Source organism: Larus michahellis, chromosome 6 (assembly GCF_964199755.1).
Source record: "Larus michahellis chromosome 6, bLarMic1.1, whole genome shotgun sequence".
NCBI classification, from domain to species: domain Eukaryota; kingdom Metazoa; phylum Chordata; class Aves; order Charadriiformes; family Laridae; genus Larus; species Larus michahellis.
This window is the reverse complement of record NC_133901.1, coordinates 58290242-58419392: the sequence shown is the minus strand read 5'-3', so window position 1 is coordinate 58419392 and position 129151 is coordinate 58290242. Positions and strand designations below refer to the sequence as shown.

At 50.1% G+C, this 129151-nt stretch overlaps 4 protein-coding genes across 6 annotated transcripts; 2 read left to right on the top strand and 2 right to left on the bottom strand.

The window, feature by feature from the left end:
* Positions 1–10800: 10800 nt before the first annotated feature.
* Positions 10801–18809, top strand: LOC141744744 (solute carrier family 2, facilitated glucose transporter member 5-like). Its single transcript, XM_074591351.1, has 12 exons — positions 10801–10970; positions 12011–12109; positions 12583–12743; positions 12824–12948; positions 13216–13361; positions 13439–13571; positions 13920–14107; positions 14237–14347; positions 15555–15656; positions 16256–16331; positions 17864–17991; positions 18224–18809. The coding sequence occupies exons 1-12, from the start codon at positions 10821–10823 to the stop codon at positions 18461–18463; spliced, it is 1659 nt and encodes a 552-aa protein (XP_074447452.1). The 5' UTR covers positions 10801–10820; the 3' UTR covers positions 18464–18809.
* A 17316-nt stretch (positions 18810–36125) lies between these two features.
* Positions 36126–49001, bottom strand: POLL (DNA polymerase lambda). 3 transcript variants are annotated; one of them, XM_074592056.1, is made up of 9 exons: positions 48961–49001; positions 47302–47442; positions 46735–47032; positions 45906–46071; positions 42481–42804; positions 41711–41884; positions 40624–40752; positions 38436–38604; positions 36126–38049 (listed from the first exon to the last, which is right to left on the bottom strand). In XM_074592056.1, exons 2-9 carry the CDS (start codon positions 47414–47416, stop codon positions 37685–37687), a joined length of 1740 nt encoding a protein of 579 aa, XP_074448157.1. In that variant the 5' UTR covers positions 47417–47442; positions 48961–49001; the 3' UTR covers positions 36126–37684. The 3 variants fall into 3 exon arrangements, with proteins under 3 accessions (XP_074448157.1, XP_074448159.1, XP_074448158.1); XM_074592058.1 differs by having other exon boundaries at positions 46735–47029; positions 48961–48994; XM_074592057.1 differs by having other exon boundaries at positions 48874–48970.
* A 20-nt stretch (positions 49002–49021) lies between these two features.
* DPCD (deleted in primary ciliary dyskinesia homolog (mouse)) lies at positions 49022–56507 on the top strand. Its single transcript, XM_074592059.1, has 6 exons — positions 49022–49111; positions 49364–49444; positions 50116–50240; positions 51034–51167; positions 55120–55222; positions 56305–56507. Exons 1-6 carry the CDS (start codon positions 49048–49050, stop codon positions 56407–56409), a joined length of 612 nt encoding a protein of 203 aa, XP_074448160.1. The 5' UTR covers positions 49022–49047; the 3' UTR covers positions 56410–56507.
* Positions 56508–59241: 2734 nt separating this feature from the next.
* Positions 59242–124989, bottom strand: FBXW4 (F-box and WD repeat domain containing 4). The gene is given in 10 exon segments (XM_074591957.1): positions 59242–59989; positions 60242–60383; positions 60544–60684; positions 77731–77796; positions 106965–107059; positions 109614–109746; positions 110904–111089; positions 113865–113960; positions 124598–124803; positions 124806–124989. Coding segments are annotated over 10 exon segments (1317 nt in total). The 5' UTR covers positions 124941–124989; the 3' UTR covers positions 59242–59872.
* Between the last annotated feature and the right edge of the window lie 4162 nt (positions 124990–129151).

Genomic DNA, 129151 nt, shown 5'->3' with positions numbered 1-129151 from the left:
AATTTTTTTAAGCTATTCTCATCAACTTCACTTTGCTGGGGAAGCAGTTGCATTGTTTCTAATTGCTTGGGATGCGCTTTTTCCACCAATGAAATTTTGCAAGGAGCTAGGCCAGGAGTCCCCAGAGAGCAGTCCAGAGGGCTTAAATCATTCTGGTGACGGCTAAGACAGACAAGAAGGTGATGGAGTTATGGAGGAAGGGAAGGCTGGTGCTTGGGGAGTACCTACTGCAGTTCCTGACGCATGTGGGCAGCAGTGTTGAGCACTCAGCTCCCTGTATTTTCAATGAGCCTAAAGACTACATGAGTTCTGAAGAGCATCTCAGAGCATGTGGTGACACTCCTGGGTTCTGTTTGAACTATTACTGTAAAAGAGTCAAACAGGTTAACAACTCGGCTCTGTTCAGGTGACACTGACAGTGTGACTTACCTCTGCAGAGTCATAAAAGTTCTGAGTCACAATGATTAAGTTCACCCACGACTAATTTTGGCACTACTTTTAAGTCTAGGAAGGCTGGTTTGGATTTCAGGCCGCTCTACATATCAGGCACACTGCAGTCCCAAAGCCACAGTGGCAAGGGAGCAGAGAGAATCAAAGTTTACATCCCAAACTTTGCTGAGTTGAAGTTCTGAGTCTTATTCTTAATGTTATTTTAACACTGTTCCTCTAAGTTTAGTTATTACAATGTCTGCAGCGTGGTTGCACATCAGCAGGGGTTTATATGACTTTGGCTGCAGATTTAATCCTTGTTTTCCTCAGTTTGGTCATCCTCTGGATTTTATATTTAGGTTATTCTAGAAAACAATGACTTGTTACTCCAGCCTCTGAAGGCTGCAGAACTTCCTAATATTTTAACTGCATCTTTGTGGGCAATACCTGCAAGGATGCATTTTATTTTGCTAGTTGAGAGAATTTGGGAGAACTGGAAGACTGGCTGACCAAACACGGGAGACAACACCATTGCAGATTGTCCTTGATTGTCATAGCCCTGCTGCTCCGTGCTGCTGTTCGGTAACTTCTAAGCACGGTTGGGTCTTCAAGTGGTACCGTAGTTTGAATTCTGCTGTATAGAGCTGTTTAGGGTACAGTTAGGAAGCAACAGCTGAAATCCATTTTTGGCACATGGCAAGAACGGTGTCTTACCCTCAAGAAGGGACTGTGTCTGGGTACTTCATACAGAACCGCGGAAGGGTGAGGATTCCTACCCCACTCCCCGAGTTGTACAAATTTTCTGATAGCTAAGAAGGAAACTGAAGTTAACTGATCTAACTTGAACTTGAAACTGCCACAGCCTGACATTTGGTGGTGTTTATTGTGCACCCAGGGAGGAGCCATCTGGTAAGTAGATCTCCCAATGTCAGAAGAAAGTGGCTTTTTCAAACTTCCCCCCCTTAGGATATGTGTGCGTGTGTGTGTGCGCGTGTGTGTGCGCGTGTGCAAGAGTGCATGTGAGAGAGAGGTTTCAGCATGAACTGGATGGATAATCCCTCAGCCGGGTTGGAGTAATTGCAGAGTTTATAATGAAAAGAACTAGAACGTGCCTGCTGAAAGGAGCTAAAAAAGGGCTGGAAGTGTCTGTGGGCTTTCAAGTGTTGCACATCGCTTTGAAATGAAATAAAATACCTCTGCTGCGTAGAGATCGGCACTTCTCCCACAAGTAGGAAGCTCACACTGGCCTTCCCCCTTGGACTATGGGATGGAAAGTACTGGAGGTGTGGGACATTCAGAGCAGGACAATCCGTTACAGCCACACCGTCTCCTGCTTGTGACTCCTTTGCAATAGGGCACAGTTTTGCTGCAAATATTTCTCATCCTCAGAGGAATACAGCTTGCTTTAAAATATGCAAATAGAAGCATGAAGGAATTTGCAGCGAGCAAACTTCTGCGGCTGTCTCCTCTGGAGCAGCTCCCTCTGCTCCCCGTTCACCTTCAGGGACAGACACATCCGCTGTTGGAACGGAAGGATTCAGGTGACAAGTTGAGAAGTCTATGGTCATCGGAAACATTGAAATGCTTTACACTTGTTTCTAAACTGGAAGCTGACTTGGACCACCATGCTCTACCCACCCGCCACCTGCTCCTGCTCCAAAGGATCCTTTTTTCTTTTCTTAATTTTTTTGGAACACTGAAAAAGCTGGAGAGTATCATGTGCTTTTCTCCACTCCCAGGTATGTGTTTCCTGCCCCTGCCACATGTTCCTCTCTCGGTCTGAGCAGAGCTCTAGGCTTGGTTCTGAGTTTTTTTGGCATCCCGGCTCTGATGCGAAGCACATCTCCAGGTTGGGATCTTTCCCTAACTTTGTTAGCTTCCTTTAACACTATTTTAGATCTGCCTTTTGTGGCTGATGATTCCTAAATTCGATTGGGGTGGAATATTTATGTTTGATAAATCGCAAATGCTAGCAGCTCTTCCTAGCTAGAGAAGCGGACGAGAAGGAGCAGCCAGCCTTCCCACTGCAGGCCTGCTCTTAATTGTGGGAGGAAAAGGAGGAGACAACCCAAGTGGTTGAAAGCCAGGAGGGGGTGCGGGGATGGAGATGGATCTCTAAAGAAGCGGGGACAATGCTGAAAATAGATCTCTTAGCTTGTGTAGTTGACTAAGAACAATAGAGGGTTTCTCTGAGAACATCAGAAGTCATCAGGAGGTTATCAAGTAAGGCCTCCAACTATTGAACTTGTCAGTTGATGCCCCTTTTAGGTTGCGCTGGGGGCATGAGGAGAAAGGGATGGTCTAAACTACACTTGCCAAGAGAAGAACGAACTTTGCCAGGGTCTCCAAGTGGCATGCATGATGCATCTGACCATGCTGAGCCTTGCCCTACTGTTGTTCCCCCAAAGCAATAAGCAGCAGCTTCCCAGAAGGAGGGGGGAACAGCAAGTGACCCAGTTGTCCCCAGAGGGGGTCTCCATATGAAATCCCTCTGTCCTCCTGCCAGCAAATCCCTACCGGATTGATTGGCATGAGGGTGCCACAGTCTTTCTATCCCCAGTTTTAATTCAGAGACTCACAGAAGCAGCAGGTCCCTTGGGTGCGTTCCTTCTCCTCGACCCTAGCAGAGGGTTGGAGAGGAACGGCTGCCTGCCGAGGCTGAGCATTTGGCTTCCCCCTCCTTTCCCCCTCACCCCATTTTTTTAAATGAGGTGTGACTAAACTACAGACAGATACCCAAAGCGTCTCTCCCAGGCTGAGCCTTGGCCAGAATAAATCATCCTTTGTCCTGTCAGAAAACTCTGCCCATGACTTTGGGCTTATTCCCAAAGACTGCTGGGCTTCCACATTTGTTGTCCAGCGGATATCCCATGGGAGCTGGCAACACTGGTTAATCCCTAGGGATGTTAAACTAATGTTCTCAAAATCAGAGGGATGCTGATGTACATGGAGCTACAACAAAGCCCTTTAGATATTGTAGCCAGCTCCTAAATAGGTCCCTTTTTTAATAGCCTGTCACCCTAAAAGATACCCTGATTTCTGCTCCAGCAGGAGCCAAGTGCAGCCGTGGCCAGAAATGTCTTCATCACAGAGCAGCTCTGCTCTTACCTTTATGAGGAATAACAATTTGTTGCCTTTACAGGCAAAGTGTTGTAATCTGCTGGCACTCGAGCACTGGTTTACGTCTGAGCAAAGCTCCACGTGCAGGAGGAAGGCAGGCCAGCCTGTCCCGGCCTATTTGCAATGGCTTTTCCAAAGGAGCTAGCTGTCAGAATTTTGGGGCAATTCAACATGAAAACCTGGAGCTGCTTTTGAGCGTAAAAATCTGCTTTCAACTACTTTGCCTTTATCATGCGAGGCGTCGCAGGGCTCGGCCTAGCCACAGTTTTAGCATGGCAGAAAAATAATGTGGACCTCAGCAAAGTGTAACAGATCCCGTTTCTCCCAGTCATCTCACATGAGTACGTTCAGGAGAGCTGCGTGCCTGCCAGGCCAGCCTCTGCAGCATCGCTCCAGCTGCTCAGGCCGAGGTGGGGGTGGAGGTGGGAGAGGTGAGAAGGAACATGGTTTCTCCAGAGTTTTCTCTTTGTTACTCTGCTATATTTGTTATCTGGATTCTTAAGTAATGAGTGCTTTGAATTTTGTGATTATGTTACGGTGATGTGTAGTTGATGTACTAATGTTCACTTGAGCTAGGATCATGGTAACAGTGTGGTTTGTTTTTTTTGTTCTTTTTTTTTTTTTAACTGTTCAGAAAATAACTTAAATACAAATACGAAGATTAAGCTGGGAATCTCTCTTGTTTTCCTTTTTGGGGTGAAGGACACTGTCAAAATATCAAGCCTGTATCTTCCTCGATGTATGTGAGCCACACTTCCCGCTACGCGTGCGCTGTACAGGAGATGTGCCGCCCAAACACCTGGAAGTGCTGTGGCCGGAGGGGGGACAGCTTCGCCCCGAGGCCTGGGTAGATGCAGCTTCGCAGGACACCGGGCGTCTGCCGTAGCCAGTCCCACCTTGGAGCTGCCGCTCGTTGATGAATGCGGCATTAAAAGACTGCTCTGGCAGTCGGAGAAAACACTTATTGCTAAAACCACAATATACTTTTTAATTAACAAATTCTCCATTCATAGCTGATGGCCTCTGGCTGGGGCAAATGAGTCCGCCCTGTAAGTCGGAGAATGGATGTGACTGACACAGAAGAGCTGGAACCATCCTGCCCGTTAAAAGAGTCGTGGGGGGAGAAGCTATAAAGACTTTGTGTTTTTCTGGGTACTGTTGCAAGATCCTGGTAGGAGAAGCACAAATTTGTTTTATAAGCTAATCAGAATCCTGCTGTTCAATAATGAGTGAGTAATTGACATATCGCAGCACCGCCACACAGCTCCGTGGCTGGGGATGCTGTCACGCTTATGGTTCGCCCGAATTTTAAGGCAAGCACCCTTGCCCTCACAATACCTCTCTCTTAAAAACGCTCCTCGGATAGCAGCCTTGGATCTTTCCGTTTTACTTAATAGCCCCTTTTAAAACAAAGGCCGCCACAGTTTTAAGATCCTGACTCCTGGGGTGGTCAGAAAACAAACAAACCCCACGCTCCCGCCATCTCTCTCCCTGCTGGCTCCATTCTTGGGAGCCAGCAGGGGACTGGAGATTGCAAAGGCTCCTGCTTTTCTGAAGCGCTGGGAGCAGGATTCCTGTCACTTCCAATCCCCGTCTCTCCTTGTGACAGGGTTCCCAGCAGCCGCGTGCTTTGTTTGGGGGTTTTATGTGTCTGTATATCTATATTTACACCGCTTTAACCTTTTCTGTTCCCTCCCTGCTCTTTCCTCCCATCGGGTAATAGATTTGGAAGAGGAATTGCAGCAACAGGCTTCATCCATCGTTTTGGATGGGTCTGTAACACAGGATGCAGCTTGATTTAAACAACCAGTGACTGCCAGCACACACAAGTGGGACCCCGTACCTTTCGTACGCACAGTCCCAGGTCTCTGTGTAGCCAAACAACACACGTATCACCCAGTCCTGTGTGAAACAGGTTCTCCTTGTGGGTTATTTCTAGCCATTCCTTAGCTAGTCCTTCCTCTTCTCCTCCTTGATGTTTAAAGATATGAGGATCAGAGTATTTATTCCAGATTTCTAGGGCTGGGACAGTGGTGTTCTGCCGGGCAAGGGCTGGAAAACTTCTTCCAGGAATTCTGCCATCACATCCAAAAATTCAAGTACTAAAGAGAGTCTTTGAGAAAGAAAAGCAATCTCAATTGTAAATTTCCACTGGAAAAGAATGAACACCAGACAGCTTATCTTAAATAGATTCAGTGGTTAATTACCCTTTCTGTTTAAAAATGTGTGCCTTATTTCCACTTCAAATGAAGGAGGAAAGTAATGTTTACCATAGCTTCAAATTAACAGCACTTGATCAACCCACAGCTTTAAAATGAAATCTTCTGCTGGGGCTTTTTTTTTATTATATTGCATACACGATTTCAAGAATGTGTAGTAAGATAGATTTTGGAAAGGGGAAGTTGGCCAGTTTAGACCCGCGAGGCTAGAATTAATGTAATTCTTACCAAAAAAAAATATTTAGGATGAATTCAGCAGTTGGGTGGTGCTGCGTCGGTTTGAAGAGGGTTGGGATGACAAGCTCTCAGCAGCGGAGGCAGCGTGGCCGGGGGAGCAGAAGCCCTGAGCAGATAGACGTGGTCCAGCACTGCCATTGATTTCTGCGGGAGAGCAAGGCCCCGTGCGGTGGAACACACACACCCCCCCTCCCCCGCAATGGCAGACCTGTCTCAGCCCAGGACCCTGTGGAGATGATTCAACGTTTGGTGGGAATAAGATGCCACTCCTGGGCTTGAGCGCCTGGTGCTCTGTCTGTATAGCTGTGCCTGCAGAAGGGTTCTCTTTTCCAAGTGCTCAGGTTGCTTCACAACCAATGCACACCCTGCCCAGGACACTGTCCCAGGGCGCTGCCGGAGGAGAAGACTAGTAGAGGAAAATTAGATCCTGCTTCTGCCAACTATGCCATGAAAATCTAACATAACGCATTACTGGGCTGCAGAGATCTGAGGTCTCGGCCTGTCCCCTTTGCTGGCTGATCCGTGGTGAGAAGAGCTGAGGACATCTGATGGACGGGGATGTGTGTGTGTGTGGGTACCAGGCACTTTGCTTTGCCCCAAGAGCTTGAACACAATTCATTATATCCCCAAGGGGTACTCTTTGTATCTCACCAGTGTTATCTTCCCATCCTGAGCTTTGTCCCCTAAGTGCTTTGCTGACATGCGCCTGGCTGGTAGGAGCAGCTGAAAATCTCCAAACCAGCAGAGGGGTTGCTGAGCTGTGGGGCTGATCTGCCAGGGAACACTGAAGTTGGATAAGGAATATGACCAGGAAAACCTGGCCTTGAAAAGGCCTTACCTGTACAGGTAAATAGCCTCCCCGCAGCTGGAGAAGGGAGTCGGGTGGGATTTCCAGTGCAATGAGGCAGAGACAGCAGCCTGAGCAGTGCTTTCACGAGGGACACTGCTGAGTTTCTTCTGGAGGCCACTGTGGTTTGCAGAAAACTCGGGCCACTGGTTAACATCACGCAGCTGATGTGTCCAAAACTCCCTGTCCCGTGCCCAAAGCACACTGCCGGCATTTACAAAGGCAGATCAGTGAAGGCTTCTCCTCCGAGGGGGCAGCGATTCAGGGGGGCTGCTGGACCGTCTCCATTTCTGCTGTGTCAACTCTGAAAGGGCAGCGCCGGCAAACTGCTCTGACCTTTCAAGCGGCCGCGACGTCTGCAAGTGGCTCTGCCTGCTGCGCCCGTGCTGCTGAGTTCCCTCTCTGGCACAGGGAAGGGGGCTGTTGGCTGCAGGCAATGCATCTTTTCATTTATTTGAGCTGCGTATTGCTTCCTTGTATTGCTCCTAGTTCAGAGTAGATGGTGCTGGGTGAACACCAAGAGGCAGCGCTGAAGACTGTGACCTCTCTCCAGGATTCCCAGCTCATCTTGGAAAAGGGGATGGACTCTCCCAGTGCATCTCTCACGCCGCTGCATTCCCTGGTCCTGCAGAAATCCTCATATCATTTTTTTTTTTGTGAGTTTTTTTACGTCTTTGGTGTGAGGTCCTGCATGGCTGGCTCGTGTCCGGCAGTGCCTGGCCCCAGGGAGGGAGGCAGGAGGCACCAGGGGCTCTGCCATTGCAGCGGGGCCGGCTCTGGCCTTCCCCCCCCACAAACTCCCCACACACACAAACTCCTCGGGGCAGGCTGGATCCTGCCTCTGCCCACACCGTGGTCAGCTCAGCTCTGCTGGGACCCCGTGCAGCACCACGCTGTCTGTCGTGGTTTAACCCCAGCCAGCAACTAGGACCATGCAACCGCTCACTCACACCCCCCCAGTTTGGGTGGGGGAGAGAATCAGAAGAGTAAGAGTGAGAAAAAACTTCTGGGTTAGGATACAGACAGTTCAGTAGGTAGAGCAAAAGTTTTGCATGCAAGCAAAGCAAACAAGGAATTCATTCGCTCCTTCCCATGGGCAGGCTGGTGTTCAGCCATCTCCAGGAAAGCAGGGCTCCATCACACGTAACGGTTACTTGGGAAGACAAACACCATAACTCCAAACATCCCTCCCTTCCTTCTTGTTCCCCCAGCTTTATATATTGAGCGTGACACCGTATGGTAAGCAACCCTTTGGTCAGTTGGGGTCAGCTGTCCCAGCTGTGTCCCCTCACAGCTTCTTGTGCACCCCCAGCCCTCACTGGTGGGGTGGTGTGAGGGGCAGAAAAGGCTTTGATCGCTTAGCAACAACCAAAACCACCAGTGTGCCATCAACACCATTTCTCATCCCAAATCCAAACCGTAGCACTACACCGGCTGCTAGCAGGAAAGTTAACTCCATCCCACCTGTCTCCCATGACACCATAACCTGTGGGGAAGCCTCAGGAGAGCATGGGGCTCCCAGCAGCATCTCTGTCCTCCTTGGCCTTGGCAAATGCTATTGCTGTGTGTAGGGTGCGTGTTGGAACCGGCTCTTCTTGCTGCTCTGCCTCTCCCGATCCTCCCGGGTTTCTCTGCATGCCCCAGGCGTGGTGTGTGCGATGCCTGGAGGAGAGGAGGCGTGGGAGCATCCCACGGTGTGGAGCGCTGAGAGAGGGACAGCCCCAGTGCTGCTTCTGGGGACCGGGGCAGCAGCAAGGCAGGAGTGGGACAGGAGTTCCTGGGAGTGACAGTGGGAGGCGATGAGGCTGGTTTGTGGGCTCACAGCCGCTTTCCCAGCCGAGGGGGGTGTTTTAGCCAGGGACTCCTTGCACAGAGGCAGGGAAGTAACGAGGACAGCTGTAAATTGTGGAGACGAGCTCCCTCACAGCACGGAACAGCGGGTGTTTCTCGCCGGCACTCGTCCCTGTCTTGCCGTGTGCCACCGTCACTGGGTCAGGTCACAGGAGTGTCTCCAATTAACCCAGCTCCCTGGTGGCCCTTAATTGGCACCCCAGGCTTTCCTCCTTCTCCTCCTCCCTCCTCAGCACGTGTTTCTCACCTGCACAGCTGCTGCTAAACCTCTGCTTCCAGTATCCCCGTCACTGCTGGGAACTGGTGGCAGTAACCCAGATTTATCCCCTAAATCAAGGCAGTGGCCACCACCTCGCTTGGAGCAGAGTCCTGAGGATGTCCCTGCTCGGTCCCCAGCACCAGGCTGTGTGGTGGGAGGGGGGCTGTGGCTGCGGGGCCGAGCACTGGGCTTGGGGAAGGGTAAAGGCAAAGGGGCCGGGAAGCTCCAGGAGGATTTTTAGGTGGGTATTTGCTGGAATGGCTCAGAATGGGGGAGAGGTGACTGCTGCAGTTTCCTCCTCTCCCTCTGGCAATGACCACTAGACTGGGCACATTTAACCCTCCAGGTACTGGTGCCAGAGACGAGTCACATACCTGGATGACCATAGTGGGAGCATGGCTGTGGGACACAGCGTGGCCTGGCTTATCGTCCTGTCCTGGATTCGTTGCTTTGCCCTGTCTTAGTGCAGGGCTTGGGGTGAGTCCTGGGGGTGTTTAGGGCTGTCCTGCAGCACTGCAAGTGCTTTGGGCATGGCTGGAACCCACAGGCTGCATGTCCTCCTCCTGTGGGTCATCTCACCTATGGGCATGTCCAATAAATGGATCTTCATCCTGCTGCTCTGGGAACAAAATGGAACCATCCCCTGAAGGACTTTGGCTCCCTGCAGGTCTCTCCGCACCATGGCCCTGTCACCGAGGTCTCTGCAGCCACCCAGCACACCTGCATGAAGGTAAAGGCCATGCCCCAGTTGAGACATGAAGAAACTGAGTCCGAGCAAGACATAGGAGCTCTTGAGCAGGTGCCTGCCCTGGGAAAAGCTGAACACCAGCAGGCTGGGAACAGCTTGTGGTTGGGGGAGAGGGCATGGCGCTTTCGGGGAGAGCTGGAGGCTCACGTGGAGGGAGGAGATGGGAGCCGGAGCATCCTGTGTGGGAGGATGAGGCGCCCGGGCTCTCCCTCACCCGAGACAGCCTGGCTGGGGTTGGGCACGGCAGGCCCAGAGCTGCCCGTGCCCGTGGGGCTCTCCCAGCCCTGCTCCTCTGCCCCCAGCCCCACGGGACCCCCCCGAGGTGGGGCCGGCCAGCCGGGGCCTGTCCCTTTTAAGCCCTTGGAGCTGTTGCCAGCCGTGGCTTCGTGGGGTCCCCCATCCTTTCAGCTGGCTGTTCGGCAAATTAAGAGCTTGCTATTAGGCTGCTAATTAAAGGCACTTCATTAGCAGCAGGGGAGGCAGCTCCTGGCCGCAGCAAAATTGGATTCCTCTGAGCTGCCATCAGCCGAGTCCCTCCTCTCTGGGGCTGTGCCCCTCTGTGCCCCTCCATGTGCCTCCATGTCCCTCCGTGTCCGGGAAAGGCATCTACCCTGAGCCATGGCCATGTGGGTGCCAGCCCTCCTACCCGTGTCGCAGAGGAGGGGGCGCATCTGCCCCACACGTCTGTCAGGGTGGGAGAGGAGCCGGGGGGTGATGGGGGTGTTGGGTGATGTGGGGCTGCCCCGTTGCCCCCAGCCTCAGGGGTGATGCAGGGATGCTGCCCCTGGTCCCGGGAGCCACCCCCGTTTGGAGGGGACATGCCGGGGGGGGGGGGGCTCAACGGCGGCAGGGCGTCATCACATTGCTGGTCCCGCTGTGCCCGGGCCTGAGCGTGGCCCCTCAGCGGGCTGGGCAGCCCGGAGACGCCCGCCTGCCAATGCCACCCCACAGTCCACCTCACCCCACCCCCGGCGAGGGGGGGAAGGCTCCCGGACTCCTCCTCCGGCCGCTCAGGCGCCTCCAATGAGCCCCGGGGCACCCGGGCTGCCTGCCCTGCCCTTCCCTTCCTTTCCCTTCCCTCCCCTCTCCCTCTCCTCCTTCCATCTAAAAATGGGAGAGACGAGCCAGGCAGCCGGACCGGGGCTGCCTTCCTCCCCCCGCCCTCCTCCTCCTCCTCCTCCTCCCTCCCCCGGCTCCAGCTGCAGCCTCGCCCCGACCGTCGGCAAAGGCACCCCGCGGCCCGGCGGGGACATCACCGGGGTGAGCTCCCTGCGGGCTGGGGGGGCTGCCCCTTCTCCGCTTCCCGTCTGCCCCAGGGTGTCCCGTGTTCTTCTCACCCACCCCACCCCCCCCCCCCCGCCCAGGCCTGACACTCCCCCCTCTTTCCCACTCTTTCCCAGCTCGGGATTCTTGATGGGATTAGCGGGGATTTGCTGTGCGTGAGCCGGGAGCTGCTGGGTGCTACGGATCCGGCTACCGTGCTTGGGGGGGCTGCGGGGGGGGGGATGCTGGGACGCGGGGCTGCTCCCGAGGGACACAGGCTCGCCCCGACACAGCCCTGTCCCTGCGGGGCCGTGGGATGCCCGTTGCTCCAGGGGAGACAGCCGGGTGCAGCACCCAGGGGTGCTCCTGCGGCTGGGGGGGGTGACCTGAGTGCTTCTTGGGTCCTGCTGGGCACCCTGATCCCGGGGTGGGCTGGTCTCAACCCCCCGGGATGGGTCAGGGCTGCAGGGTGTCCCTCCGCAGCCATCAGATCCCCGCAACGAGGTCCCCCCTTGCTGCCGGAGCAGGTGATGGAGGCACTGGTAGGGGCAAGGGCTTAGGGGGTGGGTGCGTGTGGCGTTTTGGGGGAGGCTGGGACTCGCCGTGGGGAACTGCACCTTTCCGCAGCTCTGGGCCTCCCGGGCAGGGAGGGCAGCTCGCAGCGGTGCCATTTGGGAGCCCCCGTCTGCAAGAGGGGACGGGCGTCTCTCCCTCCTCTGCCTGCCCCTTTCTGCCCGCTGCCCCCTGCCAGCCCCGGGACAGGGGTGTTGGGGACAGGCAGCCGGGACCACCAGCCTGAGCTGGGCCATTGCCAGGACAAAGCTTCATGCCATGGCCACGAGACCAGCCACGGGGCAGCCGGATCGGCCAGGCTGGGTGCTGGGCGGTGGCATGAAGCGGTGCTCAGCACAGGGATCCATCACGTTGGGGTCTTTTCTCTGGGACAGGGACATCCCTACTAGAAAAGGGGCAATGACCCAACGCAGCTCATGTCATGTGTGACCTTGGCTGTGCTGATCCCTCCTTCTCTCTCCCAGCACCTCACCTTCCCCCTGCTGTCAGTTACCTTCCTGGTGTCCTTCGGCTCCTCCATGCTCTATGGCTACAACCTGGCTGTGGTGAACTCGCCGGCGGCGGTAAGGGAGGCCCAGCCTCTCCGGGAGCAGGGGAAGGGCTCCACATCCCTCCCTGGGAGGGTGGAGGGATCACTACCTGGCAGCCCCACACCAAAATGCTGGCATTTCCCTCAGGTTGCTGCCCACAGAGCCAGTCCGAGGAGAAGGATGGCATGGGAGGGACGTGGGAGCCTGTGTTCTTGTACCCCCTAAAATTGTTCCTCCCTGGAAGGCAAGGCCTGGGAAACCTCACCACAACCTCTTTGCTCCAGCTCCAGCTCTGCCTGTGGCACCTCTAAGTTGTCCTTAAACCCCTCTGGCGCTGAGGCTGACTGAGCAACCAGACCAGCGCATCCCAGTCATCCCCAATGTCATGTCTTGCCCTGCATCTCCAGCAATGCTGTTAAACTCATGGCATTTTTCCCTTATGGGGTCTGTCTTCCCCTGTCTTCCCCTTTCTCCCAATGCATTTGGTGTCTCTCTCTGCCCCACAGCACATAAAGGCTTTCTACAATGCCACCTGGTCCCAGCGGTATGGGCACGGGCTGGCCTCCGGCTCCCTGACCCTCCTCTACTCCCTGACTGTCTCCATTTTTGCCGTGGGCGGGCTGGTGGGCTCCTTGCTGGTGGGGGTGCTGGTGGAGCGGTACGGCAGGTAAGAGGGTGACATGGGACAGGGTGGTCAAGGGATGGGATGGGGCCGGAGGGGCTGCCCTGCTGCTTGTACCCTGCTAGGAAAGGCACGCTGAGCCGCAGTGCTCTCCTCGTCCTCCTGGCCGGTGGCTTCATGAGCTTCAGCCGGGAGCTGGGGTCCCCCGAGATGGTGATCATTGGCCGGTCCATCACAGGGGTCCACTCAGGTAGGTGCTGCAGGGCTGTGCATGGCCCCTTCCTCATGGCTCTGTCCCCTACAGCCCATTCCCAGGGGGCTAGAGTCATGGTCATGGTCATCCCCCATGGTCACAGGCTCTGTGATGGGGGTCTCCATGGGGCAGAGAGGGCCACCTCCCTGGCCATGCATCCCCGCTGTGGATGGTGCTGGGCATGGGAGGAGATGCACTGAGGGTCTGGCTGGGCACCCTCCTCCTGGCTGCCTCTCCCATCCCAGTCCTCCTGTCCCCCCCCAGGTATCTGTCTCAGCGTGGTACCCCTCTACCTGGGAGAAATTGCCCCCAAGAGCCTGCGGGGTTTCCTGGGCCTCGTGCCCACCATCTTCATCTGCCTGGGGGTTTTCTTCGCACAGGTCCTGGGCCTCCCGGAGCTGCTGGGCGAGGTGAGCACAATACCCCACATGTGCGCTGGACCCTACTCTGTCCTTCCTGTGACACGTGCTGTTTTGACTTCTCTCAGGACAGGTTCTGGCCTCTTTTCCTGTCGGTGGTGGTCATTCCCACCTCCCTCCAGCTCCTGCTGCTGCACTGCTTCCCTGAGAGCCCACGGTACCTGCTGATAGAGAGAAACGACGTCTGCAGGGCCACTGAGGGTGAGGGGATGTCCTGGGGTGGGGACTAGCTCCGGGAGGTGCTGGGTGCTTGTCCAAGGTCTCCCAAGACCAAGGTGCATCCTCACAGCATCCTTCCACGCCCAGACCTGACAGCCCACCATAGTCCTTATGCTTCAGCCCTTCACTCCTACCCAGTTGCGCCATAGCATTTCCAGGGTGTCCACCACCATGGTGTCAGGCATCTCCTCGGTTCCTACGGATGCTCAGCCCCATGGGTCAGGGAGGTCCCCTGGGGAGGCAGAGCCAAGCCCCTGCCCTGTGCCCTACCTATGAGCATCCACGCTGTGATGGGGGGATGCATGCCTGTGACTCCCACTCTCCCCACAGCGCTGCACCGGTTCCTGGGGACACCCGACGTGCAGGATGTGATCGAGGAGATGAAGGAGGAGCAGCGGTCGCTCTCCTCTGTGGAGATGGTCTCCGTCTGGCAGTTGCTGCGAGACCGCTCCGTCCGCTGGCAAACCGTCTCGGTGGTGGTGGTGAATGCCGGCATGCAGCTCTCGGGGATCGATGCCGTAAGCCCTGTGGGGTCCTCACCCCAGGACCTGGCTCTGCAGAGGCTGAGCTGAGACCTGGCAACTCATTTCACCAAGCACCCCACGGCTTCATCCCCCCGGCTCACGCTAAGTCCCCCTCCTCGGCAGATCTGGTTTTACACCAACACCATCTTCGAGAACGCCGGGATCCCCGTCTCCGAGATCCCCTACACCACCGTGGGCACTGGCGCCATCGAAGTTGTCGCGGGGCTGATCGGGGTGAGTGACGGACAGACAGACGGATGCAGCCCCTCGGTGGCACAGCCTTGTCCCCAGCTCCCAGCACCATCAAACAGGGGCTGCTGGAGGGACCCCAAATGCTGTCCGTGCCACAGCACAGCCCCTTTTCTGAGGGGCAGAGGGTTTGGCAGGAAAATTTGGGGAGATGGGATGAGAGGGGGTCAATTTGCTGGGTCACATCTAGGAGGGGCTGGAGAATTTTGGGGTGAGGGGGTAGCAGGGAGGTTGGGGGGAGATGCCAGGCAGGAGCAGGGTGGGGGTGATGGAAGGGGCTAAGCGGTTCCTTCTGGCTCCCAATTTCATGGTCACTCTGTTAAAAGAGCCACATGTCTCCATCTGCCCCCCCAGCCTAGCACTGGCCTGGCCTGGGGCTAGCAGCCCTGCCCCCCCCCCAAGCCAGGCCTCATTTAGCTGGAGAGTTAGCACTGGGCCAGGCAGATTTATGGTCCTCGTCCCATCTGCGAGTGTCACCCGGGGCCAGCCCAAGCCACTCAGCACTAAATCCGCTCCCTGACAATTAGAGGGATGGATGGGGGGGTGGCTTCTCCCAGAAAACCGGGGCTGAGTGGGAAGCTGCTCCCCTCTCCCCGTAGCTCAACCCACGGCAGAGTGGGGCCCCTCGATCCCCCCCCTGCCCCTCCAAAGGCTGCCCCCTTCTCCCCTTCTCCCCTGCCCTGGCCATGGGGCCACCCCAGCCCCCGGCAGCCGCCCGGCGTGCAGCCGGATTGCTCGGGAGCAGCCCCACAAACGGCCCCCGACGGACGTGCCGAGATTGGTTATAAAATTACAGGCATTTGTTCTGCTGTCAATACCCTGCCTGCTCCAGCCGCCGCCGCCGCGCCGCCTGCCCGCGCCCGGCCTCCTCTGCCCGCTGCCCCGCAAACACCCCATGCCCAGCCCAGCACCTCCGCTCGGGCCCGACCCCATCCAGCCCCCACCCCGCGCCCTAACGGGGCTCTGCGGGACCCCACTGCCTCCCGGTGCCTGCTCACGCCGGGAGTCCTGGCTCTTCCCGTGCCCCCACCCCAACCCTGGAGCTCTAAGCTGGGGCTGCCCCCAACCCCCAGGTACCACTGGGAGCATCCTCCCACCTTCAGCTGGATCTGGGGTTCAGGGGGTGCCGCCGACCTGGTGGGGAGCTCCCCACCCACCCCACCCCCCATCAGTCTCTGCTCTCCCTCGGCAGTGCTTCACCATCGAGAAGCTGGGCCGGCGGCCACTCATCATCACCGGCTTCTGCACCATGGGTATCTGCTCTGCTGGCATCACTGTCTCCCTGCTGGTGCAGGTAGGGTCTGGCCACCACCACCCCCCTGGGCCACTGATAGGGCCAGGGCTGGAGCTCTATGTTCATTAATGAGAGCTGGGTGATGAAAGGATGGCTATCACCCCAGGGGAGGGGGCGTGCATGCAAATGGGAGGTGAGATGGCTCTTCCAAGCAAAGTTTTCCCTCCAAAGTTAAAGGGGGGGAAAATTCAGAGCAAACAACAAAAAAGAGAAGCCAAACCCATGAGAAAAATCCTGCCGCTTCTGATAGCTCTTCTGCAGAAATAGTTGTCCCCAGGGAGGTGGCTGTGAAATGCCATGGAGGTGGAGAGGTCTGCAGGGTCCTTCCTCTGCTGCCTGCTCCCGGAGGATGATCCCGCAGCTCTGGGGATGTCTCAGCATCACGAGTTGCTGAGCTTTGTCGAGGCTGACCCTCACCAGTTTTGCCCCAAGCCACCCATTGCTGGTCTGCGCCTCCCCCATGTGTCCTGCATGGCCACTGTCCTCAAGGGCCACCGCTGAGCCGAGGGGCAGGCGTGAAGCCCAGTCCTGGGGACGCTGGGCATGAAGCTCAGGGCCACCACCCCTGCAGCGTCCCCCAGTCCCGTGTCCCCCCGCAGACTGACCTGCCCTGGATGCGCTACGTCAGCGTCGTCTGCGTGGTCGGCATCATCGCCGGCTTCTGCATGGGACCAGGTGGGTCTGGGGCCGGAGGGAGCCGGGGGCGGTGGGGTGGGAATGGGGGTCTCAGGGGGAGCAGGGGGGTTTGCAGGCAGGTGGCAGGACCAGCACCTTGGCCCCTTCCCCACAGCCAGACCCTGGTTTACCATGCTGCTCCCCACGAACAAGACCCCACCACAAGCCCCTCCAGCACCTTACGTCCCCGGGGCACACACCAACACCTCCTCCTCATCCCTGCTCCTGGGCCAAGTGGGGAGAAAGCCCTGGCAGCCTTCCCCAGACCTCTCTGGAGGTGTCATCTGCTCCCATGACAGGGCGGCTGGTGAGCATCGTCCTGCCCCTAACCCAGCACTGGTGTGAGGGCGGGCTCGGACAGCAAGGAGTGAAACCTGGACTGGTTTACCCAGTTGATGTATTAGCAGAGCTGTTAACAGATCTATAATTCATCTTCAGCCCTGACTTTATTCACTGTAATTACATCTTTAATTAGGATTTTAATGGCTCATTGTTCACAAACAATGATGAATAGGAGTTTTAAAACAAAAAAATATATGTCTCTACTCTGGGCAAGCTGTGAGTAAGAGTCCATCAGGGCCTCTGCTCTTCCTTCACTTACTGACACTTTCTTTTGGTCTGTCTTTTCCGTTGGAGCACCTTTTATAAAGAGCTCCCAGGCAGTGGGACCCAACCCGTGTCACCACGTCAAATACAGTCCCCTGCCACATCCCTGTCTGCCCTGGGATGTGCGCTGGACCTTGGATCCTGCCCTCCAGCAAAGGGACTGTCCTGGGACCCAGGGTTGCCAGCTCAGTGACACACGGCAGGAGGAGCTGAGTCCTTTCAGGAGAAGTAGCTATAGCCTTTGTCCAGTTTTTAGTAGCCACACTGGCTTGGGTCTTCATCTTCAGTCATTCTGTCTTTTTTTTTCCACAGTACAACTTGGGAAAAGCCAGTTGGTAAATTTCTGTGTCCTGCAGGAAATTCTGGTGCTCGGAAATGTGGTCGCTTCTTTCCTGTCCAAATCAGCCACGGTGCCCAAGCTTTTAGGTGCTCGATAGAAGGAAATTTGCTAAACTGTTTTGATTGAGGGAGGCTAGAAGGGACGTTATGGGCAGCACCAAAACCATGTTTCTCTGTGCCTGTGATTTACATGAAATTTAAAATATCAGCATTTAGGCAAACTATTGCAAGATGAGGATCCAGATGAAATGCTCCACCTTGACTTTGACTCAGTCTGAAACTTTCCAATCCAGTACCTTGTGAAATTGGCCTTAGCGCTCAGCAAGGTGCACCTGTGGTATTGCCGGGGGGACGTCACCCACCCACTGATACGGGTCCCAAAGGGAGATCAAGGGCATGACGCTGGTCCACCCATCCCGGTGCTCCCTGTCTCCCCCAGCCCTCCCAACACCACCACTTTGACCTGTGGGTCCTGCTGGGCTCCAGCCCTGTGGCTGCGGGGCTGAGACAGGCAGGACCTGTCGACCCTGGGGGGTGCCTGAGGCAACCTGTCCCCCAGACCCTCGACCTGTCCCCTCCCTCCGCAGCTGGTGTCCCCTTCCTGATGACAGCCGAGCTCTTCACGCAGTCGCACCGCCCAGCCGCCTACGTCGTGGGGGGGTCCCTCAACTGGTTTTGCAACTTCACCATCGGCTTCATCTTCCCCTTCTTGCAGGTACCAGTCCAGAGGGGCAAGGGGAGGAGGAGGGGATGGACACGGCTCTGCTGCTCCCCCAGGACAGTGTGCCAAGCCAGGCTTAACCCCAGGGATGCCCCCACTCCTGGCTCAGCTCGTTGCTGGCCGGAGCCAGCCCAGGGAAGGGTGACAGGAGGGGACACTGCCTCGTACCATGCCCAGGTCAGGAGTGCCTGGCTCTGCCCCGTCCCTGCTCTCTTCTTGTCCCCAGATGTCAGCTGGTGCCTTTTGCTACCTGGTTTTCTGTGGCGTCTGCCTGCTGGTGGCCCTGTACGTCTACATCATCATCCCTGAGACCAAGAACAAAACCTTCATGGAGATCAGCCACATCTTCACCACCCGCCACTCCCTCCTCTCCCTCCCAACCCACCTCATCGGGATGATGAAGCTTGATGGCTATGGGGCCTTGGAGAGCAGCTCCCTGGAGGTCTCGGGCTCCAGCCTGCCCTGATATGCCCCCACCTCCCACTGTGAGACCACTGCCCTGGCGGGGCTGGGGGGGCTGGGGATGGCGGAGGAGGCTTGGGGCTGGGGAGGGAAGTGAGAGCCAGTTTGCTTGGACTCCACCAGCTCAGCATCCCCCAGGACATCTCACCGCACTGCAGCCTGTGGCCAGGATGAGATCCGATGGTGTGCCAGGGCTGCACCGACCACTGTGCATCACCCCCATGCTGGAAAAGATGCCTTCCCACAGACAGGGGGTCCTCCTGGGGGTAGGGGGTTCACATTGCTGCTGGGCACATGGACTCGCCAAGGGCTGCCCGCGCAAGGTATTTAATAAAGAACATCGTCTCCAGAGCTGGCGTCTGGCAGGCACAACCTGGGATGGCAGAGAGCTGGGAGGTGTGGGTGCTTCCCTAGTGCCATGAGCAGCAGGATGGGATGGGGGGCTTCTCCTCCTCCCCACTGTGCCTGGCTGGGAAGGTCAGAGTCTCCCCACATTTCCTAGGATGGGTGGCTGCGGTGGCTCCTGGGCTTTGGCATTTTGCTCCACATTGGTCATGCAAACACAGGCTGAGTTGGAAAAGGGCCACGGAGCAGCTCAGAGCTGGAGGTGACCATCCAGCCACCATGCCCCACCACCACCACCCCCAGCCTGCAGGCAGCCCCTCGCTGCCCAGCCCTGCATGCTGGCCCTGCAGAGAGCATTCCTGTGGGACCTCTGCACCCTCCCAAACTCTGCTGAGGACAAAGGGGTCCTGGGTGTACCCCCATCCCCTTGCTGCACCCCATGAGTTGCTGTCACCCTACGGTGCTCTCCAAGCATGACCTCTCCCATCTCTCTGCCCTGGATCCTGTGGTGAGGGCTACCCTGTTTCCTGAAGCTGCCATGGACACAGCTACTCATGTGGCCCAGGACCCTCAGGAGCTCCCATCAACACCATGGGGACAGGGAGTCCCAGGCCAGCAGACCTTCGGGGAGCTGCCGTTTGCAGGGAAACTACAATATTTTGCTCTGGTAGGTGGTAAAAGCTGGGTGGTGGAGAGGGCTGCATGGCCAAAGCCCTCTAGTGCCAACACAGACATGATTTATTTTGTTGCAGATACTTTAGCCCTCTTTTTTCCAGCTCCCCACTCCACGATGGGCCCATGGCTTGCACGTTTGGTGCTCATGGCCACTTGTTGGTGTGCTGGGCTCCAGCCCATGTGAGATGCTCACCCTTTCTGCATCACTTGGCAAAGCCTCGGGGTGTCTCCAGGGGTGGGTGGGTGCTGGGTCCCCCAGTGCCAGTCCCAGCCCCTCCATCCTCAGCAGCTGGTTGGGGTTCTCCTGCAGCTCAAGCTGTTTAAGGGACATCAGTCAAAGCAGGGGTCATGGCTCCACAGCGTCAGCCGCTTCCCACTCCGTCTCCCTCCCGACTCGGCTGCTCTCGGCAGCAGAACAGAGCGGTAAATATGTGCAGCATTACATATGTATAATGGAGTGTAAATAACCCCAAAAAGTGCATTGTAAATAGACTCCAAGTTTATCCTTTATTAATGAGGCACTGAGTGCCCTGCTGTTTTAGAGCAGCGAGACTTTCATAATATCAAAACCTAAATTACACTTGTGTCTCTCATTCCCAGCAAACGACAGCATCATTTCAGGCCTCTTTGCCACTTGTATTTATTTATTCCGGTATTTATTTCTCTCTCCCACCCAGCATGTGGGGCAGCTTGGAAGATGCCTCCTACCCCCCATGTGGGAGTCAATGGCCCCCCCTGGGAGCAGCCCCCCCTCCGCGTGTCCGAGGAGCCAGAGTGTTGCCTTATGGCCAAGGACTGCTCTACGCTGGCTGGTGAGATGGGGCAGACCTGGGAAACATGGGGTTGGGCCCCATTTCTGACAGGTCTTCAGACACCACCAGAGCCAGAATTCCCCTCTTTCCAAGGATTGGAGGTCACTGGCAAAGTTCTATGGTGCCTTTTGGGTGCGTTTGCTCTTGGGGAGCCTTGTGAGGGTACCGGCCAAGGGACATCCTCCTTCCATCAGGACCTGGAAGGGTGGGAGCAAGGAAACCCCATGCTTGTGGGACAGTAGCTTCTCATCAGCTTTTTCTTTAGGATGTTGGGGCAGGATCTCTGTTTGGGGCTGTCAGTCCAAGCTGTCCCTCTGCAATGGGTCTGGTACTCTTGCAAAAGCAGGATTTGGGATTCCCCTCTGCTTGCCCTGCCCAAGGAGGCATTCCCAACCGCTCCTCTGCAAGCTTCTTGGGAAGTGTATGGCTGGGTGGGCTCCAAGCTGCTTCCCCATGTCCAAAGCAGCTCTCTGGATTTAGGCCTCCAAAAGCACTGGTTCTGCTTGGTGAGGGTAGGGCTGTATCCTCTAGCAGTGTCCAAACTGACCTTGAAAGATTGGAGAAGGTGCAAAGAAAAGTCTGAGAAATTACTTTGATGCCTGGAAGTGCTCCTGATCCTCTTATGGTTTGCAGAAATGAAGAAGAAGGTGACCTACTCCAAATGCTTAAGTGTCTTCTTGTAATGTGCCCAACGCTAAAGGGAGGGTGAGTTTAAGCATTGAGGTATACACCTGGAGGGCTGGACCTCACCCCAGCCAAACTGGAATGGGAACAAAGGCCCCAGTTTGAACTCTCCAGATACTTTGAAATGCGTCCCTCAAGGAAATGGTGATGGCCCATCACTGGGTGTCTCCAGATCCTGCAGGGAAGCTCTCCTGCAAGGTACCTGGCTCAGGGTGAATGGTCACATCCTGACCGGGAAGCTGATGAAAGCTTGTTGGGACACACACTGGTGTCCCTGTGCCAGCACTGATGGTGAGGCAGTAAGTGTCCCCAGGCTGTGGCTAGACAAGCCAAGGAGCATTCTCACTCTGCCAGTGCTTGTGATCCCTATGGCTCCAGCAGGGATGGGCTGCTGGGGGATGGATCCTGATAACGACAGGGACCCACTAGGCTTCTGAGGCTGAAACTTTCCTGTACTGATTTCAGCAGGTGCCCTAACAGAGAACTGTCCCTGTCACCACAGCAGGGGTGCCTTTTCTTCCCCAAAATCTCACCTGACTGCAGAGGCTCCATCAGGGACCAGTTTTGAGTAGGATGCTGTTCCTGCATGCTCCGAGCTGGGTGAACACCCTGCTCCTGCCTCCTTCTACGTGGAGAAAAGGGAGCTGGAGCAGCACTCCTCTGGCCCACGGAGGTGGGCGCGGGATTGGTCCTGGCCTTGTCTTACCAATGGAGGAGAGGTTCCAGGGCCAAGCATCTCCGTAAGGTGGCTTGCTGCTCGATGGTACCCAAAACTGCCTCACGCCTTGGCCTTGAGGACCCCAAAGCAACTTGAGGTGCTGCAGTGGAGGGCAGAGCTCCCAGCACAACCCCTTCCCTGGCTTTAGTCCAGGTGGGTTCATGCACACTTTCCTTGGCCATGCTTCCAGTGCAAAGATTGCACCCCCAAAATCAGGAACACCCCCAAGATGAGTAGTTCTGGGATGCAGGGAGAGGCTCTCGGCACAGCTCCAGGGCATCTTCTGCCTGGGAAGGGTGATTTCAGCCAGGAATGGGTCCTTTTGCACCTTCTCATGTTTTTGCTTTGCACAGTGGTGGCAGAAGTCCCTCAGGGAAGGGGACAATGACACGGCGGTGGCAGCGCGCCCCTTCCAGGTGCCACAGCCCCATGCACACCCTCGTGCTACAGTAAATCTGGCTCGCTCCCGGCTGAAAGTCATCCCACAGCAGGGTCTCCCCAGGCTGAGCCCACAGCTCTCAGCGCCTTAAAGCGCAGAGCTGGCTCCAGTCGAGCCTGCATTCCACATGGGCTCTGGTCAAGTGCCTTTCCGCAGGGAAAAACCTAAAATGGGTGATTTTTTTTAACTGTGTTCTGGGTAAGGGGCACTGAGCTGAAACCCAGCACTTCGGAGGAGTGGAGGACAGTGATTTCTTTCTTTCAAAAACCTAAAATATTTCTTCGGCATCAACCAGACCCCCTCAGCCTCTTAAAAAAAAAGATGATGAACAATTTAAGGGCATATTTGGGGGTGTGTGTGTGGAAAAAAAGGTGTTGGTTACCCTATAGAAAAAAAAAATACTTATGTATTAATGCTGGCAGGTTCACGTCCGGCGCTCTGTGGGAGCAGATCTCGGCAGCGGATGCAGGGGGCTGGGGCTGGTCCAGGTGCGGGTGCCTGGCATTGGGGTGGCCGAGGCGAGGATGCCTGGTGTCGTGGTGGCCGAGGTGGCTAAGGCTAGAATGTCCGGCATGGGGGTGGCCAAGGCGAGGGTGCCCGGCGGAGGGTGCGCACCAGCAGATGGCACTCCCAGAATTTATTGCTACAGCAAGCTGCCTCTCGGAGAGCAGTCATGTAGGAGATGTCCTATTATATGGGCAGTTGACTTTAATAGTCATTGTGTGCTTAAAGCACAGCAAAACAACAGTGGGAAAAAAAAAAAAAAAATCCCCACTCCACTTGGATGGCCCTTTTCCCCCCAGCCCTGCTAGTCTATTTGTACAGTAAATTAAAAATATGAATCACTTCTCTCTACTGCCTCCCCAAACACTCATCCTGTCAGGCTCTGTGTTGTCTTCATTTGTATTACCTTAATTTAATGTTAATTATGTTCTTCATTTACAAAGAACAAGCATTTACACTCCCTGTCTGGGGATTTTCCACGCTCGCGGTCTCCACAGACTGGGAGGCGAAGGGGAGCGGCGAAGGCAGCGGTGCTGGGGAGGGGGCTGTTAGCACGGCTGCGGGAATGGGGCGGGGGGGAGCGGGGATGCCACCCCCTGAATGAACCGGTAATGATGAGCGCTATTGCCTTTCGATTTATGAAACCGTATCGCTGCCTGTGCTTAAATTCCCCCTAATAAATCCTTTTTAAAAGGTCCTCGGCCAATGGAGGGCAGTGATTTATGGCGGGGAGCTGGGGCGGAGGGGGGTTTGGTGGCAGGGTTTGCTGCCGGGGGGCCTGGGGACCCGTCCGGGGATGTCATGGGGCTGGGAGCCCGGCCACCACTGGGCGGCCCTGAGATAGCTTCACGGACACTTTTTCCATCTGCAGACTTGTCAGATGCTGTCAGTGATGGGGTGACCCATAATCACAGCACGGCTGAGGACCACAAGTCCCTGCTCCGTGCCTCGGTTTCCCCTTCAGCACCTGGAGATAATTGCCCGTTTCCCAGCTCTCCCCATCCCAGAAACACCCAACCTGGGTGACGGCCCCAGGTGCTGGCTGGGGAGCCCAACTTTTGGGTGTATTAACAGAAATTACTTGTGTTTGTGTGTGAGTGCGTGCCCATGTGCGCACACACACACACACACACACACACACACAGAGGGCCCAGGTCTCTAAAAAAAGCCACTCTGTCCACTCTCCCGTGCACAGAGCCTGTGTCTGGAACAAGGAAGGATGGAAAAGAAGAAGAAAAAGAAGAAGAGTGATGAAGTAAAGCGCCGGGAGCCTTCCCAGGACATAGAAGACACGGGCCCCTCCTCACAGCTTGCCCGTCCCCTGCGTTGGGGGACGTGGGGTTGAAGGTGCACGGCCACGTTTGCAAACCCCCGTGTTCCCTGCACTGAGCTGGGTTTGAGCACTGCCCACCGCGGCCTGCCACTGCCCGGCCCTCTGGCTCCATGTCCCAGGAGCAGGTCGGGAATACTAGGGATTTCTCCCAGGGGACCTGAAGGTTGGATTTGGGCAGAGGAAGAAGCATTTAGGACTCCATTTCTGGACCAGCCCCCCCCCTCCCTTCCCTGGGCTGTGTCAAAGCTTCTGGAGGCACATTCTGCCGTGCAAATCGGGGTTGTACCAGGACATGGCGGGAGGGCAGTGGGCAGAGCTGGCTAAGAGGCACCCACCCCAAAATCCTCCCAAACACCCCAAAAGCTAATTTAAAAAAAAAAAAACAAAACAACAAACAAACAAACAAAAAAACCAACAAGCCAAAAAACCACCCACCCAAACCTTCCAGCTATGTATGATCACAGGAATCCCAGAAAAGCACAGAAAACAGACTGCCCATCCCTGAAAACCCGGGGTGTCACAAACCCCACCACTGCCCACCCACACCCCTCCCCATCACCACCGCCTGTTTCCATGGCAACAACCAAATACTATGGGATGAGGACCTGAGCCCCCTTGCTGCTGCGCTGGCCCGGGGGCCTGGGGCAGGGTCCTCCCTGGCTGCTGATGGGGGGGTTGTCACGGGTTTGACCCTCCAGACTGCTCCGACCCCTCACAGTGGGTTTGCACCCTCCTGGGACAACCATGTGCCCAGCTTGCAGTGGGACACTTGCCCCCCCCCCCCCCCCCCACCGAGTCTTGACCCCCAGCCCACCCCACGCCCCACTCCTGCCCTTGCCCAGCCGCAGGACAACCCCACTGCGGGGGTCACCTTCCCCCCACCCCGTCCTGCTGCCGTGCAGCGCTGAGGCCGCTCACTTCGTGACATGAGTGGTTCAAATACACCCCACAGGACAAACACACACACACCACACACACACACACACACCCCGGCAGGTGCCGGGGGGTGACCGTCTCTGTCGTCCTCCACCGGCCGCCCGTGCCCTCCCCGCACGCTCCCCCTTATTAACAATGACCTTTCCACTGCGCTCGCCGCCGATTCCCCAGTCCCAAATATCTTTTAAATGGGTTTCAGGAGCTGATGCGCGCTACGTTAAAAGGCCACCGCATCGCACCCGCGCCACCCCGTGTCCCCCCGTGCCGCAGCCCGCCCCCCCAACCCTGTCCCCACGCAGCGCCACCCGCGCACACGCTCACACTAACATTTTAATTAATGACAACGGCTTTTTTATTTTTTTTTTTTTTTTCTCCCCTCATAAGCACTTTAATGTGTGTTCGCAGCCCGGCTGATCCCCACAGCCATGGAAATATTAGGTTGACGGATGTGGTCTGTCGCCAGTGCTCCCTCAACGGGTCTGCCTGTCAGCTCGCCGATGATGACATTAACACGGGAAGAAAGTGATGACAAATGCCCGTTATCAGGGAACGAGGCCTGTGACAAATCGCACGGCGCCTCGCGAGCAGCCCCATTACGCTGTAATAAAAAAAGATGGATGGCTCAGCGCACCGGGGCCCCGCGCTAATGCGATTTTGCCTGGTCTCTCCGGGTTCTAATTAAGGCAGAAAACGAAGAACGAACAGGAGTCCCCGGTGCCCGTCTCCCACCCCCCCCTTCTCAGATCCCCCCCTTCAAACACCCCGCAGTGACGGGCGCTCGCCCTTGGGGATGGTGGCCCTCTGGCCACCCCGCTGCCCCAGCCCCATGGGAGAGGGGACGTGGGGGGATGCAGGGAGATGAGAGGCGCAGATGTCAGGGGGTTTGCATGAGAGGTGGGGGGGGCTGGAGGGGACAACCCCCCTACCAACCTGTGCCTGCCCGTCTCACTTCTGCCAGGTGGGCTCACGGCTCCTCCATCCAAGGCGAAGGGAGGAGGCAGAGGACACGGCCACTGTCAAGCACGTCACTCGCAGACAAATGTCACCTCCACCATCTGCTGCAGCGTGTGAGGCGGGGGGGGAGCGCTGCATGGCGGAGAGGCGCCGGGACGGTGTCACCCCAGGAAGACGCTCAGCCACCGCAGAGCCGGGACGCTGACACCGGCCACCAGGTCCTGTGGGGACAGAAAGGGGGTGGCCATGGGGGGGGGGGGTTGAACAGTGCATGAGGGGGTCCCTGGGATGCTTGTGGGAAGCAGCGACTTGCTTTGGGATGGGGCTGGGGAAAGGCAGCTGTTGGGGAGGGGTGTGCCAGACCTTCCCCCCGCCAAGGCAGGGGGGACATGGCCATCCGTACTCACTGAGCACACCGATGGCTGTGCCCTTGATGGCAAGGAGATGGCCACAACTGCCAGCGAGGGTGGGAGAGGGCCACATCCAGCACCTGCTGGGGGAAAGGAGCTGTGAGCCCCCTGCCATGGGGTACACAGCGAGGATGAGCACCCCATGGCCCCGGGACGGGGTGCCCGGGCTGCGCATGCAGGCACTTCTCCCAATGGACCCACACCTCCCCAGTGCCCCCCATCCACTGTAGCTGGGTGTCCCCACATCCGCCCAGCTGCCTGCACACCCCTTGCCCCCCTCCCAGCGCCCCGGCAAGGAGGTAGGTCCTGTCTCCTTCCCCACCCCACACCCTCGTCCCCCTTGCACTGGGGTGCAGGAGAAGGAGCTGTGCAAGCGGCAACTCGTTGCCCATCCTCTCCACAGAGACCTGAAGTGCATCCACAGATGTGGTCAGACCTATGGGGAGTAGATACCCTCACCAGCGCCTTCAGTCCAGTCCCTGAGAGAGGAGCTTCAGCATGGCCATCAGGGTGTCTCCACGTGGCTGGATCCAGCCCTGCTGGTACCTTGCAGACACCGTGAGAGGCCACACTGGTGGGCTTTTCCCATCTTCTCCATGTGCGGGGAAGGTCCCTGCAGCCTCCAGCCCTCGCCAGACCTGACCTGGGTGACGCCAAGGGACTTCGCACCCCACAGGGTGGATCCAGCGCATTGTTATTTACCTTGTGCCAGGCAGTCTGAAGGCTCAGACTCTCCATTTCTTCTGCTTTGCCGCTTGCAGCCCCACAATTCCGGGCACGACATGGCAAGGCATGGGGAGTGGGTGGCACGGGGACCTGCGAGGGGACATCACTGTCCTTGGGTAGTGGAGAAGGAGGCTCAGATGAAGGCTGCTTCCTGCCCAGGCACCACGTGTCCTTCTTTTCCAAGTTCTTTTTGTTTTCAGCACAGAGTTGGCTTTCTTCTGGAGGGATTCGTGAGTGATCCTTGTCATGTTCTAGGGGATTTATTGGTCATTTCAGGGAGTTTTTTAAAGCTCCCACTTATTTACAGCTCCCCATGCCCCTTCCATCTGCCCAGGCCTTCAAAGGGGAGTTGACAAACTTGAAATATTGCTGGAGCAAAACTGATCCCAAATGGCAACCATTTTCAGCGGGAGCATGCCAGCTTTAGCAAAAGCTGCTAATCTGGAGCTGGACTCACCTATCCATACTCACCAACTTTTACATCCCAGATCTAATTTTAGGCCTGCTCAGCGTGAGAGCTGAGCAATGTCCTCCAACAGCTTCTTTTGAATGAAGCTCTCAGCCTCTGCTGCTGGCTACCATCGTAGATTTAACCTGCTCTCCTGAAGCCAGCGGCCAGAAGAAGTGCAGAGGCCATGAAAATGATTTCAAACAAATCACCTTCGCTGAGAGCCAGCTGGGAATGCACCGAGCTCCTGCTTCAGCAGCAGGTTCAGACCAGAGGACGTGCTTCCCCAGCCGGGCTGAGCTTTGGATGCTGCACCCGGACCCGTCAGTGGCCAACACTCAAGGGCGGTGCAAGCCACAAGCTGCTGTTGCCTGAATCCAGCTTAGCCCTAAGAAGGACCCTAAAAAAAAAATCCCAAAATCACTCCCACAATGTTGCAAAATCACCTGCAATGGGGTCACGTGAAGGACATGACAAATATCTCGGGGCGGGGCTGCTGGCAGGGATGCGAGCTTTCCCTGCAGCCCCGCACCGGTACTGCTCCTCGGACGAGAAGCGGGGAGCAGGAATGTGCGTTATCGGCTGGAGAGCACAAGCGTCAGTCTGGACACCAGCAGACTCCTCAGTTTGCAAACAGTATCAGGAAGCCTGGCGGGACCGTGACAGACCCATTGCCCCTGCGGGATGGCCCGGCAGAGCCAGGAGAGGCTCGTGGAGCCCTGCGTGTCCGGCCAAGGGGTGGCAGCCAGGACACCCCAGCCCTTGGCAACACAGCCCACCGAAAGCAAGCCCTTCCCAGCGCAGGCGAGCAGGCAGACATTGCTCTCTGGGGGAAAGCCCTAATGTCTTACACGGATACGGTTTGCCCCCTCCTCATCCTTCCCCAGCAGAGAGCAAAGGTGGGGTGCCAGCGAGGCTGTGTCACATACGCAGCACCAACCTGAAATCTGGGCAACATTGGTGGCGTTTAACTCCGTGCAAGAGCAATACAAACATTGGCCAAAACCTGGCCCTGGCTCTGTCTCAGAGGCGCTGACAGGGGAGAGGTTTGTGCAGACATCTCGCGGGGACGCAGGTTTCACCCCAGGGACTGTCTCTTAGCCTCAGGACCCTGCACTGCCCCTGGGGGTCACACGTGTCACCCTGTGGGTAAGTCCCCAGCCAAACCACCACGTGCTGCATGGAAAATACGTTGTAGAGAGAGCTCCTCCCAGCAAAATAAAGCCAAATCAGGAGAATCAGGAGACTGGTCAAGCAGGGACCTCCTGCATTACAGCCAAGGTTGGGAGCCCTCCAAGCAATGGGACCATGCTCAAGTTTGTTCCCGGTTTCCCCTCCTCTGCCCGGGCAAAGCTGGGCTCCTGCCGGGGCAAGGAAACCCCAGCCTGGGGAGCACCGATGACAACCAGCCATGGCAGTGCCACCCCTGGGGGGGGGGAAGCTCGGGTCCTGCCCAAGCAGAGGACAGCAAGGGAATCACTGTGTTGTGCAAACCCTCCCACAGAGCTTCAGGAGTCAAAAAACCTTGTTCTTCTTGTGCTCTTGGTATTTTTTAAAATGTTCTCCCTTATCATAGAATCATAGAATGTGTTGGGTTGGAAGGGACCTTTAAAGGTCATCTAGTCCAACCCCCCTGCAGTAAGCAGGGACATCTTCAACTAGATCAGGTTGCTCAGAGCCTCATCAAGCCTGGCCTTGAATGTCTCCAGGGATGGGGCCTCCACCACCTCTCTGGGCAACCTGTTCCAGTGTCTCACCACCCTCATTGTAAAGAACTTCATCCTAATGTCTAATCTAAATGTACCCTGCTCTGGTTTAAAACCATTGGCCCTCATCCTATCGCTACATATCCTTATCACCTTATCAGGAGGGGGGCAGGTGTTTTTTACAGCATCCCCCAGGGCTCCCCCACCCCACTCAGACCACCTGGGCTGGCAGGTCAGGCTGGCGTCATCCCAGGACGAGGAGCAGCTGCTCGGTGGGTACTCAAATATTAAGGTTTACAGCTGTGCTGAGCTCCCACCTCAGCAGTTGCTGCAGGCAGGGATTGGGGTGGCAGCTGAAATAGGTGTCCCCCCCAAAGCTCAGCTCTCAATTTGGCCATGTTGGTGGGCTGGATATCCAGCCCAGCCAGGAAAGCAAACAGGACTTACTGCCAAAATACCCGGAGAGCATGTCACGGTGGGGCTGAGTGACACAGGGCCCATGTGTGCTGGTGTAGGAGGTCTGGGACCCAGAGGGACACATGTCCTAAGGCAGGGAGCAGGAGGAATGTAACCCCCACAGGAGATTTCTACACTCAAGAGCTCATGGATGATGGAGGTGGGGGCAAAAGACAAAGGGGGATGATGCTTCTGGCCACCGACCGTGGCATCGCGCTCTGCTGTACCTGTGCCAGGTCCTCCTGGTCCCGGGGCTGGGCTCAGGTACCTGGTGCTCTGCTGGTAATGTTCATGAAGACATCAGTCTGTGGGTGCCTCAGTTTCCCCCCCAACACAGAGCCACCACTCCAGGCTCGATGCTGCTGACCCAGGACGCTGTTGCAGGTAAAAAAGGAGGAGAGCATGGTCAGGGAGAGCCCTCAGGAGAGAGGACGGGGACTGAGTGGAGGAGGACAGGCTGGGAGCTCTGTCTGCTCCAGCCCTGCTGCCCCTGGCTCTGGGTAGCTGTGCCGTTGCAACCAGAGCCTCGGCAGCCCCCCCTGCCCTGCGTCCTCCCTCCCCGGCCCCCTACCAGCCACTTCACTTTCGCTGTAGCTCTGCTGACCTGCCATTAGTTATAATGCCTGAGCCAAAGTAGGAGGTCAGCGCAGGCTGGCCCGGACATAAATCAGCTCCCTATGGGCAAGGAGACTGGGGGACAGCAGTGACAGGCACCCGCCACGTGCTGCAGGACCCCCCCCCACAGCCCTGGGATGCTGCCCAGGGATGGAGGCCTTACCCTGCCTCCCTCACATCCAGCCAGGCTCCCCGGGGACCATGCTGTCCCCACCAGCAGGTCTTCAGGGTGTTGGGAAGCACTGTGCCACCCACCCTGGCTGGCTACAGAGGTGACAAGGGACATGGCAGGGTGTGGCCGGAGAGGAGTTGCCCACAATGAAGCAGGAGGGCTGAGCCCCTAAAAGCCTTGAGGGGGGGACAGAGGACCAGCTCAGGAGGTGTCCACATCAGGAGGTGTCCACAGCAGCGCCGGGCGCCCTTAGGGGTGACATGACTGGAGCCAGGTCAGAGGGGTGGCACCATGGGGCTGAGGGGACAGTCTGCAGGCGGGGAGCACTTCCCGCTGCCCTGCTGGAGGGGGGTGGGGGGGGTGGAGAGGGGGGTCTCCCCCCAGCGTGGTGCTGGCCGAGCAGAGGCCCGGGCTGCCTGCAGCTGCCCGTTGCTGCCCATACCCGGTCCTCCAGCTCCCTCTGCTGCCTGCCAGGACGGCGCCTGCCCGAGCCCAGCGCACCGGGGCTGCACCAACGGGAGCAGCTCCTCAGCCGCCCAGGGTCCCCGGTGAGGTCCTCACCCACGGGCGACAGGGCGGCTGCACCAGCATCCCCCCCCCACCACCCCGGTCCGCTGACCCGGAGAAGGGATGCGGGCAGGGGACGCTCCCGGCACACTGCGGGGGACGTGGGGCACCCAGCCCTGAGCAGCCCCCCCACACCGTGTGGTTGGGGAGCCCGGTGGGTGGCTGCAGACCCCGGAGACCCCAAGGAGGGACAAACCGCGGTGAGAGCTCAGCCTCGGTACTAGACACCTGAGACTCCCCGCAGGGACTGCAGCTCTGAAGTCTGGGCGTTTGTAACCCGGCTCCTTTCAGCTTAGGTGATTTTTTTATTTTTTTTTTCCTCCGGGTAGACACGTGTGTCCACGCGCGCACACTGCAAGTGTCAGGAGCTGCAGAGCAGCCAGTCTATTTCTTTTTAAAACTTGACATAAGCAGGTAAATTATCCCCAAGTAACGCATTTACCACGAGAGGGGAAATGTCGGCGCTGCCGTTGGAGCAGGAGCGCCTGCCTCCCCTTCTCGGCAGTGACGGGGAGCCTGAGTTATGGCCCTGTTGGAGAGACAGCGGGTTTGTAAATGCCTCTGTTTGTGCTGTTTTCCAGCCCGACCAGAGCCCATTGATCACCGGGGCAGGAGTAAAGCCAGCGAAGAAACGCAGGAGCAGGAATGGTGGAGGCACGTGGCCGGAGCCATGCACGGGGCTGGTGTGTCCTCATGGGATGCACGGCCATGCTGTGCCAGGAGCTGGGCACATGGAGGATGCTCCGACCTGGCCTCCCACTGGGACATCCCTGGTCCGAGGACACAACCAGCATCTTTCATCCCTCAAACAAGCTGGTTTGTCTGGACACGGGCAGCAACAGCAAAAGGGTTTCTCAGCCAGGACTCCATGGCGCTACAGGGGGAGGTCCCTGTGCCAGGGTGGTAGGAGCAGGGAGCCTTATGGCACGTATATTTGGTGTAAAACAAGGCCGGTTTTGGAGGTGAGGACCGAGCCTTTGTTTGGCCACATCTCACAGCCACTAAACGCTACCATGGCTCCTCGGGAACTGGGCTGCCGTTTGCACACAGTGAAAACCAGACCCTGGCCAAAGAGCAAACAGCCTCAGGAAATTCAAGGAGGAGGGAAACTGAGGCACAGGATGGCGGCATGGTGACTGGAGACGTCCTGGGTTTGATCCAGAGCCTCAGTACTGGACCCTTTTACAACCTCAAGCACTCGCTGTAGCACTGCCAGTGTTGTGACACACACCTGAGCGACGTATAAACTGCTTGGAGTGAATTTTCCCCCCCGGGACAAGCAAAGGAACCAGCTGCTCCCACAGGCAGTGGGCACAGAGGCAGCATCTCAGCACCATGCGACACATGGGGGTCATGTCAGATCCCCAAAAAACATTCCCTACAGTTGGGGGCGGGGGAAGGCACACCTAGTCCAGGCATAGGAACTGCCCCGTAAGAGCTGGTGTGCTGTAGGCACGTGGTTGCTGCCCCCACCACGAAGCCACCCACCCTTTCTGCGAGCCCTGCACGGAGTTGGGATGCCTCACACAAAATTTAGGGATGGCCAAGGGGCTGTGTCGGATCAGGGCGCTCAGGTCATGATATCTTACCTGCAAGGCACAGGCAGGTTGTTTTCCATAGGCCAGGTAGCAAAATTCAGGCAGGGAGTGCTGCTGGGACACGGGGAGCGAGGGAAGGTGGCAGTGCCTCTGTCCCAGCTGTACCATCCCTGCTAAGCCATAGGGAAAGCCACTTGTCTACCAACGCGTGAGGCCCCTGTGCAGACCACCCCCATGGAATCAGGGTCAGCATCCCGCCCCAGGCCCGGCTGGGAGGACGATCCTGGGGTGCCCGAGAGGGCACCGGCTCCAGGCTTTGCTCTTCCAAGCACAGGCCGATGCTGCCCACCAGCCCCTGCTGTGGCCTCCACCATGGGACTTGGCACAGCGTCCTGCCACAAGTCCGTTCCCCGCTCCCATCAGGGCAGCCCTGCCATCTCCAGGTTGTACCTTCCTCCAGCCAGAGGCCAGCGGTGCTGGAAACGGAGGCTGCGACGCTGAGCATCAGTGCTGGGACCTGGCGCATCCCCTCCTGCATCCCTCACTCCCGCTCCCCACTGGCTGCCCGAGCAGGGCTCTCGCTCTGCATCCACCGGCCCTGGTGACGCCCCGCAGGGAGCTCTGCCCCCCTGCCAGACCCCCCCTGCCTGCACCCCAGCAGCCCTTCCCTCACGCTCCACGCCATGCCAACGTCGCCCCGGCCATCAATAGCGCTTGGTTAATTAATTTGATGGGAACAGCAGGGACCGCACTTTGCATTTAGTGAACTTCCGAGAACTTCCAACCTCATCTTCATAATTGGCCTCATAAATTTGAGGAAAGAGAGAAATCAGCAAAGCCAGAGGAGCGCGGGAGGCGGGAGAGGCCCTGCACGCGGGAGGGCGGGCGAGCGTGTGAGAAGTGACTCTAGTTGGTGTCCTTATTTAATTTTATTGCAAAGATCCATCTTCGCCCGCCCCCTCCCTGCCTAGCCCTCTCTCTCCCGCTCTCCCTGCTGGGTTCACCTAATCATGATAAATTCATATTCATTTCCCTGCCTGCTCCGGTGGGGGGAGCAGCTCCCTTACATTCGCCCAGCCGTGCTGCCATTAGCAAATATTTACTCACGGAGTGCCAGCCTTAGAAGCCAAACCACCCGCTCTGTACCCCTTTTCCTCAGCCCCAGCACCCTCCCCACCCTGCACAGGGACAAGGGTGACGGCTAAGGATGGGTGTCCTCCCCACAGGGTAGGGAGCAGGGTGGGAAGAGCTGTTTAATTAATGCTCAGCGCTGCAGCAACTTCACCCAGGCTTTTTCTTCCTTTTACCCGGGGGGGGGGCAGAGACATGCCTGATGGGCAGATGGGAATTGCCCAAGCCCCCAGCCTGGGCCCACCTTGGGGGCACAGGGAGGTGAGGGGCGGGAGTGAGGGGCTCTGCGGCCCCCATCCCAGCTCCCTGACTTTCCATTCAATCTCTAAGTGCTGCTGCGTTTGGGTTTATTTTTAATTTTCAGGATGATCAGACTCACAGCCAGGAAGAGTGGGAAGGGGGGTGCGCTGGGGAGGGGGAATAGCCAAAGCCCCTTCCTGGGAAGGAGGAACCGGGCAACACCTCATTAGAGATGCCTAAAACTGTCTTTGCTCACCCTGCCTGCACCTGCCCTGGGGGCTCAGCACCCACCTCCTCCCGGGCACCCCGAGAGCCCCATCCCTTGTGCCTCCTTCACAAGTATGGCACCCCGGGGTTCAGAAGAGGCAGAAGCCATGCTGGGGTGAGGGGGTGGCCAGGTCCTGCCCTGCTGCAAGGGCAAAAGAGGGGTCTCAGAGGAGCATGTGGCCTCAGGGGATGCCAGGCTGCAGTTAGCCCCTGGCTTGGCATCTTCAAGTGAGTGGAGGGATGGAGGACAGGATTAGGGGCACAAAGAGCAGACTGTGTGGGACAGCTCTGCCCCCTCCATCCAGGGCAGGAGGGACTGTCCAGCCCAGGGCTGGCAGTTGGCAGCATGGTCCAGCCCCTCATGATTCTCCTCTTGCACCAGGATGAGGGAGAAGCAGGAGCCTTCAGCATCCAGAAATGTCATCTCCAGCCGCTCTGGACAAGCTCTTTGTCGTTCTCCTTCGCCTCCTGCCCCTTTGCATGCACCACAGCTGCACCCAGGGGAGATGGCCCCCATCCGTCCTTGGCCCATCTGTCTGCAGCTGGCCACAGGAGGGCCCTCTGCCCCCTCCAAAACTCACGGGCAGGGATTTGTGGGGTGGGAGGGGACAGACAGACTTCAGGCCCCTTCCCTTACAGAGCAGGGGACTGGCAGGACACCTCCGCCAGCAGCTTCCACATGACATGTAGGCACTAGGGCCACCCTCACTGCCATTACCCAAGGGGCTGGGTGGACAATCCTGCTCCTGAGCAGTCGCTGCCACATACGTCCCCATGTCTGGCCTCCCCGCCCCGGTTAAAAGCAGCACAAACAGCAGGGCCAGGGCTTTGATGTGCTGCTGCAGCACCAGTTTGGCACCAGGGTGTGAATTGTGTCCCTGGAGCAGGGGGTGACAAAGGGGAAGGAGCGAGGGGCCAGCAGTGCCACATCTCCCCCACCTCCAGTGATGTCCCCAGCACATGGCCCTGGTGAGAGAGGCAGCCCCAGCCCTCCAGGAACAGCTCATCTCAGCACGCAGAGCTGGAGGCAAACCTGTGCTCATCAAGGGACCAGGGTGAGCAGCCTCATACCCCACTCCTGCCCCAGCCCAGGCAGAAAAAGGCCCAGGTCCAGGGGCTGCCAGCCATAAGCCTCTAGGAAAAATCCTCCAGGATCACCCCAGCACCACCGGAGGGACAAGGAGCCCTCACCCAACCTCCCTTTGGGGCAGAACCATTCCCAGCCCTGAACAAGGCCAGCTGTGGCCCTGCCCGGCCAAGCCTGGCTGACCCCAAGGATGAGGACGCCCTCCTCTCAGGGCTGGTCCCTGGGCTGCACAGCCCTCCTGGGGGAGAAAACACCCCCCCTCAGACCTCCCAGGCCCCGGTCTGGCTCTGACTCCGCTTTGGACACAGAGAACCCAGCCCAGCCCCCACTGCCTCTGCCCACCCATGCCAGGAGCCCGTCCCTCTCCAGCTTTTCCATCTCCCTTTTGAGCCAACGTTTCTTGCTGCTCATCTCCATGCTGCCTTGGCTTCCAGGCTGTTCAGATTCCCCTTGGACAACCAAAGCATTTCCATGCTCAGGAGACCGAGCTGTGTTCCAGGCACAGGAGACAGAGCAGCAGCCGACTCCCATATACCCCATTCTTTGATGAAACATGGAAAAGCTGACAGCAATCCCTTCCTGACTCCACACCTGATGTAAGAGCTCAGCCCAAGGATCAGAGCTCAGGAATCACTCCTTTCTCTGGGCACGGCCAGCCCCAGCTCAGCCACGTGGCCAGCTGGATGCTGGAACAGAGACAGGTCCCACTCTGCCATGGGAGGATGGCAGTCAGCAACTCCCTGCCCTGAGAGCCAGAAGCAGTGATCCAACAGCGTGAAGGCCTCCACTGCCTTCTCCCTGCCTGTACTGAAAGCAAGGAGACGGGCCAGCACAAGAGGGGATCCTGGTCAGCCAGAGGGAAGAGTCCCAACAGGCAGAGAGCAAAAAGACAGAGATGCGAAGGAAAAAGAGAGAAGGGATTTATTTATTACACTTCAAATTTCAAAGCACCGAGACATACCAGAAGACATTCATTTCCATCAGTGTTCAGTAGAAAGGCTGGGCCGACAAATGACACTGCTGGGGTCAAGGTCTGCCCAGCAAACACCCCAGCCCCACTGCTGGTGCCCAGCAGCCATGGCTGACAGTGGAGCAAGAAACTGTGCAAACCCACCAGGTTTAATACCCTTGTGCCTGCCCCGGCAGCAAACACGCAGCTTGTCACATGACAAAGACATGGCAGAGTGCAGAGCCGGGGTGGCAGGTCCCCTACAAGACGAGGGAGCGGGAGGCCAGGCCAGGCCATGCCAGGCCCAGAGACTGGCCAGAGAGCGCCCCGGGGTCCTGGCACAGAAACACCTGGCACAGAAAGCACCTCTGCCAGCAGGAAGCACTGCATACCCATAACGGAGACAGAGCACTGAGTCTCTGGGCCATTCATCTCTAGACTATCGAGATAGTTGACGTTTCCTGAGAAATAAAAATCACTCCCATGGAACTGATGGGTCCAGGACACATGTCCATGTATACTCAAATACACACGCACACTCTGATCAAAGACCAGATGACTCCATGGCTTCCACACCTACAAAGGGAAAGCTTTGCTTCGCCCAAATTAGAACTAAACTACCTCTTCATGTTTTTCTCTGCCTCTGTGCCTCCTATGCACATACACACAGCCCTGCTGGATTAAGTTCAGTGCCATTACATTCAAACCCTTCCTAAGCACAGCTCCCCGGAGCCACGAGGTCCGCTCCTCTCCTGCGCTGAGAGGAAAGAAGCCCTTGGGGCCAGACCAGGGGGAATCACAGCACACAACGGGCTCAGAGCAAGCAGGCACAGCACATCGGGTCCCTACGCCTCCTTCAAGGCTTACCTGGCACCAGGGGAAGCTGCTGGCAGTCGCAGCAGCCCTGCTCTGTGCAGGTGAGACCCACCAGAGAACACAAGTTGGTTCAGATGGAGCGAGGACACAGCAGCAGCAACGGGGGACCCTTCATGATTCCTGCAGTAGCAACTGCTAGCAGCAGCGAGAAGGGGGAAGGCCTGTTCTAGGGCCAAAACAGAAGCCAGCTCCCTTCATACACAGCTCGGACCAGAGATTTTGGAGTTTCTGTGCTCAGGCACAAAGGAAGACATATCCCACTTCCCCCGTTCCCAGGAAGTGGGAGGGGCTGGATCACAAGGCTCTGCAGCCTAGCCTTCTGAAGTTTTCCCAGAGAGAGCAGGGCCAGTGTAGCTGATGGGCAGCAAGCCCCTTTGGCAGCCAACGGCTGCCTGAGAGCTATGACACAAGAGGCCGTGTGTAGCATCAGGCAGCACCTCCAGCATGGTTCCAGCCCACGGCCTCTACTGCGTGAAGCCACACAGCCCTGCTACAGGACCCTGCGCTCGCAAGGAGCCCCAGTTTGCTGCGATATGTTCCCCAGCCTGCAGTCACAACAGAGCAGCACTAGGGAAACCAGCACCCTTCAAAATAGCAGCACAGCAGTGAGTCCAGGGTGTTGGGTCACAACCAGCTGTCACCAGTCACGTTCTGAGGGCTCCCGGTAAGGCAGCCCCAGCTGAATGAAGACATCTCTCTCTGTAGGGGTGGGCAGAGTATGGCCAGATGCCACCTTGACGCCTCCAGGGCCTCGCACCACAGCTGTGCTGAGGGCATGCTCCGAGAGGCTCATGCCCTTGGTCTTGGCCAGGGCCCGCATGGAGCGGTTGAAGTGAGCTGAGCCAGTGAAGTAGAGCAGGGCGCAGGCAAACTCACTGTAAGGCACCACGATGATGTCAAGCCGTCGGTGATGCTGGGCTGGTCCAGGGAGGCGGCACACCCCCAGGTACTTCTTCTGATCTCCGTTGTCCTCCTGACTCACCAGGTCATCTGTAAGGAAGCCTGGAGAGAGAACAGGCAAAGAGGACCTGAGTGGTAGAGACTGACAACCCCACCCCAAGCTCCCCACTGTCCAGACGGCAGCTGAGTTGTCTCATAACGTGCTGTGAGACCCCAAGGGCAACCCAGTCTCAGCCCTGAGAGCTTCAAGCAGATAAGAGAAGCCATGCTGAGCTGCAGCAATACTCCATCCTTAACATTGGCTGCAGAGCTACCACTGGAGTAGGGCCAGGACCAGGGGCAGTACTCTAAGGACTTACAAGTTGTCCTGTCCTTGGGAAAAATCGATCACCTGCCCTTCAATGAATGCCATTCACCTCATTGCCTCCTTGGCTTGGCCATGCTAAGAACAGCTTCAAGCACCATGTGTCAGTTTCCAGCCCTCTTACCGCTCCTGTGGAGGCTGTCAAGCAGCTTGCTGAACACTCCACGGTGAGACTGCCCATCTGGGTGAGTGACCAGCACATCCACATCTCCACAGGTGGGCTTCCCCCGACGGTAGGAGCCACATGCCACACACACGAGCCCGGGCTTCAGGGCCAGGGCAGCTTGTCTGACCTCCAAGAAGAGAGAGAGGGATGAGGAGTCAAAGACCAGTCTCTTAATGCCCTTTCCATCAAGACAGCAGAGAATCTTGTGCCTGCCTTGTGGCCTGTCATGCGTCTCCAGGGTCTCCATACAGAGCAGACGCTTGGCAGGCAGGGCAAACTGCCCCACCAAGGAGGCTGGCCTGCTATCAGGAGCCACATGAGCCAGGGTGGCCTCCACCCAGTCCTGCAAATGCCCAGCACGCTGCCACACAATACAATGACCTACCATGGCATTACCATCAGTCATCAGCTCCTGGGGGTACTGGGCTGGAGCTGGGTTGGGACAAGCAGGAAGATGCAGCAATGCTGAGGAGGCAAAGTATGGCCTGCCAGAGCTTTTGGGTTGAGACAGCAGGAGAGAAAAGGTTTTTCATCTCTCCTGTGGGCCAGGAGGGCCAAGCTCACCACCTCTGCCCACAAAGAGAATCAGTTCAACACAAGATGGTCCCAGGTCCTGTTTCAGAAGCAGAGATAGGCTCATGGAGAGTCTCCCCATCAGGACTCAAGACAGCAGAAAACCTGCAAGTGTCCCTTGGAGTCCACTCCTGCCAGGAGCTCTGCCTTTGCAGGAGGAGCTGGGCTTCCTGACCCAGAAAAAACACAAATGTCGCAGTATTTTAGACCGAACAGATGCCAACATGCTGCTGCCAGCAATCAGACACATACAATCAGAACTTCCTCTAATGCAGCCACCTCCAGGCTGGACCCCAAATCCTGTTTTGTGCAGACAGTGCTAATTCTGATGGCTTCATTCATTAAATGCTTAAGAAAGGCTCCCAGGTCCTTGGACAGGAGTAAAGTATTCTTGGTCTGATTGTGCCAATCACCCTGCTGGCAGCAAATAATTAGGGGCTCAGCAATTCCCAGTGACGAGGCCATCACAGAGGCTGGGGTTCACGAAGGCAGTGTCCATGCCCACAGCCCCTTGTCACTCTTGGGGATCATCCTTCATTAGCAAGAGATAAACCCATTAACCTTTGCCCCAGAGGTGCTCCAAGAAGCCACAAACCTTTCTCATGCGGAGCAAGTCCTCCTCTGGTGTCCTTGCCCCCCTTCTGGCTTTAAATGAAGATTTCTAGAAAACTCCCAGCCCCACCCGAGAGCCTAAAAGCTCCTCAGATCTCACTGTGACAGGCAGCACAGACAATGACTAATCCCTCATTCTCTCTCCTGGGCCTGGATCAGAGGTGTGTTCGTGTGTATGGAGGGGAGTGCAGTAATCCCATCAAGATAACAATAGACCCACCCCCAAGAGCCAGCTCCTCGACCCAGCCTGCCTGGGAAAGGGACCACTCACCACCAAAATGGCTAATCCGGCACACGGGACTGACACCCCAGCAGGAGCCTGGCAGGAGTGTATTCTTTTTGGCCAGGCCCTGTGGCCGAGTGACAGGGTCATGCTGGCTGCTGCTTCCATGGTGATCAGAGAGCACAGGGGTAGCAATGACAGCATGCCCCCCAAGCTCTCTGCTCACATTAGGGTACACTAGTTTAGCAATCCATAATCCTGGAGTGCCATGGTGTACTAGAGCAAGCAGCACCCATCTGCAACCTGGACCCCCTTCGCTACCAGCAGGGATATCCGTGCTCTGTCCTCCCACTGACAACCAGCTCACAGGGTGCTCACAGCTTCCTTTGGAGAAGCAGCACCAGGGAGACATGTCAGAGAAGATGAGAGCCAGGAAAGAGGAGCTGGGAACCCTCGCATCCCACCATGCCACATGCAGCCTTTTTCAAAGCAGTGTGTAGAATCAACACCTGTGAAGTATCCCCCTCCTTGACAGGAACTCAAACTGAACCTTCCTACAGGGCAAAGTAAGGTGTCTTGTGTGCCCATGCCCAAAAAGCATCCCCCAAGCACTGACCCTGCTCAGAAGAGAGGCTGAAGAGCTCATCTATAACACTGTGGGACATTTCCACAGCATGCACCCTCCTGTCATGTCCCAGCAGGTACTCTATCCCGAGGGCCCAGGGCCAAGCTACTCACGGTCTGTTCTATTTCTGCAGCTTCCTCCCGAGGCATGCGCTCCAGAAAATCCGTGTAGTGCTTCAGCCCCACAGCTTGCTGGCTGGTGAGAGTCGCCTTGGTGCGGATATCATCCAGTGTCCGGAAACCCTAGTGCAGACCATGTGATGGTATTCAAACATCTACTGAGACTTTGCTCTTCAAATACTTCCAACCAAGATTTGGGGAGATTGTATTTAACCTGTCTCAAGTCCAAGCCAGGCACAGCTTCCAAGTTCACACTTCGAGCCTGGTTCCTAAAAGAAGGGATTTAGGCAATCCCACTACCCACACATACCTCTAATGTCCACCCCACAATGACTGAATCTTAACTAAACCTGACAGAAGGCTACTATTCTTAAGGCACTGTATTCCTATAGCTTGAAGGAAAACAAAGTGACGCAGGTAAAGGAATAATACCCAGAATATCCCAACGAGGGAAAGCCTACAGTGTGAACACAACCATATTTTTAAGACAGCAAAGACTCCAGTCACAAACCAAACACTACAGGAAACCAGGCTTCATTAGGTGCTGTGCTCAGGAAACAAACTGTTTTTAAAGGAACCCACCTAGTGGCCTGGGTAGCTCATGTTGGCACAATTACTTTAACCTCATTCTTACAACTGCCAGACAAGGTGGACGGCTGCTCTGACAACTACAGGAGCCAGCCAGGCCAACAGGCCAGCAACTGGATCAGGAACTTCCATGGCCAAGATGTCCTGGCTCAGCCTGGCTCTTAGCAGTGTCATTGCAGTGAACAGTGTGAGGTGAGCTCCAAGCAGTGATGCTAACAGAAGAGCCAGCGTGTCCCCCACTCCTTCTATTGCATGTCTCTGTTGCCTGTTGCCTGTCCTCCACCCAAACTCAAGTCTCAGCCGGGTTGCACTCCATTCTCCCCAGTGGGACACCCACAATGGAACTCAGCCTCACAGCTCCTTCCATAACACCAGACTCAAATCCCATCTGTAGATACTGGTGATTGGAAACTGTTTGTGAAAGTAATTCTCCTGCACTCAGAAGTCCTCAGACCCTAGTCTAAGAACCTCTTGTGTAAGGCACTAAACTTACCTGCTGGTACCACATCTGAGCTGTCTTGACTCCCGCTCCCCAGATGTTGGAAAACAGCTCCAGCACAGGCACACTCTCACTGATGTGATCCAGCTTGCGCAGGTGCCCACTCTCCAAGATCTCCAGGATCTTCTCTGCCATTCGCTTCCCAATCCCAGGGATTTTACAGGCTTCCTAGCAAGAAACCAGAGCCACTACTGGAAAAGTCAAGGCTACAGACAAGCTGAGGAGATGCTACCCGCTCAGAGCCTGGTTAGCCATTTGATCAGTGATTGATAAGTGGCAGGACTAGTTCTGACTGCTGCTCTCTTCTCTAGGCCAGGCTTACATAGGCTACATCAATTCAATGCCAAATGGAAAAGGACAAGCATGCCGAACTGAAACACTAATGGACTGTCACAGCCAATCAGGCCTAGATCCAATTAGTTTTATCTGTTATCTCAAATGCTGGCAGCTGCTGATGCTTAAGAGGAAGGTGAAGACATCCCTGTGTTGAGCTTGAAGAAGGCATTTATCTCATGGATGCTCAGATCCGGCCCTAAACGACTCTCCTTTTCTGCTCATCTGAAAACACCACAGGTGATCAATAAACACAACTCGCGCTTGCCGCACATATTCCATCAAAATCCTGCCACAGGAGGGAACTGCCAAGGCCTGAAGAGAGGCTATTCCATGTACAAAAAGAAAAAGGAATCTGACTCATAACAGAGCTAGGATGCTGGGTCTATCTCCCTGCTCCACCACCCTGTGAAGGTGGGTGGTTTTTTTACCTGGTAGGACGTGACTGGTTTGTGGTAGCTCTTGAGTGCATTGATGGCTTTGGCATAGCCCAGAGCTCTCCACTTGTCCCCCTGGACAGAATAGGCCTTTGCCAGCACTTCCAGCTTCTCTGTAATGCACTGGTTGTGATTATCCTTCTTGCTGTTGGATGAATGGGCACAAACCCACTTGCTGGCAGGCTGGGCCACCGCAGAAGAGCTGTCACTGGTCTCCTCCGATGATTTCACAGGGTAGCGGCCAGAAATCAAAGCTTCCAGATCTCCCTGGGTGACACTAGCATCTTCTCCTTCACTGTCTTCATCATCAGAGATTTTCTTTAGGGAGAGGTAGAAAAGCAGCCATGTGAGAATAAGTGCGTGCCTCACATATGTCCCCTTGGCACAGGCTGCTCCTGAGAGCAGGAAGTCAGAGCACTAACCAACCTCCAGGGCATGCAGTGCTCAAATTGCCATCTCTGGAAGCTGTTGGTTATACACACACCAGAGTTCTTCATACCCCAAGCTACACATGTACCCCTTGAAGCTACATGCACATCTCACAAAGCACAGGAGACTAGACTCTGCTGTCCACCTGTGATCCAAGCACACACACACCTCCTATAGCCAAGCCCCTGAGACCTAACTAGGGTAAGACACTGGTAAGTGAGCAACTGCTGCCAGCAGTGTGGTATGACAACGCTGAAATCCCTGGTTTGGGGAGATCCTGACTCCCTGCTCCCACTGGGAAACCTTTCGCTGGTCTGGCAGCTGCACAGACACATCTCTCACATTCAGACTCTGCACCTTCCATCCCGTGATGCAGATGACAGGAGATAGGCACTGAAGTCTGTTTTCACGTTACAGACACAAAATCTAAACAGGGTAGTAAATTACAACCCCCCCATTTTCCCCATGGCTATCTGCAAGAGAAAAAGGGGAGGAAGGAACGACACAAAGGACTCCACATTCCACAGTGACAGAAGAAAGAACCAGTGTATACATTTGCTGATACCCTCAGCATTAGGATGCCTCTGTGTGGACTTAAGAAACAATGAGCCTTGGCTTCAGGTAACTGAACAAAAGCGGATAGAAGTGGGAAGCCGCACAGAGGCTTTGTAGACTGCTTTACTCACTGGGGTCCCTCTCTCTCTCCTGATGTATAAACACAGGAGTCCACAAAGATTCAAGAGCTGCTGTGCTGTGGAAGTAACTGAATGGCACAGGGCTATTTGGGATCAGTCCGGCAATTACATGCGGCACACAAGTCCTGTTATGAGTTTCTGCAGAGTGTTAGCCTAAGTCAGAGTGATATCCTTACAACCTCTGGTTCTGGTGGCTAAGGAGGTCTGGAGACACAATTCCTGCAAGGTACAGAGCTGAAGTCTTTAGGCAGAAGAGGCAGGATGTTTCTCTTTTGTAATGTTGTTTTATAACTCTGAAAACTGGGTCAGACTGAGGATTTGATAGACTAAAGCGATTTTATTTGCCTTGAAAACATTGAAACGCAACTCCCTTAAGACACTGTTTCCTCTAAGGGCAGCAAAGCCTCAGAGTGTTCAGATCGGTTAGTAAGCCCCTTAAAAAGCATTTAAGGAGCATGTTATCCAACAACAACGCAAACAACTCTGCAGCCAGAGCACGCAATTCCCATCCTCTCAGCCAGCAGCATCACATAGGTGAAACAGCACATAAACCCCTGACTCTCTATGCTTTGCCAAGAAAGCTGATGGACTTTTCACAACCATACATGCAAAACCAGCTAGTCCCATTAGCTTCTGAGACACTCCAGGATCCTACAGCAGCTTACTTGCTAGAGCTGGGTGAGAATGGGATGTGTGTGGTTTGTCTGGAGCATAGCACAGGAGCCAGGACAGCAGCTGAAGCCCAGTAGCTGAGGCAATACGCCACCCAAGAGGGAGGCAGGCAGCCTGGGGTAACAGCTCCAGGGTTCAGCCAGCGAATAACTGGCACTGCTTGCAAAAGCTGCCTTGCAGAACTACTGCATCCAGATGCCAGTCACACAGTGGTTGCCACAGTCTGACTGGTAACAGGGTTTCCTCACAGGAGTTTACTTGCAAACACAGAACTCCCAGAGCAGCCCCTGCTCAGTATGAAACCCTGGCATGCTCATCATCTCCCAGAGAAAAAAAATCCACCCAAGCTACTTCTAAGCTGAGATTTCAGCTTCAGCTTTACTGTTATAGTGGGATCTTAAAAGTGGTTGGTACCGTCTTTAAAGCATATCCAGTGGGTTCTCTTCTTCCCAAACTCACGTAGCTTGGGACAAGGAATTTTACTGAATTGTCTACAAATAGTGCTTTTATGCACAGACTAACAGGAAATATCATTGCTGGAGGGGATTTAAAAGTAAAAAAGGCAATAAGGCTTCAGACTCTAGCAGCTGTCTGACCACCCAAAGTAAATGTGAACAGAAAGCAGGGCAGATGCCACAGGATCTATAACACTACAAAAGATCCTTTCTACCATTACGTGTGAGATTTGTTAATAATGATTGCTACTAAAATACAGTTACAAAAAACCAGCAAAGATGGAGTAACTGCAAAGGTGATGCATTTAAGCAGCAGCCAACTCTGCCTATAGCACACTGGATAGTTAAGTCTAGGGAGAAAAGATATCCCCCTACAGATATTCAAGAGAAAGCCTAAAACAAAGGAGCCCTCAGTGGGCTGCCAGTTAAGGAGTTACCACAGGGTTTTGTGAAACAAAATTTGGGACTGTGTTAGAAAACAGATGCCGGCATTTCAAGGCAGCTGCTGCTCTAAGAGGTCTGGGGTAACTTTGCTACAGATAGATTTGAATTATGCCAATGCCCAAAAAGAATTCCGCAAATTTGAGCAAAAATACAGAGAAAGGAAAGAAAGTTAACAGCAGGTTGGAGAAGCTGACTCATAGCAGAGGCCACTAATAACCCAACACAGATATTTTAAGCACACCACCACAATCGTTCAAGTGGCAACCTGATCCACTGCACATGTGTCTGAACAGGGTGCTTGCCAAGGAATGGAGAATGGGTGAGTACGGCTCAGGGAGGAACACGGGATGAAATATCAGAGACAGCTTCCTGAAAGTGAGATATTCTCAGCCAGGGAATACTCCTCAAAAGGACGCAGGGGAAACATGATCACCAGAGTGAGCCTTGGCCTTACCAGAGCACCAGGACTGCTTCAGCTGGAAACGTTCTGATGGGGACAGGAATTTAAAGGGAGTTCTTTCTACTTTTAACACCTAAAAGGGACAAAGAGAAGGAGTAACCATGTCCACAGCCTGAGTCTGCCAGCACCAACCCACTCAAACATCCAAACACCTTCCCAGACTGAGAAAATCTGGCATTGTATCCCTGCAGGGATGCTCTTAGGCAGGAAAAGCAGCATGCAGGATCTGTTCACAAGGAGAAGGGCTGGTGCGGGAAGCCTCACCTCAGCCAGCTGCTGACGTCCAAGGGTACCCAGGCCTCGCTGCGAAGAATTCCCAACCTCTGCTTCAGTATTTGGTTTCACTGCTCCCTCCTCTGCTGGGGGCTGGATCTCTTCACCTCTCAGGACCTGCTGCTGCTCTTTCTGTAGTTCTTCCTCCTCCAGGTACCTGTCATGGATCAGATGCCTTAGTATAGGAGGAGAAAGACTTCTCAGCTCCCAGAAGTTTGAAAGAGAAATCCTTCTGCATGTTTTGGGATAGAGCAAAAAACCTACAGGAGTTGTACTCTCACAGATTAATTATTCTGATTTTGGCTCAATTCCCCAATTTCCATCCAGCTTGCTGACCTGCAACTTCCACTCCTATCTCCCTCACTCTTAGACACTTTCTCTAAAACTTCACCAAAACATTTTGATCCTAACCTGTGTCTGCCTGCTGCTCCGTTCCTTATTTCCTTTTGTGCCTAGTTGTCAGTTCTCTCTCTGCTTTTCATCTGTAATAAGTAACAGCATTTAATTCTCAGCACTTTTGAAAGAAATATCCTTGTTATCATTAATGGATTAAGAAGAGGTGCTTTTAGCACCTGGAACAAGTGACAGGACTCCTTTTAGCACTTCTAGGCCCTATTCCATGTTTTGTTACCCCACAGGATGGCAACTAGTCACAAAATCACTAAATTTCACAGTCTGTATGGGGAAGTGACTTTGAGTCATGCCCACAGGAGCTGCAAGGAGTTGCAGTCTGAGATTTTGAGCAGAGGTCAAATATTAGTGCTGTTCAGTTTAGGATAGAAGCACTGTAGAAAGAAATGAGAGTATGCCATTTGCATACCTGCGAGGGATAAAGACACCATAGCCGGCGGTACTCAGCAGCTTCTGGTCTCTGATGCAAGCACTTAGCCAGGATGCCTTCACTAGCTGCAACCCTGAAGGTAGCTTGGTTAATTTAAGGAGACGAAAGGCCCGATCACAGTCCATGTCTTCAGCCACAATGACGTGTGTCACCTCTGAGGAAAGCTGGTTGCGTATAACACCGCCATTCTGGACAATCTGCTTGTGGAAGATCTCTGCCCTGGCTTGGCCAATGCCAGCTTGCAACACGTAGGCAGTGACTGGTTTCAGCCATTCTGCTGAGGAAAACACAGGGGCAGGAGCTCAGTGGCAAGAGAAATAGTATCCCAAACCAACTGGGCTACCTATCTCACACAGGACTTGATGTCACTGACAGTGGCAGGCAATCTTTGTGGGGCACCAACTGGATACGCCAAAGCAACCCAGCCATGGCCTCTACAGAAAACACACTTGGGGGGCCAGAAAAAGCCTTTTGGGTAACAGCGCCCCCAGTTAACAAGCTAGAGTAAGAGTATTATATTCCACAACATGGGCATGCAGGACTTACCCCCAGATATCTCTGATCCTTCCTCTTTTGGGATCTTTGGAGGGATGCTTTTCCCTGAGTCATCCCTCACCTTCTTCCTCTTGGGAAAGGCTTTGACAATCCCTTGTGGCTCCATAGGCCTGGTGGGAAGTTTAGCTGCAACTGCCAAATACCAGTAAGAAAGAGGGATGTTGCTTAGAACAGTGCTACGCAATCACAACAACTTAAGATTCACTCATTTTGCTCAGCAACTTTGTTGGTTTGGGGTTTGGGTTTTTTTTGTTGTTGTCTTCCAAAAACACTTGCCCTGAATGATGCACCTGGAAACAAGAATTTCAGCCCACAAGGTCAGAAAAATTAAAGTTCAAAACCATCAAAAAGCCACTTCAGAAAACCCTGCTTGAGTATCCTACAAACCACTAAAATTGGGTTCTTATAATTCAACTAGTTTATCATTTTGGAGCTTCTTCCTGCTCAGCCAAAAGAAGCAACTTTATTTCCCAGACATTTCTTAAGCACATTCCCATGAAGAGGGAAACGCCTCTCCTGCCAGGGCTGAAATCCAGTCCCTATGGAGAAGAGATAAAGCAGCTGATCAACACCAAGCATTTCATACAGACACAGGAGGAAAAGCCCCAACTCAGCTTCAGCTGGAAACAGCAGATTAGTAAAGCTAAGTCCAGTACAGTTACAACTGTAGCTTTACCATTACAAACCTTGCAAAGGTAAACTTTGGAGCTTTAACTACTGTCCTAGGCTATCAGGAAGCTCAGTTTTCCATAGCCCAAACAAAATCCCGGATCACTGTATATCCCAACAGCACCTTCCACCCAGCTGCAGCGTTAAGTCAACATCAACTTGATTTCTTCTCTGTGCAGCACTTCGTGTTTTGCTTAAGAGGTTTCTCACACACAAGCCAGCAAACACCTATCGTGTTAAGCCTGGAAGAGCTGAAAATAGTCCCACCTGGCCATGTCTTCTCCCTATGGTCACCTTCTCACCCGAGCATTAAACACAATCCTCAAGAAGACCAACCCAGAGCTGGACTCAGGTCCCTGCTTCTGCAAGGGCGGGTTCAGCTTCAAGGGATAAGAAACCCTGCTAAATTTCTAAAGCTCAGTTTCACAGAAACTTTTCTGTTTTCAGGACATTTTGACCAAAACACCGTCTCTCAAAAGAGTTAATACTTTCTATTATACAAAGAAAAGAAAAACCGCACAAAAATACCCCAAGCTCCTAGGTGCCTAAGTCCTCTTCAGGACTTGGAAGAGTGTTTTTCTAGGTAGTATTTTAACTCGTCTTAACCAAAGTACACACACCAGGTACCAGGCTTGCCTTAACAGCACCCTTAGGCCACGAAGGCTTCAACACCGACAGCCCAGCTCGCCCCAGGGCTAGCGGCAACCGAAACCCCGGGGGCACGAAACAATTCCCCCGAAACCCCGCGGCTGGGCCCGAGTCTGGGGAAGCCGGCAAAGGGAGGCCGGAGCGCCCCCGCGCCCCGGCCTGAGAAGAAGCGGCGAGAGGGCCGAGACCCCCACACCAGCCCGAGACCCCCGCGACCCCAGCGGCGAGGAGGGGAAGGGCCCCTACCCGCCAAACCCGACGGAACGTGGGGGCTTCCCCACAGCCGGGGGGCAACGGGCCCCGGGACAGGGCCCGCCGAGGGTCACTGCTCACCTACGGGCCAGGCTGGGGGTGGCGGGAAGTGCTTCCGGGTGGCGGCCGGAAGTGTCCGCGTTGCCGTGGCGACGGGGCCCGGCCGCCATGGCGGTGCCGAGCTGGCTGGAGAGGCTGCGGGCTGCCAGCAAGACAGCGCTGGTGCAGGACGGTAACCGCGGCGGCGAGACGGGATAGCCCCCTCCTTCCCCCCACCCTCCCGGCGTGTTTTTGGGTGACCCTGCAGGGAGGGGATAGAGTGCTCCCAGGGATGGCCCCGCATCCAAGGCAGGGCCACAGGAAAGGCCACCAACGTGGGGACTAGGCCCCAGACAAGGGGAGAGGGCCCCAGACAGCAAGACAGAGCTGTACACCCAGGGATAGGTGTATTCCTATTTACCCTCACCACTTGCCTTGCCTCTAGGGAAGAGGAAGATCCACTACCTCTTTGAGGATGGGAAGGAGATGGCAGAAGAGTACGATGTGAAGACCGGCCAGTTAGTGAGTAAGTAAGTGGTGCTTTCAGCTGGGCCTCAGCAGATGTGGGTTGGGGCAGAACTGAAGCGTGCATGGCAGTGGGTCTGCACTCGCAGGCCTGGGGTGCCGAGAAGGACCTCCTGGTCAGGAACAAATCGCCTCTAAGTGTTCTGGGAGATCAGCATGCCTGTAGCTGAATTTTGTAGGGACGTAAGTATGGTTCGGTTTGGGCCCAGGGCTCTCTGACTGCCGTGGCACAGCAGACCTTGTTTTAGCCCAGGCTCTCTCCCAAACAGCTCATCTGTCACAACAGACAACTGGGATTGCCATCTTTTGTAGACAGGCACCAAGTCTGTAGCACGTGCTGGGGTGCAATATGCTTTTTTGGTGGCTTCCACAACCGCAAATGTAAGGTGTTGGTTATGGCTCTTGTCCAAAACCACATCAGCTGCGGCATGGCACCTGCTGCAACCCCACCATAGCTTCAGCACTAAGAAGCAAAGAAGAGGCACTCGGTACATAATTTCTGACTTCAGGAATAGGCCAGGTAACGGCTCCACTCACACCGAAGCAAAAAATGACTGGAATTAAGATGTGTGTCTTCATATCATCTCAGTGTGCTGGGCAACTTTGGCAGTGATGTGCTGGAGGAGTTCTTACAGAGCAGAATAATGAAAACCCTTCTTCTCCCTCCCACAGGCAGAAAGTGGCGAGAGAAGAATACCCTCGGGGGTTCCGGCAAGTGGCAGGTTGAAGTGGGAGAGCCAACCTCACCACTCCTGGGAGCACTGGAATCAGAGCTTATAAAGGAAAGCAGCTCCAATGTATGTAAGGGTCTACAGACACAACTGCACCTAAAACTACCTAGTCTTGTGCTTACAGCAGTAATTGATAGATCACAGATAACTCACAGGCCTAAGAGACAGCTTTACCCTGCCCAGCACTCTGCTACAAATCTTCCCAAAGGTGTAGTGCTGGGTATAAAGAAGGCAAAGCTTAGGTTCTTTTTGGGTCTTCAGCAGATTTGTAGTTTCCTTAAATAAAGGAACTGTACTGCTGTGTTGGCCAACTACTATTCTGGCTTTTGAAAGAGTAAGCTGAAAGGAAGGGCAGTGCCAGGAAAAGTCAGTGGGTGGGAAAGCAGAGACAATGAGAATGGAAGGCCAACACACGCAGCTCCTTAACATAGCACAGCCTGTTTCATCTTCATGTCCCACTAGCTTAGGGGGCAGACGTTTTCATCTCTCAGCATCTTTTCTACAGACCTGAAACACAAGCACAGCCCTGCACAGCAAATTGGGGCAGAGCCAGGTCTGAAACCAGCAGGTCCCTAGGGCAGGCAGAGCTCAGTATTTGGTTGCCTGTGAGGAAGAGGCCCGGTTTCCCTGTAACCCTGTACTGCATGACTCCCTCACTGAACACTTTCAGCTTCCTACAAGCAGAGCAGGCAGTTCCCTGGATAAAGGCAGAGTAGTGCTAGCTCTGGGAAAATGATGGCTCAGGCAGTTTCTTGAGTTAACTCCCCTGTGGAGCCTCTTGAGGTAGTACAGGAAGAAGGGGACAGGGAGGAGAGGAGACACCTGGAGGGGCCTTGCTAAAGGTACTTGTTTGCTGTAGCCTGTCTTCATGAGGAAGGATACCCTGACCACCTTCCAGTGGCGGATCCGTAACCTGCCCTACCCCAAGGAGGTCTACAGTGTCTCTGTGGAGAAGGAGCAGCGCTGCTGTGTCATCCGGACGACCAACAAGAAGTCAGTAAGGACAGCACTGCTGGTGCTGACAATCCCTCGGGGTGGGCTGGCACAGAGGGCAGGCTAGCGATCGCACAGGGGGGTTGTCCTCTCTTTCCTTCTGTTCCTAGCATGCAAGGGCTGAGGATCTCCACCTCACAGCTTCGTGTCTTCTGCTGTCCAGTTTCCAATCCCAAGTGCTCCAGACACATTTAAGTACAGCCCCTCAAGCTCTGCGCTGACCTTTGCAAATTTATCTTACAGTTCTAATAGCATAGTGTTTCCTCTGTTCTTCCCCTGTCAAATGTTGCTCCCTTAGAAAAATAGAGAGCCTTGCAGACCTTTTGAAGCTAGGGCATTCCATCTTCTCCCCCCCCTCCAACTCGATACTTTGATCTAATCATCATATCTCAGAATGCATGGAGCTGCGGGATTCAACAGATACAAAGTTGTGGGCACCCTGGCAGACAGATTTCCCTGTCTAAACCTGTACTGACAATGCCAATACTGTGACCTGGAGGTAGCAAGAAAAAAAGCCAGACTGAATCTAAAAAGGAAGCACCACAATATTCTGCCAAAAGAAATTTGAGATGTGGGAGAATGAGGGAAGCTGTTAAGCATCATCTTATACTGTGCCAGTACATGGTCTCCTCAGCGAATGAGGGACACATTGCGCTCCAAAGCATTTACAGCCTCAGTGAGATAAGCCGGGATGAGCAGTAGTATTGGGAAGAGATAGCAAGGAGCAAGTATTGGGAGAACAAGGGAGGATATTGGAAGATAAGTGAAAGCTATTTACACACTGGGATAATACACCAGTGTAGACATCTGGGCAGGCTGCTCTCTGCTTGCCTTCCCTCCCCGACATTGCTGCAGAACAGAGAAGGATCAGACTCACGGGTAAAATCAACCCCGGTGTTTCCCAGTCGGCCCCCTGCCCTCTTTAAGCCGCTCGTCGTAGCTGGCTGTAGGTGGTGCTGTTGGCAAAGAACTGCTCCGCTTTGCTGAACGCCTTTCAGATCACAGAACCCGCGACCCTTCAGGTGAGGGTTTACCACATCAGAGGCCGTGGCAAGGGGATGTTTGAGCTCTGCACACGAACGCACCCGGACGCTCAAAAGCAGGAGGAAGCCAGGCAGAAGGAAGGGGGAGTGTCTGCCGAATGAAAGCAGCAAGCAATTATAGCTCTGATAGAGAAACAGGCTGGTCTGAATCCATGCAGAGATTTATAAAGAGTGGCACTTTAGTAGGGAGACCTGTGTAGCAAAGATGAATGAGATTCCCATCAGCCACAGGTGGGTACCCATGGAACTAAGACAGGAAGGGCGTACGTGAGCCTAAGTCCAGCAGCATACTATCACAGACAGGCTTATCTACTCCCAGTCCTTCTAATAGTAGCGTGTATGTTGGAACTTCCTTGCCCATGTAGGTGCTGTATGGTTATAGTGTACCACCGAGGCCTCACCCATGCCCTACCTGACCTCAAACTTTTTTGTGCCACCCTCAGGAAAACAGTAGTCTCCCCCCACAAACAGTCAACTCCTACACACTTATAGGCTAGAGACAGTTAAAGGACCTGAAAGTGGCTCACGACCTGCATATGAAACTTAAGGACTTTTGGAATTAGAGCTGAAAGTCTCCTCCCTGGGGACAAGAACGACTTTGCTGTCAGTAGGGAGCAGGGACAGACTCCAGCACTAGAACACTTATTACAGGCTCCAAGATATCTTATATCATTTCTCCTGGGTCTTGGCCAGGGCAAGACTCCACTCAGCAACTAATTCCAAGATAGCAACAAAGGCATGGAGTCCACAGAGAGTGCACATCGCTACGGGAGAGAAAGGAAGCCTCGGAGCCTCTCCAGCCCTTGGAAGTCAGCCACGCTGCTTCTGAGCAACAGAGCTGCACTGACCGCCAGCCAGAGGCACAAGAAACAGGATGGGGTGCCAAGTCACTACTGAGTAGTAGCTCAGCTCCAAATTCTCAGCATACCAGTAGCAGTTTTCCCTACCGGCTGACAAAAAGTGGGTTTCCAGTAGGAAAATAATAGAGGTGACTTCACATACGCACTGTGGATCTCAGGCCAGGACCCAGGCTCAGAGTGCAATACTGCCCTTGGCCATGGGGTGAGAGGCGAGGGCAGAGAATCTGCCTGCCTCAGCAGGGATAACTGCCCATCAGCTACCTCCCCAGCCCAGACAGGAGCTCTTCACTTCCACCAGTCAATCCCGTTCCCTCTGGCCACGGCAAGGGCTGCTCAAGTGGGATTTGCTTAAAACCTCTTGCTGTAAAATAAATCCATTAAACTAAACTCTAAAAACAAACCGAGAAAGCCACCTCCCCAAACGCCAAACCTGATTCAATTATTGTAGCAAGAGGCAGCGGTAATGTTAGGAGGAGGAGGGGGTGGCCAGGCAGATCTAGTTTCCTTTGATCTTGTCACAGATTTTAGTTTGAGGCCAGCCAAAGCCATTCTTCTCCCCTTCTCCTTAGTCCTGGGGCAGCAGAATGCTGCTGTTTCATTGATGACTCCCAAGGCCCTTTGAAACAGTGGGTTTTTTCTGTGTACTGCTTTTTTTTTTTTGTCTAATCGGTAAGAAGTTAACACTTCCTTAACATGTCTTTGTGTTCATCTAATCTCTGCTGTTTAACCTTTGACATCTCCCTTATTATCCATGTCTGCCACCTTTTCCAAATACCGACAGCAGTGACAACACAGAACGGTTTGAGCCCCGCGGTAACAAGCTGTGTACATTCCTCCCACTGCACCAGGAGAGCCATTTGCCCTTTGTAGCTGTTTTCACCGTGACTTGGAAAATAAACTGCAATTTGGGCAGAGGTAGCTAGAGAGGCCAAGCCTCACACACAGCCAGCTGAATGGAGTAGAACCCGTCATGGCATAACAGCAGCTGCTGCCTGTTCCCACCCTGCTCCGGGCACCTCAGTGCCAGCTACAGGACAATTCCTTGGAGACAATTGCTCATGATAGTGCTAGAAGAGATTAAGAACACAACCATGCCTCTACATGGGCATAGGACCACCAACTACAGTATTTGGTGCAGCCCCAGAGAGAAGCAGCAGATGCAGGGCAAAACACACCAAGGAAGAAAAGTCTCAGGCAAACACAGACACAGGTCTACAAGGTTTTGGTCCCAAAGTCTTAGAAAACCTTTTAGCTGCCTAGACAGCTTATAACCACTCCAGTTCTCTCTGAAACATATCCCTTTTCCTTTGGACTGAGCAAAGCCCAAGGTTCGGTGGTGAAAAGACAGGCTGGATAAAGAGTTGGCAAAAACCTCTCTGTCCTCTGCTTAGATGTGAATGGTCATCAGGAAACTGGGATAGAGACCAGGCAAAGAGCAGCCAGGGGAGCTGGGAATGCAGAGGAGCACCATAGCCACTATGGGGGCTGCATGGAGATGCTGCAGAGCAGAGGCTACACCTGGAGCCCAGGGGTATGCCTGAGCACCACTGTGCCACTAAAGCAGGAAGTGATCGCGGAACAATAGCAAGATGGGTTTCAAAAGGATTGCAACACAAAATGGTGCATCACTCAGGAAAGTAAATCACAGGGCACGAGGGCTTTGACAGCTGTTTTGACAAGAGCTAATGGAAGTTGGTACTTAGAGGGAATGAGAGGCCATGAGCAGGGACAAAGACAAGGGACACCTCTTGGTAGCACTGAGTAGTCTGGCACTACTCAAGGGCAAGCTGGAGGACCAAGCCTGCTCACACACTAAAGCTCTTCAGGACTTTGCCAGCTCTGATTTCCAGTTTGGAGGTTTGGTTCCAGTGTTTCTGCCAGCCTGGGGGCACCAGCAGGCACTCAACATGGCACAGGGTCCTCCTGCCAACCCTGAACGGTCTGTTGTCCTCATCTACACCTTGTAGAACAGCACTCCATAGCTCAGCACTCCTAGGAAGGTGGGGCTCCTATTCCCCTACTCATTTCTGTCTCCTCTCTCATTTGTAGGTACTACAAGAAGTTCTCTATTCCTGACCTGGACCGATACCAGCTCCCCTTGGACGCAGCTGCCCTGAGCTTCACTCATGCCAACAACACCCTGATCATCACGGTGAGGTTTTAGCCACACGGAATAGTACTTTGCCCTTCTCTTTATGTCCATAAAGAAGTTAAAATTCTTACGCATGGGGAAATGAGGCAGAGCAGGGAGATCTGCTGAGGGTTACTGATGAGCCCCCTTCTCTGTCACACAGTCAATGGGAGTTTCAGATTACACTGGGCATGCTGACACTAGCCAGGACAGCCTGGGCCACATGAGGGGCCCTGCTTGCTGCTCAAGGTGACTTGCAGGTGAAAGAATGTCTGTTGTGCCCTGTTTTCTATGTATCCCATCCCTCAGGCCTGAGCAAGCCTCCACTCTCAATGACAGCGAGTTTCTCTTGTCTCAGTGTGTGTTAAGAGTCCAAGGACCTGCTGCACTTAGAGGTCTTGCAGTCTTAAAAAAAAAATAAATTAAAAAGAAGTTACCTGCTGGTTTCTGCCAGAGAGGACACACTTCCGCACACATGGGGGAAGTGAAAGACAGCAGAACGGGCACGTGTTGTTGCAAAGAGCAGACAGAGGCAGACAGATGCTTTTGAGCAGCAGGTGATCATTTTCTTAAAAGTAGAAGTCAGCTACCAGAGAGCTTCCCCTCCAAGGGAAACCTCGCAGCAGAGCTGGGGGTGCATGTGCAGAGGAAAGAGGCAAAAGAGGGGGCCTTGAGTCCTGAGCTTCCGTTTGCTACAGGCACAAACCTTTGCAAAAAAGCACCTGTATCCACCACTAAACTGCAGCTGGGCAAGAGGGCTCTAAGGGGAGGACAGAGGAACTGCAACTCTTCCTTCTCTGTCCACCTTTTTAAAAATGCTTATAACACGTGTGAGCATACAATTGGTGAGCACACCAGGGGTCTGCATGACGCAGCTTGCCAAGATATTCCAGAGGGGCTGGTGGGGGCCAGGACTCCATATGCAACTGGGAAGTTTTACTTGCACTGTAAAAGATGCTCCAGATCTTAGCAAGTGTCGCTAGCGTGATGGCACCACCTCTCCAAACAGAGTTCGGAGACAGCTGATAACAGAAAGGCCACAGTTGGTCAGCTTGGGCAGAGGCTGAACAGGAGCACTAAGGGCATTTCTCTCTGTCCTACAGTACCAGAAGCCGAAGGAGATCCTGGCTGCAGAAGAGCAGCTGCAGAAGGAGCTCAAGAAGATAAAGGCAGCAAACAATGGGGATGGCGACTGTAAGACCCAGTAGGCAGTGGCTGCTGAGAGGCTGAGGTTGGGGGCGGGTCTCCAGCACAGGTTCACGGTATTTATTTTGCCTTTTCCAATAAAAATTAGTCCTGTTGTTAATAGAGATGCTTGGAGGACTCTTTGCAGGCCCAGGGAGATGGCGGGGCTGTCAGTCTCTTTACTGCCTGGTCTGCTGATTTACGCAGATATCTATGATCCTTCTATGAGTTGTAGAAAACTGCAGCATGCAAAGAAAACGCATCACATCCACAGCCAGCAACCCAGTCCCCATCCTCCATGAGATGAAGTGACATGAAAGCTGGGTAGTTCCCTTTGGGAATTCCCTCTGTCTGACACCACTGCTGAAGGCAGTAACATTTGGAAAACAAGACCCCCCCCTCATCACACCCGTTACCTGCCTGCGATGTGCTTGGAAGCAGCTCCCTCCTGTGCTGTTGTGCAACGTCCTTTGTGCAGTCAGAAGGGTGCTCTGGTGACCCTGGTATGTCTGCAAACAGCATCAATGCTGATGAGCATTTCCTGAACAGGCACAGCCTACAAAATAGGGTGAAGAGGACAGCACCCAACTGCTTCCTTGCCATGCGCGACGTGACGTGCAGAACGCAGGCACCAAAATGCAGCTGCCTTCATTTGCATGGCATGGAGTGGAAAGTGGCGGCGGGGGCTGCTGGCCAGCTCAAGAGTAGCAGTAGCACACCCCTTCCATGAGGGCACACACATGGCCCATCACAAACCTTGCTGCACAGACGGCACCCCGTGCACAGTGACAACCCCAGCAGTGCTGCATTAGCAACTCACCCTCCAAACAGCTACTGTCTCTACCCTGAACCAGCCATCCCTATGCTTGGGTTTCTGCACGTCCTTCCATCCTGGTTCATATTTGAACAGCTCCTACCCATAACAAACCCTGTTTTTGAGTGAGCTGGTCCTGGGCTCCCAACATAACTCTCCTGATGAGGACTGCTTTCAAACTTTGAAAGCTCTTTAGAGCCTGGGTGGCATCCCCAGTTAGAGCCTCACTGCTAGGTGGCTCCAGAACCCACCTGCATAGTCCTCCCCAAGACAGTGGAGGCACCATCGACTAGCAGAGCTCAGCAGAGCCATTGCACCAGCCCCACTTGCAGCTTTCCCATCCCACATGTTACCCAAAATGTGAGGTTGCGTCCTTCAACCCACCAGTGCTGGCACCACCATGGGGCTGCAGCTTTGCTCCAGGCTTCAGCCAGAAAGAACCTAAAAGCAGCTACAAGAACATAGGACCCACCAACATGGGCTGCAGAAAATAAATGGCAGGACTGGCAGCAGCAGTGTTGCAGGCAGAGGCCTGTCACGGGAGGAGTTTCCTGCACCAGTGATACTTGTTCACCTGCTCAGCTCACATGCTCATTCCTACTCTGGGCCTTGCCCAAGTCCCAGTCCAATAAAGAAACTCTCCTCCCACCCCACAGTTACTCTGGTTCCTTCATAGCCTCTCCCTGGGGACAGTGCCAAAGACATTTAATGTCTCCATCCCTCCCCATCAATTTCATTAAAGGGCCTGTAACACACCAGGACCTGAGGAAAAACTAAACCTCCCCCATTCCCAAGCTCTCTCTGGTCTTCTATCTCATGCCTAATAACCTAAAGCTCTCCCCACATGCAGAGCCCAAAGTGCTCCGAGCAATACAGCAGCAGTATTTAGCAACCCCTGATGCAAAGTGCCATCTTTTCAGCAACAGCTCGGTGTTACCAATAGCCTAGAGGTCACCCCAGAATCATTATCTTGGGCTAGCAGTCTTTGGGATCTAGAGCTTTGAGATGATGGAAGATTGTTCCAGCCGTGGCATCTTTTTACAGCAGTAGATCATTTCTAAATTCTAAAATTCTAAAAATCATTGCTTGGGGCACTTAGACATCAACTCTGCCACTTACACAAGGAGAATATGTAGCACTATGGTAGCTACAGAGGAGCTGCCAGCAAGCAGGCAGGAGTGACAGCAAAGGAACAGGTACAGATTAGGAACTGTGACAGGCAGCTATGCTGGAAAGGTCCTTGTGAAGAATGTGATCCTGCAGCAAAGCCATGCTTTTAAATTACTTTGCAGCCTGAACTGCTGTCTCACATCCACTGGAAACAGAGAGCTCCCTTCAAGAGGGTGAGGAGCTGGTTGGTTCCACTCCCTCCCTGCTCAGGCAGGGGCTCCAGCAAACATCCCCTTCCCATTTTTGTGCACCACAAGGTAAGAGCAGCCTCCTGACGGTGGAAATTACCTACTAAATTCTAACAAAGGACCATGCTGTATGCTTTGCCCTAAAAGTGCTCTCAATTTGTGATACAAAACCTCTCCTTTACCTATCCGTGATACCCAAACTCACATCCAAATAGGGTTCATGCACCTCCTTCCCCAAGGAGGACCAGACCCCAGACACTGCTGCATTCACCCACAGTACATTCATCCACATTCATCTACGAACATCCATGTTCATCCAGACAGCACAGAGCATGCTGAAAGCTATGGTTGTTCTGAGACCCAGCTGACACAAAAACGAGTGAGCCTTGCCCACAGGATCCCAGTAAATCACATCAAGGCCTTGGTGTTTGCACTAGTCCATTTTGGTACTTCATTATGTAGGCAGCAAGTTGCAGATCCTACTTTTTGAATTCTTATTTCACAAAGATCCCAGGAACTGCAGCCTTCAATGCAGCAGTGTCTCCCTGGCCAGGAGAGAGAGATCTATTAGACATGTACACAGCATCTGAGAACAGGCCCAACCTCCTCCACCGAGCCAGGCCTCTGCGATCAGTGGGTAACATTGCAGGCCCTTTGGAACTTGAAACAAAACATAGAGTCTCTTTTGTTTCCCTTCAGAGTTTTATTTAGCAAAACACAACTGTTTCAGCCCTGCCAAGTGCACAGCCTGACCTGACGGCCAGCTTGGGGAGGCATACACTGAAAGCAGGGCTGGCTCTGCCTTTTAGCTCAATTCTTGCTCTTGGCTGCGAAGGACAACACAAGCAGCTGTCAGGAGAGCAAGCGCAGGTGAAAGGTGGGCCCCGCTCCAGGCACCTTTACCTTCCACCAAATCAGTCCACCCCACACACAGCCTAGACTTGTTTCACATGGCTCAGAGCTTGGCTGATCTCAACCTGACCAGCACACGCAGCTGATAGGGCATCCCGGCTCAACTTGCTGTATCCACAGAAAAAGGAGAAAAAAAAAAGAAAATAGAACACAGGTAATAAAACAAACCTTGACTTGCACAAAATAAAAAGGGTAAAGGACAACTGGTCTCTATTTCCATTAACGGGCAGGTGAGGTTGAGAAAGTCTGGCCCTTTGTGCACTCTTCAATGTAGCTTTCTGTCAGGCAAAAAAATCCCTTCAGAAGCCTCGGGGGCCATTCTCACCTCTCCTGCCCTGCAATTCCCTGAGCCAAATGTCAACTCTGCTGAGCTGGGGTGACCAGAAGAAGCTGTGGTGCCCGTCATGGGGCCGTGAAGTCTAGGACATGCAGGGCTGATGCCAGGGCAGCATACAGATGGGTGGTACTGAAACGGAGGCAGTACACTGGGCTGCTGGTGGGTGAAGACAGGTGAAAGCTCTGCAAGAAAACAGGAGAACAAACCTTTCAAAGAAGAGATCAACCCAAAGACCCCAAACAGTGTTACAGACCCAAAGGCAGAGATGCCTGAGCAAAGCAGGTTTTTCCCTGTATATAGGTTAGGTTTCCCATGGTGGGCTCGCCCCAAAGATGGCCCAGCAACTTCTGTCTCTTCCAAAGAGACACAGGCACCTGGTCGCCAGAGAACAACCCACAAGCTCTGCTGCTGCCCAGCCTCTGGCTGGCCCTCACCTGCAGGCACCGAGTCTGCCGCTTATCCCAGAGGCGCACCACGCCATAGTACGAAGAGCCACTAGCAATCATATGGTTCTTATCACTCCTTACGCAGTACAGGGCGCTGTCATGGGGCTCTTCCCACTCCTGGACACATTTCCTGCAAGGATAACGCAAAACAGAGTGAGGCTGAGCCTCCACTCCTCCACCACTGGAGCTGAGGCCCAGTTTGCCTGAAGGAGCTGCAGAGTCCCCAGACACTGCACAGGGAAAGCCCAGGAGCCACACACAGGCCCCAGATGCCAGCAGGGTAAGCTCACCTGGTGCTGGTCCGTATGTCCCAGTAGCGGATGTAGGTGTCATACCCACACGAAAGCAGAAGAGAGGGCGTTTCGTAGAAGACATCAAGGACTCCAGCTCCACGGTGGAAGTCAGTCCCTAAACAAGTCAACAGATGACCGCTGCAATGAAACACAACAGGGGAATAGTCATTCAGAGCAAAGCGCCCTCCCAATTCAGCTGGCCAGAGCAGAGATGGTGTCATAAAAGTCTCCTAGATCTCATTTCTGTGATTTAACAGAATACAAGAGCCTGCACAGTCTTCCTCTCCCTCCTCCAGCTTCTGCTACTGACTGGGCCACTAACTGCCATGAAGTGTGACCAGCAGGAGTCACAGCTGTAAGAAGAGGAGCCAAGGAACAGGGGCAGCTGACCCCCAGCAGAATGGGATCATTTTTCTTGGGAGAAGGGACCAGTGCGCTGAATGATAGGTCTCTGTTTCCATGGGAGACAGTTCTCAACTTAGTCAAACTCCAGACAATCTGCAACAGCCACTCACCTGGTCAATCCCATCCCATCCTAGACTCCATCCTTCAAAATACTGCCCATTGGGCTATTTCCCCATATCTTTGACACACAGCTCAGATCCACAAGCAAATCAGACCCTCCTGACCTAGTCTGCCATAGCTGCTCTCCTCAACTCCCTCCCGTTACACTGCAAACTGCATATCTGGGGCTGAACATGACAGGTCAAGAGCAACCACCCCAGGGCTGCTCTGGAGATGACTTTCCAAAGGCTATAGCTTTTTGGGTTTTTTTGATCCCTCCTCCTTTTTAATTCCTTGATTGCTGTGAAGGAGCAAAAGCAAGATCTCCATAGAACTCTAAACCAGATTTTGTGGCCATATTATTCTGCTGCTTGTTCACATGCAGCACCAGCAGCTCACCAGGTAGATGGTGCCTGGTGAGGGCCCACCCTGCCAGACTGCAAGAAGGAGCTTGAGCCCCTTCCCTGGGCCGCAGGAAGTTGCATCTGGCACATGGCACAGCCTGTCCCCAGTATCACTCCACCTGCCCCAGCAAACAGCAACACCCAGCCATGGCAGACTCTTGGGAATGGAGCGGACCATCTGCCCAGCTGCTTGAAACGGCCATCTATTGCAAACCCTCTTTTTCTTCCTCCTCCTTCTCCTCACACCCTCTAAATCAAAAATGCCGGACACAATAAACCTTGAAGCACCTGCTTTTCAAACCCTGCTGCACGGCCACCCCTCTCCAACAGGCTCTTGGTTCTCAGGACAATGAAGCGGTCCTGAAAGCCAACAGCATGGATCCCGCAGTGGGGTCACTCCCAGCATCTCCCCCCATTATTTTGTTACTTTCTGCTCCTTGATCCAGCATCACACAGTTCTGAGGCACATCGCCAAATGCCTTAATTCTGTCTGTAATCTGGGCTAAAGCCCTCGTCGGGGGATAAAGACCACACAAAAGGAGAAATAGAGTCCTGGGAGATGTTAAAACAAGTAAACACCTTTGTGTCAGGAGAGAGAAATCGCTGATAAAGCAGATTAGTGCCTCGAGCCCTGGTGTCCCCAGATCAGAAGGCGAGCCCTGGCCGATCTTTGCAGCCAGCACGCTTCTATGATCACAGAGCTGGCGGCATGCTGGGGCCAGCCTGTTTCCCCACAGTCACTCTCCAAAGAGCAGATTATGTAGAATAACAATTTCTTTGTGGCTGTGTAATTCCCTCCGTGACCGTGGCTGTGGGCAGCTACATTGGCCCTTGATGCCAGGGCCCTAGCAACCATTTAGAGAGGCCAACCAGCCCTAGCGATGGCCCCCCCGTGCAAACCTCTCGGACAAGCTTTAACATCAAGTGCATGAATTAATCCCCCCCAACATGAATCCAGGGGTGCTGGCTTATTGGACTTTGTGTTTCTCCAGGCAAGGGATCGAGGGGATTCCAGGCTTCAGCCCTTTGCAACCTTCTCACAATACATTAACCCTTGGAAGGTTACTTGCAAACCAACCCAGCAGCAACTCTGCACCTGTGTGCAGGTCGAGAGGTTGAAGCATTCGCAGTCTGAGCGCTGGGAGCAAGAGCTGCAGGGTTTAGCCGGGGCAGATGGGTCCCCAGCTACACCATGGCTTGAGACATGGATGGGCATCTCTGAGCTCTGGCACTCCCTTGCCCCTGCAAGCACACAGATCCCCTCCATCTGCTGTTCTTCAACGCCAGCAGGACAGATGAACATGAACACAGCCCTTCTCAAGGCTTCCAAAAAATCTTCTTCATCCTATGAGTTATATGTGTGTCCCAGAGCCGCGAGACATACAACACAGGTATGAGGAGGAGTCAGCTGCTTTCCCAAACAAGAATCCTTGGACTACCTGTGAGATGCGTAAGGGGCCAGACTGCCCAATCTGCAGAGTCCTCTGACAGTTGCTCAGGCAGGAGCAGGAAGTCACTCACATGAGATGAGCTATCTCAGCGAGCCCTAAGCAGCACCAGCAGCTTGAACCTCTCTCTCCCCACTTCCACATACTACTGCTTTTTTCTGGTTTTGCAGGGTAGCCCCTGGACTGGGGCACTGAGCACATGGTACTTCAGGAGAGGAAACCAGGACGGGCAGCTGCACATGGGCCACACAGCCCAGCAGCACACCTAGTGAATATCTCCTGCTAGCTAGCTGAAGACTGTTATTTCCCCTCCACTATCTTCCCTGCTAATACACCTTTAATACGTAAAGGACTAAGTGAGCTCAGGGAGAACGAAGCACTGTGCTGAGGAAAGGTAACAGGATGCAGAAGCACATCCAGGGATCTTTTACTCGCTGGGACTAGCTCTCTTCCTCCTCTCAGGTGCCTGAAACAGGTTCACAACATATCTCCTCACAACCTCCCACCTCTAAAAAACCCATCACACCCAGAGAGAGCCTGGCCACGCTAAAACTTGTCTTCCATCTCAGTCTGCGGTGCTACAAGATGGCAACAATTTTAAATGGTGTTCTGGTGAGGTCTCCGAATGAAAAATTTCAGCATCAAAGGGACAGGAGAAACCAGAGAGTCTGGATTCCTGCTTTCAGACCTTCCCGTGCAGCACTGAACACCATGCAGGTGCCTCGCTCCCAGTGTCTCTCCATGCCTTCACGCCTCACTGCAGTGGTACCCAAGCATCCCCAGCAGAGTCACACCTGCTTTCCTCCCTCCACTTCCCTTTCCAGCCTAGGCAACAAAAAAAGAAAGAAAAGGGAAAAAAAAAAGGGGTGGGGGTGGGGGGAGGGAAGGATTAGCTTTTCCCTGTAGACAGGAAAGGAACACAGATACTTGCAAGTTACTGCAGCAAAGCAAACCTTGCTTTGCTGGTTTGTTAATCAGTTCAATTCTCCTGTCCCAAGAACAGGTCAGCCAAAGCAGCTTTCAACTGGGAGGTCCAGCCCCTGCATACAGCAGCAGTCCTTTAGCAGTTTACAGAAACAACGCATTAGTTGCTACAGTGAAGCACTTATAATCTGACACCAGGGGAAAAAAAATCATACTGTGCTGTACACTGGGCACACAAACCAGAAGATCTAAGTGTTCTGGCATGTGCACGCTTAAATTGATAAAGATGCAGAACACGATTAACATTTCCCCTGTTTTTCAGCAGATTAAAGTGTCTCTGGACCAGCTCCCACCATGACAGGCTAGTTTCATGTCCCTGCAGCATAGGCAGCCATGCTGGACCCATGCTAGGAAGGGAACTCTCTGCCACCACACATCTCCCAGCCTTGGGATCATATATTAGGGCCCACAAATTGTCCAGTCTTCATTATCCCAAATACTCCCTGCCTTCAAACCCCAGTCCCCAACAGTTTCCACTTCCTAGGAAGCAAAACCCACAGCTAATCCTTAATAACCCATAAAGGATCAAGATAACCCATCAAGGGGCAACAGAAAAGCAGCAGATACACCAACACATCACCAATGGTTTTTAACAACTTACATGGGCAGAAAATACCCACTCAATGGGGGACAGAAAGAGATGCGATAGCTATCTTGAACCTTGTTTCTCACCAGCTTGCAGAGAGCACCAGCACCAACCAAACACAGCAGGGAACAGCCTTCTTCTTTCCTTTGTGGGCCCTTTTTCACTCTCTGTACCCAAACACCTTCCAAAAACCAGGCAGTTGATCCTCAGCACTTCCGAGGCTGCGGTGCCCTGTCCTTGATTTGGATTATGAGGGTTCATCAGCAAGTGACTGTGAAGTCCAAGCAAGACCAAGCATGGAAGGTCCACACCACCTCCCCACCGTGCCCTGGCCCTCCAGCAGTAGGAAGTAGAGGCTGTTTCACTCCCAGACCTTCTTCAGGCAAGCCAGGTAGTTACCTGTGCAGACCATGAGAGTTTTGCTATTTTTGCTGTACTGAACAGCCTGGGACAGATAGCGCCAGGGTTCAGTCCCAGTGCTGGGTGGCACTGACAGAAACAACTCTGCACCAGTGGAGCTCTGTACAGCAGAATCACAAACTGGTCTTTCCAAGAAAGCTGGAATGTCACGTCTAGAGACGGAGCTCTCGGCTTCAGCACCTTAACCACAAACCACTGGGTCAACACAGTGCCCACAGACACACAGGTAAGGTTCTGTTGCCAAGCAGGAAACTCACAGATATTCCTAGTTTCTCCTACTTTCTCTTAAGCATCTAGACAGACTGAAATCATATTGGTGGTAATCCGGTACCAGCCCACAAGGAACAGAGCTAGAGCAAATCCAGCAGCCCATTTCATCCCTAGCAGAGGAAAGCTGCGTTATTACCAGGCTCTGGACTCCTTGCTGATAGAACAAGATGTTTAAAGTCCTTGTGCCTGGGAAATTTATCAAACTGATGAGCCCAAACAATGAAAAGCATTTTGCTCAGGCACTATAAAGAATCCTTTGATTCACCTCCATCAATTCCTGCATTCTTCAGAAAACAAGACTTTTTAAAATTACTTTTAAAATAAGCTTTTTGTTTGGGATTTCCATATTTCACTTTTCTTTCCAAGATAGAAATCTAGCCATGAGCATCGCTATCGTGATACCTCCAGAAGACAGTAGCCTGCTAGCCTGGAAGCAAAGTGAACTACAGTGGAATGGCAGAAACAAGCTGGTTTCTTTAAGTTGTTTTGTTTTTTTTCTTTTTGAAAACAGCTTAAGGCCCTATTTCTCCTCACCCCAGCAATGTGAAGGGGAAAAAAAAAAAATCAATCATGGCAGAGCCCAGATGATTAGTTTCCATATAATCCACAGGATGCTGCTGCCACCAAGTTAAAGCCATATATAGCCTACCAAACTACAGTGATCATTTGTGTGACCATAAAAGCTCGGGATTTCTCTGAGACCTTGCAGATAGCTGGAGTCTAAAAGCAGTCTGCACCTCCCTCCTTATACCCTGCTTATTTGTTTCAGGTCTTGGCCAGCTGTCTCCAATACACATAAACTATATTCCAAAAGCTAGGATGAAACAATAAACACTTTTCTCCTCACCCTCAATTTCTGGTGACCCCGATTCACTAGAATTGATATTATACAAATATGCAAATTCTAGGAAACTGATAAATTCAGAACATCTGCTGAAAACAGAGATGTGCAAAATCGAGGACATACTCATTTGCTCTGGAAACCTCATCTGTGAACCGTGATCATCCATCAAAGACAAGAAATCATTGCACATAAGCAGGTGACTATTCAGAAACTGCGCAGAGCTCTAAACCAATATTTTAGCCTCAATAACTACTCGCAACAAGCCAGGTCTGAAAGGGAAAAGAGGGTCTTTGCTCACAAGCTAGCAGGGCTCATTGACAGAGCTTTAAACTAGGCTTTAAGAGGGAAGGGGATAACATCAGGCTTACACATGACAAGCTGTGGGATGACACACCAAGGTTAGAGGGACAGGGTGCTAGTGAGGGCCCTCAGCCTGTTGCTCTGAGATGTGCTAGCTACACTACGGCACACATGAAGTCTTACAGAGATGAGCCACGGGCTCCTGAAGTAATAGGAGTCAAGAGGAAAACACTGGTGACATCTCAAAGGAACTAAGGGGTGTTCTTCTAAGAAGGTGACACGGCCAACAGCCCAGCTGAAGCACCTCTACACCAATGCACACAGCTCGGGCAACAAACAGGAGGAGCTGGAAGCCACTGTGCTGCTAGAGAGCTATGACCTAGTTGCCATTACTGAAACTTGGTGGCACGAATCCCATGAATGGAGTGCAGCTATCAAAGGCTACAGGCTGTTCAGAAGGGACAGGCAAGGAAGCAGGAGCAGAGGTATTGCCCTCTACATCAAGAAATGGATAGAGTGTGAAGAGCTGTCTCTGAAGAATAGCCACAACCAGGTTGAAAGCTTATGGATAAGAATTAGAGACTGAGGCAAAAGGGAGTCTTGTGGTTGGCGCCTATTACAGGCCACCTGATCAAGGGGAACCTACTGATGAAGCCTTCTTACTCCAGTTACAGAAGGTACGGCACTCGCAGGCTCTTATACTGCTGGGGGACTTCAACCACCCCAACATCTGCTGGAAAAGTAGCACAATAAGCTGTAGGCAATCCAGGAGACTCCTGGAGTGCATCAAGGATAACTTCTTAAGCCAGGTAATAGACAGCCCCACCAGAGGGGATGCAATACTGGACCTGTTGGTCACCAAAGCAAGCAAACTCATCAGTGACATCAAGATTTGAGGCAGCCTGGGCTGCAGCGATCAGACACTGGTGGAGTTCACAGTCCTGAGAGATATGGGACAGGCAAAGAGTAAAGTCAGGACCCTGAATTTTAGGAAAACAAAATTCCAGCTCTTCAAGGGTTAGTCAATAGGACCCCCTGGGAAACTGCCCTCAGGGAGAAGGGAGCAGAACAGAGCTGGCAGATCTTTAAGGATGCTTTCCAAGCTCCCAATCCCCAGCTGCAAAAAATCAGGAAAGGAAGGCAAGAGACCAGCATGACCAAGTCAAGACCTGCTGGTCAAACTAAAGGGCAAGAAAGAAATGCACAGGCAGTGGAAGCAGGGACAGGTATCCTGGGAAGAGTACAGGGACACTGCCTGACTGTGTAGGGATAGGGTCAGGAAAGCCAAGGCACAGCTGGAGCTGAACTTGGTGAGGGATGCAACGAATAGTAAGAAGGGCTTCTAAAGGTATGTCAGCCGGAAAAGGAAGGTCAAAGAAAGTGTACTCTCCCGCAACGAGCAAGACTGGCAAACTGGTAACAACAGATGAGGAGAAAGCCGAGGGACTCAACAACTTTTTTGCTTCAGTCTTCATTGGCAGCCTCTCTCCCCACACCTCTCGAGTGGATGGACCGCAAGGCAGGGATTGGGTGAGCAAAGTGCTTCCCACTGTACGAGAAGATCAAGGTTGGTGACCACCTGAGGAACCTGAACATACAGAAGTCTATGGATGAGATGCATCCCAGAGTCCTGAAGGAACTGGCTGATGTAGTTGCCAAGCCACTCTCCATAACATTTAAAGAGTCATGGCAGTCAGGTGAAGTCCCTGATGACTAGAAAAAGGGAAACATTGCACCCATTTTTAAAAAGGGTAGAAAGGAGGACCCAGGGAACCACCAATTTGTCAGCCTCACCTCTGTGCCTGGGAAGATATGGAACAGATCCTAGAAGCTATGCTAAGGCACATGGAGGACAGGGAGTTGATTTGAGACAGACATCATGGCTTCACCAAGGGCAGGTCCTGCCTGACCAACCTAGTGGCCCTTCTATGATGGAAGGACTACATCTGCAGACAAGGGAAGAGCTACAGATGTCATCTATCTGGACTTTTGTAAGGCCTTTGACACAGTCCCACAACATCCTTCTCTCTAAATTGGAGAGATATGGATTTGATGAGTGGACTGTTCGGTGGATGAGGAATTGGTTGGACGGTTGCATCCAGAGGGTCATGGTCAACGGCTCAATGTCCAGATGGAGACTGATGACAAGTACGCATCCTCAGGGATCCATACTGGGACCAGTACTGCTCAATATCTTCATCAATGACATAGACAGTGGGATTGAGTGCACCCTCAGCAAGTTTGTGGATGACAGCAAGCTGAGTGGTGCAGTTGACACTCCTGAGGAACAGGATGCCATCCAGATGGACCTGGACAAGGTCAAGAAGCGGGCCCATGTGAACCGCATGAGGTTTAACAAGGCCAAGTGCAGGGTCCTGCACCTGGGTTGCGGCAACCCCTGGTATCAATACAGGCTGGGGGACGAACGGATTGAGAGCAGCCCTGCTGAGAAGGACTTGGGGTAACTGGTGGATGAAAAGCTGGACATGAGCTGACAAGGTGCGCTCGCAGCCCAGAAAGCCAACCATATCCTCTCTGCATCCAAAGAAGCATGACCAGCAGGTCAAGGAAGATGATTCTGCCCTTCTACTCTGCTCTGGTGAGACCCCACCTGGAGTATTGCATCCAACTCTGCAGCCCTCAGCAATGGAAAGACATGGACTTGTTGGAGCAGGTCCAGAGAAGGGCCACAAAAGTGATCAGAGGGATAGAACACCTCTCCTATGAGGACAGACTGAGAGACTTGGGGTTGTTGAAGTTGAAAGTTGACCTTCTCTGAGAAGAAAAGGCTCTGGGGAGACCTTATTGCAGCCTTTCAGTACTTAAAAAAGGCCTACAGGAAAGACGGGGACACACTTTTTATCAGGGCCTGTTGCAGTAGGACAAGGGGTAATGGTTTTAAACTAAAAGAGGGTAGATTTAGACTAGATAAGGAAGCATTTTTTTCACAATGAGGGTGGTGAAACACTGGAACAGGTTGTCCAGAGAGATGGTAGATGCCCCATCCCTGGAAACATTCAAGGTCAGGTTGCATAGGGCTCTGAGCAGCCTGATCTAGATGACAATCCTGCTCATTGCAGGGGGGTTGGACCAGATGACCTTTGAAGGCCCCTTCCAATTCAAACTATTCTATGATATGGGTTTTTTTTTTTTTAAAAAACAAAAAGCGCAACAAGCACTGTTCAGTTCAAAACACTGGGATATTTGAGCTGAGTATCACACAGAGAAAGGAAACAAAATCCATTTAAAAAAAATTATCCAGAGTGCAGCATTTGCACAACTTCTGTCATCCAATTTGGAGAGCACACCAAAACCAAAGGGAAGAGCTCTGCCAGGTGCTTTGCAACAGCAGCTGAGGCTCCCAGGGGATGCAGCAGCTTATGCTAAGAAGGTAAAGGCTTGGTCAAACACCATCTATAGTGTACATAGGGAGAAGCATAGATCCTTGGCAGAGTTATTCTTCATAGAGTTATCCTACCCCAAGGTTACCCTTGCATTTAGCCAAGGCTACTACTTCCTGCAGGGAAATGTGGGATTGGCTTGGGGAATTTTGAGGGAGCACCTCCATGCGAAATGGCTCAGAGATGCTGTTATAAGTGATTTTTTTCAGGAGAAAAGCCGCTCTCAGCTTCCTCAGTGCAGCTGAAGGGACTTGAGGCAGTAGGGGGGAATGACACCAACGACGGTTTGAGATTGTGTCGGGGGGAGAGAAAGAAGAGGGAGTTTTGCCTTCTTTTCTTCTGCTTTCTCTGAATTGGCCCACACACGCTTTAAATGGTCCAATAAAAAGATACAATTTCTTTACCTTTCCAGCTCTGGGACCCTGTGAGTTTTTGTTGTTCGGGTTCCCGTAAGGTTAAGTTCAGAGGATAAACTGACACGCTGGGCTATGGGAAAAAGCCAGTTTCTTCAAATAAAGCCACAACGGTGCAAAGGAGACCCTGCTGGGGCTTTTATTTGGGAAAACAAACAGAAATGGCACCAAGCCCTTCTGCTTTACGAACCAATTTAACTACAAAACCAATGTTCTCCCTCTCGGGGGTGAGGAGGGGAGAGAGACAGAACATGACAATAGTCCAAAACCTTGGGGGGAAAAAAAAAAAAAAAAAGATAGGACAAAAAAGGTTGTCTGTCCCCTTTTCTTTCTTGTCCATGGCTCCTTTTCTTAGCACACGTGTGTTCTTGTAAAAACGATTAGATTGCAATTTGTATAACATGGTGACCCCCAAATTCAGACATTTAACCCCTTTTCTCTGCAAAGAATGTCAAGAATGTCTTCTCTGTCTTTCTTTCCAACGGGAGGAGTAGGGGGGAATTCTCTCAAACTGTGATTTCTTGGGGGAAGAGAAAAAGAGGGAGGCGAGGAAAAGAAGCAGGGAATTCTCAAAGCCTCTCGCCTTTTGCCCCACTTGTGTGGGAACAGGCGGCTGTATTGCTCCCTTTCTGGACAGAGCTCTGCAGGTCTCCTTTAGTGGGGAGACAAAAAAAAATGGAGAGTCCAAATCAAAACAAAGCCATCTGTTTAAATGAGCTACTGCCAGCCAGTGGCAGAGGGGGTTCCTCATTCACTCCTTCCCATTCTTCTCTCTTGCCTCTGTTGATTCTCTCTCAACCCAGGGAAAAATAAAGATTGCTTTTGCTTTGGCTCAGAGGGATGAAACTGATTGATGTGCTTGGAGTGTCCAGCCCACACCCACTCTCTCTGATTGTTCCGGGCCTTGTAAAATTGTCATAAATACGCCTGAACAGGAGTGCAAAGGCCACAGCATGCCCTGGACATGCACACATCCAAAGGGCAGGAGCTGGCCTTATGTTCATCTGCAGTGAGACAGGGCAAAGACCGCCACGGGGAGGAAAGGATTTAGGATAAACACCTGTATGTTCTTCCTCTTCCAACAGTTTTATATTTAGGTTAAGATACACCAGAGCCCTCTTAACAAAAGGAAGGCAGAAGATGCCCAGCTTACGTGAAAGGGTTCAGAAAGATGATGTTAAAAACAACCCCAGAAATCAGTAAAGAACCACAAGACCCCAACTGGTTCTGAGAACGCATGCATACCATGGGAAATACATTACACAGACAAGACTGAAGCTATCCATTATAGCCAAGAGACAGAGCTCTGAACAAAACAGTCTGCCAAAAGGAACAGTCATCCAAGAGACCACCACTTAAGTGGCTCCCCACAGGAGCAAGCTTTCTCCAGCACCGGCTCAAGTAGTTGGCCATCAGCCTGGTGTCCTATCTCCAACAATACCCAAAATCTCAGAGCGAGAGAATCAAATCGTACAGTACAGAGCTGCAGAACTGGGGTAGAAATTTCGTTCTGGCCTTGTCAAGTGCTTAATTCATGCCTTCAGGCATGAGACCTGTTTATATCTAGTCTTGCTGCTCAAGTCAGAAGTGTGACTGCCAGCTCCATGAAGAAGGACCTCCTTTTCCCTTTGCCTAGATCCACATCCAAAGTCTCCATCCTACCTACCTTACTGCAGAGGGAACAGTTCCCAAGGACCAAGTTAGAAATCCAAAGACAGTCATCATACCAAACTGATTTAACATGAACGGGCCAAGAAAGGGTTTGCTTGAAGACTAGAATTCCCTTACGACAGACCCCAGTCTGTCACTTCACCAACTCTTTTTCCTTTAAATTTCAGGAAGACAACATGGCATTTGTGTTCCTGATTAACGAAAGAACACATAAATGGGAATGCCCAGAGCTGATGCTTTAAAAAGAGTAAGCAAAGCCATCTGTGGATGGGATGGGGAAACAGCACAGCAAAAAACAAGCAAGAGAGCCTCAGGAAAAGAGACTGAGCAGCCATCTGAGGAAGAGCAACTACCTGTGGATCATCTCACTGCAGTGAGTGGAGGCAGCAGAAGGCACACATTTGCATTCACTTCCCTGATGTAAGCACAGCCCAGAAAGCTGTTTATTTCACTGCTGGACAAGTTTTGGATTGGTTATTGTGAATTAAAACTGTGTTCAGCCAAGACAGAGATGCTGAGAAAGTAATGCAAGCCTGAAAGGAGTAGGGAGCCTCTTTCCCACAAAGCCTGGAGAGAGCTTCCTTGGAAAAAAGGATACATGGCATGATGGACCTATAGAAAAGTAGGGCAGGAGAGGGAAACCTGCATTTACAGCATGGTATTACGATTCTTCTGCCCCCCAAATCCTGTGAAACTGTTATCAGTGCCAGGATAGTATTTGCTATCGCGTGTCTCTCCTGTTACCAGAGATATCCATCCACTTCTCTGTGACTGGATAAATCCAGTTTAAATGTCTGGTGAAATAGACTCCCAACACTTCTTGGAGTCAGTTACCTTTCTTTTCAAACTAGCAACTCCAGTTCTGAATCCATTCGATCCCTTCACCCAAAAGACTCTTTCTGTTATTAAACTAGAGGGTCTCAAAGTTGTTTAAACCTTGGAGTTCAAAGCTGTAGAGAGAATGATCTTGTATAGAACTTGTTTTAGAACACAATGCTAAGTCTGCTTGTACATCTTGGGCCGAGCTTCTACACTAAAAGCTTTTGTTGAAAATATTTATCAAGCTTTATAATGAAGAACTAGTACTGCAGATTCTCATTTCATTTATCTACTTCCGCACATTAAAAAAATATATATATATCTGAGCACAACAGGATGTGAAGCCAAGAAGGACTGGATTTAAACAGGAAACCATCAGTAGTGATCAGCTAACTGGGGTGTTGAGTGCTACATACTGCAACTGTCAAATTACACTTGCTGTTTAAGAACAGCACAGGGAGTCTAAGTTTTAAAATTGCTCACGTTCACTCACTCAATGGGTCTAAAGAGCCACCAACATGGACGCAGAACAACATACACCAAAATTTCAAAGACAGCAACTAATTCTTGGCCACCCCAGTGCACAGACAGATGTAACCTAGCAAGGGTCCCATGGAAGCGCATACCAGAGATCAAGCACCAGCAAGTTAAAAAAACTTCAGCCAGCTGCTTATGATGGTAGTGCTCATGCTGACTCTTGGAGAGAAAGAGTGCAATGAAATAACACTAGGGGCAAATCCGGATTACTAACCTGCTCAGCAGCTGCCTGGCTACCATGAAAGGCTCCTCCCCACCCCTCTGCTGAGGACACCAGCCACATACCTGAATCTCCCTTCTCCTCCACTCCCAAGCCACTCTTCATGAATCCTCTATCTCCCACCTCCCCAAAACTTGCAGACATCAAAGACACCTGCCTTGAACACCTGAAGAGCAGGGGGGCCTGACGGTCAAGAAATGCAACTCTTGTATCTTCCCCTTCCATGCACTCTGTATTTTTTTCCCCTCCATCCCTTTGAAAAAGGTGGCAGAGATAAATGGAGAACAAAGAAACAAGAAAAAGCCACAGCTTTGGCCCACACCCTGCCTATTACTTAAGGGGGAAGGAACTCTTCCGAAAGAGGAGGAAAAAAATGTGCTCAGACACAATGGCTCAAAAGGCCAGGCAGCAAACCGGGCCACTTTGTACTGCTAACAAGGGAAACCTAATTACAGGAAGAGGGCAAAGAGGGACAGATAAAAGGGATACAAAATTTCAACATCTGTTGCCATAAAGGGATAAGAAGTGGGGAAACGCAAAGTGTCAGTTTGGTGTCAGTGACGGCGTAAAGCCACTTTCAAAGGGCTCAGGAGAGAGAGAAAAACCGAACAAGAAATTAGAGGGTTCTAAAAAAAAAAAAAAAACAACAAATAACAAAAAACCACTCTGCCAAAAATGCTTTCAAAAGGGGGGAGGAGATGGACAAAGACTGGATATTTAAAAGGTAGAGGATCTGGGGTGGCTTGCAGGGCACAGCTAACTTTGGCTCACTTTTCACAACAGCTCTCGTGCCCTGCGTCTGTGTTGTTGTGTCACAGGAAAGGACAATGTAGGACTTAGGCATTCAAAGTGTTTACAGTGTGAGGACTGCCACGCCAGACAGATCACTGGTGCATTTCAAATATCGGGCTTGGCAGAATAGCTCCAAGAGCTGCTGCAAAGCAACCTCTGGAGTATCCTACCTTATCAAGAAGCATCCTTGAGGCAGGGGTATTTGCCTCCTAAATACATGCAGACCATCACAATAGGCTGGAGAGCAACAGTTCTCCACGAGCAAACGACAAATGCTGGCCTTGGAGCTGTTCCCAGTGGTGCATCGCCCTTGTCTCCCAAGGAGTTTAAACTCCCAAAGGAGATACAAGGTGAGAAGAGAAAGAAAGAGGAACAGGATCTGAAGAAAGTTTCCCTTTCTCTTGCTTGCCATTAACTGGCTGTTCTGCTGAGCCACACATTTGCACTGGCAGATGGAACAGGAAGGTCTGAGCAAAGAAAGGCAAATGGGAGCAGAGGTACCTCACCTGCAAGAAAGGCAGCTGCCATCATATCCCTCACCAGCACAGAGGGGCAAGGGGACTTGCAAGAGCCCAAGAAGTCAGCAAGCCCTGATACTTGATAGAAGGACATGGGTTAGTATCCAGTGGCTCACGCTGCTAATCATCTTTCCTGTGCAGGCCTCTTATCGCTTAAGTTATTCACAGCCCCCCTCCACACACACACCTTGACCCTGAGTGGCAGTAAGTGCACAGCAACTTCCCCACATCTAAAAGCAATCAGATGGCACAATGTAGCATCTGTGGGATGAGATACATCCTCCAGAGGTGCAGCTAGCCAGCTTCAAACGCATAAAAAAAAACCCCAAAAAACAAGCCTCCTTCATTACAGGAGAAAGGGCCAGGTGTAGCAGCAGCTGGAATTTCAGCCATCAGAGACAGTGTCTTGGCATTACGCGGTCATTCCCCTGCTTTAGACTCCCCTTGACAATTGCTTGTTGCTGCCTGTTGCAGCTTTGATCCAACGCCATCATCTCAGCAGAGTCAGAAATGAAAGACAGTTGTGGGGGTGGGATGCAGCAAGAGGCGTTTCTTTTCCCCACTAAAAATTTCCTCGCTGTCAAACCCAACCAAGCCCTTTTCAAAGCCCAGAATATTTCCAGGTGAAGACATTATCCGCTTCCTCTTGGAGGGATGAGAATGGCTGCCCTAGGGTCAGGGAACAGCGAAGGTCATAAATACGAAAACATACCATGACCAACAGCTACAAGCACCAGCCAAGAACTTATCTGGCCTGGAACTAAGAAGATCAGTACACAAAAGGTTATTTAAGCTTTAAATCCTTTTGTAGCATGTTCCAGCTTTCAGCTGTTGGGGAAAAAGACCACCTACCCCAAGAGAAGAGAATGCCACAGAAACTGCTGCAATGTTATTTACACAGAGCCCCACACAGAAAAAACCCAGCTAACTGAACTATCTGGTCTTGAACAGCACTAAGCATCTAAGTAGTGCGAAGGATCCTGTAGTTTTCAAGAATATGTCTTAAGCATGACTCCACCCTGACTCATTTTTTTGACAGAGAAGTTGCCTGGATTCTGCTCTTAATGTCCTTGCTGCCACATTTAGCCTCTGCAGGTCAGACTCTGGCCCTTTGTGGCCACGAAGAAGAGGTAACCAGCAAATTCAGGGTGCCTGGCTCTGTTTTCCAGATGTTATTAGGACACACTGGGCACAGGAGGAGCTTTTCAGTCCTGGGTAGCTCTAAGGTTTTGAGCTTCCATGCCACGCTCCCACTTCTGGAGTCTGACCAGAGAAACGACATGCACAAGCCTCAAAGGAAGAAATAACAACTGCTGGAGCCTTTGAAAAATTAATCCAAAGCTCTGCTGGGAAGAACAGTTTATGGAAAACTCAAGACCTGGAAGAACAGCTCTGTCCTCCCGTGCTATGAAAGATCACATCAAGCTTCACATGTGAGTTTCCTGGCTGTGCTCCCTACTGAGTCTCCTGCCCTGCACATGCTGACAAGATTCTCAGCTCACACACAGGTCTCCGGGGAGGAAAAGAGCCAGTGGCATGGTACATTCCAGCTGTGACAGGTGAAGAGGGAAGAATAAGTTTGACACTCCAGCCATTGCAACAGAGGCCCAGTGGCCTAGGTTGCCTTAGCTTTTTTATTTGCCTGTCACTCAGGCTTTGACGTTATTGAAAGATCAAACTCCGTTGTGCCTGTTCATTACCTTAATCCTATTTTCTACACAGCTTTATTATCTCTTCAGGCTTCCTTGAGAAAGACTGTCAGAGAGGCTGGGGCAGGGGGGAAAGGGTTGCCTATCTCCTCACTCCTGTCAGATGCCTCTATTCAAGAAGAGCTGGAAGACTTGATGGGTCGGTGTATCACAGCACAGCCTACATCCTTCTGGGGTACTCCCAAGGCACCATTGGACTAGGTGACCTAGAAACATGCACCATAGCTGAACGCACTGGTGCTGTCTTTCCTGTTCCAGTTTGTCCTTTGTGGGATGCATTCTTTGCAAAGTCTTCATTTTTGTTACTTCAGAGAAAAACAGGTTTATATTTATATTTGATGCAGTTGCTTCAGACAATCTAAACACTCTAAACTATAGATTGGAAGGCAATTGGCCTCAGACCAGCCCTACATCCACACGAATCCTCCTCTATCTCCTTTCCCCAAAGGCAGCTCTGCTGACACCCCTCAGGCTCCTTCTGCCATTGCCCCCTTCTTTGTCCTTCCAGAGCCCACCAGCTCACCTCAATCCTGACGGCACTCCCTTGATAATCCGTGCTGTGCCACTCCTACCCAGAGCATACCAGTCCTGGAAAGCTGATCTGGCATTCAATAATCCTGCCAAATATTTGCTATCCGTCCATCACTACACAAAGACCCCCAGGCTGAGAGTTTCAAATTTGTCAGCAGTTGAATCTCACATCAGAATTTGAGACCAACATTTCCCCAGTTGCTAAGGTCAGCACCTTCACCAAACAGGAACTACTCAATGGCCCCAAATCAGAGACCACAGCAATTAACCTCCTCAATGCCTATTAAGACAGAGAGAAGACAACTTGCTTAAGTCAATTCCGTAGGTAACCTGTTGCCACCCCTCACCTCCCTGAGCTATCAGAAACACCAGCCAGGACAAGATGACTGTAGAGCCTGCATTTGCTTCTGGCTTCTGAGAGCCACAGACAAGTGGGTGAATGGGAGGATGCAGGTCACCTTCCTCATCCCTCTGGCTCAGGCTGAAGCATCAACTGAGACAGATTAAAAGAAAGGTGTAAAGGGCATATTCTGACTGTACATGGGTAATGGGAAGAAACCAATACAGCTGTGCCATCAACTAGAAAGGCTGGAAAGAAAAGTAAAGCTGCTCCCTACTGAACCAGAACTGCTCCCCACATACATACATTTTTCCACACTAGTTTTTTCCATACCCCACTCCATCCCTCATGTTTAAACATCCCTTGCCTACATGGACTAAAGGAATGATTTTACAGCATTTCCCATATTGCACTTCTCGTTGTTATTCACTTTTCTCAACGAGTCCCTCCCTGTAACCCGGAAGCTCACTCACCTCTCAAGGTCCCAGATTCTCAGAGGTGAGGTGTGTCCACAGCAGGCTGTCCCCGTCACAAATGAGCTGTTTAAAAAAAAAGCGAACAAAAAACCCACTTACTAATCCTCATGTTTCGAAGAAATACTGCATGAGCAAGACAGAGAAAACAGGCTACAAGACAGACTCTGAATTCTGTTTCAAGACTGTTTGAGCACGTTCCACCGCATTTCACAAGGGGCAGGCAGCAGCAAAGGGAGAGGTGCTCCAGAGCTCTCAGTAGCTGAGCTTCCCAGATGCAGCAGGTCACAACTGCAGAGAATCGGCAAGACATAAAGATGTATTTGCATATGCAGAGGGAAAACCTAACATAGGAGCAGCTGTAAATTGCAACGACATTTTCAAAACAGCTAACATAGTACTCAGCATGTTTCATATACAGTCAGTGCTGCAAGCTGCAAGAAGATCCCATGAAAAATTTCCTGTTACTTCCCACTTCATGTCTCACTTCTGTTTGCTGGCAACTTCTAAGCACAATCATGAATTGGCTGCAGCATCACAGGCCTAATGAATCAGAGAATCGAGTTCTCCAGTCCAGCCTGCTCAAAGCAGGGCCAATTTCAAAGCTGGATCGAGTTGCCCTCCCCAGTGCTCGAGCATTCTCTATTAGAGGCAGCACAGCTCCCCCGCAGCAATATTTGGCTCAGTTCATGCTCTCCAGCAGGGTCCATTCCAAAGTCCTCTTTGGCAACACTGTCCCTGCTGCACATGCTGGCTCCAGAGGTCACCTGACAGCCACTGGCCTCAAACTAGTTGATAAAACAGGAAAAAGAATCCTCAAAATCAAGCAGCAAGAACACGGGTGCTGTGCTTTCCACACCACACTGCTTGTTTTGTGCCAACTTCCCATCCTCAGTCCAAAAAAGAGAAAGCAGCTCATACAAAGATTTCTAAGTAAGCTAAAAATGACCTCTCACAAAGCCACATTTATTACAGCTACTGAGAATAAAATGCCAAAACTATGTTTAAGTCATTGCAACAAGGATAGCACGAATGCAGGAAGCGGAGCCTGCTTTAAATAAAAGCCAGCTCTACACTCTGCCTAAGCATCTTTTGTAGCATGACATGGGGCTGGCAGCTGAAAGAGGAAAGCAAAATAAGGAAACAATGTAAAAATAGCAATTTTTAAACATTTCTTTGATCCTCTACAACATTCTTCTTTGGAAGTCAGAAGGTGTCTCCAAGCCTCTACTACACCAGGAAGTGTCCTTGACTTCAGAGAAGCACTACTGCGGGTGTTGCAAGGCACCCAGCAGCAAAGTAGGGAACACGCACTCAACTCAATCAAAGCCAAAGAAGAGCCATGTGGAAGCAGGGCTGGAACTCGGGCCTCCTTCTACTCCTAGCTCTGTGGTTTAGCTGAGCAACTGGTTTCTCCAAATCCTAAGGCCAAAGCAGCACTGCCCATACACTCTGCAAAAGAGGCAAAACAGATTACATCAAGCCATCTCAAAAAGCTATGGGAACCAAGGAAGAGCTACAGCTACTGAGGCTCTCTAGTTTTTTGCTGGTTTTATCCCTCCTACCCAAACTCACACACCTGGAGGTGTCCACAAGTCATGTGACCCTTAGCTGCCCTTTAGGGCTAGACAAGGCCTGCAGCACCAGAGCTATTTCAAAGTCTCTCCAACCAGTCGGTTTTACATGCAAAATCCCAGGTTCATTGGCAATGCACATGCAATTGACCCAATGCACCTGCAGCAGAGGGCTTTCTGCACAGATGCTGCAGGGTGCACACGTTATTCTTCTCCATGGAAGTCCCTGACCAATGTCTGAGAGTCTAAGGAAAAGCCAATTCCTGTTGCTGTGAAGCAGCCACGAGGACCAATTAAGAAAGCAGCAGCATTTCATATTTGGAAACAGAGTTTGTGCTCAATACCTGTCTTCTCTCCACCATAGTGCAGGACAAGAGGAAACATTCCCCTTTCGCCAATGTCTTCCATCTCAGAGGAAAACAAGCAGAAGACACCCACTCTGATAGCTCACCAGTCAAACCCCATGTCTGGAAAGTAGCACTCTGGTCAGGGAGTCCCTCAGCTACAAAGCTAGGTGTTGGGTTCTGTCCCTCCCTCCCCAAACATAATCCATTAATAACTACTAAAGCTAATTACCGCGGTTAGAAACATAATAGCAGTCAGAGAGTCAGTCAAGCAGGCAATTGGGTGTTTAAGATTTTTCTTCTGGGGGACAAACTGACTCTGTCCCAGCAGAGAACACCCTCACGTGGGAGACAGGTCCCTTTGTGCAGAAGGTATGCACAAGGCTTTGATGGTTGCCACAGGTCTAAATTAGCATGGAGGCACACCAACAGGGAGTAAAAGGTGGGAGGAACAGCAAGGTCTAATCCCCGCTCATGCTGTCAGTTCTGGACTTCGGCTTTGCCTCCTCAGTCCTTACCTCCCACCCCACCAAAAAAAAAAAAAAAAAAAAGGAAAAAAAAAGAAAAATAGCATTAGATTAAGAGATTTCTCTCCACCATCACATACAGGCCTCAGGGCCACAAACAAGTCTCTTCTGGGTAAAGCTGACTCCATTCAGTCAACAGGAATTTTGTCTCATACTTCAGCAGGATCAGATTTGCAGGCCTTATCTTTAACAGGCTGGAGCCCATTAGCAAGCAAAGATAAGACTTCTCCCAGAAGAGTGGGGCACCTTCACTGCCAGGATTAGAAAGCAGCATTCTCGAGACATGCACAAGAAGTGGTGCCAATGTGAAAATGTCAAAGCTGGGGAGTGAACTGACCTGGATGTCTGGATTCCCAGGGGATAATACAGGGCCTCTCACCTCGAGTATGGTCTGCAGGCATACACCTTCAACCCCCAGGTCCCTTGTAACTGGGAACCTTGCAGAGGTGACAGTTTCACTCCAAGCAAACGGGCAACACAAGTCAACTTTGGTAGGTTTAAAACAACACGCAAATTGGAGCTAAGCATGTAAAGCTTAGCTCCAAAACTTCTGAAACATCATTCAGCAAAACTGAAGCCTTCTACCAGGCTTGTTTCTTTCAGTTTACCTTCAACAAGGCTTTTTGTCTCAGGAAACCCAGAGAACACCAAAACCCTCTGACCTAGAGAAGCCTTTTCACAACTGTTCTTGACAGGTGCCCAAAAGAAACCACTCAAGGCGAGTTACTAGCTTAGTGAGTGTCATTTATTTTGCCTACAATGCTTTCAGGAATCGGAGAGACTGAGGAAAGACTAGATTGGGAAGAGGAGGACACAAGATACCCTAATATATATTACTGCAGGGAATGACCCATCTCTCTGAAGCAGATACAATAATACTGATGTATACAGACATTGACCAGATGTATCTACATACTACATAAAAACTGCTATGTCCAACCTTCAGACGGCCTTGGAGATGCAAAATCCCTTCCCCACTCAGCTTTCCTTTGCTCTGTCAAAGCTGATGGGTACCATGACTACAAGCTCCCTCCAAAAGGCTCCTCTAATGGGAAAATGAGCGCCATTGCAGGGGTTCCATAACATGGCATGTTGTCATCACAGGGATCCCCCAGGAGGTGAAAACAAGCAAGCCAATACAGCATTTCTACCTCTGCCATGCTGGGAAGGCAAGGATTTTGCAGAGCATCGAGACACACATACTTCATACACAGCATGTTTTTGTTGTCCAAAGCAAGGGATTTTCTAACTCATCTGATACTTTGATATTCTCTTTCCCTTTTGAAACGCCCTACTGACAAGGGAAAAAAATAAAAAAAAAAAAAAGAGAACCACTCCTTCTGAAACCAGACCTTCTCTATGCTACAGATGATACATTTCATTAAAGATCATCCCCCCACAAAAGAAGCTGGGACAGGAGATGAGAGATAGCATGCATTCTGTTGAAGAGACGCAAGAAATTCATCTGATTGACCTGTGGTTGTTGAATGCCATGGCATTTCTGGCAACAGCAGTAGTGCTCTGGCTACAGTCCAGCTACAACGATGCCATCCCAGCTCCCAAGGTACGAACTACCCAGTTTCACCCCACCTGTAGCATCCCTCTTTACTCCATCCTAGAGAAAACATTGTCAGATGTGGATGAATCAGAGCTGCACATCAGTCTTTTTGATGTTTTTTGTCATGAAGTTTGGAAATGGTCTCAGCTCCGGAGGTGCAAATCCCATTGTACAATAGATACCTTCCTCACTTTGAACCCAACCTTCAGAGTAAGCACTGCCTAAGCTGGGACTCCTGCAATGCAAAGTAATTGAAGAAACCTGGGTGAAACAGGTCCTTTCCGACCTCTTCTGTCTAAACTTCCACCATGCCCCGCACTTGGGCCCTTCCCCTGTACTGTAAACAGATTGCTTCTCAAGTCCTATTCTGCTCTTTGGGGATTTCAAATCCACAGTCTGCTTGACACGTGCAAGAGCCTGTTCCTTCCTCCTTGCGCGCTCCCCCGCCCCCTGGAATTGGATGTCGTTGTTCCATTTTGGAGACTATTATATACGGAGACTCATCGGACCGGGAAACAAAGAAGTTATTACTTGACAGAGCCCTGCAGCTGGGAATGTGGAAGGCGGGGGGAGAGGAGGGGGAGCACCGAGGGAGACAGGATGGGGGGGGCTGGTAGCAGCGCTATGAAAGCGATCAACAGAAAGGACGGCTCAAAGATGGGAAACATCCTTTTTAAAAAGTCTCAAGTGGGATGAGAAAAGGAGGAGAAGAGAAAGCAAGTCCAAAATGGAGAGTGGAGAAGAGAGAAAGCAGTTGGTGCCAACGGTGCCGCGGATTAAACGCACGGGTCTGTGGGTTTGTGTAGCCTTTGATTCAGCACTGACACGCTTTGGCAAGGGAGGCCACCGGAGCTGTCAAATCCTTCACCAACGTGCCCATCAATTGTATTCAGCTCTCCCCGACCCGCACTGGCATTTTAATTACTGTTGGGTAAACTAATTTGTACAAATGAAGGCAACTCTGCCTAATAGAATATGCAAGCTCTCTGACCTCTGACAGGCGATGACACAAGATACAAAGGAGGCAGAGGAAGGCTTTTTATCAGAGCCTTATTACTCTCTATTACTCCAATTAGTTAAGCTCCAGTACTCCTAATTGGGGGAAAAAATTGCAATTAAATCAATTTTTGATGGGCTGAAAGTGGGTTACCGAACCGCCCTGCCTGTGAAACACTGATATTATAGCAGCAAAGGTCAAAGTCTTTGTCGGCACCTGTGGGGCCCCCACCTCCCCTCTCTAAGCCCCTCTGTGCCCCCCCCCAACACACACACGCAGCTCACTAAGGCGAATCATTAGAACATGTCATGTCTTATCGCGGCCGCCACCATCCTGCTAACCTCATCAGTTGACATCATTACAGAAGGTAACTGCTCTGGCATGAATACAGTGCTAAGGTCACACAAACTTGATGGAGCCCCTGCTGAAGAGCCCAGGAGGCTGGGGAGCAGATGCAACAGTAACAACATTGTGAAGGGAAGAGGAGGGGGTCGGAAACTCAGCGCAGAGAGTTTGGGCATCTCCAGCATGAGGCTTCTCCAACAGACCAGATACGCACAAAGGGAGGGAGACTGAGACAGTGCGGGTGGAAGCAGGTGCTCCTTCCCCAGGGGCATTTAATTTGCAGGAAGGGGGAGGAAAAAAAAAAAAAAGTAGTACAGCATCAGTTTAGCATTTTCTTCTCCATGAGAAAGCAGGCACCACAAATGTGCAGAAAGTCCCGCCTGCCTTTGATTCAGCCATTGCCAGAAAAAGCCAGGATTGGGTGCTCATGCAGGGCTGGTGTTGCCCCTTCGCTGCCCGAGACCGATCCCTTTAGCCCTACTTTGTGCCTCTTGCAGGATGACCAGAGAACTGAACCAAGCACCTTCAGTATCTCAGAAATAAGTCAGGACAGCTAGGTTACATACTAACAACTGAGTAACCACAAACCGAACAAAAATCAGCAGGTAAGGCAGTTGCACCAGAAGTCCGCCCACTGTTAATGGGCCAAAATTACAGCTTTCCAGACGAGGGAATGTGGGGAGTGGAAGGCTATTTAGAAGAAGATAAGATTGGAGAAGGTGAAGAAGCCAATAACACATGATATAACTGCCCAAAACCTTAAATAACAAATGCAGGTTGCATCCAATTTATTACAGGCTCTGCAATCTCCCTTGGGCTTTTGTCTCCAGACTGCCTTTCCATATTCCTCAGTCCTCAAGAGCCTTCCCATCCTTCCGGTCCCATGTACTGCCTCCTGCATCCTTGCCATGCAATGCTTCACCTCCAGACCTTCAGTGGAAGGAAAAGACAACAAGGGCCATCAAACTGACTTAAACATTTTCTACCTGTATTGCTCCCTGTTGTTCTAGGCTCAAGGGTACCCACACTTCGCTTTGTTAAAGCCTGGGTTCAGGAATCTGCTGGCAGTCTCCTCAGGTCCCTGTACTACTCCACACTCAGCACCAAAAAAGAGCTTCTAGAGTGCCCTAGAGACGAGCTTATATTTGGGCCCAACTGCTTGCAGACACGTAAAACAGCCTTAACAGGACTGAGCTCACCTGAGCAAGCAGAGACCCACTGCAGCATAGCCTCATCTTTGTTCAGAAGTGAATAACATTGCCAAAGAGAACCAGCAGCTGGAGGCAAATGACCAGGCTTGTTCCACAAACAGACTGGGAAGCGCTGTCACGTTTGCTGCCGCTTCCTTGAGCCTCGTGTGCATGCCGCAGAGTCCCTCCAGGCATCAGCCAGCTCAGGGTTGAACTGTGCTCCTGATATGCATCGTAAATTGCACACAGAGAAGTTAAAGAAGAGCTCTGCCACTCCCCACCAGGGACTCAGCAGAGAGAAAACAAAATGCGTAAAGACGACTGCATGAACACTGCAACATTTAAAACCACTACTGCTCCAAGAGGAAATGCCGTGCTTTGGCAAGGAGCACCAGTGACACAGGCACAGACAGACTAATAACTCATTCGCATGTTGCCTTGAGCCTGAAGTGGACCACGAGAAAGCGGTCCCCAGAAAGAAGGTATTTGCATTTTGTACTGAAGGGCACTATAGAGATGCTGGGTTGACACAGTGAAGTCTCACATTTGAGGCAGAACTCCAGCATATTTGATAGAAGAAATGCTTACGTCACTGACTCCGATGTCATTTACCGCATGCCTCAGGGTAGAGGGAATGTCAGCTTCACCTCTCCAACCCTCTGCCTTGACCTCTAGCTTCATGTCTCCCTCCAGACTTCAGAGAACTACAGGCTGGAGAACAGAACAAGCCTTTAATATCACCAAAGGTTCAATTCCCATCATGGTAAACAGATCACCCCTACTCTAGCAAGTTGCTTAGCAGGTAGCCAAGCTAGACACTTCCATCTTGCCTTCATTGCTTTGAAGTTTCACCCCATATTTTCTGCCTAAACACATAACCTTGTTCACCATCCCTTCACCAGCCTTGCAGCAGGTAAGTTTTGTGAAAACAGGCATCCAGATATAGAATGTAATCCCCATTTCTGGAGAAAAACTGAGCTCAGTGACATTGAGACAGAGATTCCAGACAGGACAGACACATGCACACAGACCTCTTCCACGCTGCAGCACTGAACAGGAAAATAATCCTTTATTAGAAACCATTGAGTCCACCCACAGAACAGTCCTAATGTTCCATGGGCTGTTTGCATCTAAATATAACACTCCTTTCCCCAGTACTCCACATGACACATGCTTTCAGGAGGATGATGTCCAGGACAGGACCACACTCAGATCAGCTTTATAAAAGTTGATTGAGGGTCCTGGGTGTTCCCATATAAGAGGGGTATTCAAACAGTGCTTTCCACAGTGCTGCTGTCATTTTTCAGAACCTCAAACAGCTGCACAAGTATTTCTACTGGGTGATATCAGCCCTACTCCTTTATTAAAGGAAAAGGCTTGATAACCCATGTTTAACAGTGTAAAGCACTTATTTGGATGGTATGTCCAACCCTCTTCATCATCTTTCCTCACTCCTCAATCTCCAGGCTTGCCAGGCATGGAGCCTGCCAGGCAGGTTGTTCAGGGCAGAGGTCTCTGCATGAGAACTCCTGCATCCCTAGCTCTCTCCAGATCCAATATAATCCCCAACTGATGTTCAAATCATTATAGGGGGGGTTAAAAAGACTCCTTAACTATAGAAGAAATGTAATCCAGTATGTAACTCAGGCACTGGTTTGAACAGCATACACCAAACATCAAGGGGGGCAGAAAGCCCGTGCCAAAACTGTTTTGCCTGTGCATGCTTACCAGGCCTTTCTGTGAACAGAGCTCTCTTTGCAGGCAGTCACTGGGGTTACATCTTGGAAGCTGAATCATAAAGAAACATGACTCTGCTGAGAAACCACTTCTGAGTCTAAAAGCAGGGCTGTGCAAGAGATATAGTTCTCTATTCCTACCACAGAAAGCTTTCTGGGGAGAAACAGAAGGAAAAAAAAAAGAGGAGAAAGTCTAGAGACTTCCAGGTCAGTCCAAGACTAGGTGGTTAAACAGTGCTACAGTAAGGTTATTTCAGCTTCAGCTGATCAGTAACCAGAACAAAACCTCACAGGATATTTTTATTTCTCAGAAGTTGTAAAATTAGAAAAGCAAAGAAAGTCACTATTAATGTTACATTTGAGGTTTGAGGAATTTCAGGTGTGCGGGTTTTTTTTTTTTGTTTCGTCTTCTTTTGCAAGCGCAGGTGAAATAACCACAGCTAGTACCTGGACTTTTTTAATTACACTATGCATTCTCCTTTCCAACATCACTAGGGCAATCTCAGCCATCTGCAGCAACTTCAACCTACGTTCTACTCTTGCACTACTCCCCAGAGCAGACATTCAAATACAGACAGGCAAGACTCCTGCCAGGTACCCACCAGACAGCATGCTCTACCTCCAACTGCTGCACATGCCACCTGCAATACAATGCAAGGGAATTGCAAGGTGACTTCATAAAATCTCCATCTTGAGCAAATCCACTGGCTTTTTGGAAATAATTGAAAGGAAGAAACAGGTGAAGCTGCCGGCTGAGCAGCAGAAAAACATGGTCCCTGAATGAGATACATGCAAATGTATAAGACACTGGACACCATCTGCTCCTGGGATAAGGCAGGGCACCTACAGACCATCACACATTTCAGGCAGATCTCTGAAGGCCTGGCACTCAGTTCTCACCCATCTGCACATGCACTTCAAGCCTTCACACCCAGCACCTATGCCTTCCCTACTGGACTCAACACGATCAGCCTTACCCCTTGCCCGAATGGGGAAGACACCCTGAGCCTGACCCTCATCCACTTCCCCAGATCCAGTCACTCCCTTGAGCTGTGCTTTGGGCCCACACACAGCCTTACAAGAAGCTCTGAACTCCAGCCCTTCCTTTCTCAAAGCCTGCCCAGGTGTAAAGCTCCAGCGATTCCTTTTTCTTTACCATTTTCCCTCCCTCCTCCCTCTCCCCCTAGCCCCACCAACATTTTCGGGCCACACAGTGAGCCAGGAGCAACCTCCAACAAGTACACGAGGACCACTGCAGCAGTCGTGCTGTTTCAGGCCCCCCCAACTCAAGACAATTTCTAAGAGCCATTTCTTATCCTCCCCTCCATGAAATGATTTCTGTTAATTGCCTGGTGGGAATCACTTGTAGGTGGGGGAGATTCTCCCCCCACACACACCCTGGCCCCTAATTGGCTTATTGAAGTTTTAACGGGGCTTTCACCTGGAGAAGCTGGTAATTATTCCCTTCATTCCCCTCTTGCTTGTACCTGTAGCTTCACACTTGGGGCCTGCCTGGCTCCACAGGGGGGACTTTGTTCCCTCTAACTACAAGCCCCACACAAATGGGCCCAGCAGCAGGAGAACACAGCAAAGTGGTAATTTTCAGCCCGGCATAATTAGCCAAGGTTCTTTCAGCCCAAACTGCTGAATGGGGAGGGGGCTGCCGGGGAGGGTGCGCCATGTGGGAATGGCGGGACAGGGGCTGCTCTCAACAGGCGGACAAAGACCTCTCAGGGGCTCTGATCTGGGGTGAGCAGGAGGAGGGGGTTGGAGCAGGATGGCCTGCCTGGCAGAGCAGCGGCACAGTCAGCAGTGGAACACATGCTGAGGAGGTCTGCTCATGACAAGCATCTTTCCCCCAGCCTGCGGAACAGGGCAGTGCAGGATGCCAAAAAGGGGTAAAGGAGAAAAGATAGATGCAGTAGATGCACAATAGGAGCATGTGAAGAGGTGCAACGCATGACAGAATCTTGAAGGCCTGGTGTAGCCTACACTCCCAGGGCAGGATTTCTAGTCTAGTACCTTTGCAATGAGACTTGGGGAAAGGAAACTGGACAGTGCAGGTCCCAGACAGGACAGCAAGAACTGTGCCAAGGACAGAGTGAGAAGTCTTATTGCTGAGAAAAAAAATCAGGGAAGAATCATTCACCTCTTCCAGCATCTGCCCCAGATGTCAGATAACAAGCAGAACCAGGAGGACAGCAATGAAGGCTCCAGGTTCTCTTTTTGCTGAGCCATTTCCCCTTAGCAAAGCAAAACTGTTTTTTCATAGTGGGACCTCACTTATTCCACCTCCCTTTCTGCTACAAGCCTTTGGTTCTGCAAAACCTACCAGGAAACCTGCTGCATGTGGGTTGGCCAAACCACTTGGCTCCCAATGTATTGCTCCTGCATTGCACCAGACTGTGGCATCAGTTATCCCACAACCCAGAAACTGGCATCCTGTGGCACAGTGTCTCTGTCGATTCTCAGGACTCGTCAGCATCTACACTTTCTTTGAATTACCACTGTCGCCTTCAGGACAGAAATCCTTGTCCTGGCTGGTCAGCTCCAGAGCTGTAGACACGTTAAACCTGCCCAGCTGACTTGATGATCCCAGCTCCAGTGCTATGAGGTCTTTGGTTTTTACTTCGAAAAACACTCATCTTGTGTCCCTTATGATTGCAGCATCCTACTAGAAAGCAAGAATTGTCACAATCTGAAAGCTCAGTCCTTATTATGCAATGAAGACCAAATGGTAAGCAGGCAAGTGAAAAGATGCCCACTATTTCCATCAGAGCACCAGTTACACAGGAGTGCTGAGCAGGCCCTAGGAGATTAAGTCCCAACAATCCTGACAACAAGGAAAAAAGATCCCCAGAGACTCAATATGTAGCAAGGAGACAGGGAGCACAACCCCCAGGGCGCACACTTAGAATTTCTGAGCTGCCTAAAATACACAGCTGTGACCCAACGCTGCAGCAGGTTGCAAACTGGAGAAGTTGCTGGATTCCACCCCATGATACTCTGGGTTCTCTTCAGATCATATACATCTTTTATGTTTTATTAAATACCCCGCAGAAAGGTCCATTTCTCAATTTCAATCCATTTTTTTGCAACCTCACCCAAGATGCTTTAAGTACTTGCCACAGAGATGAGTTCAGCTAGACACCGTGTGCCTTCGGCTCATCAGTGCTCAAGACTTTTTACATAAAAGCAGCCTTTGACACTTCTGAACAAAATATGCTTGCCATGAAATCAATGCCAGCATCTGAGAAGCAGACACCAAGAATAACCATAAGCAGACCCAGGCTGACCAGGCCAGTTTCAAGGCTACACAAGCCAACATTCCCAGCACCAGTAGGGAAAAAGAGATGTAATGTTGCCTATACTCATACCTTATCACAAACTTTACAGTTTCCAGGGCTTTTTCTTCTTACAACCCCATACCCTACAACAAGGGAACATGTAGAATTGGTTTAAGTAAAGATTCCAGCTGTCATTGCTTTGGAAAAAAACTCTAAGTACATGACCATGTGTAGAAAATGCTTAGAGAATCAAGATGCAAAAGAAGAAAACCTTTCCAATTTTAAAAATATCTCCTTTCTATTTTTTAAGCTTCAGGACTGCCAAGGCCAATCCCAATATATTTGCAGACATGACTAGCAGAGTTTGCAGTTAACAAATATTCTTTTAAAAATGCATATATATGAGAGCTTATCTAAACTTTTCCATTAGAACATATGACAGAAAATGACTTCTCAACAAGCCAGCAATCCATGCATGCCAGTGAGGTCAGGGGGAGGGGAGAATCCTTTCAGGTTTGCCAGAACAACTAAAACCCAAGAATGTTTCAGTTTAAAAGTAGGGGCGGGAAGAAATCTGTTTTCCTGGTGCCACAAGCCACAAATTATTTTTGTCTTATTTCTTTTGCCATACACACATACATACCAAATTCAAACTCCCCAATTTAGGAGAATTTTGAAAAAAAGTGATCAGGGTGGTGAGGAAGAATGGGACTTCTCAACAGACACATGCTTTCATCATCTTCCCACAAAGGGCAGCAGTTCTTTCTCCACATCATGCAGAGGCAGGAGCTGTACTTGTTCATGCTTATAGGGGAAAGAAGCCAAATCACTTAAAACCAGAGTGCTTGATCTTCCTCCTCTGCTCTATGATATTCAAACAGTTTCCAAATGAAGTCTAAATGGGAGAAGGAAATAATATTCAGAGGGTTTTAAGAAGCTAAAGACCAGGAAAGGTGAAAGGGGAGAAGCGTATATACACAGCACGTGCTGCACACAGAGAGGTCCAGGACACTGAGGCATGGAGACACAGGTGCTCTGTGGAGGAGGCGAGCAAAGCCTCATCTGCGTTTAACTCAGCCATGAAATGACTCCTAAAGCTTTCCTGCTCTGATCATTCCAGCCCCGACACGGACACGCTTGCAACAACCTCAATTCACTTGCCCTTAAAGCTCTGGACAGCTTCCCCCTCCCCAGCTCTCCACTCTATGCAATATGATTTGCTTCAGGGTTTTCATGCTAAACGTTTGGAGCATGTCAGCTGTTTGCCCCTAAGCAACCAAGATCCTGAATGAAGCCCCTGCTCTCCATCTGCAGGTTTAGGGCACACTTGGTTGCGAGCAAGCACCAGAATGAGAAATAAAACCCACCAATCAGACCAGAAAGCTCCATCCCTGTATGCAGAGAAAGGCACACAATATTTCGTTAAACAACTAAAGAGACAACATACGTGTTGGCATAAAGATGTTTAGTGGCCAACTCCCACAGAGGTCCTGAACTACCCAAAAACTTGCTGAAAATATTTTGCAGGAGCCACAACTCAAACTATCCTGACATCAATATACAATAAAACACAGGTTCACAGCACAAGTTACCATCTTCAGTATCTGTAATCAGGCTGGGCTGCAAGGCAGACCAAGAACTATTGAATTTCAGTGATAACTGAGATTAGCCAGGTAAAGATAGGAAAGGGATCAGGCAAAACAGATGCTGTAGAGACAGAAAAAGGACAAGGCAAGAAGGCAAGGAATAATTTATTATGATGCTTCATGTCAGTATATTGGGAAAAAAGCAACACAGAAAATGGAGTAGGAGGGAAAGGACTGCACTGGAAAGGACTGAGTAAAAGCCCCTTCAGGCACACGTCTCCCGAGTCTGCAATGGAACAGAGGAGTCCCTAAAACACATCATCCTTTGATGTCAAGAAACATCTGATAAAGGGATATCAAGTACCCCACTGCCTCCTGCCCCTCAGAAAGCTGCTGTCTAGGTGAAGCAGGACAACCTGCTGGCAGTCAATCCTCCAACATTTCAAGGAACAGAAGCTAGAAGCTTTAGATGCACAGGCAGCTTTGCAGACAGGAGTGTGAAACCACAGTTTCCTCCTTTCCTTTCCATGGCCTGCCCCATTCCCATGCGCTCTGAGAGTTTAGGAAGTCTCATCCAAAAACACAGTTATTAAAAGAACCATTTTTACTTGGCAAGACAAACACGCACGTGAAGAAATGCCAGAACCAAGATTGCTCGCGCGTCCTCCACTGAAATGAGCACATTACTTAAGCGTCAGTATTTGATTCTGCAGCAAGTAGGAGTGTCCCAGTTGAAGCTGTCACTGATCTTTATCATGGGGATACACAAGATCCAATTACACGCCCATCCATTCTGGTTAGACTGCGTCTCTGTGGACTCCAGTCAGAGGCTGCATTGGGAGGAAATGATGAGCTTACCACATCTCAGGGAGACACCCACACGTGAAGTCCGCTCTAAATAACAACTGGCCAGCAAGTACTGGCAACAGTCATGGTTTGCTACCACTTTGCACAAGGCCATCGATACTAGAGTTGGGGTGGGTTGGGAAAAATACTAAAACTATAAACAGAGCAGAGGGTATGCAAAGGGAGGAATCATTCACTGTATGCCCCCATAAGGCAAGTCAGGCAAAAGGTATAGAAATAGAACAAAGTGTTTCTTCCTCAGGACACAACACTGAATTGGAAAGGAGCCTACGAAGACCAGAACATTAACAGGTTCAGAAAGAAGAGATGAGCTGCTCACAGAACCAGTCTCTGCAAATATGAAAGAAACACTGGTCTGGATGCAAACTCTAGCCAGGGAAACCCTAACCTCCCCATCACTGGAAGCTGGGAAGGAACATGCAGGAAAGGATCTTTTTGCGCTTGTCTTGTTTCTTACCCTTCTCCCTAGACATCTACCACTGACCACCACTGGACATTAAACGCTGGGGTAGAGGGATGCTGGACTGATCCACCATGGCCAGGAGAATATGAGAAATGCCCACGTTGGTCAAGCCATGGTCTGTCTAACTCACTGTTTTATCTCCAGCAAGCGGTACTAGCAGATGCTGTTTAGGAAGAACATGTAAGCTTGGGCAACTTTCTGTGGTCATTCTCTTTGTACTTCAATTTGTACCTACAATACAATTGCCGTATTAAGGATTTTAGAGAATGTATCCCCAGCTAGTCCTTCATTACAGACCTGCCAAATCCCTTTCAAAACTGCTGGCATCATCCACCTCTATAACCTTCTGAAGCAGGAAGCTCACTGTACACTGTGTGGAGAAATGCTATCTTTTGTCCATTTTAAAGCAATCTCCTAGTAATTTCAAATGCCTATATCAACTATTGTAGACTATCTGCTGCTAGACCTGCCTATCTGCCTATCTAAGCAGACCTGTCTATCTGCTTCAGACCCTGAAGAGGTTGGTTTATTGCCCCTTCTGAGGCAGGATAATTTGTTGCTCCAAGCTTCAGGCTTCAACCATTCTCAGTCACTCCTAGATCAGTAGGGACTCATATCGCTGGCTTCACTGAAAGAGCCAGAGAGACAACATGGGTCTGAGGACCATTAGGATCTCGTAAACCATACTCTGGGAAGCAGAGGACAGAGCCATTGCACAGTGGGAACAGTGCTGTTCACCTGCACTCAATACTACCAGAGTACCTGATATTTTCCACCACATAACAGAGCAGCAAGTCCTTATTCTGCCAGGCTATAAACCTATCCAAAGTGGTCTGCACACGATCCCAGACTGCTCTGAGACCATCAGAAGACAGATGCCAGAGAAACTTTGTTGTTTTTCTAATTTCTGGAGTGGGGTCTCTTGCTTCTCCACTGTCAAAGAGGAGAAAATCCAGGGGGAGTATATGGTAAAGGAAAAAAGGAAAACATGCTATAGGCCACATGTGTTAATCAATACCCCATGCAAGACAGAAAATAAGAAGAAAGAGTAAGCCTGTTCCATCAGACAGTCCTGCTCCATCCCCATCCCTCATATAATCACCCTGGACAGATGAAGCAGGTCCCCGAACAAAGCACAGGTGCAAAGCGCAAGACAGCTGCTCCAGGAGGCAGAGACCAAGCACAGCAATAGTAGCAGTTGCTGCTTGACCCAGCTTAGTCTGTAATTGCTTCCTCTGATCAGTTCACTTCTTTCTTTAGTCTCCTTTTTTTTTTTTCGGGGGTGGGAAGGTACACATACAGATGTACAGATGACCACCAGAGTTCTTTTTGCCCTGAAAAAAATAAGCTGTTGGGTTCTAGTTTGCAAGCCTCTATTCAGCCCCCACACTAATAAATCTCTGGGACTATCAATCACCTTGGTACAGGTCTCTCTCCTCAAAGGAAATGGGCTCTCTCTCTTCATTAGCTGCCTGTGCCTACCAACCATAGCAGGGCCTCATTTCAAGTCCTCTTTGATGGACGGCTAGACTTAGAGGAACATGTACCTCAGTCTCAGAGGAGAAAGAACAAGGATTTACTAATTAGACAGGGCTATGCACATTAAAAGCTCGCTTTAACACATGGTCCCACATTAGCCCCGCATCTGTGAAGCGTCAGGATGCCTACAAAGCAGTATGAGTACATCCCACGCACAAGCATGTGCAGAGAATGGAGCAAGTAGAGCATCATGAACCCACAACACCTCTTTAGATCAAGAAAGTGGCTGCAGCAGTTGTGCTTCTTGCAGGTGGGAGGGAAGGTAGAGAAGACATGACAAATCCTAGATAACGAACCACAGAACACACTATAAGCAACACTACACAGAGAGAACAGACTTTCCAATGTGCCTTCCAGTCTGGAGCAGTCTCACACTGCTCTGAAAAGAAACCAGAGGCAACTGAGCCAAGGAAAGAGTCATAGTCTAATTCCACTCCCAACAGAGATGCAGGATGCCAGCTACCCAGGGAAGCTGAAGCTTAGCTACGGGCATGAGACACTCTGGCATGCTGTATTTTAAAGCACATTAGCACACAAGCCAGATGCACAACTGCACATACTGAGTAGAAATTCCCATTCTTCAGCAGAATCAGTCCCCCTTCAAGCCTGACTATCTTCTCATAGCCATTTGCTCCTCTCCAAACTCCAGCCTCTCTGGTCCTGCTCCCATCTCCTCTCTGCCTCCCCCAGTGTTTCAAAAGTAGTTTGCTTCACTAATCTAGAGCCAGACTGATGCATTTGCTCATTTTAAACAGTCTGCCAAGCGTCTTCTGTAAGAACTGAAGTGGCTGGAGAAGGGTGGGATGGGAGACATCATCATCCTGATGTGTGACAGACCTAATACTTCACATTTCTGAGCCATCGTTTCATTTTTAACAGTATTTTCTCTAGGCCTGAAGATGGACCTAGAGGGCAGTACTAGCTCTGTGTCAAAACGCCAAAATTCAGCAGCAAGGGTTAAGTCAGAGATTTAAGTTTATGAATTCCATAAATTCATATCACCTGCAATGATATCCTGGACACATGGATGAAAGAGCCCGCCCAGGATGAAGGCACTGCTGCTGTAAACAGCCTCCCACTTTGCTAGGAACCACCTTCTGTGCAGAGAGGACCCTTCCTTCAATAGTTTCCTACAATCCACATTCCTATGCTTATATATTCCATCTCCTGTGCTGGAACAGGAAATTTTGTAGCTGTAGATTGGCAGACCAACATACATTGCATACCACACACCTGAAGCAAGTCTGCTTTTCTTTTTTATTTCTACTTTCCCCCTTTTCCTGAGAGCACTGATAATCCAATTCCTGCTTGGAAAAAAAGAAACTGTCTCTCCCTACTCCTAATCCAGAGATGCAATGCAAAACCTTGTCCCTTAAATTCCCTCTAAGTTATTCTTAGCACCCATTTATATGTGAAGATGCACATATAAAGAACATCCATGCATGCCTGTTTCTCAAGTTGGCATAAGCTATGTGGACCACAAAGCTATCTATGCACAAGCCCCAGTGCAGGCACAAGACATTTCGCTCTGGAAGTCAGCCATTGCCTTCCCGCCTTCCCAGGGATATATCCAAATTCCTGTTGGATACAACAGCTCTGATCAGAGGCACAATCAGACAGACATGCCTTGAATGAGTGCTTTGCACAACATGGACTTGATATACGGTGTAAAGCAGGTTAATCTTAGTCATAAAACACACATCCCTATGCTTCAAACAAACTAGTGCATTTTGGATATGGTTTACGAATTTCATTCAGCAAGTACTAGCATCAGAAAGTTACCATCACCTGCAGTCTCCTGTAAACTTTTTAGTTTCCTTCAGGAAAACTAGGACTAGCACCTGACTAGCACTTGTGTAACATGCACACAATCATCACTTTCTTCTCCTAATGAACAGCAAACTGGTGCTTTACTATCATTTCTCTTCCTTCAGCAGTCTGAAACCTTCACTCTGATAAATTCAGTCCTTCTCAGTTCTCTCTCAAATATATTTTTTTACTTTTAGAAGAACTGAGGACAGGGGGAAATCCCCCAAAGAGGCCCAGTGCTTCCCTACTTGTAATGAAAACCTGTAATGGAATGCCCTGCACTCCAATTAGGAAGAAATGCTAATTTTCTCCAGTTGAGCACCCCCTCTAGATGTATCTAATTTGTTTCACTGCTTTCATCTCTTCCCTCCATCGCATTTTCATTTAAAGGTTATGATCTGTTTGTGCCCTTCATGCCGTGCCCTGACAAGACACCCCTACGAGAGGTTGCAGGGGCCACGTAGCCCTTCCTAACCCCCTTCCCAAACAAAAACCAAAGCTTTTTTCCCTCCACTGCCTCTTTAAGAAATGCAGAAAGATGAAGGGGAGGAGCAGGGAATTGGGAAGACAATAATTAAAAATAAAAAGTAAGCCCTCTTGCCAGTTGGGTTGTTGGTTGTTTCCAACAAAAGGTGAGAGACCTTTGCACCATGACCAACACCAGTATGAACAGTGCAAGGCAGCTGGGAGAAAAAGCATTATAGAGGTTTGCTACTTCTGCAGATCCATTTTAGGAACAGCTGCCATGCAAGAACACCCTTCTGCAAAACATTTTGAGATGCTGTATTGTTTAGCTCCTTGCAGGGCTGGGGAATACACTCTCTCCCATCTGTAACAGATAAGAGTCTGGTCAGAGGGGACAAGGAAAGTTGGCTTAGCCAAGGAGAAAGTCTCAGAAAAGCTCTTCCCACTCCTCTAAATATATTATGCCCTGTTCTGGGAGTCTGTGTTTTGAAAAGTTCCTTCAGGAGAGCAGAGGCTTGAGCTAGGTAACATGGGCTTTTGAATAGTTCTTCAGGGCATCCACAGATTTGTGCTGCTGTGGTTCTGGCTGGCTGCAGGCAGGCTTGTAAATCCTCAGGGCAGAACCCATCTGGACAGGATGCGTGCCCAGAAAAGCACATATGAGACAGGCATTCAGATCACCATACTGGCACCACACCACTTCCCACAGAAATTTTAAAAGGCATTTTCACCAAAAGAATACTATTAAAAATAAAAAAAAATAAAAATCTTGCCACCAGCCTACCTCTGTTTTCTTCCAACAAGGCCCCATTGCAGCCTGCCCCAGTATTCTCAAACAAAACAGCATCCACGCAGCTGAACTCAGGGTCTTCCCTACATGCACGCTCTGCTCCTAAGCCAAGCCATTCATTAGTTGTGTTCAGCCTCTCCCTCCCTTCACTTCAATTCTCTCCTTCAATTCTTGTCTGTTAGCAAGGAAATCCCCAACCTACACTCTCTAGACACAAGTTTCACCATATATCTGTTGTCAATGCCCTACAAGTTGAAAGCACCCAAAGAACCTCTTAGGAAGCAATGCAGCTAAGTGGTCCCTGACTGAAATGGAGCAGGAACTGCTGGGTTCCACCTGTGGCACAGCCTGGAACAACTGCCCTCTTGGAAAAAGGAGAGGAACAGTTGGCTACATTGCCCAGGCTGAGCACTGAGCAGCCTGTTCTTGACAATAAGATGAAGCTGGAAAAGTACTGCAAGAGTGTTTTCTGTTATTAATAGGCACTTTGCTAATACTGCCCAAGATAGCCAGCTCCCTCTCAGTCATTTCCTGCTGCAGCCACTGAATCACGTTGGTCAGAGAGCTGTATGCTCCATTACAAGCTATTTCCTCTCTACGTTTTCAATGCCTCCAAAAGCTTTTGCAGAAAGTCCTGATGATCCCCCCTTCTGCCCCCCTCTGCAGCGACGATTCCCTCATAACTCCACTTTCTGGGACCACAAACGGGGAGTGGGTAGGAAGCACACAAAGATTTACTCTTCATAGATAGCACCCTTGCCCTTTCCTCCCCCCCAGGCCCCCTCTCTCTCTGGTCCATGCAAACAAACCCCGAGTGGGAAAGAGTATTCGGAAGAGGCCTGTGTCTGGGCCAGCCGCCTTTCATCCAGAAGATGCCCCTTCCCGTTGGAAAATAAAAGCATTGTGTGAAAACATTTTAATATATTCATGCACATTCCTATAGCTCGCAGGAGCGAGCGGGTCCCAGCACCCTCCCCTCCCTGCCTTCCAAATGATTTTCATAGGCAGCGATGCACTGGGAATGCCACCTGTTTTCTCGAATGCCCGCGAGTATGTAAATTGTGGGAATATGCGGGCCAAGCGCTGCGGTTTTATTGTGCTGCAGAAAAGATTTTACTAATTACTTGCCCTAAACTCCAAAGCAGTACGCCTGCTTTTTTACAAAGCAGGAGAGCGGGGAAGGTGGGGGTGGTGGGAAGAGGAGGAGAAAAAAAAAAAGGGGGGGGGGGGGGATAAAAAAAAAAGAGAGAGAGAGTAAAGGGAAAGAGGGAGAAGGAGAGGGAGAGCAATGGATGCATTTCAAAGTTTCTCCAGCAATTGGATGGGGAGGGGGGAAGCTGGGCCCAATGTGAAATCATAGAGGTCAAAGGTGGGTCTCCCTCCCTTGTGAGAAAGTGGTGAATCAGGACGGTTTATCAAACGATCATTTTCTTTTGAAACTGGGAGGCAGCGGCTGGGACAATTCTGCAGATGTGCTTGATGAGTTCGGGACAAAAATGGGCCGCCTCCTCCCCCCCTCCCCCCTTTAAGGTCTCCCATCAGGGGTTGCTTCTCCCTCCACTGCTTCCAGGACCCTCCCCTCCCTTCTTCAGTGGTCAGCTGAGACCCCCACCCACTGATCGCCTTTGTATTCCTGGCCTTTGGACACACTGACAGAGCCCTTTATGAGACCCCAATCAAGACCCCCATGTCACAGGTACCTAGTAGAGATACCAGACCCTTTTCAAATGAGGAACAACAAGGAAAATATGCTGGCCCATTGTCCTAGCACAGCACCAAGGGAGATGAAAGGGACAGGCTGCTCCCTCTCCGCAGACCGCCTGCCAATCAACCCCAGTTATTAAGGTCACGATGTGGAAATTCTTTTGACCTACACCTAATCAAAGATGCACCAGGGCCTTTTGAGACAACATGGGGGAAGGTGGGAGGGCAGGCATCCCCCCGCCCTCCCCACCCATAAATACAGTGGAGCTTCCAAAGAGAATTTAGTAGGAGTTACCCCAGTTAGTGCTGCAGAACACTTGCCCCAAGTACTGCTGGGGCAGCCGAGCTAGGCTCCATGCTTGCATCCAGCCTCAAGAGAGCTTAAATTAAAAGCTGTCCTCATTGAAAAGTTACAGACTGAGCAACATTGGAGGTAGCTCAGAAGTCATAATCGAGGACACTGTGGCAAGTACTAAGCATCCTCTTTCCTATTCCCAATAGCTTTGGTTTGCACAGGCTGTGGGCTTCACGAAACATGCTCAGCACTATCTGACACTGGGCCCTGAAGAAGGAAAAACTCAGTGGGCATGAACCTATTAACCTCCAAAAACTGAAGCACCTGGAAAAGTGGATGGATACCAGCAGAGCAGAGCAGACATTCTGAATCCCCCTTGCATTATACAGGATGAAGATACCAAGAGGACTTTGACGGTGGTAGTTCTTAGGACTACGTAGAAATTTCTCAGACAAGAGGAGCTAGGACCCACTTGCAGTGAAAGCGCAATCGGACAGGTGGTAGAAAACAGAGCATGGGTCAGATGGGATCAGAGAAGCACATCCCACCACACAGCTCCAGAGTGTTTGGAATATGGACAAGATCACCTGCCCCTGAAAAGTTGTTCTGTATCACTCGCTGTCTGAGAGTCATCACCACACACACAGTAACTGCACAATACTTCAACCTGACAACAGTGACACAAGAAGTGACAGACTACAGTCTGTGGCAGTTCACACAAAAGGGCAAAAAAATCCAAAACCCAGAACAGAAACATTTCCCAGCATATATAGGAGACTTCTGCAAGTGCATGATTTTGAATTAGGTCCTCCAGAAGAGCCAGACGGTACAAATCATGGCCACCACCAGCACAAGCAAGACCAATCTTGAAGAAACAGAAACTTCTGGCACCCCATCCACCACCACACAGGGAATACCCTTCCTGATCCCACTGCCAGCTTGCTGCTCTCATCCTGTTGGTGTCCTTCAAAGCCCATCTGGATCAAGCTCTTAGTGTAAGGCAAGCAAATTTGGGGTGGTGGTAGAGTGAAGACATGAACAGTATGACAGCCACAGCAACAAAGCTGCAGGTTTCATTATGCTGAACACTTCACTCATTTTCCTCTGCCTTTTATCCACTTTTAGCTCACGGAAGACACCAGCTCAGTGCTGCTCAGAGTCCTCCAACTCCCATCAGAGAGCCCACAGAAGATAACAGCCTACCCATGCGGACCAGCTGTGTGGGAGATGAGAAGTAGAAGATCCCAAAAAAGCTTTGGGACAAAGACTCGTGTATTTACCTAAATCCTACTATACTGCTTCTCCACTGCAAGTCACTGCCATTCCTGAAACTGTCCCCTTGTTCCTTGGCTCTTACACAATTGCTGAAGCAGGTGTAAGACAGTTTTTTCTTCTTGATGTTAAACCAACTAGTTCCTATACCATAAATTACTTAGCTACAACAAGGTATGGCCTGGTTTAGGCTGTTGTAAGCCAGGATCCAAATGGACACCTCAAATGAGCTATCTCCTGTACTGTTACAATAAGGTGCCATGCTCATGCTCAGAGCAGACATGACTTCAGCGCTGCAGCAAGGAAGACAGAGGTGAGTTCCTTACTTCAGGGCAATATCCTCCACTATCGCCCTCCTTTCAAATGCCAATGGCAGGCTGAGGACCAGCCTCCTGCTGTCCTCAGAGTGAATCAACACTCCTTTAGAGGGGCTAGGCTGCTATCTTAGGACACTACAGCTCCACTTCCCACCTCAGGGCATGAGCTCACATCCTCTGAGTGACACCTCCGGCCTCATCTGGGAGGAGTAACAGTGGAAGATGAGCCTGGTTAGAGGCATCTGCACCTGGGGCTCTCACCGCACAAGAAAGGTCCATCCCTCTCTGTCCCTCCCCGCCCCCAAAAGCAACCCTTTGAAAGGCAGGGGAGGGAACAGACACCACTCTAATTGTAGGAGTGAAACCCGGCATCCTCCTGCCCATCTACCTTTGCACTCCGTTTCTGATTCTCTTTGAACCTCTGGTACAGCTTGTCAGGTCGCTGCCCTCCTGAGAGATCAGAAAAAAAAAATACAGCAGTGATTACTATTGTACACTGATTTGCAAGCTGGAGAGAGAGAGAGAGAGAGAGAACAGCCTCCATGTGTCAGGCTATGAAAGGGCTGTGACTGAAGCGGCCTGAAAAACAAACCCTTAATTTAAATGTTAATGAAAGTGCTGAAGAGACATCAGAGGCTTTCGTTTCTCTACAAGGAGCAGAATCACCGGGTCTAGAATTTATGGCCCCCTTCACCTCCCCTCTCCCCTTCTCTGCTCCATCAGCCAGAGAAGTTCGGAAAGGAAAAAAACCCTAATTTTAACATTAACTCCACACTTCCACCCTGGGATGCAATTGCTAAATTATCTGTTGGCAGGACACTGATCAAAGGTGGAAAAACAAAGGCACGCTGCACAGCCGAGTAAAGGTAAACAGCAGCCAAGGTCTGGTGAAGTTACCTTCTCCCTCTGCGAATTTAAAAAGCAAAGAGAAAACAATTGCAAACTGGAAATAGAAACCTCAAATCATAAGGCTGCCAGCCCCCTCAACTAAGTTTCTTCTGTCACATCGATTAAACAAGATGGGTTCTCCTGTGCAAACCAAGCAGCGCAAGAAAGATGCTTCCCCTAAGCTTTCCAAGACAGACTTTCCCCTCAAGCAAGGGGAAAGATGAGAAAAAACTGCAGGGGGAGGAAAAAAAAAAATAATTCAATATGTATCACAGCTCCACAGGATTAGAAACAGATGTCTGGGTTCTAACTCGGTTAGCTACTGCCTCCCAAAACCTGCTCACCTGCCCACAACCACTAGTGAGCCAATTCACAGAAAATATATATGTTAGCGTATCGGCCAAAAGTGACAAAAAGGGAACAAGTCATCAGTCGCATGAGCTTTAGATGGCAAAGGAAAGAAACTGAAGTGAAGAAAGGTAAGTTGCAGTTTTTTAACTTACAGAAGTGTTTGCACATGTGTTTTTTTCTAGAGGACAAGGAAAAGGGACATGTATTTTCACGTGTTCACCCATGTGAAGACGACCAAATACAGTCATTATCACAAAATTAAAGAAGGTAAAACAAAGTCTTCTTCCTCCCAGCATCAAGGGAACAGTCAGGGCACATGGATAAGACACAGGTGTCATTTTAGCTTCAGAGGGGAGAAACTGATACTCATTTCCTGCTCTTCAGCTTGAGGGTGAAAGAGCACCAAGTCAGCAATGACTATATGACACGTATCTAGAAACCTGCATCCAGATCACTCTCTGAGGTCTGTAAGAGATGGTAGTTAACGCCACCACTAACTCTGCAAGTCCACCCTGGGATCTCACAGTTGAGCAGGTTCTTCCTGCCCCTGCTTAAGAAACAGCTGCAGGTCAAAGTCCCCTCTCAATTATTCAAACCAACCAGGCTCTATGGAGATCCCCAAGGACCACAGAGCTGTTGCTGCCTGCTATTTTGCTGGCAATGCACAAACCAGAATAAAACCCAGTTACTTGTCCCAAGTCCTAGCAGACTCAGAGAGGTTGTCTGTGCAAAGCTAGGTCAAAAGAGAGCACCACTACAGCCAACAGTTCATCTTGATATGCAGTAGGGGATATCTGCTGATAAAAGTGGAGCACTAACTGCTGCGCCTCAAGGCTTCAACTGTACAGATAAAACCACTGCAAAGTTGCTCTGACTCAAGTGGGTTGTTTTGCTCTAATACAATCGGCAAGATCAGATTGTTTCACTTTCACAAAAAGTTTCCAGATAACCATTAAAAAGAAGCCCTCAAAATTAATCATTTTGATTGTTCCCAATGGAAGAGAGGTCCATTCAGGCAAGGTGCCCATCAGTAACCCTTCTCTTCCTTCCTGTCCCCAGCAAGTTTTGGGTATGTTTTACAGTTTGTCTGAGGTTGTCCACAGCGGTAGAGGTCTCCCCAGATATTACTTCCCCATAATATTCCATGGGAGAGGCAATTAGGTTAACAGAGATTTAAATTAACATGTTAAAATAGAGGAGTCCGGTCTTAACTACAACACCGCATAATCAGAAAAGACAGAGCAAGCCTAGCTTTTTAAATTCAACCGCTCACAGAACTACTCATTTTCCTTTAAATTAAACATTTGATGCAGATAGCTTTGGTACAAACTTTCCTCCTCTCTGGAGAAAACCTGCACTTCAGCAAGGCAACATTTGCAAGAAGTAGTCATGTACTGCAGTAGACCAATGACACAGCTGGAAAAGGAGAGACTGTCTTTTGGGCTTCCACACACAAAGCACATCACTGCCACAATAGGGGGCATTACGGTTGCCTAATGTTGCCCCAAATTGCACCAAAGTTCTCCTAGCTCTCCATCTATAGTTGCACATTGAAAAACCATTTTTGTGCCTCCAGCATCTCTTTTCTTAGTTTAAAATTCGTCACACTGAGTACAACATGGGAAGCTCTCATGACAAATATTTTAAAATCTATATAGGACATGCCAGTGGCCAGATCCAGCAGGAGAAGCCAGCTTAGATTTGAATACTTTTATTAATCCAACACCAAAGAATTTCTGAATCCAAGATTAATAATGAATTTAACATTAAGGTCCACTTTTTTCTTTCCCCTCCAGTTTACAAGCTTCTCTATCATTAGGGGAAAAAAAAACTGCAACAAATTTTCCCCTAAATAAAGGAACATTTCAGCAGTACAACGTATATCATTAGCCTTATGTTTCTGCAGCCATAAATGCCAGGCAATTGGACCTCATTTTCTCCATAAACCTATCCCTCAAATTAAACAGTGTACAGTGGTCACTTCTCTTCCCTGGCTACTGCCACCTCAGGGAATCACAAAGCATGAAGGTGCCACTATTCCACTAGAAACCCCTGGGTTTGCCTCACTTTGCACATTTGAATTGGTCCACTGCACTCAGGCTTGCCCTGGTCCCTGAGCACACATAAGTCACTGCAGTAAGCACCAGTAAATGAAAGTTTAACATCTGCATGACGCAGAGTTCAAAAGGCAAATGAACTCAGGGGGAAGGGGATTACAGCAGCTAGGAAACATGGTTAAGGTACACAGCCTCTCTGCAAGTACAGCATTTTACTACTCCATGGAGAAGGACAGCTTTGGAGAACAATTAAAACAATTGCCAGAGCAAGCTGAGGCACCCTTAAGTATCCTATTTTAAGGATATAAGGATACTCTCAAACTCTTCTCTAGTCTCTGATGTGACAAGCAATGTGGGACCTGCTGTTCCAAGCACACTGACCAGCAGAGCTATGCAGAAGAGTTGCTGAAAACCCAGAAGAAACACAATGCCCTCTCCATCCCCACTACCCTGCAGGGCACTGTTAGAGATCCCCAAAGCAATGAAGCTCCAACGACACATATGGATGTGAAGGCAATTCCATGGCTGAAAAGATTATACAAATGACTAAGCACAATTTTCTCCTGCACATTAAGAGAAGATCGGGTACTTTTGGTACCCTTTTACCGCCTTTTACCCTACTTAATCTCCCTTGCAGGCATCATTCTGTTTGCAGACCCTCCAAGCACCCAGCCCAGCATCACTCCACAAAGAGCAAGGAGGGCTTGTCCCTAGCTCAGCACATCTGCAGGAGGATCTCTGTAGTGAAACAGGGAAACTGCGGACAAATCAAAGCAGACTACCCAAGAAAGATGCCTGAAGCCAGAGGAACTGCACTTCAAGAGCACAAGTCTCTGAAGCTTAGTTTGGGTGCACAGGCTCATTGGAGTAGCAGTCTAGCAAAGCAGGGCTGCAGCAGTGTGGGTCAGGAGCACATGTGATACTTTCTAAGGAAGCTTCACACAGAGGGAGATGTCACTGAAAAGCAAGAAGAAAAGTTTCAGTCCTGCCCATTAACGATTGAGGTTCAGTAAGAATATAACCCTGAGTACTCTAGAGTCTTAGTCCTGGCAAACCTCCAGGCCAGGAAACTGCAGCCTCTCCAAAGCACTTTCAAATGGCTAGAGCTAGCTCCTACCCCACTGTGCACAACTGCTTTGAGCTGTTCCTGAGGTCTATGTGTTCATAATAGAGAAAGCTGGTGGGTTCTCAGCAACGATGAACCAAAATACTTAGGTATTGGTGCCTGATTCTACAGCAGTTCTACACCCACAGAACTGTCCATTCTTATGGAGGAGCTCTCAGTTTACACCAGCACAGGTGAGAAGGAGGAATCAGGAGGGCACATCAAATGTTACGGAGGAAGTGGAGGTTATAGGCCATGTTCAGCCTCACTGAGGAACAAACGCATCCAAGCTCTGGCAAGAAGAATGGGGGCTGCAAGGGAGGAAAAGCTTCACACACAAGTGCATAGGGAATGAACACAGGTGAAATATGGGCTCTTGCAAATAAAACAAACCACAGAGCTCCCCAAAGAAGACCTTGCTAGAAACCAGATATTATCTTTTTGATACTCACCCTCATTAGACAGCAAGCAATAAAACCTATTAGTGAAAAATTCATCTCCTCTGCCCCTTGCCCTGGCCCTCCCCCACCACATGCCCTCCTGCTCTGATCCTCTCTCTCTTCTAGGATGGCTGCGATTTGTTCTGAGAAGCGACAGGTTTATAGGTTAGCCGACACCTTCTCTCTGTGGAATTTTAATTAACTTCTCCCATCGTCAATATGTTAAGGAGCAGGGTTCCCATTATATGAGGTCAGCAGCGTGTTTCAGGCCCTGCTATATCAGCCGTCAAATTGAAGAATTAATGACGTGGCTAATTGGCTTTAATTCTCCACACACACCCCTCCCCAAAATACGGAGGGGTAAGGGGAGGATGGTAGGGTGGGCTAGCGGGGGAGGCTGGTACAGTCCACAGTCTCATTAAAAAAAAAAAAGAAAAGAGTGCACACAATTTAAGCCCACTTGTTCATGGGGTAGCTGTTCCACCACCTCCCATTTATCACCCTGCAGGGAGGAAAGGGGGGGTGGGGAGACAGTGGGTAAATATTGTGACAGAGAGTGTGCACAAGCGTGCACACCAGGGAGAGGAACACTGTCTTGACAAGAGGCCACCTCAGTAGGTCATCACTTAGAAGTAGGAAGCAGCATGCCACTGGGCTCTAACCAGCCATGGTGCTAAAGAGAGAGCCTGTCTGCTAGAAGAGGGACCCTTGCAGCACAGAAGACAGCAAAGGGCTTCTATCTAACATCTTGCAGCAGCATTAACGCACATGGCACTTCTTCAAAAACACTATCTGGTCTGAAACACTTGGAGCAATGGGATGAGGGAACAGCAAAATCATAGTGGGCCTCAAGGGTCATTTCCCTGATAATGCCATTAGCTCTGCTGCCTGCAAAACAAGCTTGGAAATCTAATGAGGACAGCAGTTGTGGAAAGCATTTTGGTTTTGCGCAAGCCTAAAATTCACTAGTTGCAGTCATCACATGAGCAGCAACAATAGGTCGTCTTCCCCCACTCCCTTGAGGAAGAATCTCTCTTGCACGCAGAAGACCAGCTTAACAGTGAACCAAAGAGACAGATCGTTGCTGGCCAGTGTAAGATTTTAACAGCAAGAGTTTATCAGATTTTCACTTCCTCAAGAACAGGAGCATTTTGAAGAACACCCTGGAAGACACTGGTGCAGGTACTGCTCTTGCCTCCCAAGCTGAAGTTGTAGCATCACAGACACACTAGAAGCACAGGGCTACAGGCAATAGAGGCTAGAAAAACCTCATCCCTGAACTCCACTTCCATCTTTCCCAGTTCAGCATGCTCAAAGAAAACCAAGCTCTAATCACCACACACAGCTCCCAAGCAGGGACCTTTCTTTTTCCTCTCCTGCCAGAGAATGTGAATACAAATTGGCATCTTTTCAGTACAAAAGACCTCAAGAGAATCTGGCTCATTGCTTCAAATTAGCAAGTCAGAGAGTTTGCTCTACAAGTAAGAATGAACAGGTCCCACCTGAGAGAGTAACAGGATTGCAGGGCCATTTTCACAGCCTCTTTATGAGTGGATCACTCTACTGTTATGGGGAACAGAGACCACACACTCTTCTCTGAGCTCCTGCTGCAGGCACAAGCACACTGAAGTGTCACACTAGTGCCTCAGAGAGATTTGTGGACACACAGTCTATTCAGCACCTTTACTTCTCTCTGTTGGAAATTGGGAATAAAGAGATCTCAGTTACCTTAATAGTGGGCTGATAGCAATGGACCACACTCGATCCTCTGTCTGCACTGTATGTAGACACTGCCCAACTCTGCCCGCGGACAGGGACCAAACCTAAGGAGAGAGATGCATGTTATGCCACATCACCCAGAAGGTAGGATGCACACTGCTAATGTTGTGCTGGAAGAGCTGCTAAAACTGCCACGCACACCTTCCCCAAGATCCTCTCCCTGAAATTCCACTACTTATTTTTGAGGAGCAAAGCCTCCAGTCACTGGCAGAAACAAGCACTTAAAGTTACACAAAGATTCAGCTTATGAGTATGATCTTCCATCCCACTGGTAAAAGAGAGAGCATACCCATCACCACATGCTCTCTAGGGCAGCACTCAACACAGAGACTTCTCATCTTCCATAGCTAATTAAACAAGAAGTGGGATTTGTTCAAATCTCTGCTGTTCTCTTGAACAGTGTGGGAAAACTTTGTACCGTCTCTGAAAAAATTCCATTCATATTATCTATAAAATCAATCATTCACTATCCTGTAAAATAGTTTTTTGGGTTTGTTTTTTTTTTTTTTATAAACCTACTCCTTTTGACAAAGTTTCTTAAGTGTACCCCAGGCTATTTTCAAACGGGCCCTCCTTGCTCACCTACAATGTGAGAGAATCTCTTCCCTTCCCCACCCGTGCATACATGCACATCCCTTTCCACCAGTTCACCACACACATCCCTTTGTTTCTGGCTCTTAATAAAGCCTTCCAGATTCTTGCTGGGGCTTCTGCTTGTGGCCTTCATTTTCTCCACCTTGCCTTCATTCTTGGCCCACAGGACTCGAGCCCCTCAGTTCTCCGTAACCAACCCCCAATGTTTCACTTCAAGACTTCAAAGCTGGGAGTGCCCTATTTGTTTGTTTGTTGATAATGCCCAGGATTGCAGGCTATTCTTGTCAGCGGGGAATTTAGCACCTAGTGTCAGCAAAAGCAGTAGAAAAGCTTAACTCTTTTAAGGCAACCCTATCTCCTACAGGTTAAAAATATTGCTCAGAGCACACTATCTGGTGCCTATCACACAGGAATGTACATTAGCAGCTCTTCAGGGCTTAGGCCTAATCAACACTCAGCAGAGCCCTCAATAGCTTAGATGCTTAGAGCCCCTTTAAAAGGCTGGTAGGGATTCCCTTCCACCCTCCAAGAGTCACATTCACGCAAACAAGACAGCCTACAAAAGAGATGATAAAAAATAAGAGGCGAATATCCCTAGAGACTATGCTGTGGGGAGCACTGGGTGGGCAAGATCACACACCAGCTCCAAGAAAAACAGCCTTAAATTCCCCTCTGGCCTTCAGGAATTTGTTCTCAAGGTCGGGGAGTTCTGTCCTCCAGCTGCCAGGGAAGCAGCATGAAGGCACTATCCCAGCAAAGAGGCTCCACAGAACAGAGAGGAGCAGCCCCTGCTTAAGTGTGACACAAAGCAGCATCAAGGCCTTGCGCCCAGAAGACAAGCAGCATCCCCAACAGTAACCTTTGCACCAGAACACTGCTCTGCTTAGGAGTGATTTTTACCCAGAAGTACACACATACAGAGCGACAAAACAAAACAGATAGTGTTATGCTGCTCAGCAGCCTGTCAGTTAGTTACCCATTTCCACACACTTCCTATAAAACCTCGAAAGACACATTTAAGTCTTTCTTTGTCCCAGCTTCCCCTCTTGCAAAACAGGAACAGAAGTTTTTCCTCTTCACTCCATTAATGCTCTATGACATGTACCAGGGACCAAGAGTATCCATCAGCCTACTCTGAAAGCCAAAGCTTTCAACATACAGCAACCACTTCCAACAATGAAACAAGTGGTTGCAAAGATGCTACAGGTACTGCATCATGCTAGCAGGACAAGGGTGAAACACCTACATGGAGTTTTCTAAACTACTAAAATAGAGCTCATTACAGCTCAGGAGAACAAGTCTCCAGGTCTGTGTAGGAACACTGCACTGCCAATCAGATCCAGAAGGACAAAAAACAACGCCTTGCCTCAAAAAGAAATAGCCAAAAATTATGTGACAGGATTCAGTGATGCCAACTGGAAGAGAAAAATAAAAATGGGAGCTAACAGTATTCATAGACTAACTTCACTCCTGGTTTGCAAACCAAGAACCATTAAAAAATTAAATAAATAAATTTTTTAAAAAATGACACCAAAACCCACAAATAAACAAACCACAACCCCATGAATTTGCAAAAGACGTCATGCTATCTCTTAAAGTGATCAAATATACAACAGGGAGCATGTGAAGCAACACTGTATCACAAATCAAGGATGTGCTTGAGATACATATGGCAAGTTTCAGACTAACTGGCAGGGATCTCCATTACAGTGTTAGACAGATGTTTTGCTTCTTTCACTGTACATCAGCTGCTGCCTTCTGCATTTCCTAGTTTAAACTAACAGCTGATGTCATAAAGTACTGCCAAATCTCTTTGCTAAAAGCTTGACACAGCAACCATCTTTTCAGAGACACAAACCTACGCCAAGGTACCCAGCACTCCTCGTGCAGACATACAAGATAGGGCTCACAAAGTGTTCTGCTGACACTTAAACACCCATGACACAGGACCTCTGAGGTCACTTCTGCAGCAGCACCTGCAGCTGCTGGAACTTTACTGCTCACCTTCGCTGTTCTGTCTCGGGAGCCACTGACAATGAGGCCACTTTGGAAGTCCACACAGTTCACCTCCTGCTCATGTGCAGAGAACTTGACGCTGTAGGAGCCATGGATCTTGTGAAGGACAATATTTCCATCTCTGAAAAACAAATCCCCAGGCAGGGAGTCTGTATCAGCTGCATGTCCCTTGGACCTTCCATTAGTGCTTAGGAGTGCCACAAAAAGACCAAGACTAATCTCTCAGGAGAGCTGAAATTCATGGAGCATTATTAACCCTCCACTCCTCGCACATCACCTGTTCTCTTGCAATCCCACATCTGGCCAGTCAAAGCCTGATCTGCCACACATGACAATTTTCCTGGCTATCTTTCCCCCTCCACTTCGTGTTAAGCTGCAGAAACTAGCAGAGTAGCCATTCCTCCTCCTGCTGCTTCGAGCTTGCCAGAATCCTGGTTGGATGCTGAATGGCTGGAGTAAGGGAACAAGTGAGAGGTCATTCCCACCCACGTCCAACCTCAGCTTTTCATTCATTTCAGAGCAGCCGTGCAGGGTATTGTGCTTTGAATTAACTACAACGACATTTAGACTTTTTTCAACCAATACAGTTACTGGAATTTTAAACGCATACCTTCATTTTCACATGAATTTTGGGCTACAGTTCACCAGGGAGAGTCTCAAGATAGTCACGGCAGACAGCCATGCTTGCATTTCCCAATTGTGTGCTTAAGTGCTCTGTATATTAATAGCTAAAACTTTATAAATAACAGTTCTGTCATTTGCTGTAATTGAAAAAGGCCAGTCAAATGCAAAATTAATTGGAGGAGTGTGCGTGTGCTGGAATGCTTGGCAGTTTTCCCCCTTTCCACAATTATATCAGTAGGTCTAATAAACATATACTTGTCTCTAGAAAGCTTTATGCACCACGGCAGTCCCAGCTAAGCAGCAGTTCTGAATATCAAAACACAGTCTAGCTACCCAGGCTCTAACAGGGAAAGAAATCAAAATCGCACATCAGTCAATCCCAATTCAACAATTCTGTGGACATCTACACAAGTTCAGAAGAGAAAAGGACACTTTATAAGGTCAACAGCATGAGACTCAGCTCCTCCACTGCTGTAGTAGAAGCTTTTTCAGGCCAGAACGAAATCATAACAGAGGAAACAGCAGCAGTTGAACACAGCCAAGTGTGAGGATAGTGCGTAGCAAGACTGACCCCTCTGCACTGGGCTGGAGTTACAGAAAACCTTTCCAACTTCAATGCCACACTCCTTGGGCTCCTTCATTCACCCAACTTACCCCCCTCCACTGACGATGTTGGAGTTGACAAGAACAAAGCGACATACATCCTCCTGGTGACCAGAGAAGATAGCTTGAGGGTGACGCTGCAAACCTGTACCGTCTGGACAGAGCCGGTAAGCCTGGATGTTCTCTGCTTGAGACAGATAGAGATACTCGCCATCCAGCTCCATCCAGGGCATCAAACTGGAAACGGACAGCAGGTTGGGGGAGTGAAGGGGTGGGGAGAAGAGAAGAAAACAAAAAAAAAAAACCTTACACACAAAAAGAAAAAAAAAGATTGCATATGTAAACATATCAACAAAAGCAAATGCCCACTCAAGAAAACTGTGAAGCTGGGGCTTCTAGTCACATGCAACAGCAGGGCTTAATATAGTAACAGAGTTAAGAAGCAAAGCTTCTCCAGCAACATACAAAGCATATTGCATCGCTGGCATTTTTCTAACGAAGAGCTGAGGAAAAGGAAGCATGGAATCTCTGAAAGAGAAGATGACCAAGAGTCTAGTGAGTTTACATAGGAAATACTTAAGGCTCCCTGACCGCTCTTCATGAGCCCTATACTTTTTAAGAAACTAGAGTATCAGGCATTTGTGAGCTACACCAAGCATTTCCAACAGCCCGCACCAGAGCCCAGAGCTCTTGGTGCAAACAGTCAGTCTTGATAATGCACATTATTTGCTGATGCCCAGCAGAGACCACAAAGCTGCCATTGTTTCACATGCATCTGAGCAGGGGAGCAGGTCACATCAAATAACACCGGTCTTCCTACAGACAGGAAGTCCCCCACCTCCTGCATTCTCTATATACTGATACGTAAAGGAGCAGGGCAAGCCTGAGGCTATCCAAGAACTTTGTTCTCATCATATAGAGGAGGTATTTTTCTACATTCACACCTCTTCCACTGCTGAGCCAAAAGCAACTGCAGAGCAACCTCCTGTTTTCTGTTGCCTGTCTTTCAGAAGAGCCCATTCACCCTATACGCCCCTTGCTACCTATGGAACAGTGGCAGGTTCCAGGACAAGAGCAGTGGACTGCTAAAGGACCTGTTCCAAAGTATTTTGAAATTAAAGTTACAAATAAAAAATATGCTTCCCCTCCTGGGAGACCAAGAGGAGGAGGAGACACTCAAGCAATGTCTGAATCAAGTCTGTCATCACAAGAAATTTATTTATTATTGAAACAAAACCAAAATACAGAAAAGGCTACAATGCACACTTAGGCAGTAAGGTCTTTGCTCAAGATCATCCTTTTGTGTAGCCACCAGAAAAATCAGCAAATAGGCCTCTGGATACAGCAAGGCTAGATACAAAGAGACATGGGGCTTGTATCCTGTGGGGCATGGATGCATGAAATTGTCTCCACTCTGCAGTCATTGCCGAGTGCACCAATACCTGTGCAAACACTGAGCAAAACCAGAGCTGTTCCATAGAGCAGCCTTTCGGTTTTTGAACTACTGAGGAACAAACTGTTTTGAAAGAAGAGGCCCTCTCATAAATGCCTGTCTCCCTCTTTTTTGCGATTATTCATCCTCAGAGGCCATGATTTTCTGTGTCAAAGCCATTAAGCACAGCCACACTTATAACACTACAATGAGGAACTAGAAACAAGCAAGATGACAAGATTGCTTATTAGACAGAAGGTTCCTGCTTGCCTGCATTCATCTCCAATAACAGGCTTTTAGTCACACAGGCAGAGAAGTTGAGCATAGGTTATAACGTTCATTTGGGACTTGATCATATGCATGGAAAAAATAAGAGGCATCTTTGGAGCAGCAGCTTTGGTTTTAGGCGGGCTTTGATTTCCCCTTCCTTCCTCCACTCCTACGCAGTCCTCTAAAAGCAAGTGAATATCCAGCTTGCCTAGACTACAGCCAGTTTCTGCGGCTCTCCTCATGCTGCAGTTTAGCTTTTTACTTTTTTCTATGGCTTTTTCATAAGGAGAAGTAACAAATTTGAAGCAGGATAAATCAAAATTAGAGGATTCAGTTTGGACGGTGGCCTCATTAAATCAGTCCTTGCCTTTTCACTTGGGAAGCTGGTTTAGTAATGATCTCTAACATCCACTGAGCCTGTCTTCACAGATGGTTGCAAGCACTTCAAAGGCAGGTATACAACCTGCACCAAAACCCACTCTGCTCATTACAGCTGTTCCCAAGACTTTAGACAAGCAGTGGCACATTATCCACTACTTCAATCTACACAGCACAAAAAGGCATGAAATCTCAATAGCAGGTCCCTGTTTTTCAGCAGCTAACAAACCATAATCTTTCTCATTTCTCCTTCTATCCGATGATGTGAAGTCTGAAAATTCAGATGTGCTTTTCAGACAAGAGACCTATCTTATTCTTTGCTTTGAAAGCTGAGTATGCCTTTGCAAGCAATAATTTAACAATCTGCTCTTATATCAAATATGCCTTTTTTTTTTTTCCAGTGAAGGAGGGAAACATAAGGTAGGAGAATGAAGAAACATAAGGTAGAAGAATGGCAATTGGCATTTTAGATTCGTACATCCAAATTAGGGGCCAGGATAAAGCACAGGAGACAAACCAAGCATTCCAAGGGGACATGTAAGTTCACGTCTGGGACCAAGGTATGATCACTGTGAGAGCAGGACAGAAAATTGCTCATGATATACAGCAATAGATAGGAATATAACAGTTTGAAGTCTGTAGTAAAGATCGCTAAATCCGACTAGAACTGCACAGATCAGAACAATGCCAAATTCAAGCTCTTAGTAAGAGAGGAGCTCTTGACTCTCAGAATAAACCTCTAGGGCAAGACAGCAACTTCAGTTACCCCACATCCAGCTAGCCAGCAACATCCAAATCAGGCCAGCGACAACACTTGTAAGACCCTGTGGATCACAAGGAGCAGGAAACATCTTATTTCAGAGCACAGACACAAACCCAAGGCCCCAAAGCAGCCGACACAGAACAAAGTAGAAGAGAAAGGAGACACTTGCTTGCATTTCCATTTCAGGACTGTCTCCCTTCGGCAGCGTCCGTGCCTCCAGTTCTGAGATACTTTCACCCTTTCCTTCACTGGAATGCCAGCCGCTCTGCAGACAAAGGAAGAGAGATGAGATTAGCAACCAGGACTGATACTATACATATAACAAATACACTCAAGCTGGTCACAGGTGTGCTCTCACTCTGGTTCCACAAACGATGAAATGGCAAACACTGATGGTGCCTGAGCCACACCAGAGCAAGCGCACTCATGAGAGTTGACAAGAAAGGAACACTGAGCAGAGTGGGTACTTATCAGTGAAGAAAGCCATCCCTAATGATCACTAGTGTACAATCCTTAAATCTGATCAAAACCTGATCTCGTATACTGAATGCACCACCGGTTCAGACAAAATGTAATCAAAACAAGATGACACAGAAAGAAACTATGAGAACAACCAGAGAAACAGGACATCACTCTTCTAATAAAGACTAAAGTAAGCCAGTTAAGATAAGGACAACACCATACCAGAACAGATGGAAGAAACACTAGTCAGCAGAACACTGAAACTAGAAGCCAGAAGAGCATATCTAGCCAGAAGACTAGTAAAGAAAATGCTCCAGACTCTCACCTGCCTGACAATCACAAAGCCAGATAGAATAATCAGAAATCAAGATATGTTCAAACTAAAATTCATCCATCTGTATAGCCACCTAATGCACACACGCCTCAAGATGGACTATCTTTTGCAGCAGCTCACCAAAGGATAGAGAATTGCACCACATCACTGGAAAATTCTCTACTTACAGTCAAAGTTAGTAAAAGAGAGACTGTAGTTCATAAGCAGTTGCTGGGATACAAATCAAAGTTATTGGGACAAGCCGAGACAAGCCAAGATCAACACAGCTCAAGAGGTGACAAAAGGTGGGTACCACAGAGACCTGGGATCAAGGTCTCTTTAGAGTGTACATGAACATACCCAGTTCAAGCAGCTGTTCAACATCCGTTTTGCTTTCATGATCCAGGGTTGATTACAGGATGGGGGGGAGGGCGGGGGGAAGGCAGTTTTAGCTCCCACCTTTCTCATATCATAAACTTAATTATTCAGTATCCTTGATGGAGCTGCTTAGGTAGAAAAGATCACAAAAGTACAAACAAGAAGAAACTCTTGAAAGCTATCCTTTGTAACTAGGGGTTGTGAACCACTCACTAGATTACAAGACTTTTATCGTCCTTTTATGCATTTCTCAACAGCCAGTGTTCCCAGATGCATAGGATGAAGGGAAGATCCTTGAGAGATGGGAACTGGTGTCCAATCAGAACCAGTTCCCTCCTCGTATCCCTGCTGTGCCCCCAACCCACTTCCCAAAAGCAAGATTTTGGGGTACTCTGTCATTTTTGAAACAAAGATTAGCTCCCTGTAAATAAACATCTCCTGTGGTTGTTAATGGGTGTAGGAATCCCTAACCGGGCCCTGGGGCCTGGCCAGATTCTTATTTTCCCAGCCTTCCCTCCATAGCCTCAGGCTCCTTTTTTTCTGCTCACCCTTTCCTCCCCTTTTCTATGCTTTCCGGCACTTAGTCACCATTATAATTTGACTGCATTCCTGGGCACGTGACCCTTTTTAAACAAAAACAGAAGCCACACACAGAAAAGCCTTTCGTCCTCTAGAAAGCTTTGCAACTATAAGTTTATGATCAGTAGAGCCACACCAAATAAAACTGAATTTAGGAAGCTACGAGCTCTTTATTTCTCCTAACTCTTTAAAAAAAATAATAATAATAAAACTATATAGAGTTAGCCTAGGCTGCAAGAAGAGGAATTCCTTTTTTAAAAAGAACACTTGCAGGAGCTCGTGGGGCCAGATAGCATCTGAGATGAGGAACGCACAGCACTGAAAAGTCAGGTCAGGCCCAGCAGCCTCCTCATTGCTTATTACTCTCCCAGACAGAGTTCAGGCTCTCCGCCTACATCCAATTCCATTTATTACTCCAAAACACTTCTCCTCCCCACACTCAACCCTCAGTTAAGTTCTCCCCATGTACAGATTTTAAGTCACCAGCTTGCACAGTGATGGAAAACGCACTCACTCCACAACCTCCTCCCAATGCGTACTGGCCCAACCAGACATCCTGAGCTCAACGCACAAACCCTACTAAGGCTAGATGCAATTTCCAAGACTATGAAAAATGTGAATCCAAGGTCAAAAATGCAGCCTCCATCCTACACTGCTGGTCACTTTTCTAGTTGGAGGGCAGGCCTTGATCCTCCTGCTGCTGAAAGGGGAATTTCAGAAGAGTCACACATTGGCTTGGCCCACAGTACCAGTCCACTATTGCAATTACTCCTGTAACAGACACCTCTTTCTTTCATGCAATTCAACTGTTCCTGTCTGGAAGGGGCAAGAGTTGGGTAGGGAGGACTCTATAGGGGAGGTTTGGTAGGGTTTCGGTGAGTTTTGTTTGTTTTACTATTAATATTATTTATCCAGCCTTCCTCCTCTGTGTAGCAATTCTGGATGCAGCTCATTTAAACACATCTTAGAAACATCCACCTTTTATTTCCCAGACATTTTATTTATTCAAAATGGAGGCAAGAAAGGGGACAAGAACATATGGAGGCTAGGAGAAAGGGGATGTAGAAATTGGACTGATACAATCCTCTCCTTCGCCAATACCAGGGTAGCAGAGATTGAACTGCAATGATTTTCAAGTGTTGGTCAAAGACATTTGATCCAGAAGAGAAGTTAAATCAAGCCCACTGATAGAATCAAGTGCTGAGATATAATTTGGTAATTTGATTTGCTTCCTCAACAGCACCCCCCAGAATACATCGAAAAACGTGACAAGCATCAACGCAATGCATGAGAGCAGTTCTCAAATCTTAGAAAGTTAAAAAGGGCATCACCATATAAACTTAATTATTTGATAAAAAAAAAAAGATTCTTTTCTCCCCTACAGAGACCATTTTGCTTCAATCACGATCAACACACTTTCTACACTTGCAAATCTTTAAGAATTGTTCCATGATGACCTGAGACAATCAACAGACATCACACATCTACACTGAGTGGTGGACTTAACCAAGCACCTCCCACTTCAGCAACTGCATTGAACATCCAAAGATTCGGGAGGCTAACCCACCTTATGAAGACAAATGCTATGTAAAATGTTGTGGAGGGACCAGTATCCACCAGCCAATGAATACTTTGACCTTTCTTAATCAAAAAACTAAGCCACATGCTTAAGTGCTCTGATGTGAAATCAAGATCTTGGCATCCATGTTCTCAGAGAAGCCACCCAACAGTGAATTCCAAGACTGCTGAGGGCTGGCTTACTGAGGAAAGACTGCTATTTTCAGCAGGACCTACACAGCACTGTATCGTAAAGCAACGGAAGCATAGCCCAACATCCTAGAGGGACGACAGGAAACACAGGAGGAAGGAACCAGCAAACACTGAATGTGAAAACTCAATTAAATTCAAGCAAAATGTTCTTAAAGCCCAGAGTCCATCATTTTACCACCCCTGCTAGGGCATCACAATTATTAACAGCTCAAAGTTACACAATCCAGAACATGCTAGGCTATCTTTGTTATTAATTAATTAATCAAAAACCCACTCTACGAGGATCCCAAACCATGTGGTGTAATAAGTGACTTGCACTAACGTTTCCGATTGCATGCATTCCTGATGGAAGCTCTTTTCACAAAGACTTCGTCACACTAAGAAAGAGAAGTTGAACACTTCTTACAGCCTGAGAGAGAGGATAAAAGCCATCCCAAGCAACCCATTATAAAGGATTTTTCATTTCCCCCTTCCTACGTCATCCCACCCTACAAAAAAAAGTTAAAGTATTTTGCTCAAATTATGGATTTCCTCTCTTTCTTGGCAGAGTTACCAGAAGAAATGTAATATTCCTTCTGGAGCACACTTCCCAGCTGCTGAAGTGAGAGACTGAGACTATCCCCCCACAGCACCACTGACCCAGGTGACCTCAGACACCATGGCAGTTGCTGGCCTGGGTCCCAAAGGAAAGTAACGAAAGAAAGAATCACTCAGCCAGAGACTAAGCACATCTCCTCCTAGAGCTTCACCTCCAACAGTTTTTAGCTTCAATGATCCCCTCCCCAGTCAAAGTCCTTTGCCACCAGAAACGGTATTTCTGTAATAGCAAGAGCTTCTGTGCTTTACTGCATCCTGGAGAGATTTCTACCAGCCATCTACAATTTCAGCATGTGACAAAACAATGGTGCCTGCAACAACACGTACCGTGTTACAGAAGATAACACCAACATGTCATACTGTATATTTTCCCAGCTGCATGGGGCATCCTAACCCACCAAAGTCCTTCACATTTTGCTACATTTTAAGTGCTGAAGAGCTCATCAGGAAATGCAACTCTGCAGAGACCTGCTGAGACAAAATCTCTTCTGTGGACAAAATCTGCTGTCTGCATAAAAGCTGTCACCAACCTGCCTCAGGCCTGACTGGAAGGGTCATACAGAGGAACAAATAGGTCACAATGGCTAAGCCCCACTTTCAACCTTGGCCCTGTGGCAGGGATGGCTAACACAGGGGCCAACTGCACTTATTTGTGTAATGGGGACACACCTGTTAAGTGGCAGGGTCTCAGTGCAGTTACAACTCATGGGCCACCAACAGACAGCCGAGAGGGAAAAGCTATTTATGTCCAGAGCTGCTGTTGCTGTCCTCAACAAGTCATCCAGCTTTCAAAATGTCTCTTCCAGGACAAAAATTCCACCTGAATTCCTTTAGCATATGACCCTTATTTAGCTTACCGCCAGGTTCAGTCTGTCTTCTATGCTCCCCCCCTTCCTATTTGACATGGGTTCACATAACTCTGACATGGAAGAGAGCTCTGCAGGCACTTCTCTCGCTGTTTCTTGCCTCCTCTGGTATGTCTATGCTATCTCATTTAGATGCTACCAGGCTGTGTAGGTTCACTGCTTCACTTCACAGCTCTCATTCACCTGCATGAAGAAGCCAGAGACTCTAATAAGAACCAGAGCTGCAGGCAAATTTCTGTACACACAGCAAAGACACACACCTTCACCTGGGCTTCCCAAAAAAACATCATCACCAAGACCGAGGCCAGACCACTCTGCCATCGGATGCCCTCTCCCTTACAAGCAATTGCAATGGCAACACGACTAGAAACTCCAGGCAGGGTTTGGCTTCTCTCAGGGACTTACGTAGGCTTTTTGGAGATGAAATCTGGGCTGCTTCAAAAAAATGCACAGCCCTGAGAAGATCTGAGAAAACCTGCATCTGCTCAATAGTTGTCATGTATATTCTGATTCCAAAGAGTAGGCTGTCGGGGTAGTATTTGGATACAGTGAAATAACCCATAGCTAGTTCATTTATGCAGGTTACAGGGACAATAGCAACAAGCACAGCATGCATATTTTTTTTTAAGCTCTGAACTAGATAAAATTCTTTTTCCACTTTGAACTCATGAAGATTTTATGGAAAGGGTCTGAAAGAACTCTTACAAACAATTTCACATTCCCAAAACAAGAAGCAATTTCAATATTGTGGAGCTGTCCTGGCAGATCTGTCCTGTCCAGAACTAGCAGTTTAAGAGGGAATAAGAACTAACATAACAGGAGTTTCTACAAAACACTGACTTTTGCAGCACAAAGCAATAGCTGTGTGCCCTCTTCCAGGCTTTTGCCATTATTGCAGTATCCTCCCCAGAGTATTCCCCTCTGCATCATCTGCACCAGTTCATTGCCTACTTCATTTCTGACTTAAAGTAATGAAACTTTGATAAAACAAGTTTTAAAAGATGAAGGAAACTGAAGCAGCTTCACAGGCACTCACATGCCCTCCCCCTCCTGTACTGAAGGCAGAGGTCTCCTACGATTGCTGCAGTTTGCATTTGGATTTGACTTGCATAGATTGGCCATTTCCTGCTCCTGCAGGTGTATATATTTTTCCAGGATCTGGAGAAAACACAGCTTTTATTAACTCACAGAAATGCTTACACAAGTGCTTAAATACTCAAAGATGATAAATTTACCCATTAGTGAATCTGTTTCTCCGACCTGGAGAATATACCATGATCCTAGTGGGCTAGGCAGACCAGGAGACAGGGAGAGGTAAAACACAGTGGGACACTTCTATATTTTGACAACAGCTATTAATATATTACAAAGAGCACACTGTCAAGCTATTTAGGTTGCAACTTTTAACATGCCCTCTAAAATTCCTTTGTAACAAAGAGGAAATAAGTTTAGCCCAGCTGCAACTTTATTCCTTTCTTCCATGCTTTAAATAAAGAGCCACCTTGCAATGAGGTCTTTGCCTCTCCGATTTCTCCAGTCCAAGGTGGTCCAGCAAGCAGGCACTGGATGAAGGCTTAAAGCACCCTCTGCTATTCCTGGCTCTGACACTGACCTGCTGCACAGAGGGCAGCTTGGCTGACATCTCTCTGCCTCTGCTTCCCCTCCCAGCCCTTGTTTACCCTGGCTATTTAGGCAGCAAGCTGGTCAGGGCAGAGACTGCTCTTGCTGGGCCTGTACAACAGCTGGCAAAACAGACACAGGCCACCAGACACAACTGTAATATCACTATACTCACCAAAAACCCCAAAGGCTTTGTGCTACTGCTCAACTACAGTTTAGCTGCAGAAAGTGTTATTAAGCCTTAACTTTTCTGTCATATGTTGCCATGCATCTTTGGAACAAAATGCTCCATTCAGCTTACGTCATGAAGACAGGGCTCGACTCTTGCTTCTGCAGCTCCTATGACTGAGTGAAGCAAAAATCTTCAGTATAGGGACTATCTTTTTACCATTCCCATGACAGGGTCTTGTTGCAGTGCAGGTCTATACATAAAATTAACATTACTATACAGAACAACTGGCAGCCCGACACGTAGGACAGGTGCCAAGAACCACAACCATCTAAAACCACTCTATACGTCCATAATAGTGACACAACATTCTGTTAAACATTTACTTAATGCTGATTCAAAGAAGCAGCAGCAGCACATTTTTAACACTAAGAATGTGCTTTAAGAACCCTTCCAAGTCAGGCCCTGCTGTCTCTAATATACAGTAATTCACACTGATGCGAACCTAGTGATTTCCCCCCCGCCCCGCCTAAGGAATGAGGTGTACAGAAACACTGCTTAAAGCAAACTTCTTTCTTCTTCTGCAAGTGCATGATCAAATCAATACCTTAAATACTTAACTTCGCTTACATCCGCAGCTCACAATTAACTGAAACTACCAGAAAGGGCAAATATGAGAGATTGTCAATGCTGTGAATATGCCTTTCAGCATAACAGCTAGTGTCTGGGATTAAGTCCACATCTTCCTCGGACAACATCAGCAAATCAATTTAACATTGTTTCAGCCTAAATAACCATAGCTGGCAATTTTTAAAGGTAGATAGTCAGGATAAGTAGATAATTAAAAAAATTAAATCAAATAGTTTCACAATTCTATACCACAATTTCTTTTTCTCATGATGCTAACAGCTAGGGTTTTACAACCAGTTTCTTATAAATGTTCTCTCTTCTTCATTTTGGCATAAAGACATTTTATAAGCAAGCTGACTGCACAAACAGTTGTCTCACATACGAGCTAAAGCCTGTTGCTCTGATATTCTTGTTACAATTATGTGAAGATATACCTAACAGAAACAACATTTTAAAGAAATAGTGTCGTTTTCAAGTTAATCACCCTTTTAAAAAATGGGAAAGTGGGGGCAGGGTGTAAGTTTCACAGTTATCCTACACTCTAGGCTCAAATTTATCTCTATTTACAAAACATTAACAGATGGCTTATCAGAAGTCATTTAACAGCAAAAATGATCAAACTATTCTGAGAATTTTTTTGTTTTAAACAGTAAATATTCCCTAGACTAGCTTTTAACTTACGCCAGCCTCTCAGGGACCATCAGTTCAAGATCTAATGTTAGAGCCATGCACATTATTTCATTAAGTACATTTACCATAAACGGTTTCAGCCTTTGCTTTCTCAGTTGCAGACAGTATTGCACAAAAACCTCCTAAAAGCAAAAACCAGTGTTCACCTCATACAACATTATCCAGAACGTGTAATAGAAGCTTCAGCTCTTGAGCGAGTCAAAGCCAAGCTTGACAAACTCAAGATTTACTCTGTATCACTAAGAAAGCACAGTTATCAAGAAGGTCCAGCTATCCATCATCTTCCTCACCATTCTATTTACCCAGTGGTATTTTAGCTTAAACACCTACTCAGATCAAATGTAACCTTCAATGAGCAACCTATCAGGTTCCTACTTAAAATTACTGTCAGGAAGAAGGACTCTGTGCCCAGAAGCTTACCTCAACTCCCTCCCCAACTTGTATCAGTAGTCAAGCAAAATGTAACCTCTGTCTGCAAATCTTACTCCCTCAATTGCAAGAGCAGCAATCTTGGAGATTGCTCTTGATCTTGGAGACATGCATGAGGAGCAAGTGGTATGGAAGACACATGGCTATTTAAAATCCTCAAGCTGCCACAGAGACTATTAAACTCTTCTTTATCTAAGTACAAATTTTACAGCAGTACCACAACTAAACACATGCACTAATGCTGGTTCTTCTGGAGACGTACAGATACCCAGACCCCTCGGTACCACGATATGCCCATGCCTTATCTGTTGCCAAAACTGTCTACCCTATTGGAGCAAAACTCCTGCAGCTGTCCCCAGATGCTGGATCTCCACACAGGGAAAACAAGTGCTTGGCGTTCAGGTATTCTCCATAAGACCTGGCACACTCTTTCAAGGAGCTGAAGATTGTCCAAGCCCTCCATTAAGTTAAAAGTAATTAAAGGATTCATCCTCCAGATATATTTCAAGGTTTCTGTATAACCAGCTTGTAACGTCACTTGCTGTGTTACCCATGACTGAACTCCCTAGGACCAGGGCAGTACTGACCAATACTAAAAGCAGCACTCGGTACTGGAGTTGTTTAAAGAAAACTTGAAAATAGGACTCAGCACAAAAGCACATCCTAGAATTACTAAAAAAACCTGTTCATAGAAAACCTAACAGCACTGAAATCCCTGGGAGCTTATGATACTCAAGCAGCCTTCCCTTCACTTAAACCCTCTGACCTAGCAAACCTCTTCTGTAGCTGTTTATAGACCTGCATTCCTCTGCAGGGGGAAGTGGTGGTCCTTACATACGTTGCACCTGCTCTGCTGTACACCTGATCCCTCCTGCAACTGAAGGAGCGTAATATCACCTTATTCTTAATGAAAAATACAGAACTTCATTTCCTCAGGAGACAAAATCATATATCACAGTCGACAGAGTACAACAAACAGCCATTCTGCAGCACTTATTCCTGCTGACTTCCAAGGGAACTGTGTTTAACTTTCAAGCTGTGAAGACTTAAGGGGTTGAAGTGCTGGCCTGAAAACCCAACACAAGGAGTTTCAGCACCACAGAAGTTCTGCTCCTGCTAGCAGGAACCATAATTGTTTCCCTAAAGTTTGTGCTATTGATGAGAGAGCAATATGAGACAGCAAAATAGGCCTCAAAAACTGCCATCCCTTCTTTTGATTTATGTCAACACAGTGTTTACAGAAACAATAGTGAGTCACTGGATGACAAACAAGATCCTGGGCTGGCAGCTAAAGGGAAACTACAGGTAGGGATTCATAGATCCTGAGACCATCATCTTCCTCTTGGGATTCCCTAAAGTAGCAAGGAAAGCCCAGGTTGCGTGGCTGCCTCTGAGTGGCATTTTGTACGCTAGCAAATTTGAGAGAGGAAAGGCCATCTTTGTGTCCTTACCAATCACTGCCAAGGCCCAAGCCCCAAAAGCACTTAATCTAGAAAGATGCTGGTGTCACACACAGTAAAGCCAAAAAGGGCTTGCACCTACTCCTAACCTATGATGTGCTGCTAAACTAGGGGGAAAAAATGAAAACAAACAAACAAAACCAACCCTTATACACAAAACTTTTGACAACCATCACCAGTTACACCAGCAAGATGCTCTGTGAGCAGCAGAATCTAATTCATATTCCTGGGGCCCCCTGCCACGAAGGCTCTTGCACCTAATAACGTACATAAGCCTACTCTCCAGCCTTTCCCCACAACACCAGCCCAGGCCTCGCTGCCTCGTGGCTTCTTCAAGACCATGGCAGGACTAAGAAGCGAGGAGGGAGCATGGGCACACCACAGCCACCCCAGCTGCGGCTCCGTCCGTGTCCCCATGCTCCTACCTCCCCTAGCTTGAAGCTGAGGGACCGAGCTGAAGCTGGAGCGGGCCTCGGGACCAACGTCTGAGGGCCGCTCCCGCCAGGCCTGTCGCTGAGGGAGTCCGGGAAGCCCCCGCCGTGCTCGCCCGTTTCCTGGCGGGAACAAGAAGCGCCTCCCCACAAACCCCCCCAGCCCTCCTGGGCAGAGCCGGGGTCAGGCCCCACCACCTCGGGGCCACCACACGCGGTCCCTCCCCTTACAGGGGCGGCCCCACCGCGCGCCCGGCGCTGCAGCCCTTCCCCTGCCCTCGCCACCCCTCTTGGCGCAGGCTAAAGGCAGCGCAGCCGCGCTTCGAGAATAGCACCCCCCCGCCCCCTTCCCTCCGCCCCCTCACGGCAGTGGGGAGCCCCCCCCTTAGCGACTACGCCAGGAGCACAGAACGCCCCTTAGCAACCAGCTAGGCCGCAGCATCCCCGGCCTTTCCCAGCCGCCGCGGCCGCCTCCCCCCCGCCCTCCCGCCGGGAAGGCCACGCTTACAGGTCGGTGCCGAGCTGTGTGAAGCCGGAGTTGAGGCAGCCACGGGCTATGCGCCTCCAGAGGAGATCGCGGCTACTGAGGAAGCGCAGGCGGCGGCAGACCTGGCCCAGGCGGCCCAAGGCCTGCGCGTCCAGGTAGGAGCAGATGAGGAGCAGCAGCTCCTCGGGTAAGGCCCACAGCGGGGAGGAGGGGGAGGAGGAGGAGGAAGGGGGGGGGGAGGCGGCCCGGGATCCCCCTTCCGCCTGGGGGGATCGGGGGCTGCCTTTCCTCCCCATGGAGCAGCAGCTCCTGCCCCTCCTCCCCGGGAGCCGGAGCTGCTGCTGCCCGGGGGAGGCCAAGCCATGGACGGGGGCAGCCGCTCCCCAGTCACATGGGGCAGGAGCCGCTGCCCGTCACTCCCCCCCTCCGGCGGAGGAGGCGGCTACCGGGGCGGGAGGGGGCACGGAACCGCCGAGCCCACCCTCGTTAGCAAATTAATTCATTAACGGGAGCCGCTGGGACTCCCCGCGAGCAGTTCGCCCCCCTCCCCGTGGCCCGGCGCACGGGTCGGTATTCTTCCGAGCTGGGATTAGTAGTGTCACCTGATCCACGTATTCGTTAATAATGTGAATAATTAATGGTGAGGACGGTGATGCCAGCTAACCAGAGCATCTGCTCCACCACCTGGAGCAACCCCAGCTAGGCACTGCACCCCTGTGAAGGAAGGTGAACAGCAAGGTGATTAATGCTCATTAATTATCCTTGAACAGGGTCAGGAGCGCCTGTCGCTCACGAAGTGGCAGCAGCGGTCATCTGGTGCCGCACAGCAGTTTTCAACACTCACAGATTCCTGGGCCACGTAGAAGAAAGGGTCCTCCCCGTGTAAGAGCAGGCCCTGGCTGGATTTAAGGCTGGCTTTTCACACAGACCCTTCGGTATAGTCCATTCCCCCTTCCAGGGTTCCACAGAGCAGGGGCAGAAAAGTGCTCGCACTTCACATGTGTGTGTACATATATACAAGCACACAGCCATGAAAGAACAGTTCATAATAACTGAGTCATTGTTGCCATCCACAGGAGCCTGGAGTACTGACAACACAGGAGGATTCTGGTCCAAAATGGCAAAGTAGACCTACACAGACAGTGGAGCAGGAAAATATGAGTCTAGTGTTGTGTTATTCTTTCTAATAGTATTTTCCACTATACACAAGCCTGAAATGCTTGAGGAAATTTTTCCCTTAAAATTAAAAAATAGATAAAGTATAAGAAATTCATCATCTGCCTAAAATGCTTTGAACAGGTATCATTTACCCACAACAGTCTACATCTCCTTTTGCACCGTGGAGTAGGAAAATAAATTTCAGCATATAATGAGGTTACCATAGCATACAGGTCATGCAGACAGTACTTGCATCCTGTTCCAGAAGGTCATCTTGTCTGTGTAATCTCAAGCACTCAAATTTTCATACAACTAAATCACCAACTGTGGAAGCCTTGTATTTGAGAGGTTCAAAACTGCTGGCTGAGGAACCGTCTGGTCCGTTTATGCACCCTGGAAGTCAGGGAAGCTCTAGAAGGCAGCAAATGTTTTATCAGCATTTATAATGAGTGAATCAGATGGCTCAAATAATTAAAAATTTCTCAACCTAAATTTGAGCTCAGGTGAAATAACAGCATGCCCAGTACAGGGATTAAGTAGCCAGTTGAAAGGGAGATAATATAACAAATTTTGCTTAATGTGAGATTATGGAAATGGTGTGAATACAGTTTTATATCAACTTAACATATTTTTGACGGCATTAAACTTGTCTCTTTTGTAATAGACTTCGGCAATATCTGAAACATTAAATTTTTTAAAAGCTAAATGACTTCTCTGTTTTAAATTGTTATTGTAAAGACAGATTTATTATCAAGTTGGTCTTTCTCTTGTGGGATCCCACAGAGACAGCTTGTGGACCCTACATTATTTAATATTTCTACTAGCAACCTGAAAAAAATTCTGAAATCATTATTAGCAAAGCTTTGTAGAAGGTGCTAAGCATTGGGCAAGAGGGAAAGGGTGCATAACCCTACGTTAAATTTAGGCATAATCAAATTGTATGTATTTCAATCAAGCCAAATGTAAAGTCTCACATCTAGGAACAAAGAATGTAGGTCACACTGAAAGGATGTAACTCTATCCTGCAAAGCTGCAATTCCGTAAAGACTTCATTAAGATGAATAATCAGCTGAACGTGAGCTGCTTCTGCAGTGCTGTGACCAAAGGGCTAGTGCTGTCCTGGGAAACAAACAAGAGCTGGGAGGTTCTTTTACTTCTGTTTTTGACTCTGTTGTGACTGCTTTGGACATAATTTGTCGAGCCAACATTTCAAGAAGGACGTTGAAAAACAAGAGGGGTTTCAAAGAAGAGTAGTAAGAATGATTACAGGACTGTCAAACGTGTTTTATAGTGAGACCCAAAGTGCTCAGTCTATTTAGCTTTCTAAAGAGAAGGTTAAGGTGCGAGGTGATCATACATTATGAGCACTGAAACAGGAAGAAAAATCTGGTAATACCAGGATCTTCAATTTAGTGGACAAAGAGATAAGATCACTTGACAGAAGGTGGTGGGAAACAAATTCATAAATAAAGAGTGCTTTTGTAGTGAAGAAAATTAACTGTTGAAACAGCTTATCAAGATTTATGGTAGATTCGCCGTTACTGGATTTTTTTAAAGAAACAATATCAGGGGGTTTCTTCCCTTAGAGAGAGAGCGCGTGTCTAGACCACGACTACTAAAACTTAAACCAGGAGTTGACTTGGCAAGTTGTAACTCAGGATCAGACTAAGGCAGTCAAAAGGCTCTACAGAGCCCTCTTACTCTACAGAGGCTACATCTGCATAGCGCATGTCCCCCTGCACTATGTGACACCCATATTCCAGTGTACAGTAGTCTCCAGTCCGTGCCTGTGCCACTCTCCCAAGGAAACTACTTGGTGCAGTCCAGGAGGAGCCTGGGAGCAAAGTAACACATGGAGTGCGACCCTTGGGGATACCATGACCAAGGTATGGACAAGTGCAGCTGTAGAAGCAGGGCCTCAATGCTTTCCAATTTGTGACCCTAGGTTTAAGCCAACTATGAAATATTTGGCTAAGGTGAAATGTGCGTTTGCATGTAGTAATCGTGGAGAGGGTCAAATACATTCCAGACGGGACAAAAAGAGTCACATGAAGAAAAAATTGTTATGTTGCTCTCAAATGTAGCATTGTTTTCTAGGATGGATAATTGCCTTAAAACATAGTAAGAATAAATATTCTTTGCCCAAAACATATATATCTTCCATTATTTTGGGGTTTTTTTTAAGAGAAATGGACCTACAATTGTATATACTTGTTCTAGGGCACGGTTTCAGCCACTGTGGCTGCTGTGGAGCTGTCAAAGCTGTGCACCACAGGCTAAGAACCCAATGGCACTAGTTTTCCCAACAATGCCGAAGTGAGTGCGCGTGTAGGCGTCTGCAGGAGCAAAAACCAAGGAAGATTATGAACCATTACTAAAACTGTATGTTTAGCAGGATTAATTCCATTACATTGTTCATACTCCAGTAAAGGGACTCAGTGCAGGTGCTCAGTGCAGTGTAATCATAAAGTCAATAATATATCCTCTGAACCCCTAGAAAACGGGGTAGGGTTCTGTGCTGAAGTAGCAGACCACTCCAGCATCATGGCTTGCAGGGTTTGTAAGCTAAAATCTGGGGGGCTTATACCTGTAAAGCTTGTGTTTTAACAGTGTAAGCCAATGAAATCCAGCTCGGAAGAAGCACCATTTCAATACCTGCCTGTCAGTTATTTTTTTTTTGCTGTCTTCAAGGGGTTTTATTCTTGCAGTGCCCTCAAGTACACCTTTCCAGCTAAAGACACAATCATGTGGACAGCTCTTTGTTTTGTTTTTCCTTCCAACCAATGCTTTTGTGTATTTCTGAAACTTAAGACACCTCCTCTGCTACTACAGTACTTATCTGTAACACCATCGCTTTGAGGGATTAAAGCAGGTTACTTGTTACACACTTAGATCAAGAGTTATCTGAGTAGAAAGTCTATCCCGTTAGGGTTGGCGGAATCTGTTTTTGATCTTGAGTTGTTTTGATTTTCTCTGAGAGCAAGTAACATGTTATTTTAACTTCTGAATAAGGTGTGCTACCTGACTGTGTCTCTTCTGTTTGGCAGAAAGGATTAGAAACCTCCACGGAACTTGCACTCTATTAAAGCAGAGTGCTCACCATTGAGAACCAAGGAGCTGAATTGTTTTCAGATTATATGTGTGTGTGTGTCTTTCCCACATCAAAGACTTTGATGGAAGCTGTTCACGCTATTGTCAGGAATGCAGGGATTGGCACAAAGGTGATTAGCAAAATTGCTTTTCTGCAGGAGAAGCACAAAAATTATCAGAGGATTAAAGAGGATAAAATTAAAAGGTTATGCTGAATTTGGGGGTAAATTTTCTCCTTTTTATCCCAAATTATACATATTGATTTGGTTTTACCTAGAAAAGGTCTGCCAGAAGAAATCATGATTAGATGCTATTTGGTACGGGTTC

Bases quoted from the DNA above. Each gene is read 5' to 3' on its own strand.
- LOC141744744 (XM_074591351.1), top strand. From the start codon at position 10,821: ATGGGAGAGACGAGCCAGGCAGCCGGACCGGGGCTGCCTTCCTCCCCC. The intron at 12,110-12,582 runs GTAAGGGAGGCC...TCTGCCCCACAG, and splicing joins TGGTGAACTCGCCGGCGGCG to CACATAAAGGCTTTCTACAA. The intron at 12,949-13,215 runs GTAGGTGCTGCA...GTCCCCCCCCAG, and splicing joins CATCACAGGGGTCCACTCAG to GTATCTGTCTCAGCGTGGTA.
- POLL (XM_074592056.1), bottom strand. From the start codon at position 47,416: ATGGAGCCACAAGGGATTGTCAAAGCCTTTCCCAAGAGGAAGAAGGTG. The intron at 47,033-47,301 runs GTAAGTCCTGCA...TGTTTTCCTCAG, and splicing joins AGGATCAGAGATATCTGGGG to CAGAATGGCTGAAACCAGTC. The intron at 46,072-46,734 runs GTATGCAAATGG...GATCCATGACAG, and splicing joins GGTGTCTTTATCCCTCGCAG to GTACCTGGAGGAGGAAGAAC.
- DPCD (XM_074592059.1), top strand. From the start codon at position 49,048: ATGGCGGTGCCGAGCTGGCTGGAGAGGCTGCGGGCTGCCAGCAAGACA. The intron at 49,445-50,115 runs GTAAGTAAGTGG...TCCCTCCCACAG, and splicing joins GAAGACCGGCCAGTTAGTGA to GCAGAAAGTGGCGAGAGAAG. The intron at 55,223-56,304 runs GTGAGGTTTTAG...TCTGTCCTACAG, and splicing joins ACAACACCCTGATCATCACG to TACCAGAAGCCGAAGGAGAT.